General features: G+C 48.4%; 1 protein-coding gene across 1 annotated transcript; it reads left to right on the top strand.

Moving 5' to 3' along the window:
• The first annotated feature begins 29,054 nt into the window (after window positions 1–29,054).
• Window positions 29,055–86,035, top strand: LOC144175724 (galactosylgalactosylxylosylprotein 3-beta-glucuronosyltransferase 2-like). The gene is made up of 5 exons (XM_077704757.1): window positions 29,055–29,061; window positions 30,165–30,373; window positions 37,905–38,108; window positions 41,461–41,748; window positions 85,979–86,035. The coding sequence occupies exons 1-5, from the start codon at window positions 29,055–29,057 to the stop codon at window positions 86,033–86,035; spliced, it is 765 nt and encodes a 254-aa protein (XP_077560883.1).
• The last annotated feature ends 58,144 nt before the right edge of the window (window positions 86,036–144,179 follow it).

The raw sequence follows: 144,179 nt of genomic DNA, 5'->3' as shown, positions 1-144,179 counted from the left end.
ACCAATGTACAGCAATACTTTTCAGCGGAATGATGCACTAACCGCGGTGGAAAGTGACGCCCAATTCCTTGGGTACCGATCGCGACTTGCAGCCTGGCACCGAGCATTGCGGCATTGTTGGAGCGAGCCGCTTCGCAAACCTGCTGCGGCCACACTGAAGACGTGTAACAGTGTAACCGCGCGTTTAGGTTCACGGTCACGCGCTGCAAAACGGCCTTCTACCTGCCTATCAGCTGATTTCCGCCGGCTCGGCGCTGGCAGATGCAGACGACAAGAGAGGCGATACAGGACGGAGGAGGCGGAGAAGGTGCACCGAGAGAGAAGGCAAAAAGAGTCCGCCAATGGCATGGAGGGCCAATGGTCCGCCATTCGACTTACAGAAATGGCGTTTCCGGCTGCGCTGGGTGTGACGTCAGGGCCTCTCCTAAGCTTTTCTTTCCTCCATGAGTGGCGGTCTTTTCCTCATGGCTTCGGCGTACTTTCGTTCTCGCGGAGGCTTTGGCTACAGTGCCTAGAATATACTGGCCAGTATATTCCAGGCACTATACTTTGGCGATGCGCCCGCATAAGAACTCATACAAACTCGGCACACGTGATGGCTTTATTGGATTCGGAAAACGGGCGTATGCGTCTAAGCGGGCGTTTACACCCGCTGAGGCCGAAACAAAGCTCAGATAGTAGCCGCGTTAGCGCGTTAGTACTGGCTAAAGTTGTTTCTCGCGGAGGGCCGTGAGTGCGTGCGATATCCGAGCTTAACTTTGGATGACAATTTCTCCGTTACTGTTTACAATGAACGCAAAAGGGCGTGGCTTCATTTACTGCTTTTTTTGACAACAAGCCTTTCCGTAGTCAATAAAATATACTGCGACGCTCTTAGATACCCACGTTATATAAAGCTACTTACAGCTAATTAGTAAGTAATAATACATCGGCCCGTTTCCCAGCCCTTTTCCCTCCTGAATACCAATACTACAGGAAAACAGCAACTGGGGAAGCAGCTGGAGAAGGCGGGTCATTCAATGAACTTCAATTATTATGACAAGACACAACAACTGTATATACCCTTTGTATGTTGTTTTTTTTTTGTGATAAATAAACCACCATCGAATCGAATAGCAAGTTAACTCTGCGTATTTTTGCCGTTACTGCATAGCATAATTAGGAATTACAATGTCATTTCAGCATTATAACATGCAAAATAATGCAGGTATCACGTGGTATATCTAGGTTTAGTTCCGTTCACCCAGTCAACCGCTCTTTGTAAAGAGGCTCTTGTTTTTGCTTGTGGAAATTAAAAGGGACTCACATGTTAGCATTCCTATCGGACTTACTACGTCATGACCAACGGACTTAAAAACCATCGTGCACCAATACGAATAGTTTTACAAATACATACCGATATTCACAACGCCCTAGTTTGCTTATTTTAGATATATGTCGCTTCTCTACTGAAACAAAGAAATAAAACTCTCGCATGGTGAGACCGCTAGCACCTTCCAGTGAAGACTGGATAAACCAAAATGCGTTTCTTGTTTTTTTTTATCTCTGCAAAGAAATGATATACAGCAGACTCCCGTTAAGACGAACCCGAACGGACCGTAAAAATGTATGCGTATTATCCGAAATTCGTCTTAAGCGGAGGTGTATTGCATTGTGGACGTTACAAGAGAAAAATGTTGTGGTTCTTAATCAGTGTTCGTTTTAACCAAGTTCGTCTTAACGAGGGTCTACTGTATTTCTAGAAGAAGCAAACCAGGTGATGATGAAGTGGTTGTTGGGGGGGGGGGGGAGGGGGGACAGAGGCCGGTAACTGTCTGGCGTTACGCCGACACCTCAACCGGCCGACAAACCAGGTCGTTAGTGTCATTTCTGTGAATTTGTAAAACTTCTTGTATCGGTACATGGTGCTTTTGAATAAGTAAGTCTCATGAATTTGCGTCATGAATTAGTGAGTCCCATATGAATTGGATCAGGTGAGTCACCCTTAATAGCATGCACGAGACGAAAAATGCTAACGAACATCCAAGCATATATAACTGCATTCGTGACATGCTGCGTGCAGGTTAACACTATGTATATACCTCATCAGGGCATAAATAAAGTGGACTAAGTACCTATTTTACAGCAGATTGTAGCCATTCATACGTTCCTGTAAAGCACCTGAAATTGTGCACGTACTACAACACAGCGAGCTGATGGCTAGCTGAGCATTGATCAAAAAACAATGTTTCTGCGACGCTTTGTGAACCAAATGCAGAACTTGCAATAGTCTCAACAACTATATATATTTCTTTATGAGGTATCCACAAAAGCCCAATGAATTCTTCAGCACTACCACGGCTCTAGCCCAAACGCAGAAGGAGAACCTGGGGACATCTGGTCCTTCTGAAATTCAAGTCATTGGTGATTTCAGACGTACTGCGCGTCTGCAATTAGCAAAAGACGATATTCACTAAAGCGGTCTGAGCGCCGCAGACAACCTGAAAGGGGTTCGTGAAATATATATTTTCGCTAATACCCTTTTCTCGCACCTTTCATGCTTTGTACGGTGTTGTTATAGCAGTGGACATATTGTTTTCTGTCAAATAACGTCACTAAAATTACGTCTTAGCCGTCTTATATAAGTAAACTGCTCTAAGACAGTTCCGTAGATATCGACGAAGTTTATTAAATTTTATGTGGTGCGTGCGTGTGTGCGTGTATGACTGCATGCATGTGTGTGTGTATGTGTGGGTGCGCGGGTGTGCGTTCGTGTCTGTATCTATGTCTGTGGGCGTGTGCGTGCAAGTGCTTGTGCGTGCGCTTGTGCGCCAAAGCGCGTCAAATATATATGTGGTTCATTGTTCCAGTTAATGCACGATTCAGTGCATACTTCACTTCAGCGCACAAGTTATGTGGAACAAGACACGAGCAAAAAATATACAAAAGCACTGTCCAAAATTTTTACTGGGACATAAGTGGAACAGTAACTGGAACGGCCGACAGCGCATCCCCTCATTTATTCGGTTCCACATAATAAACACAAACCTAAAGAAAAAAAATGTACAGTTCCAGATAAGATCCACTTATATCTCTCGTTCCAGTTATTCTTCGTTTGGATCCAGATAAAAATATGTGGATCGCCCCGTTTAACTGGAACTTACATGGAACCAGATTAAGAGTGTACTTAGGAGACGTCATTTTTTTCTGCCGATTTTCCGACGCACCTTCACCGCCTCAAACAGCTTTTAACCTGTCTTTCTCGAGCTGGACTCCAACTGAACATAAAAAAGTGCCACTTCGCCCCAGGGAAGCTAAGCCTACTACTCTGAAAACTTTTCGGAGCTTCATAGGCCTTTGCTCATACTTCCGACGTTTCATCCGCAACTTTGCCTCTATCATTGCGCCATTGAAGAAACTTCTTGGCGGTGCCAGTGACGTATACCTGACTAGTCTCCAGCTGCGACCGTACTTTTGAGACTCTGCGCCGTCTACTGACCTCGCAACCCGTTCTTCGACACTTCGATCCTTCAGCGCCTACTGAAGTTCGTACAGACGCCAGTGGAGTTGGCCTTGAGGCCGTTCTTCGCCAACGAAGACCTGGTGTTGACGAAAATGTCGTTTCCTATGCGAGCCGCACATTAACAAAGGCTAAAGCGAATTATTCGGTAACCGAAAAGGAGTGTTTGGCCATCATCTGGGCGCTTGCTAAGTTTCAACCATATCTGTACGGCCGCCCATTTGATGTGGTCACTGACCACTACGCCCTTTGCTGGTTGCTGTCGTTAAAAAATCCGGCAGGTGTTCTTGGGCGATGGGCACTTCGCCTACAAAAATAAGACATACGCGTCGTATACAGGTCCGGTCAGACGCATTATGACGCCGACGCTCTGCCCCGTTCACCAATTCCTTCTGAACTTTTGAAGCAGTCGGGTGACCTGCAGTCCCTTTCGGTGACCGATATGGCAGTCGAGCAACGGAAGGATCCCTGGATCGCTTTTCTCATCCGCTGCCTATCCAATCCTTACAGGGCCGTCACGACTCGGGCTCTGCGTAGGCAACCATCACACTTTGCGGTACGGGATGGGCTGCTTTATCGCCGAAGCTACTACTTAGACGGCCGCAAATGGTTACTTATTATCCCTCAACATTTGCGATCCGATGTGTGCGCCTCTCTTCACTCTGAACCTACGTGCGGCCATGCCGGCCTGCTCAAATCTATCAACGTTTGTGCCTTCGTTATTTTTTGCGTGGGATGTACAGCTTTGTGCTTAAATACGTTCAGTCGTGCCAAGACTGCCAACGGCGAAAGTCGCCCGTGCCTCATCTGAGTGGTCAATTGCAACCGCTGCCTTGCCCGGCCAATCTATTTGACCATGTTGGCAAATACTGCACAGTATTTGACTGCCGCAGTGGCTTCCAGGGGTCTCAGGATTAGAATAAAACCTTCTACTACCGAACTATCCCCATCCATCATGAAAAAGAGGAAACAGGTACTCGATAAAGTATCTTTACAATTAACTGCAATAATCCTCATCACTATACGAAACTACGGCCCATTCTCTCTGAAAGAAAGAGGAACTACTCAGTCAGGAACTAAGCAAAAAAGAGTTTAACCTTTTAAGCAACTACGAATCCAAGACGGCCTCCGCCATATTCCCGAACAAAACCCCGCAAATTTTACCGAGATAAAATTTAGAACACTGGCCCCACGCCTAAGAACCCAACAAGCTCCGGCACTAGTAACTGCCCCCCCCTCTCTCAATACAACCGATAATGTCACTACGACTCTAATAAGTGCTTCGACTACTGCACCCCAACCAGTTCAGTTAAACACCAGCACTAATATTTTCCCTAGTCTGCCGTCACAAAAGAAAATCTTACCGGGAATGTAATGAACCTTTCAAGTATAACCTTCTCCCCCGTTCAGATGAACGTCTTGTCAAGGGGCCTAAACTTTTGCCCTGCTACCGGTGGTTTTGATGAATTTCAACTTTTTAAGGACTTAGAAGATAATTCATTATTGAAAATTAGCCCTGAGAAAACAAAGCACAAAAAATGAAACGAGAAGTAGACAGGACTGTGTTGTCCTGTCTACTTCTCGTTCCATTTTTGGCGCTTTGTTTTTTTCGCGCTGATTTTCAATCATGAACGTTCATCAACTCGCCCAAATCACAGTCCTCTTGGACTTAGATAATTTTGCAAGAAACATCAGGCTACCAGAATACTTCTACTATCACCCTGCGACGAAGAAGCCCGCAGCAACCTACCTAGCTATAAGCAATGAACCCCTCCCACACAGTGTGATAGTTGCCTCGATATGTACATCAAAGATAATGAATAGCACTCTACCATTGTCGCTGAAGAAGAAAGTGTATGACAGCTGCATCTTACCGGTACTCACCTACGGGGCAGACACTTGGAGACTCACTAAGAGGGTTCAACTTAAATTGAGAACGACTCAGCGGGCAATGGAGCGGAAAATGATAGGTGTAACATTAAGGGACAAGAAGAGAGCGGACTGGGTCAGGGAACAAACGCGTGTTAAGGACATATTAGTAGAGATTAAGAAGAAGAAATGGACGTGGGCAGGGCATGTAATGTGAAGGCAAGATAACCGTTGGTCATTAAGGGTAACAGAGTGGATCCCTAGAGAAGGCAAGCGCTGCAGGTGGCGGCAGCAAGTCAGATGGGCAGATGAGATCAAGAAGTTTGCGGGGATAAATTGGTCACAGTTGGCACAGGACCGGGGTAATTGGAGAATAATGGGAGAGACCTTTGCATTGCAGTGGGCGTAGATAGGCTGGTAATGATGATGATGATGATGATGTACATCAAAGCTGTCCAACGTGATGTGCGAGAAGCATACCAAACACGAGTTTCTTGTTACCATAACATGACTACCAACGAAAAGAAAGCCCTAGAGGAACTCGCAAGGTGTCCCGACACAAGTATTAAACCTGCCCGCAAGGGAGGCGCCATCGTAATCCTTGAGAAAACCGACTATGTTAGCGAGGCCAATAAGCAACTATCGGTATATACGTTCTACAAAGCACTACCTAATGATTCCACTCAAGACTATAAGCAAATCGTCCAAGATAAACTTACTGAGATTGTTAAAAATAAAACAATAAATGAAACCACGGCTCGTTCCCTGATCCCTTTAAGCCCAGTAGCCGGTAAATTCTATAGTCTCCCTAAGATCCACAAGGTGAACAACCCAGGGCGCCCCATTGTTTCTGGCATAGTTACTGCTACCGAAAACCTCTCACGCTATGTGGATAATCTCATTTGCGACATTCCGGCCAGCGTTCCCTCCTTCATTAAAGATACCAATGATTTTCTCTCTTATATATCAAAAATTGAAATTCCTGATAACTGCCTCCTAGTCACCCTCGATGTTGGGTCACTATATACTAACATACCCCATGAAGATACCATCACCGCTGTATCGCTTGCGTATGAGCAGTCATTGTGCGACAAAACTATCGATTCTTCGAGAAACGTTCCTAAGGCTTATTTTTGAACTTAACAATTTTGAGTTTGACGGAGTTCAGTACGTTCAAGTCAGCGCAACGTCAATGGGAACTCGAATCGGACGCAACTACGCCAATATGCTTACGGCTCACCTCGAATGAAACTTTCTTGACACTCAAAATTTAAAGCTACTGTACTATAAAAGGTATATTGACGACATATTCATGGTCTGGCAGCACGGTGACGCGGAGCTTCTCACCTTCATTGAGGCATTTAACCTAGCCCACCCTACTATTTCCCTTGCTCATTCCTATTCGGAACGCAGTGCAAACTTTCTGGACGTCACCGTTACTACTTCCCAGGGTCACCTTCAAACTAAACTGTATAGAAAACTGACAGACACGCGGGAGTATTTGCACTTCCAAAGTAGCCATGTCAGACACTGCAAGACAGCAATACCTTACATCTAAGCCCACCGTTTTAGGAGAATTTACATGAACCAAGCCGACTTTGACTCAAACTGTCAAGAACTTAAGAGGGCCCCCCTTAATAAAAAATACCCGGAACAAGTTATCGACGACGCTATTGTGCGAGCCAACCAATTAGACCGTAACGAAATCTGTAAGAAAAAAGCCCCGAACGTTAACCAGCAAACAAACCTAGTTTTAACCTACTCAGCCTCCGCTCCAAGAGTGTAAACCGTACTAAGAAAACACCACAATATCCTAATTCAAAGTGAACGCTTAAAAAGCATATTTCCCGAACTACCACGCGTTGTCTAACGGCGCAATAAGAATTTAGGCGACTTTCGTACTAAGTCTCGTATCAACCGACCGGGAACTACTGGTTGTTAGCCCTATAATAAACCTCGATGTAAATTATGCTCACACATGACCACTACACAGCGCGCCACCAGCACGGCTTCAGACTACCACGTAAATATAAAAGGTATCTTTAACTGTGACTCCGCTAATGTCGTATATCTTCTAGAGTGCACTGTTTGTAGGCAACAATATATCGGGCAAACTGAAACGCCCTCCGAATACGGTTCAATAATGACCGCTCTCATGCAAAAGTTGCCCTTATTTGCCCCTGTCAAGACATGTGAGCAGTCCCGGGCATGTATTTGAACATCTTAAAGCAACAATGTTAAAATTCGCTTTGAAAACCCCCCACGACCGCGAGGTTCAGGATTCTTATCTCATTTATAAGTTTGGGTCAGCGACGCTCGGTATTAAAGAAAGTTACGCAAAACTAACTTGCTAATCCCTCGATTAAAATTGGCGTCCTCATAATCTTTACACATTGTTCGTTATTCGTACCCTTGAGTTTATCAGAATTCGCAGAAACTCTTTAAATACAGCAGCTTTCGTAGCCTAATGCAGCTCCACAATGCGATTTGTCCTTGGGAAGGAGGCCGCGTTCATCCCAACTCTTACAATTAACCCTTTGTGATCTATGGACCCTACCTATCTCCTGTTCGGTTGCGAGCTCACTGTGCAATGCTGTTTTGTGCACTGTATCTGTTCTTTCCATCCGCGGGGGGCACACCCAAAATACAATCTTCGTTCATGCCTGTATGGATACCTCTGAACCAGTCTCCCCACCCACTGAACACCTTATTGTATACTTTTACCTTATTTTTGAAACCGCAATTGTTCAGTCTTCCGCACTGTCTGAACTTGCAGCCTGCGTCACGTACGTTGTCCCGCCGTGGTGCAACCTTGAGAGCTGCCTTATTAATGCGACCTCTCTCTCTCTCTCTCTCTCTCTCTCTCTCTCTCTCTCTCTCTCTCTCTCTCTCTCTCTCTGTGGGGGTGTGTCTCTCTCTCTCTCTCTCTCTCTTTTGTTGTTGTAACATAAGCATAGCCTGATTGCATGCATACTCTCCGTTTCCGAAACATCTTCCGCTCCTTCTCACAGTTTTCTGCAAAGATATATAAGAAATGTGTTCCTAATGATTGTGACAGCAAAATTATGTAGCAGTACTCTGATGAAGGCAAGTCCCGTTGCCGCTACGTGAGTAAACCTTCTTTGTTATTGTTCTTGCTGTGTACCCGACTCTTTACGTATTCTATACATATATATTGTCACGGAACTCATTTATGGGCGGACAATGCCCCACCGTATTAAAACGACGACCGTATTAAAACGACGACGATGACGACGACAATGAAGTGGCTGGCGCGGGCTCTCTAATGACCGCCATGTAAATACTGTACATAGATCGTTCTACCTTTTATTACATCGTTTCAATTAACCATGGTTAGTCATTAGCTCTGCTGCTACGTAACATTTGGTGGAGCGTGCGGGGTACATCCTCATACTGGCCCCAGCTTTGCATACCATCGGCGTGGGCCTAGCCGTCAACGTTAAGGGGGCCGCGCCGGGCAGCCCCAGCCCCGCCGTGACCACAGGTCGGCCACGTCCTCCGCCCCGTACCCCAGCCCGTGAGACGCCGACGAAGACCTTCACAAAGCCGCCGTGACGAGACGAACCGCAAATGTCGTATCCCCAGCCCTTTCGTCGAACGTGGCTCCTACAACCGCCGACGCTGCTGCGATGATGATGATGTCTGGATTTTAATGGCGCAAGGCCAACTGAGGGCAAAGAGCGCCAAAACAAAGTCATTTCATATGAGAGCGACATGAAGGTAAAAGTAGACAATTTAAGTGAAAATAAACAAAGTAAAACACAACGTAATGAAGATGACTGGTGTAAAGGGCCAAGTTGTCAAGATGCATGATAAGAAATTAGATGTAAAAATTGTACGTCGGTAAGAAACTCAAAAACACGTTTGACTGAAAACATGGGCTTGTCTCCTAAAAATTATGACGGGTGTTGTGGAATATGTCGTGTGTGTAGTTGTGGGAAGTGTTTGCGTCGTGTTATGTCAAGCGCCTTGCATTGAATGAGTATGTGGATTACGGATAGGGCCTCTCCACACCCGCTGCACATGGGTCTTGGGGATCCAGTAAGCAGGTGGGAGTGTGTGACGTGTGTGGCCTTGCTAAGGTCACCTTGCTAAGGTCGAAGTGACCTTGATAAGGTCACTTCGGTGTGTCTGTTGTGTGAATCGGTTGTGTATCGTCCCAAGTGGGGCTTTACAATGTGCAGTTTGTTGTCTGTCTGTTCACTCCAATGTTTTGCCATGCTTTACGGTAGTTGTTTTATGTGTGGTTTGAAGTCGGTGTAGGGTACTGTTGGTATGTGCACCGTGTTTGTGAGTGCAGCAGCAGCCATTTCATCTGCTGTCTCATTTCCCGCGATCCCCGAGTGGCCTGGGACCCAGCAAACAGTCACCTCAAGGTGTGCATCATATGCCGACATGATTGTTCTAAGAACAATATTGATGTAATTTGTGGACTTCTTTCGGGATGATGACGCCCGTACAACGCTTAGTGAATCAGTGTAAATGACAGATTTTGGAATGTGTGAAATTTTACACTGTGATTCACAGCAAGAAAGATTCCATAAGCGTCTGCTGTGAAGAAGATGCTACCGGTTACATTCATGGTCTCAGAAACTTTAAAATTGGGTCCGTGCGCAGCACATGACACGGTGGAGGCAGTTTTGGAGGGGTCGCTGTAAAATTCTGTACACTGGTACTTCTCTTGCAGTGACAAAGTGCTGCAGAATCGCATTTCTCGGTACCATTTTTATGGAGTTGGATGAAAGATAAGTCATACGACACACGGCGAAAGTGCCATGGTGCTATAAAACGAATGCAAGATGACTTCAAGATGTTTAAAAAGGAGACATTAGTTAAAGGCGCCCCCTCTCTCACTGTTTGCGAGAAGGGAACAGAAATGGATGGGCGATTTAAAAAAGAGCTGTGACGTGAATGTATCAATTAAAACAGGTTTAAAAGGATGGTTTTTGATTGATGATATTTTACAAGCATATAAAAGATAAACATAAATTCGCCGGTGTTCCAGGCACCATTTGTCGCATTCCACATACAGACTTTGGACAGGGCTTGTACGGAAAGCACCACACGAGAGGCGAAGCCCCAGGTGCAGCACTGGGTCGAGCATTTTAGGGCTGTTCTTCTTGCCAACCCGTAGACAACACTACCGTAATCCAAATGAGACCCTACCAAAGCGGTATAAATGCGCAGCAGGAGTTGTTCATCTGCATCGTATGATTGGTGAGATAGGACTTTCAAAATCATTGTTTTTAGACATTTTTGTTTGAGTTGTTTGATGTGAGAGATCAATGTGAGTCACCACACCCAAAAACTTATGTTCCTTTTTAACAGAAATTGGGTTACCATTGAGATTTATTTCAGGATCGGGCCTCCGCGCCTCCTTGAGAATACGACACAGGTACTTTTCGTGGGATTAAGTTTGAAGCCCTTTTCTTCTGCCAAGCGAGAAAGTTTCTTTACCCCAAGCTGGACTTGAAGTTCACATATGAATATGTTACAAGATTTAAAAGATATTTGCACATCATCCACATACACTAAACAGGAGATCGATGGAGGCAATGCTTTTCGAAGCGAATTCATCTTGACGATAAACAGCGTGCAGCTCAAAACTCCACCTTGAGGCACGCCATTTTCTTGAATGGGGAATCTTGACAGTGCCGACCCGATTCTGACATAAAATGTTCGATTGGACAAGTAACTATCAAGAGTGTTCAACATGTTACCTGTTATGCCGAAAGATTTTAAGTCTGCAAGAACGCCGTAACGGCATGCCGTGTCATACGCTTTTTCGATGTCAAATTATACGGTCACGCAATACTGTTTGTGTTTAAAGGCATCTTTAATGTATGATTCTAATGCAACAAGCTATTCATTTGTGGATCGCCCTGCCCGGAAGCCTGCCTGGCAGCTCTCGAGAAGACCATTGCATTCAAGAAAGTACATGAGCCTCCGAATAATCATCTTCTCGAAGAGCTTGCACAGGCAACTTGTCAGTGCTATCGGTCTATAGATGTCTCTGTTAATGTGTTCCAGTTTGCTCTTGCTTCTATATACTTGCAATGGGAAGGTGAACTGTTAGGGCCTTTATCTATGTATGTTAGTGAGGTAGGGAACTGGTCCCTGCCATATGGGTTAGTGCCAACATCCCACTCAAGCGATGGAAGGAGTACTGCAGAGGTTTGAATAAGTGTTGTTTGAATAAGTGTTAATTGTCTCCTATATTATGGCATGTAGGCTTGTTTTTTGTTGAATAGGTGTGCTCCTGCTGATATTAGAAATTTTTCGATTAGGTTACCTCGGGCACCCGTGCGGAGAGAGCCCCAAAGAGTGTTGTGTGCATTGAGGCCGCCTATAAGAATGAAAGGTTCTGGTAGTTTATCTACAAGGCCCTCGAAATCGGAGCTTAAATGCTGGAAATCAGGAGGGATGTACATGGAGCACACTGTTATTACCCTATTGAAAATTATCGTTCTAATGGCAATAGCCTCAAGGTGAGCCTGTAATTGGATAAGGTGGCATGCCAATGATTTTCGGGCAATGATGGCCACACGACCTGAAGATGTACCACCACCATCCCTGTCATTCCGAAATACCATGCAACTATTCAAGAGATTTGTGTGTTTGGAGTTTAAATGTGTTTCTTGTAGACACATCACACTTGGCTGATTGTAGTGCAATATTTCGTAGACATCATCAAGATTTTTAAGGAGGCCTCTACAGTTCCACTGGATGATATTTTCTCTTCCAATTATGTACATTTAGGAGCTACTAGAGTGTGTGTGTGTGGGTTCATGTTTTGTATATGGGGGCTTGTATTCTTGGAGCTGGTTTCCTTGGCTTTTCTGTTGGTTTGCACGCCGCAGCCCGTTCCTTGCGCAGCTATGCAGAAAGGAACGGTCCGACGTCCATTTCCTGATCAGATGTTCTGGGGGTATCCGGCGGACCGGGCCCCCTGGACTTGGCACCCTTTCGGGTGCCTTTGGTTCCAGCCGCCAGCGCCGCGGCCGGGGCAGGTGGTGGGTCTTGGATGGACGCTGCTCTTGGCCCTCCCGGGTCCATCTCCTTTGTGCACTCAGGCGTCCCTAGGGCCGGTGGAGAGGAAACAGTGAGAGCGGCAGAGCTCCCAGCGGTGATCACAATCGCCACATTCGCTGGAGTCGCCACACTGGGCGATTCCTGACCACTCTGGCCTACCGAAGGCAGTCCGGGAAGACTGCAGCCTCTACAGCCTCTGCGGCAAGACCGCAGCCTCTCCCCGCAGTCTCTACAGGTTTTGTGGAGGCAGCAGGTGGATGCGCAACAGATGGTTGGGACAGCAACACGTCAGCAGGAAGGCTGCACTGTGTTGCCGTGCTGACCAAACGCCGCACCAACCCCCGGCGGGAAGCGTCTGCGTATGATGTGGCCGAAAGCAGCTTGTGCTATTGGCGCGCCTCTTCATAGGTGAAGTTTTCATTTACTTTTATATGGATTTTTTCCTTTTCGGCATTGAATTGTGTACATGCACGCGAATAAGCAGCGTGCGGTCCGCTGAAATTCGGGTACTTCAGAGTGGTGCTTTCACAATCTTCGGAAGAGTGACCCGTCTCAGCACATCTAGCACATGTCAACTTTCCTCTGCATAATAGGGTTCCATGGCCGTATCGTTGACACTTAAAGCAGCGCCTGGAATTTGGGACATACGGTCGTACATTGCGGCTAAGAAAACCCACTTTGACCTTTTCTGGGGGTGTTTGTGCGATCAAACGTTAGGATTAGAGGCTTTGTCGGAGTTTCCTGATTCGGTTTCACTGCAGTTACACCTTGAGGTTGAAGCGCCTGAAGAAGTTCTGCCTCTGTCTCACACTCTAGTTCTTTCTCTGATATGACTCTTTGCGAGGAGTTGAGGGTTCTGTGTGGCGTCACAGTGACAGTCAAGTCTGCCAACGTCGTCTGTTTCAGTAGGTTCTCACTCTGTATTTTCCTTTTTACTAGTACATCACTTGATGCGAGTTTCTTAGCATCATAGTCTGAACCAACAACAGACTCAATGCATTTTGGCAACAGTGTGACAGACTTCTTTGCAACAGGAGTGGTTTCTGCAGAGTGAATGACAAGACATTTGTGGAAATGTTCGGATTTACCTTTAGCTAGTACTTCGGTGTGGCCCCTTTTAGGGGGCCGATCATTGGATTGGGGGGATAAAGAAAAAAGCAGGGGACGGGGGTACTTCCTTCGCCCGGTTTACCCTGATGCCGAGAGAGGTCCCGGAGCCCCCTGCCTGGTAAACAGACAGGGAGCCCATCCGCCGGAGCTTGACCTGCGCTCCGACGGCCACCGTTTGTGGTTTCTGCTCTTCACCTTTCAACTCTTAGCCACGGTAGATTACAGCGCGAGTCCGCGGTGTAATCCGCGGGTCCGGCTCGGTGTTCGCGGGGTCGCCAATAGCGTCACTAAGATTACTCAAGTTGCCCCGTGCGAGGACATCGCTGCTGTGGGGCTAGCATCACCAAGAACACCACCGTCATCCGTGGCGGCAAGCGATTCTTCCTTGTACATTCTCATTGCATTCCTCGTCCGCATCACAAGTTCATCGTGCCGCGGTCTCCCTTGACTGAGGTGTCATGTTTTAATTTGAACTTTGTCTGTTACTACGGCGGCAATATAATTGATGTAAACTAGAAACAACTGAGGCCCCAAAACACTTCCCTGCGGAACACCAGAAGTTACTGGTAGACGAATAGAAGTTTTCGAATCAATGCTAACAAATTGAGTGCGGTTAGGTAAATATGGAGAAACCCAGTTTATCAAAAAAAAACCAGGAATACCAATTGTTTATAGCTTGTGAATTAGTTTGCCGTGATTAACAAGATCAAATGCTTTGCTGAAGTCTAAAAACTGGCGTCCACCTGGCCGGCTTTATCAAGAATAGTAGCGAAGCTGTGGATGACTGTAGTTGCGTCATGGTAGAGCGGTCTTTTCGGAAACCATTTTGACAGGGGTGATGGAAACCGTTGATGTTCAGAAAATTGGTAATATAAGTAGCTATAATATGCTGAAGTAATTTACAGCAGGACGAAGTTATCGAGACGGGATGATAGTTAGGCACTAGTGCAACATCCCCTTTTTTGAACAGATGCACAACACGTGCAGTAAGCCGAAGCAACGGATGCTCGGAAAATAATAACAAGATATTGGGAGATCATTTCAGCATACCGGTGCAAAAAAATATTTGGAATGCCGCCAGGCCCAGCCGATAATTTAGTTTTTTAAGGTCAGAAGCATGGAAAGAATGTGATGAGGGGATATAAAATTAGATTCCGGGAACGAAGACAGCGACGTAATTCGGCGGTGTACAGAATTCGGTACATTCGAAAATACACTAGGAAGGCTTGAGCCCATATTATTTTTTCAGCTTGGAAGGCCATCCGAGCGACATTTTCCTCCGTGTCTGGTTGGTGGTTTATGCGTGCACGGTTTGCTGGTAGGAAAAGGAAGGCGTGCACGCACAGCTAGTCTTCATATCGCTACTGATGAAATCCCGGTTGTTCTGGTATTTAGATGTCGAAATTGCATCGCTCAATGCGGTTATATGGCTGTCCTCCTCAATCGAGGGGTTCGGGTGTGGGTTGATGTCTTACACAAGCATCTCACACACAGAGTAGGGTGCATACTTGGGGGAAGGAAAACGGAAAGCCACATGTTTGTACGCGAGAATAGAGCTAATGGGCTTTTATGTGCATGGGAAGGTTATGGGACAGATCATGCCGTTCGTTTGGAGGAAGAAAAGCAAGACTCGAAGCGTTGGCCCGAACACAAGCGCGTATGGGTGCAAGAACAGCGGAAAGCTGCTGGCACCGCGTTACCGCCTCAATTTCAGCTCGTGCAGTAGCGGCGAATCTCTTCCGTATGAACAGCAAATTGCCCTCTTGGAACGCCGGCGTTAGCCAATCTCACTTCTTCATAGGGCTTTCAGGGGATATTTTGGGAGGCTTCTATCACTTCTAAGCACACGCACATGACCGGCTGCCGGTTTATGGGTGCGCAGGTTTGTAGTGGAGAAAAGTGGGAGGGAGGGAGGAAGGGAGACGTGCACGCGCAGCTATAGGTTTCATGCCCGTACTGATGGGTGGCGTGTCCGTTGTGCTGGTGGGAGATTTAAACGCGGACGTTAAACGGCCGAATTGGACTTGTGCGGAGTTATTTGTGGTAGAGCGGATTGGGTTTGTGTGTTACGGAAACAGTAAGATGCTTACGACGCGGGAGGGACACAGGACGCTCCATGTTTGTCTGCAAGAACAAAGCTTGGATCCATCAGAGGTACATTCAGCTGATTGGCTAGGAAGTATGCTTCATCGCAAATTACAACAAACGTGTTTTGTTTTGTGCACTCCGTGGACAGCGTCCAGCTTTGCAGGTCATGTTTCTTCACAGAGTGGAAGTGCACAAATTTTTTTTCTCTGGCACAGTCTGCGCTACTTCTCCACTTCATGAGCAGTTCGCGGATAGGATCGCCCATTGTCGACGTATGGTGAGAGATAACACAGATGCGAGCCAGCAAGAAGCGAAGGGCAGATATGATGACACCCACCGCGCCATTAAGTTCTCGAAAGACGAAGAGGTCCTGCCGTGGACACGTCTTCGAACACCAGGACGCTGGGAGAAGTTCTTGCACCGGTACATTGGTTCGTACATCGTCATCGACCTGACTTCTCCAGTAAATTATTCCTTGTCACCAGTTAATTCTCCAGCAGACGGTCGCTGTTGTGGGGCAGAGATAGTGCAGGTCTCCCGCTTGAAACCTATCAAAGGTGGCCAAACCTAACTTTTTGCGGGCACACGCCCTCTTTCAGCCGCGGGGGGAAACGTGTGAGCATCAGGAATGTGCATTGAGAATATTCCCCGTGAACCCGGCATCATCATCATTCATTCTGGTCTCCAAGGGGTATGCTCCTGGATCCCTCATAGCCAGCCGCCCACCGTCATTCATTATCGTCTGTGGAGAGTCATCATCACCGTGCGCTCGGTCTCTTCGGAACGTTCGGAGTTAGCAAGCGGTCTCCAGGAACAACCCGTCTCTCTCAATATACACGTGTTTTTGTGGACAAAACCAGTTGATAGTCCACGCTTGATAGTCCACCCAACCACGCTCTGCTGTATGCAGGAATCCGCCACCTGAAAATCCGTGGCGCACGGCTGATAATCTCCCCATCTGTTTCGCCTGCCGACTTCCAGGTCGTGTGGCCTGTTACTGCCGCCGCCGCGTGTCCACAATGAATTATGACGCTGGGAACCACACGTTTGGCTCTTCGCACGGGTCTTTGCAGCTAGTGACCGACGTGCTGCCCAGGTCGCCCTTACCTGCCTTCGATTACAATTTCGGCCACCGTGACGCCGACAGCCGCCTTCAACCTCCCCACGTCGCCGCTCACTATCGCCTATGCGAAGTCGTCCAAGCCCAACTGAACAGGAAAACTAGCCACCGCAGTTCAGAAGGCAAGACCTGCAACTTTCGAACTTTAAAAGGCCTACAAATGTAATCGATGTATATGTTGAGGGCGTATGTACAGTTGCATTAGTCGATACAGGCGCTGCTGTCTCCGTCATCAACGCCGATCTTTTCCGCTCGCTTAGAAAACTTACAACGCCGATGCCGCAATTTTCGTTATGTACCGCAACTGCGCAAAGTGTAAAACCTTTGGCTGCCTGCACGGCGCGCGTCACGATCCAGGAAATTCGTGTACCCCGTCCATATCCTCGGGCTGCCCTCCTGCTCCCATGACGTCATTTTAGGCTGGGACTTTTTATCTCGCCATCGCGCTATAATCGACTGTGTAGAATTTGATTCCGCTTTGCACGCGCCTTATGACGACCTCCAGTCCCCTTGCCCTGCAAAGCTTATCGTGGCTCACGACACGGACATTCCTTCCCGCTCAGCTGCTCTAGTACCACTCTGCTGCCCTCCCGTTCCAGCCACACCTGTTCCTTTTACGCCTTCGCCCTTATTCCTTCGCCTAAAATCGCTGTCCCTGCCCTTCGCCTTACTGACAGTTAATGGTGGCACGAGCGCCATAGTAGTCACTAACGAGTCCTTAGAGCCCCTTCGTCTCCTGCACGACGAGACCCTTGGCTGCGTCGAAGTTGTCGGGCTTGTCACTGCCGCACCAGACGATCGACTTTCCCCCATTGGTTCCAGTGGCTGGACTGAGTCCTGCCCTGTCAGCACCAGACCCGTCGGCTTCGGACATTGGCGCTTCGATCGATGCTGCCCTGAGACCGGACCAACGAGTGAGGGTCGTCGCTCTGCTATATCGGTTCCGCTTTTCTTTCGACGGCGCAAAGGCACCGCTGGGCTGTACATCTGCAGTTGCTCACTCCATTGACACCGGCTCGCATGCACCACTGCGCTAACGACCGTAACGTGTGTCACCGAAGGAGTGCTGCACTATTGACGAGCAAGTAAACGATATGTTCAAGCGTGGCGTAGTTCGGCCTGGTTACAAATACCTTTTGGCATCTCCCTTCGTGCTTGTAACAAAAAATGACGGCTCCATTCGCTTTTGCGTAGATTATCGCTGTTTGAACAGCATAACGCGGAAAGACGTCTACCCTTACCACGGATCGACGACGCCTTCGATGCATAGTTCTTCTTTTAACATTATTACGCGCGGGTCTGTCTATCCTTGCAGGTCTGTCTATCCTTTGGAAAAATGCAGACCTTTCTTTGAGCAGATTCGAATTCTCGGCAGGAGTGATAATACAGTGGCGAGGGAGCTCTTCGAAGCGTTTTATATTAAACAGAAGGGGGACAAGTGAGTCCGCGATACATCTGTGCTTTTGCGTAACAGTGAGTTCAAGTTTTTGAAAACGTCACTTTGATCCTGTCCATCTGTTTGATGCTTTCAATTTAGTGTACCCTAGTGCGCGTGCTCCTAATGATACATGTATTATATGAGACGATGCTTCAATAAATGTTAGTTGCAAGTCAGCGCTTGTCCTGTCGTTCTCGTTTAGTGTCGTGGTTCAAGTCGCGCTCTATTTTTCAATCAATTTACAAGGCGCCGAGATTTTTTCTTCCCTTGATCTGCGGTCTGGAAATTGGCAGGTACCGATGGCCGAGGCCGATGGCGCGATAAAAGCGTTCATCACTCCTGACGGCCTGAATGAATTAGGCGTTATGCCCTTTGGCCTGTGCAATGGTCCTGCCACGTTCGAAAGGATGATAGACAGCATTTTGCGCCGCCTGAAGTGGAAAACGTGTCTCTGTTATCTCGGTGACATCGTCTCTTTTCCTCCCGACTTCGAGACTCATTTGAGGTGCCAGGAGCAGGTTTTTGACTTACGTTGCCAACGCCAGATTGCAACTCAACATAAAGAAATACCACTTCGCGGCGCGAACGTTCACCATACTGGGCCACGTTGTGTCGAACGATGGAATTCTTCCCGACGCCACCAAACTTAGTGCGGTCGCCGAGTTCCCTAAACCGACCACCATGAAGGCCCTACGTAGCGTTATTGGACTCTGTTCATATATCCGCCGCTTCATCCGCAACTTTGCCGCCATAATTGCGCCCTTGAGGGCGATTCTCGGACAGAAAAGCGGTATCGGTGCCTGGCCGAGGTATTGCGATGCAGCCCCCGCAAAGTTACGGCGACGCCTCACTTCCCCGCCTATACTGCGACACTTTGACCCGACCGCGCCAAGAGGAATCCACACGGGTTCCAGCGGCGCCGGAGTTGGCGCCGAGCTTGCCCAACGAAAAGCTTGTTTTGATGGTTATATCGTCACTAATGCCAGTCGTACGCTCACAAAAGCTGGGTTAACTTATTCCGTTACGGAAAAGGAGTGCTTGGCCATCGTACGGGCGCTTACAAATTTCGGCCATATTAGTTCGTCCTTTTGGCAGTGGTGACAGATCGCCACGAATTGTGTTGGTTGTCGCCGCTCTAAAACCCGCCTAGCCACCTTGGTTGCTGGACTTTGCGACTTCAAGAGCATGACATACGTGTGCTGCACCGTTCCGGCCGGAAGCATTCAGACGCTGACGCTCTGTCTCCCTCCCCCCTACGGGGGAAGACACGTGCTTCGTTTCTGTTGTACCAACCTGTCGTCCCTCGACATCACGGACATTTTAGCTGAGCAGCGCAAGGACCCCTGGATTGCTTCGCTTATTGACTTCCTCTCTGGCGTGTCCTCTGCTAAAGGGTCTCGTGCGCTGCGCCGACAAGCTGCCCACTTTGTGCTCCGCAACGAAATGCTCTTCAGTCGCAACTACCTATCAGGAGCTCGCAAATGGTTACTGGTAATAAACGCCATTTGCGCACGGGCATATGCGCATCTTTCATGCTGACCCCAGCTGCGCTCACGCCGGTGTAATCAAAACGTATCAGCGGCTTCACCCGCGGTATTACTGGCGGGGATGTACACGTTCGTCCGCTAGAACATCCAGTCATGGATCAACTGCCAGCGACGTAAATCCCCTCCTGCTCCCGTGGAAGGCCCGCTGCAGCCACTGCCGTGCCCAGAGAGACCATTCGATCGCATTGGAATCGACCTTTACGGACCCCTACCGTCCACAACAGCTGCCAACCGTTGGGTAATTGTGGCCGTGGTCTGCAGAAACCGCGCCCTGCAGAAAGCGCTGCTCTAGCAACTGCCACGGCACCTGATGTCGCGTCCTTCCTGTCACGCAGCTTCATACTTCACCATGATGCTCCCCGAGAGCGACTGAGTGACCGATGTCGCGTCTTCCTGTCATAGGTCATCTATGCCCTCCTGCGCGAACGTCGAATTGTTCACCGCATTACGTCTCACCACCCGCAGACGAAAAAACTCACTGAACGATTTAATCGCAGTTAGAGTGATATGCTCTCGATGTACGTGGCGTCGGACCATTCTGATTGTGGCGTGATACTTCCCTTTGTCACGTACGCCTACAACACGACCACACAGACGATCACGGGATTCTCTCTTTTCCTACTCTACGGACAGGAGCCGTCATGCACTCTTGACACAATTTTGCCGTATCGCCCAGATCAAACCGAATTCGCACCCATTTCGGAAATAGTCAAGCATGCCGAAGAGTGCCCCAGCTTCCCCGCTCTCTTACATCTGAACACCAGCAACACCAGAAGCATAATCTCGACGCTTCCACCGGGGCGGCTCCCACCTATAAGCCTGATTCACTCGTCTGGCTTTGGGTGTCATGCCTTACACCCGGTCTCTCACGGAAGCTTGTTTCAAATTATAAAGCACCTTGCTGAGTCGTGAAGCAAACTTCGCTAGTAAATTACCTGATCGAACCGGTTGCGCCCGCAACCGACCGTCGACACCGTGGACGCGAGATAGTTCACGTCAACCGGCTGCAAGAGTACTACGATCTTCTGGCCTCCTTGTCACCTTGAGTCACCAGGATGGCTTTTTCCACCGGGGGCGAAACTGTAGCGTTGATTATAAACTCGATGGGAGTAATTGGCACAGTCGTTTATGTAGAGACAATTTTCCGTTGGGGATTTTCAACACTTGGCGCACGAGTCGATCGAGTGCTGCGTTGGACACAGCTTGCCTGACGAACCTGACGAACGACGAACCTCGGCATCTCCGCAGCTCTAATAACTGCTCGCTAGTGGTCCAATAAAAACCACACTTCAGTATATATATATATATATATATATATATATATATATATATATATATATATATATATATATATATATATATATATATATAGACTGAAAAGATAAAAACTCACACAGAGCGCGAAAAAAGTAAGGTTAGTAGAGACAGAGACAAACGAGAAAGACGTAGAAAATAAAAATAAGTTTACTGACGTTTCAGGGAGAGGACTCCCTTTCTTCAGAGTACAAAATAAGTTCGTTTCAGAGCTATATATATATACAGAAAATGTAGCAAGCGCGAGGGCAAGGTAGGAGGAGGGAGAGTTTGTACAAATGGATCATGGTTGGTGGGTAGCAAAAGAATGAAGAGAGAGCGGGAAAATTAATTACAAAAAGGATAATAAGAACACACAGTCAGTCACGCGGTACAAACTTGGAAAAAAAGAGAGAGAAGAACCAAACATAGAGGGAAAAAAATAAACAATTAAAAAATAAAAAATACTAAATAAACAAGGTAATTTTCCCCGTGGCAACAGGGGTGAAAGAGGGGTCAAAACAAGATATGCCCATGCCCGTGTTTGACATGGGCAAAAAGATTAGTCACGCGGAACGAAGACGTTCCAAAGAAGATATGCACACAAAGGGCGAACATCTGCCCGTTCTAGGAATCCAAGTAAGGTCATCGAAACAAGAGACACGTGGCTTCTGTTGGTGGGAGGCGGGGGTCGCGCCCAAAAGCAGTAGGACAGGCAGTTTCGACAGGAAAGAGTGTACATTGGTATACAAAGAGCGAAAAAAAAATAAATAAATAAATAAAAATAACCAGGTAATTTTCCTCCCTCGTGGCAACGGGGGTGAAAGAGGGGTCAAAACAAGATATGCCCATGCACGTGTGTGACATGGGCAAAAAGATTAGTGACGCGGAACAAGGAAACGAAGATATGCCAATGCACACAAAGGATGAACATCTGCCCATACACACCCGTTCTAAGAATCCTGGTAAGGTCATTAAAACGTGATACACGTGGCCTCTGTAGGTGGGAGGCGGGGGTCGCGCCCAAAAGCAGTAGGACGGGTAGTTTCGACTCGAAATGAGTGTACATTGATAGGAAAAAAAAAAGTCATGAAAAAAAAAAGAAAACAGGCAGGTGCACGCGTATGACGCGGCAGCAAGTGGTATTCATCTGCCCGGCGCATGGTGTCAGTTCAGGGAATGCCGAGGTGGTCAGCAACGAATATTAGAAAACAACAATACAAAAAATAAAGAGGACACGAAAACAATCACACACGCTCGCGTTCACAAATTAATTGCAAGGTGAGAATATCAAAGCTAAAAATGGTACTGCAGCCTTCTACCCAGAACACAATGTCCAGACTTGTTCATCAAATTTGGTTCAGTGAAGCTATTGTGCTAAAAAACGTCGTGCTAGCACGAAACTATACCCAACTACGGGAGCTCGCCAACTAATGGGAGAATATTGATGAGGGAAAGCAATGAACAGGCATAACACTAGCCTGAGAAATGCAGCCGAAATTTTAATCGGAGGAAAGACAGGTTAATTTCCCATAACTTTCATTTATGCCAAACGACGCTGATTTAAACTTATAGATAAGGTAAGACTCACGAACCTCGCGATCGTGATGCGTTTTGAAACTAGATTCAAGAATTGTGGCCTTCAGTTGTTCAAATGAATGACCAGGAGTGTTAACATGCTTTGATAGAGGCAAAGAAGGGCAGGTTTTTGCATGGGAGCGGTGATTGTTAAACCTCAAACGAAAGGGTGTTTCAGTCTGGCCAATGTATTGTTTCCCGCAGAGGGTGCATTCCAGCAGGTATACGACGTTGGCGGAATCACAGTTAAAGTTCCCTTTTACAGTAACATAATAGTTTGAAGCAGTGCTGGCGGCGCGCTGTGTGGTGGTCATTTGTGGGCATACCTTACAACGTGGTTTGTTACAGGGCATGCAACCAGTAGTCTGTGGTCGGCTGATGCTAGATTTAGTGAGAACGTCGCCCAAATTTTTGCTGCGTCTATAAACAACACGTGGTGGCTCGGGGAATATTCTCTTTAGGCGTTCACTTTGAGCGAGGATATTGTGATGTTTCCTTAGTATGGAAGCAACTTTCGGAGAAGAGGCCGAATGGGTCAAAACGAGGTTTGTTTGTTGATTTGGTTTTGGAGCTTTTTTTCGGAGAATTTCGGTGCGGTTCAACTGGTTAGCTCGTGTAATCGCGTCATCGATCACCTGCTCTGGGTATTTTTGATTTAGGAGTGCGGTTTTAAGTTCTCTGCAGTTAGAATCGAAATCCGCCTGGCTTGTGCAGATTCGCCTAAAACGGTGAGATTGGCTGTAAAGTATTGCAGTCTTGCAGTGCCTGACATGGCTGCTGTGAAAGTGCAAATACTGGCGCGTGTCCGTAGGTTTCCTGTAGAGATTAGTCTGAAGTCTGCCCTGAGAAACTGTGACAGTAACATCCAGGAAATTTATGCTGTGCGTAGAGTAGGAATGAGAGAGGGAGATGGTAGGATGCGCAAGGTTAAAGGCCTCAATAAACGCAAGAAGTTCCATTTCACCGTGCTGCCAAATCATGAATATATCATCTATATACCTTTTGTAGTACAATGGCTTCAAACTTTGGGTTGCGAGGAAGTTTGTCTCTAGACATCCCATAAAGATGTTCGCGTAGTTGGGCCCGATTTTGGTTCCCATTGACGTTCCGCTGACTTGCAAGTAATTGACACCATCAAACTCAAAATTGTTAAGTTCAAGGATAAGGTCAAGGAAAGTTTCAAGGGTGAGAGAATCGATAGGTTTGTCACCCGCCGGCCCCTCATACGCACATGATACAGCGGTGATCCCATCGCCATGCGGAATGTTAGTGTACAGCGACACGACATCTAGGGTAACAAGTAAACAGTTGTTGGGAATTTCCATCTTCATGATATCTGAGAGAAAATCATTTGTATCCTTAATGAAGGATGGAAAGCTGGGGGGAATGTCGCGAATGAGAGAGTCGACATACCGCGAGAGGTTCTCGGTGACAGTACCAATGCCAGAGACAATGGGGCGACCTGAGTTGTTATTTTTATGAATCTTAGGAAGAAGGTAGAATCTACCGGCTACTGGGCTTAAGGGTATGAGAGAACGAGCAGTTGTTTCAGTTATTTCCCGATTTTGAACAAGTTGAGTGAGTTTTTCTTTCAGAATTAGCTTATAATCATTAGTGGGATCGCGAGGGAGTACTTTGTAGAACGCAGATTCTGATAGTTGTCTATGAGCCTCGTTGACATAGTCAGCTTTGTCGAGGATCACGATGGCGCCTCCTTTATCGGCCGGTTTCAAGCGTTTCAAACAGACAGTTCAAGCGTGCCCAAACAAAGTCATTCCCGAAATTCTTGGCTTCCAGAAATGCCGTGTAATATTCTTTCCGAGCTAACCTTAGTTGTTGTGTTAGCTTATTTATGAACTGCTTAAAATACTTAAAATCATCACTTGAACGTGTATTTAGAAATGTTCTGTAGAATTTCTACTTAAGTTTAATTTATTGCCTAAAATCTGGCGTAATTCATGCTTTTCGGATTCGGCGAGATGTTTTACGGGTTTTTAAAGGGAAGTGAGTTTTATATTTTTGCACAAATATCCGAAGAAAAACATTATAGGCCTCGTTACCATTATTTATTGTAGTGATACTGGCCCAATCGTGCTGAATTACAGCTATTCGGAAAGCCTCAAGGGCACCGTCTGTTATGCATTGGTAACTAAAAGCTTCTCGTTTTTTTACGGCTTCTAGAGGCCTGCCCATACATAGAAAGACAGGAAGATGATCACTAATCGCACAGAATAAAGCGCCAGCTCCAATTTTTGGTGGTAAGGCATTTGTGATAAATAAATCTGGAATGGATTGGCCATCAGCTGTTACCCTGGTGGGCACATTAATTACATAAACAAAACCACTGGGAACTAAGAGGGTGGAAACTAAGGGGGTGAAAACTGGAAACTAATTCTTCTAAAATCGATTTTTCGCTCTTATATCGATAATAAAGTCTCCTGTGCCAACACAAAAGTAGCTATTATAAGCCAGAAATGACAAAAAGCTATCGTAGAACTCTAAAAATGCAGTTATATCCCCATCCTGAGGGCGGTAGCACACATAACAAACCAATCTACCCACCTAAAGTGACAGTATTTCATGATCCGGTGTGATTGCGCTGTAAGAGTGCAATATTCGACCATTTTGGCTGGCCTCAAGAAGTAAGGCAACGCCTCCACCACGACCAGAAGATCGGTTCAGAAAGTATATTTAATAGCCATTTATCGTAATGACATCATGCGTGGCCGTGTTCCAGGTCTCGATGCGCGTTATGGCGGAAAATGTAAAATTGAATTCACTGAAAAATTCTTCCAGGGGCTGCATTTTATTTCTTACTGAGCGGTATTTTAGGTGTGTTGCCTTTACCGGCGAAGTTGGATAATACGAAGTGATGCGGTTGAAATAGGTTGGAAGGTAAAAGTGAGATTGAGTCATTTTAATGCTTTCCTGCGCTACAAGCACGAAGCATATTATCTACAGGCGGTCAAGGTCGGCCGTTAGTTTGAGGCGAATGATGCGCGCCCCATCGTCCTTGCGAACAAGAATCCTTCCATGAGTGTGCCATGCAAAACGGTGCCCCTGATCTTAATTGGCACGTTCCTTTGCTGCTGGAAGCAGCTCTCTGTTTTGACGCGTGAGGTTTTCCTTGAGGAACAAGCGTGGTTCGCTCCCCTTTAGTTTGCTGTTTTGTTGAGCCAAGCGTCCCTCACAGCATGTTTCGTAAAACGAGCGATCATACCTGGAACCTTATCTGGCTTTGTTGGAAGCCTGTGTACAGCCTGGACATCTGCTTCTGCGAGGACGGAACTTCCAGTTTTTCCGCTACGCCTTTCAACAAGTAGAGCAGGAATACCATGAATTTCCAAGTTCAGCTGCCTGTTTGGGAACTCAAGCTCATTAACTTCTTTTTGCAACTGTGCCTGAAAAACTTCGTTCATGTCTTCTTTAGCCTCAAGCTCCGCCACTCTTTTTTTGCAGTCATTTGATTTCACTTTCTTGACAGCCAACTTGTTTTTCACATTCATCAAATCTGTCAAATATGTGCTGGACTGATTGTTCATTGTTTTCTACCTTTTGCACTAGGACAGGCAGGCTGTCTAGCTTCTCCATGATAGATGCAAGAGCCGATTTGATGTCCAATTCAGAACATCTACCTTTGCTGTTGCTAGCCAGTGGTCCAACATCGCGACGTTGAGGGCATGGCCAAGTTTTTGTTGCAGCTTTACTCTTTCCTTTGAAAGATTTTTCTGTCACACCAGCGCATTTTCCGAAATGATATGTGCCTGAATACTCAGCACGGTTTACATTCTGCTCATCCTCGTGAAAGATGGCCCTACACGGCCAACAATTGTCAGACGTTGGTTCAATTTTTCGACCACGCACACTGCTAATAAAATCGGTCAATGACAGCAACAGCAGCAGCAGCGGCAGCAATAGCAGCAGAAACGTGAATTAAGCACGCAGTTTTCAGTAGTTACTAACCTGCAACGAGGGTAGTTGTCTGGTTAGAGCTGCGAACAGGCCGCTGCCGCTGCTCCCAAGTGACCACCGCCAGGAAGCTCGTCGTTTATGTTGGGCCGATGTTACAGGCGGCATCGGCACACGAGATTGCTTCCGCAGAAACACCCGCCGATTTCCAATTCGGGAACGATGGCTTCTCAATGCTGTTAACGCGGCCATCTTCGTCGAGCCGCAGCTTGGTCCATGAGGGAGGCACCGGGTTATCTCGTACCCGCCTGCAACGAGGGTAGTGGTCTGGTTAGAGCTGCGAACAGGCCGCTGCTACCTTACCTTCTGTGCCGAGGGCCACTCTAATGAGCTCTCCTGACTCTATCCCACGACGAACGTACGCCGAAGTCGCAGTCAGATACATACATCGGGCCCATCGTTCTCCCGCCACCCCTCTTGACCTGTACATCCGCCGGTATGCCCTAGTCCGCAGCTCACTAACCATTGGAGGACGCTGGACAATCGTCCAATTTGCTGTGCCTACAGAGCTCCTGGACACGTGGCACGCTATTGCCGCCGCACCATGACGACGGGATGTAACCCTTCCCCAGCTTATTCCTACGCCCCTTCGCCACTCATTCAATTCACCGATGACATCTATGCCGTCCGAAAGCCGTGACTTCACAAACCGTTAATCTTCGTCTCCGCGACGACGCCGCTGTCTCCCATGCGTCGTCGTCCTGTCCCCCCGGGAGCATAAAACTGGCCGCCCCAGTTCTGGAGGCAAGACCTGCGTCGTCGTCGAACTGTCAAAACCTACTCCCTCTCCCGCAAACTTCATTAGTATTGTCATAGATGGCGCCGAAATCGTAGCCCTTGTCGACACTAGGGCCGCTGTTTCTGTCACGGACGCCAAACTCTGCCGCCGCCTGAAGGTCACGACGCAACGCCTGGAGTTCTCGTTAGACTGCCACTGCTCATCCTATTGATCCAGCTTGCGTGTGCACTGCCCGTGTCCTTATTCGAGACGTCGTGTATGCCATTCAGTTCCTTGTCCTGCTTTTGTGCTCCAACAATGTCATACAGGGGTGGAATTTCCTTACTCAACATGGAGTTGTAATCGACTGTGGCCGTGCTGGAGTAGAGCCCTTCCCGCTGATAGATCACTCCACTGCAGGAACGCCCGCTACTTCTGCCGTAAAACTGATCGTGGTGGAAGAAATTAGCATTCATCCTCATCCCGCCATCCTTGCTTTGTTATCCTGTCTATCTCTGCCCAATGCGACACAGCTGTTTACGCCATCTGACCTGTTTCACCAATGACGTAGTGTTTGGCTTCCTTTCTCCCTGCTTCCCACCAGTAACAGCCAAACTACAATTCTCATTGCGGCTCGTGTCCCTGCACCGTGCTACGCGGAGAGTGCGTCGGGTACGTCGAGACCGTCGATTCTGTAGTCGCTGTGGATGTGCCAGACGATTTAACACCACTTGAAGTCAGTGGCCTTGAAGTCAGTGAGACCACCTGGTGCAGCGACATCCTCACTTTCCGCAAATGTCTTTATTCGCTCCATTGATTTTAACCTTTCGCCCTTCGAACAAGGCCAACCTCTTGCCATGCTGCGCCGATTTCGAACGTTTTTAGGGGCGAAGCTCCTTAAGGCGTGGGTCTGTCCATCCTCGACGTATGTATGTAGCCACCTCTAGTTTAGTTCTTGGATTGTTTACTAGATGGCGTGGCTACCTCTAGTTTAGTTCTTGGATTGTTTACTAGATGGCGGTACTTGTATATGATGAAAAGATGCGCTTGGATTGTTTACTAGATGGCGTGGCTACCTCTAGTTTAGTTCTTGGATTGTTTACTAAATGGCGGGGAGCGTTGTAATAAAATCCGTTCGCTGTTGGCGTGCGCTCGAAGTCGCCCGATGGATAAAGGCCGACCTCCATGCAGCGAAATGTAGGCGAAAAGGCGGCGAACGTCGCCCGGCGACGGCCGCTCCGCCGCCGGCGTCGAAAATACGGCTGTTCGTCGGCGATCTACGCGAGCTAGATGTCGAACGCGCGGCGGCGAACGCGACCGGACCATCGGCGGCGTTCGCCGGGTCACGTTGCATGGAGGTTGGGGTGGACGAAAACTGAGCGGCGCGTCAAACCACGGCGTCCGCCGCAACCTCCACGGCGGCCGTGGAGGTTGCGGCGCGCGGTTTTACCGATGATTTCCCCTCAGGAGCTTCGCCCACTCATCATCATTCACCCCGTGGATATGCTGTGATTTTTTTTTGATTCTGTCCAGACTGGTATGGGGCGAACCACCACCGTCGAAAACACCATCGATCCCGGTAGTCACGCACCCTTACTACAACGTACCTACCGTGTTTTTTTCACTGAACGCCCTGTATTGATGAGCAAGTTCAGGACAGAATGGGCGGGCAGGGAAAGAAGTTCTCGCGGGTTTCAGTGTTGACTGGCAGGAAAAGGGGCCTTGTCGGCTGTGCGACGAGGTGGACCGGGCATGCGTCGGTGTTGACGAGGATGAAGGGCAAGATGGCTGACAATGACAGGAGGGCCTGCACGAAAAACGACAATTTGAAGGCCATGATCGCAGCGGTAGCGTGCTTTAAAAAGTGCAAAGAAAGGCGGCTCGGTTTATGTTATCGCTTACTCGCGGGCTGACTCTGTCCCAAATATGCTTTAAATTCTTAACTTGCCAACCCTAGCAGTTCACCGTGGTCATGCGCTCCTCAAGTGTTTCTTTTGGCTTACCCAAGATGCCTTTCAAACTCACTGCCTAATTCTGAGACAAGGTCCGAGGCACAAGTAGCCGCGCTTACAGGGTACCACAACTACGCACCAGCACTTCTTTTTTCCACGTCACTGGAACGCATTGTCAGAATATATCGTTCAATCTAAGACTGCTTCTGAATTTGGGCACCGCTTCTTGCAGGCCTAAGTACAAATTAACCCCGCCTTCGTTGTTAGTAGTACTGAATGCATGTTTGCACACGTGTGCGTGTGTATATATGAATGTATGTGCATAAAATTCTTTGTTGTACTCGTTCACTTGCCTGTGTTTTCGTTGTTTCGCGTTATTTGTGTGCTTTGTGCAATAATTTAGGCGTGCGCGATTATGTGTGCGCTTTCGTGCGTGCTCGTGAATTTTTTTTGTAACCCCACCCAGTACCAGCCTTACCGGCAAACAGTATGAGTAAATAAAAAAAATTAGGGGCAGAAACTATCACTTTCACGTTAGCGCGTTGACCTCTCTTTTTGAAATTATGTGCAATTCGATGCCTGCTGGGAATCACGGTTATTTTTTTCGTTTCTGTTCCATCCTGATGCTTTCGGGATGTCAAGTGTGTTTCGTTTTAATTTATGTACAAACGATTCGGCCACGGATGATAGCAGGTGTTTAGGGTGTTCCGCATGCACGACAGCCTACAAGTATCGATCGCCAGCGCCTCTAATAAACCCTACAGCTAGCGTAGCGAGTGTTGTAACAACCAAACAAATACATTTACTCTACGTGAAGGAATTGTGTAACGTGTTCTAACCGTTGCTAATCTTGCAAACACAAAAAATGTTGCTTCAATGCGGTTAATAGCAGCAGTACCAAAGAGTCAAACACCCTCCGCATTCTTCCAGCATCTTGGCGTACGCCGTTGTCGTTGCCGCCATTGAGGTGGTCGCCGCAGCTGCAGGCGAAGAATTCCGTACCAACCGTGTACGTGGTGACGCCGACCTACCGGCACGCCACCCAGATCCCCGATCTTCTGCGGGTTGCCCAGTCTCTGATGCTCACCACAGAGGTGTTCTGGGTGCTCGTCAATCTCGCCAACCGCCCCTCGAAGACGGTAATATGCTAATTTTGATCAAGGACGGAACAGCTGCAAAGTGTTCGCAGTCGAAAGTTTACCTCTGTTGCTAGTCGGGTTAGCGTGGTAGTGTATCACGATTGCTCCGCGCGCACAAGCCCGCCCCGTCGCAAAAGCGCTGCGGCGTTATCCCCGTGTCTCAAATGCCCCGCGAGCAGTAGCCGCGTGTCATAATCCCCGCGTGCCAAAAGCCCCGATGCCAGTTTCACTGAACCATTCTCCCGGGGCGATATTATGGCGCGTCATTTTCTTTTCAGTGCCTATTTTTAAAAATTATAATAAAGTAATGTTTGACGATCTTCTCACAAAAATTATTGCGCCTTCCGCTTTTCTGAAGTAGCACTGCGACGTTATGGCTTCTTGCTTTAGCTGCGCTAACTTAGACGTGTGTTCAAAGTACGATGCCGGTGACCGCTACCCTCCCCCCCTTTCGCTCCATCCCGTTGCTTAAGCGGTGACCATGCAGTTCCCACCGGAACATACGAGTCATCTTCATGGTCTCCGAGGGTGGCACCACGGCGTGGCCACAGCGGGTTTACTGAGTGCAACGCTCAGCTATGGTGCGTCTTCCGTGGTAGCGCCTCAATGAAGTTTATTCTCTCTATGTTTTCATTCGTTTATCGTGGTCGGCCATTCCAAGCGCCGGGGCCTCCGAAGAAGCGGAATTCTCCAAAGATCGGGACCACTGCTGTTTCTTGTGAGTGAAGAGGTAGAACACACCGTTCTTGTATTTAAGCGCGAGGCAGACACAGGACGAGACAAGAGATGGGACGAGGACGGCCGCTATGTACAGGATTTGTGTTGGTAAAAGAAGCGGGGAGAAAAAGACAGCCACAAGTCAACATAAACACATCCATGGAGGCCGGAAGCCGTTAAGCGTCCACCACCAAAGTGCGTCTACCAGAAGTTCCGGGAAAGGATGCGCGGCCCGCGGCGTCGCTTTGTTTGACACGGTGCCGCTGAACCGCCCGGTGTCGGCACGCCAGCTCGGGGAAAATAAATGGGTCAGCCGGAGCCCGCAGGCGCGAGTCGTCAGGCATCTGGACGGCGAAACCGAATCCGACTGAAGCGCGGGTCCGAACACTCAAAAAAGCACACTGTCACCCAAATGGGCCGACGCAATGCAGGCAAGATTTGTTGCGCTCAGATGCTGTCTTCAAAGCCGGCACAGCTTTATTCTCGTCAGTGTTTTGCCCATCATCGTTCCTTCGCCGAAATCAGGCGCGCAGGACGCGCACGTTTCCATGTTGAGGTTAAGCTGCGGGTCATCCAGTTCGCGGACGACAGCACGGATCCACTTAATTTTAATCCACTTAATCCACGTAAAGCGAAAGCGCACTGCTGATAAGACGTCGAGCGCCTCTTTTATCTTACTCCGCGGTCCGTTCCCTGCCAAACGCCCTCTGACCACGCCCCCGGCTGCCCTCCGATCAACACCAGCGCCGAGGCGCGGCAGCGAACGAAGCTCTCCCATAGCGTGATGGCGAAGCTTAATGACCAGAAAGGCATTGAAGGACTCTGCTTGTGGCAAGGCCTACATAGGGCAAACAGGAAGATGCCTGAACACACGGTTACGGGAACATCACAGTTCGCTGATGGGCAGGCTTTACACGCACCTGGCTTCGCACTGTATAGAGTGCCAAGTACAGGGTTGTAAACCCATTTTCAAAAAAAACAACCGTGTTGTTTAGCAGAAGCTTGGAATATCAGCCGGGAGGGGTCGATGTGCGTGAGTCATCCTTCAGCCAGTCTGCAAGACGCAGAGTTGGCGTTTCTCGGACGACGCGTGCGGTGATAGCATATTGCGGGTTGCATTTTTAAAGCAAAGCATTTTACCTCTACCCCCCAAGGGTTCTTTCGCGACCGTTGGTGTCACCAGAAAACTCCAGCGAACAAATAAAAGAATTTACTGGCACCACCGGGAATCGAACCTGGAACTAACAGACTAACAAAGCGAGGTCCTGTTGTCTTACCGATGTAGCTACGAACCCACGCGAAGACTTGGAAGACAGGTGGTGTACTCACCAAGCACATCTACGGGTTTACCCCCTGCGTTCTCGCTGAATGCCACGTGAAAGTGTCACGCGACCACTCACGCCCGTCTTGCTCATGCTCACCTTGCTCATGTGCTAAGAGTTACAAAAATTAAAGGAAGCTCACAGCTATGCATGGCATCTCACTTCTAGTACGCCAATGTGCTAAAGCATGTGGCCTCCAGTGTTCACGGAAACAATCACAGCTCGTTGCCGTCCGCCCTCACGCCAAACCAAAGAATACATTCAAATACTCCTTGATGACCAGGCCATCACTCCAAGCCCCAGCATCAAGGTCCTGGGCCTACATCTGGAGCCTAACACCAAGAGTGACGTCTCCTTGCAGCGCCTCAAAAACAGAATTATTCAAATCATACACATGATCAGGCGAGTTGCCATCAAGAAGCGAGGCCTAAAGGAATCCAGTACCTTTCGATTAATTGAAGCTTTTGTCCTCTCGAGAGTTAGTTACGTCAACCCCCTGTCTTCTTCTCGACAAGGAAGACAGAGAGATGCTTTATATAATGATTATAAAGGCGGACGAGCAGGCCATTGGTCTTCTCATGACTGCGTCCACACAGAGGCTGCTTAGCTCGGGGCTCCACAACACGCTGGAAGAGCTGATAGAAGGCCATCTTTATAACCACAAGGTCCGACTCAGAACTGCGATGGGTAACCGCATGCTTCACCAGATTGGCTGGGCAGCCCAGAATGTCACTCCGCTTGTTGTACTCCCAGACGCTTGGCGACTAAAACTAAAGATGCTCTCTTTGCTTAGAAATATAAGCCCCTCGCATGACGAGGGTCACCGAAAAGCATGGGCTCAAGTGCTAAACACCACCCTCGGTGGGGATCATGCAGTTATCTACACAAACGCCTCCAAACATCGAGGGCAGCAATACGCCATCATGGTGGCTACCTCCAGAACCAACCTCCTTGCGTGTACCTCGCTTAGGACCCAAGAAATGACGGCAGCAGAAGAGGCAGGCATCACCTTGGCTCTCGGTCAACCAGGAGTTCGGAGGGTAGTCATCGATTCCCAGCAAGCCTACTGGAATTACCAGTAGGATTGGGTGTCCTGACCTGCACTGCGCGTGCTAAAAAACCACTCCCCAAACGGTTCGATTCAGCTCATCTGGACACCCACTCACGCTTCAATGGAGGGCAACAAATACGTCCACCGAACAAACTTGCGCTTTTACCTCCCGTGCTATGGAGCTGCACGAGGACAGTCACCCGCTTGTCACGTTCAGGGAGATAACTCAGCATTATCGCCTTCTGAGACAGACCGTACCTTCGCCTTACCCTCACCTTTCCAGAGAAGAAAAAGCTACGCTACGGCTCATACAATCCGGGCTCCTTCCCACAGTCTACGTGTCTTCACTTACTGTATCCGAATTGCTACGACGCTGAATGTAAATTTTGCTCAGAAGTAGGAACACTCCGCCCCGTAATCGGGGTGTACGACTTTAGCCCTGAACACCCTCCTCTCTTTCCGTCAACTACCCAACAAGAGCAATGGGAGATGCTGCTGTCCAGGCCCTCTCTGCCTACTCAGCTTCAGCGGGTGGAGAGAACACAGGCCGCGCAGACTGCATATGGGCCCCACAGAAGAAGGAATCACTCCCCAGGGCTGCACTCTGGGCCGTTCAGAAATCTGAACAGAAGTATTTCTTCCTCCTTCTTCTCTGCCGCAAACCTCGTCGCCTCCGTCCGCGGCGCAGAGACGGAGAAGACAGATCGTCTGACACCGGGTTGGAGCTTACTTCAATTTTATAAAAAAAGTTTCCACTCTTGTGCTACACCAATACAACTCAACCAAACACCGTTCATGCTTCATGCACTGATTTACCTTAACAAGAATATCTTTTTGAAGTAATAACTGGTGTGGTTAAGTCATTTCACTTCTCTCTGGTTGTGCTATTTGTAGAGCGATGTGAGTGAATTTAAGTGACGTCGCATGGGTAATAGTTATGGGTGATGTTTACAGCTTTGCTTTCCAACCACATTCACGGGGTGGATTGGCGCGATTTTTTTTATGCCCGGGGTAAGTTTTATTCATATTCTTTGTATAAGTCTTAATCAGTTGGCTTGTGTCGGTTGGTTGCCCTATATATTTCTGTTTTATAAATGTTGCCAGTTTGCTAATAGGGCATCCTCCTGTGTATTTTTTTTCTTGGTCAACGTCTGTCCGCGCCTGTTTTCTAGGTGAATCAACACCAACTCGCCCAACTTTCCATCCTTTTATTTTGTTCTTGTTAACCTTTTGTGAACCTTTTGTTCACAAATGTTTCGATTTACATGGTGCTGTGCCGTGAGCAGGGACGCTGGACGCCGGATAAGCCTCGGCCCTAAGGTGCTTTTCCCCTAAAAACTACATTTCGATCTCAGAGAACGGGCAGTGAACTGCTACGCGCGCGAGATAAAATAAATGGATCCGGTGCGTCCCCTTTTCCCCTACCTCTCTGATTGGTCAGGAACGCACCAGTCCCAGAATCCTTGGCGCTGAGAGTGACGCCCCCACACAAACACAGAGACACGTTTCTCTCTTGCACAGGTGAACTTTGGGATACCTCCGCTGAGGCAATCCACCTGGGGTCGAAGCCCCCTTCGTCCTTTCGATGTTGAAGCGCTGGGAAGACGTCTGCGTTCTTCTCTCGTTATCGTCATCGGGTGGCTCGTTGACGACATCTCCAGCCATTAGCGCACCCAGGATTTTTGTCTAGAAGGGGTTAGAAATTTTCACAACAAATATAAAATATAATAATATATAACTGTAAAAATGTAAAAGAACAAATATAAAGACAAATGTGAGTTATACAAAAAAATAAAAATAAATAACCACAAAAAATAAAATGTATAAAACTATAAAGAGCAGCCGAGTTTTTATTATTTTTACGCGAAAAAAGTATGCATAAACCAGCCGCCATAACCTATACGATTCGCCTGCAGAAGGATGGATGCACCTTCATATAAAAAAATAGGATACGCGAAGCCTTTTGCCATTGCCCGAAGCCCCGGACCCAAGTTTGGAAGTAGAATTGGAAGGAAGGGATGACGGGAGATGAGGTTGCGGAGGAATTACAATTAATGCCTTCTTCACTCGTGAAGTCAAGCCAAGAGTAAAGCACGAAACCTGTTCGTATAGGCTGGCACAATTTGCACTGAGCAGTCAAATTAACACATATTTCTGAAAGCCTATTCAACAAAACATAATTGTTATCCGTGATCACAGGTTTTCGTAATTGCGCACGAAGCGCTGCGGTCTTTCTCACTATAATGTTACAAACTCAGGCGATATATATAAAGGAAAACCGAACCTTTTTTTTTATTCAACGAGAGAGGGAGCGCTCGAACAGTGCTTAGTATGGAAGGAAAAACAGTTGTTTATGCTTTCAAATGAAATAAAACAACTTCGATCTGATCTTGTTAGATTTGATTTGAGGCCAGAAGGCAAGCTCGACAATACTGAGTCCCAACCTATGGGAAATTTCAGCGTTTTTTTTTTCTAGAATGCGACGAATGATTCAAATGTCGTGATGGAAGTTCCGCACAGAAGTTCAGAAAGTGGTATAATCTGGCCCTACAAAAATTGTGCGACTTTTTGCGGTTTAGCGTGGGCTATGAGGCGTGCCGTAGGGGGAAGGGGGCTACGGAATCATTTAAAACCCCCAGGGATTCTTAAGCATTCAAAAATTTCCTCTGCAGGGACACTTTTTGTGTCACTAAAACTTTTTCTCATTCTTTTTCTTGAACTACTTCAAGTTATACGCAAGTTGGTCCGCACTGTCTTAAAAGCACAACCCTAAACGTTCGTGCTCTAGTTTTTTTTAATGCTGGTCATACAATATTCTTCGAGATTTAACTGCGAATGGCCAATAATAAAAGCTTCCGAGACTACACACTGCACTCAGTCAACTTCGGTTCGGTGGGAGAGGCGTGCGGAGGGGATTGGGTCGACGGACATCTGGGGGGGGGGGGGGGGGGGTTACAACCCCCAAAACACCCCCCGTGGGTGCGCCACTGTCTCCAGCGTCGTCAGACACGCCACAAAGGGCATGACAATGATGCGATGGACGCCGCCGAAGACTGCTGCGCGAGGCGCCGAGCCATGCTTTTTTCAGCACCTCCGCTGGCTCATTGGTGTTTGGGAGGCCCCAAGGTCACTGAAAGGGATGGTCCAGCGGCAGCATAGTTTGCCATTGTGGACAAGCTGGGTCGTCGAACGTCGATGAGGGAAGGCAGACGGCAGGTCTGCCTTCCCCTGCCACAAGGGGGAAATAAATAGCAATCATCATCATCAGGTTTTGGGCGCCGACCCGGGCGAAGACGGGTTTCGCAACACTTCCCACATGCCGTTGCCACGTTTATGCTCACAGTGAAAGAGAGGGCCCAACGCCGAATGAGGGCGTGTCAAGTCTAGCTTCTTGGATTATTTCCGAACGCTTAAGTACAGCATGCGCCGCAGGTCAGTTGTTGCGTCGGGACATGAACCCAAAGATATCCGTTGAGTAACTGAATTTGACAACTAACTTAACTCACTCCCTCAGTAATTCAAGGTGGCAACGATTGATTGAAGGCATTTGTCACTTTCCCTTAGTTAATCATAAAAACCGAACATCCGACGTCACTTCATACCCCAAGGTAACTGCGCACCGGAGAAGGAACGGAGAGGACTGCCCGTCAGCAGTATTTATTCAAGAGGCGAAGGTGTAGCGAAACCGATGCACTCACCTGCATGATTGCTTCTGTGGTATTTGTTATTTTGTCAGTTTATTTCGAGCTCCCCTTGGCTTTCTTAAACTTTATTCAGCACTGAAATCATTCATTGTCTGTGTTTTGGATGATCTGGTACTCAGTATTCAGGAACGGGTGTGGCAGCAGGCTTCTCGTTCGCCGGTGTTGTTGTACACTGTTTATTGCGGTTTCGTAGAGGGTTTATGCGTCCCTCGGGAGCTTCTTTTGGTCTGTAGACATTCGCAATTCTTAAGTGAATTGAATGTGGCATGTCTTTTAAACGAGCTTTGTCTTGCAAAGTTGGAAAAATTCGGGGTAATATAATGAATTCGGATGACGCAAAGTAGGGGAAATTGGAAGTGCGTGGGATAGGCCTGGCAGTGTGTGAGACATGCAGGAATCATAAATACGATGGTGATGGCGCAGCTGATGAACTTGATCGGAGTATCGCGTGTCTCCCTCCGATTGCCAGTTGCCCGGAACAGATCTAAACGGAGGGCCACAATCATAACATGAATGCTGAATAATGATCATGGCCGAAAAAAGGCCCCATCTCAGCACAACCCCTGCATCATTATTTGCCAATCTCATACTTCCTTTAATCCTAGCTTTGTTCTCTCTTAGCAACTGGAGAGATGTCGCCTGCCTTGCTTAGGGGTTACGGGCCGCCCTTATAGTCACTCATTTTATTGTTGGTGTGAGCACAGTATGAACTACAACTACGTCGCAATTTTCCCAAGGTGGCCAGGCTTCTGAGGGAATGCGGCGTCCCTCATGTGCTTATCCATCGGCGGTGTACTCGTCGGTGTCGACGAAGTAAAATGGATCGCTTTGCACTGGCACGTCGGGAAGCGCTTGGCTGGCTTCAGAAGGCTGCCTCATTGCCCGGCGTGCTGTACTTCGCTGATGACGACAACACCTATCATCATCGCTTGTTTGATGAGGTAGGTATGCTCTGGACTACCAGTTTACCGCAAAATGTATACTATACCGAGTTGCCCTAGTTCTACTACGCACTTTTTGCGTTGCAAGCGAACCTTTAATACAAAATGGGCATTTATGTTTGTTATGTGCAACTTGCAGCCATCAGCCGCAGAAACTTGTCTGTCTGTCTGTCTGTCTGTCTGTCTGTCTGTCTGTCTGTCTGTCTGTCTGTCTGTCTGTCTGTCTGTCTGTCTGTCTGTCTGTCTGTCTGTCTGTCTGTCTGTCTGTCTGTCTGTCTGTCTGTCTGTCTCTCTGTCTCTCTGTCTGTAAAAGAACATCAGCTCATGTGGCTTTGGCTGAGGCGTTCTGCACCTGGCGGTTTTGTTAGAAACCCAGGACACTCCTCGCCACAGGGGCGGCGGGCGAGGAGGGATCACCTAGCACCCAGCAGTGCGTCTAGACAGGGAACAGCAGCGCCAACAGCAAAGGCTGCAAAAAAGGCGAACCCTTTAAAACGAAGTTTAGGGACATGAGCACTGTCACCAACGAAGCGAACAAATACCTGCAGCTGTCCACTGATTGACAGAGTAGTCGGAAGCAACACGCGTATTTTCTCGGTTCTTGTTTTCGCACTCGTGCTGTTCGCTTCGCGTGTGTTTTTCTTATGCTAGGGCTATATGTATAAACCACTTAACAGCGAAGTCCCCTAAAATTCCCTTCTCGATTGTAAGCAAACACTGACCCTCGACAAAGCACCACACCCTTGCAGAAATCCATAGGAATCTGTTAGCGGGAACCGCTGGTCATAATGCATCGAGTGAAACCAGCACACCGTGTCGGACTATGTGAAAGGCGAAGGGTGAGCATTTCCCACATCTCCCTCGCAGCCGCTCGGTGTGGTCTGAAGACACGCACGCGCCAGGTCTTTGGGCGCCCTTTCCGGGAACTGCACTTGGAAGCGACCACGCTGGCAGCACAAAAAGCAGGCACATACGTCTGGGCGTTGTTAGCGCCAGCTATTTGGAGCCATGTGGTCGGTGCCACCTCGTGGTCTGTTGCACCTCCAACGGACGCGAACGAAGCTTGAGCAGCAAACTTGCACCAGGGACCACGGATGACCTCATTCAAGACTTGAGGAACAAATACCCAAGTCCATATAAAGGATATACTTCTCGTCTATGAAGTTCCAGTTAATCTAAAGGTAGAGACACAGAGGTCCACGAGGTACCAACCGCCATTATAGCCAGCAAACACTTCAACTCACCAGGGCAAGTTAAAATGACCATCAATGCGTTTGATGACCCGGACGAAAAGGGTGTGGAAGACCTCATGTATCACTTCAACGTTTGCGGAGCACAGGGAAGCTTTCCATTTCCTGGATGACAGGCGAGGTGCGACTGATGCTGAAACCAGGCGAATCATCGCACATAGACAACCTTCGACCGATCCTGTTAACCTCCTTGACAAATGGAACGCTAACAGGACTGGGAAGAGGCGCCTCGTCAACAGTACTCTAAGCACCCATTTGTTTCGTACACCTATGAGACTCACCTCCCCAACATTTACTATACCTCTGAGAGGCCACTGTCCTAGCGCAAAACGGTCATCTGGGAAAAACGAAATTGGGACCAGTCACCCTCTCAAATATAGCTACATCTCCAGATAAAGAACGGCTGGGTGACATGACGCATATGTTACTGATCCAGTGACTTTACATAAAAACTCCACTTACCGAAACACATACATCAAAATCTAATTAAGGAGAGGTGACAACCAGGGATCACATTCTTTTGAGGAAAGTACAAAAACCATGAAAACACAGTATACGCGGACGCCGGTGCGACCAAAAGTACGAAGGAAAAATTGTCGCAGTGAACTACCGTGGCAATCGCTGCGACACACAGGAACGGAAATAGCGGAATCGGAGCTATCCTCTTTGCGATCCGCCTAGCGGAACTATGGAATGGATGCTTCAAAATCATTCCACGTGCTCACAAGTCTATTCGCTGCAGACACTGTACCGAAACACTTCAGAAAGATTCCCCAGTGCAGAATGCCGAAAGTTAACATCCCATTACCACCAGGACACACGCGTCTGGAAGGAAACAAGGCAGCCTACCCAGATCCACGCGAACTCGCATAGAATGCGTCCTTTTGTCCACGACTACCACCCTCCCTTTCCCGACAAATATGGAAAACATCTCATCACACTAGGAACACCAACCCTCACCGTGCCGCAAGGTAATTCTCAACACCGACGAATCGCAAATTCTGCGCAATACGCACCAACGCATGCAACCACAAATCTTGATGGGATAAGAACTTGGTAGAAAACGTCTGACATTAACTTACAACTGTGCTAATTAGCGGTCATGTCTAAAGATATGCTCAGGGGTGAACAACTCAAACATTACATACTCCTCTTATATCGACACACGGAAGGATGCCCTGCTCAGCTTGTAACATCAAAATTAGCGTGAGCTCATTCTGGGGTACCTCTTGCTTACAAAGTAATCTCTCTCCCTCCCTCTCTCTCAGTGTGTGTGTGTGTGCGTGTGTCTTAAAAAAACAAAACGTTCAGTCATGCCACGACGCTAGGGAATCAATACCTTTAAACACTGGCACGTCGTCTTCCCGCTCAAACTGAGCAACACCCGGAGCCACTTTTCACGTCCACATCTTAAGCCACATAATTGTCGATGCCACTGATTTTCTCCTGCCACGCCTACTAAAAACCTTTGCGGCTACTGAATGCGGCTACTAGGTACTGAATTTCAATGCCTGGAATGCATAAATGGTAAATGCTCCAATTCCGTTCCAAAACGCTCATTTGACGCCGAAGTACAGCTATCGCGTCATACGTCTTAAGACCGAAACGCAGATGTCATCTGCAACTTTTGACGTGAAAGCGTTATTAGGCTCATATTTTTTTTTATTTTGCCGTGCCGGCTAGACGTCCAATATCAGCCATGCCCATCAAGCGTCCACGGAAGTCCGTCATTCAGGGTAAAAGGAAACTAGAATTGAGGCAGCCAGATACGAGGGCCCGCCGGAATCGGGAGTACAGACGGCTTCGTGATGTGGGTCAGCGCATGCCGAATTTGTTTCTTCCATCGCACTCGTTAGCTCTTTGTCTTACGGCTGAGGCATTGAAACACCTCGCAGCCAGTGGCGTGTTATTTCTCAGGCATGCGTGGTATGGAATGAGCTCGGCACAGAAAATGGCCCCGCCGTTTTTGCGACGTTTTTCTGATATCGGTGGGGTTTGAGCACAATGAGCCAAGTATATAACGCTCTCGCGTCATTGCCACCAATTTGTTTTGCGCTGCTTGGCCTGAAACTATAGCCGCTGCAATTTTGCTTGTCTCCTAGATTCGCTGGACGAAAAGCGTCAGCGTGTTTCCTGTAGGTGCCGTTGAGTCCACGGGTGTAAGCAGTCCTGTAGTTGTGGGCGGACGTGTAATTGGCTTCCACGACCCGCATCCCAAAAACCACAGTTTTACCGTGGACATGGCAGGTTTTGCATTCAACCTGAATCTACTGACGACCAACACAAGTCTCGGCCAGCTGCACGACAAGGCCTTTGAGAAGTCTGAGTTCGTCGACAGTCTGGGAATATCGCTCAAGGACCTCGAACCGCTTTGCGAAAATGCAACAAAGGTACGGTTTTATACATTAGCGTTTTAAAGCGAATACTTGCGCAGAACTGGAGTTTTTGTTCTTGTTCAGTTCCGGATCGCTTACATTAAAAGCCGGACAGGTTCGTGAACCGGTTCGCGAAGCGGCTAGGTGAGTTAACTTGTTAACGAAGTGCGAAAATAGAGCAAAAATGGCACGCTTGCGCTAGTGATGCAAGGCTGAAGAAACAATGGAGCTGTCGACCTCTCTCCGTTCGTCGGAGACCCGACTGTAGCCCCTAACCAGTTCAAAGTTAGACCACCCATCTGCAAGACAAACCTTAATTTCTTTTGTCCCAAAAACCAGCTCTGAATGGAACCTTCTGGTTCCCGTCTTGCTGTAATTTTTTTCTATAAGTGAAAGTGAAAGTGAACGCAAGTTTGCGCCTTGAGAGTAAATGAATGTTCGAAGCGAACCAGTAGACAGTGCTGGGAGCGCGCAGCTAGTGCAGGCTTGTACCCACAACTGAACGGAATGTCTCGGCGCGCTGAGGCCCACGTGACGTGGCACAGCAGAGTAGCTTTTTTTTTTTTGGCCACATATTTCACGGGTTAATACCACATGTGGGAGGCGGATATGTGGGCATTTGTTTGTCCGCATGCTGGGCCCCGCCGCTCGGCCGCTTCAGTTAGGCGCAGCGAAGGAATAGAGGGGCGCTCCAGACAGTCACAGTATCTCAGAAGGATGGTGCGCTGATCCCCCTGGGGCTGGAGCTGACGCATCCGCTCGCGCGTTCCCACGTCCAGGAAGCTGTGTCCTGGCGCTTACATTACTGAGGTTGTGGACAGTTGACTTGGCGTTACTATTTCTAGGATCTGTTTCCATAGTGGGCCAGTGCGGAAGCTGCACAAGGCTGTTTGTGAGACGCATACTATTTTAAAGTGTTTGGCTTTGAGAACGCTACTGCTGTTTTCTCAGCTCCGGGGCAGCATTATGCATTCACTGGTAATAAATCGCCACAAACCAACAAGTAAATCAGTGTTTGTGGCCGAGGTTAGTGGGAACATGGTAGGGCAGTCGTAGCATCTATCTTTTTATTTATCTAATTATTTATTTATTTTCAATACCGTAAGCCTTTGTCAGGCTCTAACAGAAAGTGGGCACTAAATCCCCACTATACGGATGGGTATAAAAAGTACTCTGGAATTTCAAATGAAACAGAGAACACAACATATCAACAGCATTTTTCTAAAGCACGCAAAAATGGCAAGAACGTCCTCAATTGTGTGGACTAGTGAACACACAGTAGTGGGAGACGGGAAGCAAAAACTATCTACCGCCTCTTTACATTTTACATAGTTCTGTTTTTTCTAACAGAAAGGACGCAATACAACGCTTATGAACCCAGCACATCATCGGGTAATCCAAGGCAAAAAAGCGCAAAATCCATTAACATGCGTCAAAGAAGGGGTAACAACGTGCTTGCGTTGTAACATCATCTGGATGAGGTGCAAAGACAAGATAAAGAAATGTGGACATTTTCAGGACGTCTTTCCCGAACATGGACGAAGTGAACCACAATTCTGCGTTCTTCATAAAGCTGTCAACCAAAGTGGCGTTGTTGATGTCAGCAGGTAATCCGTTCCAGGTTTCAATGGACCAGTGGACCAGGAAAAAAATAATACTTGAAGGTGTGTATATATATAGCATAGTGAGGGAGACGATAGCGTTTGTCCCGTTTCTTACATTATTTAATACCCAACAGTTTCGGAAGTGGAACTTCCTTCATCAGGGGTTCTGTAAGAATGACACACAAAACTTCTGTACACCCGTTGCATACGCGGGACTCCTTTTCTTCTCAGCCTCGTCAAGAAAGAAGAACCCTTGGGGAAAGTGAAGCAGAGGCAAAAATAGCAACAACAATTCGTAACTATACAGCAGTGGCAACGCAAGGTGTAGAGAGCGAGGGGATAAAAAAGAAAATAGACCGTGACCAGTGGTAAGCAGCCCCAATCGCGACGTTGACGGAAAAGAACCGGACGCATAAAGTACAACCCATGCATGTCTACACGAACGACCACGGGTTGAGTTGGGAAAGGAATAGTCAAAACTTGTAAGTCCGAGCGGAAAAGCGCTGAACGGTTATGGTAAAAAGAACGAAAAGAATTACGAAAAGACACCTGTTGAGCTACGCTTTCAGAAAGTTGTTAGTTAGGAAGACAAATGCCACATTGCGCACATTGGACCTCGGAAAGCTCCAGAGAAAACGGCGAGCGAACATGGGGAAGGAGGGGGTGGGGGGGGGGGGGGCAAGAAGGAGCACCGGGGTGGACATTGAGACTCGTACAGCCCGCCACGGAGCCGCAACGGCCCCTCCACCCCGTCCCGCGCCCCGGGAGGAGAAGGGCATAGTATGCCCTCCAGGGAGGGGGGGGAGGGGCACTATTACGCGGAAACCTGGCTTCGCGTTATCACAGCCTATGGTCAGGCGGGCCGCCTCCAACCTCCCATTACCCTCAGAGCAGGCCAAAAAGAGGGCGAACATAAGTATAACACACGCACAAAAAACAGAAAAGAAGAAAAAAATGCACGCATGTTCTCAGACATTATCAGCAGGCATGCGATGGAGGTCGTGGGTTCGGATCCCATCCGGCGGTCATTTTTTCACCCCTTTCCTTCTGACTGAAAAAATTCTTCATCTGTTTCTATGACATACCGCATTGCCCCCTTTGCTTTCCGAGGTTTTCCCTTATTCCGTCTTGGTTCACCGAGCCCCTCATTTCCCTTTTCTGATTCGCTATATATATATATATATATATATATATATATATATATATATATATATATATATATATAATCAGGGTGTCGAACCGGAACTGAACCGAAAAAAGAAATAACGGTTCCCGGTTCATGCCGAAACGGTTCGACCCTGCGTTGTTGATATTGCAGTCAATGCAATTCAGGCCTTTTATTCTTTCACGTACCTTCAACTTCGTACCCGCTTGCGCACTTTCCCCTCCAGACAATCGAACACTATCACGCTCTATGTAACAACGCGGGAAATGAGTGAGCACCAATGTAGCAATGGCCTGTCGCTGCTGAAAGCGCGAGCGTAGTGCAAGCTGACCAAACGAAATGCATTCTCGGCAGTTGCAGGGGATATAAAACGACTTTGCCCTTCCGTAGCTGCGACTTTATTGGAGAAATCGGGCCGTCGTAGGGCTCCACTGCGCAACAGCGAAAGCCCACACCCGATGTGTGCAAACTCTTTGCATTTCATAATATGTTTAAAAGGTCCAACACCTGCAAATTGTTAATACTTGACATGTGTGGCCTCAGGAGCTGCTCAGTGGCTAAGCCGTTTGCTGTTTGTTGACTACAAGTAGCCTCGATCCGCCTTCCCCAAGACCGCCTTCCCAAAACTCCCGCGAACAAATAAAAGAATTCCCTGCAGCACCGCCAGGAATCGAACCTGGAACTACTGGTATAACAATGTGGGAGCTTGTTGTCTTACCGACTTAGCTACGAGCCCACGCAGAAACTGGAAAGAAAGGAGGTGCACTCACCAAAGAACACCAACGTGTTTACCCTCTGCATTCTCGGTGAATGCAACGTGATAGCTTCACGCGACATCTCGCGCTGCTGTGCGCTCCACCCAGGGCACGTCTACCAGCCCTATACGCGGATTGAGCATGTGCTACGAGTTACAAAAATTAATGGAAGCTCACGCCAACGCATGGAATCTATCTTCTAGTACGCCAATGTGCTAAAGCCTGTGGCCTCCACTGTTGACGTAAAAAATCACAGCTCCTTGTCATCCGCCCTCACACCAAACGACACACCAAGGAAGACATAATACGCTTTGATGGCCATGCCATCACTCCAAGCCCCAGCATCAAGATCCTGGGCCGACATCTCCAGGCCAACACCAAGCGTGGCGTATCCTTGCAGCGCCTCAAACACAGCATCAATCAAATCATGCACATGATCAAGCGAGTTGCCACCAAGAAGCGAGGCCTGAAGGAATCCGATACGTTTCGATTAAATTCAGGCATTTGTCCTCTCGAGAATCACTTACTTCAACCTTTGCCTTATTCTCGGCGAGGAGCACATAAAGATGCTTTATATATTGATTAGAAAGGCGGTTGAGCAGGCCCTTCGTCTTCCCATGAGTGCGTCCACAGAGAGGCTGCTTAGCACGGGGCTCCAAAATACAGTGGAAGGGCTGGTAGAGGGCCATCTTTCTAACCAGAAGTTACGACTGAGCATAACTGGTCGCCGCATCCTTCACTAGATTGGCCGGGCAGCACAGATTGTCACTCCGATTGATGTAATCCTGGAACTTTGGCGACAAGAACTATAGATGCTTAGAAAAACGAACCCCTCACACGACGAGGGTCGCCGACAAACACGGGCTCAAGCGCTCAACACCACCCTCGGTGAGGATCATGCAGTTATCTACACAGACGCCTCAAAACATCAAAGGGCAGCGGTACGGCATCATCGTGGCGAACTCCAGAACTAACCTCCTTCACCTTACCCTGACCTTTGCAGAGAACAACAAACTACCCTACGGCTTATACAATCCGGCTCCTTCCCACACCCGACGCGCCTTCACTAATGCACCCGAATCACTACAACGCTGAATGTAAATTTTGCTCTGAAGTAGAAACACTCCGCTCATAATCGGGGTGTGCAACTTTAGCCCTCAGAACCCTCCTCTCTTTCCGTAAACTACCTAACAAGAGCAATGGCAGATGCTGCTGTCCAGCCCCTCTCTTCCTACCCAGCATCAGCTGGTGAACAGAGCACAGGCGGCGCGAACTGCATATGGGCTTCACTGAAGAAGGAACCACTCCCCTGGGCAGCGCTCTGGGCCATTCAGAAATGCGATTACAAGTATTTTCTCCTTCTTCTCCTCCTCCTCCACCTCCTTCGTATCTGCAGCCGATCTCGTCGCCTCCGTCCCCGGCGGCACCGACGGAGAAGTGAGATCTTCTAACACCTGGTTTGAGCTTCCTTTTATTTCATAAAAAAGGTTTCCTCTCATGCCCTTCCCCAATACAACTCAACAAACCACCGTTCATGCATCATGCATTGATTTAACCTTACCAAGAATATCTCCTTGAAGTAATAAAGGGTTTGGTAGTGTGCATTTCACTTCTCTCTGGTTTCCCTAATATAGAGCGACGTGAGTGAATTTAAGTGAAGTCGCATGGGTAATCGTTTTGGGTGCCGGTTACAGCTTTGCTTTCCAACCACATTCAGAGGGTGGATTGGCGCGATTTTTTTCTGAAGTAGATGGAAATCGAGAACGTCTGTGTATCGAGATTTTGATCCACGTTTAACATCACCAGCTGGTTGAACTAAGTCTTCCGGCCTGCAACATAAGCTGCGCCTCGGAGCAGAGATATAGCACGGGGCATCAAATGCGCCAGTGTTTTTTAACGTGTTTAAACGGAAAACAACAACAAGAAAAGGCGAATCACATTGTTTTAAAATATACGCAAAAAGTAAGTAAAACCGAATAAGTAAAATACAACACCAAAACGTGGATATTGCTCTACACTTTTCATTGCCCTGCCTTTTACAACCAAACGTGTCATCAATGCGAAGGAAGTGAGTTCTGTGGTCAGTTTTTGAGGACAGTACATTAGACAAGTTCCGTTTTTTACAGATACAAAAAACAACAGATATGTCACCCACCGCGGTGCTGAGCAAGAGGTCGCGGGTTCGATTCCCATATGCAGGCGGCGCGGACTGCATATGGGCTCCAGTGAAAAAGCAACCAGTCCCCTGCGCCGCACTCTGAGGCGTTCAAAATTCTGTATAGAAGTATTTCTTTCTCCTGCGCCTCCTTCTACTCCTCCGTCTCTGCTGCCGATCTCGTCGCCTCCGTCCGCTTTACCCTTGCGAGGGGCCGCTCGCAATGGTAAAGGCAGCTTTCCAGACGTGAATTCCCCTTTCAAGGGTCCGCATTCGACCAGGGGCGCCTGTACCCATCAAAGAAACCGGTGGGTGCCCGGCGGTACGCGGATTCGAACCCGGTACTTTCCGCTTACGATGCCACTGCCAGAGACGGAAAAGTAGAATCATCTAGCACCGGGTTGGAGCTTCCTTTATATTTTATAAAAACAGAGTTTCCACTCATGTGCTACACCAATACAACTCACCGAACTACCGTTCATACATCATGCATTGATTTAACCTGACCAAGAATATCTCTTTGAAGTAATAAGTGGGGTAGCTAAGTGCATTTCCCTTCTCTCTGGTTTCACTATTTTTAGAGCGACGTGAGTGAATTTAGGTGACTTCGCATGGGTAATCGTTGTGGGTGCCGTTTACAGCGTTGCTTTCCAACCACATTTATAGGATCGATTGGCGCTAATTTTTTTCTTTCTTTTTTCATTTCCGTTAGCTATTCTGTTTTTTCCGAACTTGCACGACATTTATTTTTCAGTGGTTTCATTAACCTCACTTGGTTCTTGCTATAGGGCCTGTGTGGGCCCTTATTTAAGGACGCACAGCCTTGATATATACTCAACATTTTCGCATGGTTTATATTCTTATAACCGGCATAAGTTATTATCCGGGACTGGGTTCAATTTTCGAGTGTCGTCCGTGTCTGTATTCTCCCCTTGTGTAGCGTCTTCAACACTAGTTCCCACTTCGAAGACTATGAACCAACTGGCCCAGCTTTCTACCTTAGTCGGTTATCACACCCCCAAAACATATTTTTCTGCGACGTACATATTCGAAACGAAGCAGCATTCGTTGTCCACGCTGCAAAACGGAGCCAACCTCACACTATGCCAGTATCAGGTCTAAACGAGGCGACAGTAGAATTCACTTGTGCCTGACGTGGCAGGGGTGCTACCGTCGCCGACGCCCAGAAGAGCGGCGACGAAGCGCGCGGAACAGCGTGCCCGGGTAGCTCTTGCAGGCCATCGCGTACTCTTCGAAGACGCTGCTGCTTTTTAAGTGACCTAAACGTACAGCCTTATTAATATAGCGGGAACGACAACCTATCGGCATATCAGCGCCTTATCACGGTGTTCACCAGCGAAATAGGCGAGAGTACACGCACGCGCACAGGGCTATTTGCTGTATGAGCGTCGTCTGCTAAGCTGTTCTCTTCAGGGCAACACACCCCCTGTGTTTCTTATCTTGCAAGGCCATTTTGCTACCGCCAAAGGTGGCTAAGCAGCGTGGAGCACAAGTTTTTATTTTTATCGGATTTTTTATCTATCGCATTATATCCTGCAGCGGCCTGAGGACATTTCAGGCAAAAAACCAGTCCTGTTTCTTTCCAGTGGCATTCCTCACGCTGTGCGCGGCAAGTGATCCGAAAGAGAAATCAAACGCGCATTTGATATACGGATGCGCTTAAAATAACCACGGTTTCTCGGAAACAAAGTCATTCAGATGCAGTGGCAGGGGGCGTACCACTCTCAATGAAACAGCGTAGCAGACGACACTCATACAGCAAATAGCCCTGTGCGCGTGCCCGTACTCTCACCTATTTCGCTGGTGAACACCGTGATTAAGCGCTGACATGCCGATAGGTCGTCGCTCTCACGATATTATTAAAAATTTGGGAGGCTATACTCTTTGCTTATAGGGGTCACCATAATTTTTAGATGCGACTGCATCTCATTCACTCGCCGTGTCCCTCCATACGGCGTTGTCCGTCCACACCCCTCCCCCTACACTATAAAAGAAAAATTTATACAAACATCCCCCTCGCGAGGGGCACGGTCAAATGCAGAGCATTTTCGGGAGGCGCACATACCCGATTTTATCTGGTTCGAAAGAAATTGACAGCGAGAGCGAACGCCGAGAACCGCCCCATCACGGCACGACCGCGCCACGACCACGTCACGACTACGTCACGATCACGCCACAACTGTTGTTGCTCCCGCGCCAAACTACGACGCATGCGCGCCCCACCTGTTGCTGAACGCGATCCGAGCACGCAGAGAACACGCGAGGAGCAGCGGAGAGCAGGCGAGGAGGAGTGGGGGAGAGGGCGCACCTGGAACGGCTGTTGCGGACGCCGAGGCGCGCCAACGCCGGGTGACATCGTGAGTTAAAGAAATGCTCTGCATTTAAAAAAATAATAGTCAGCGGCGCCCGGTTTCGATCCCACGACCCTGTGGGCGGAACGCGAGGTACATGGTGCTCTTCCCACTGCGCCGCAAAACCGAGACAGAATCAAATGCTACGAACGCGCCTTATATCCTTGACTCAGTCAAACTACGTCAAGAAGCTACTGATACAACGCATGATGGGGCAATGATTAACACTTGCAATAAAAGAAAAGAAGCTCCCATTTACAGCAACAATGATGGAGTAAAGGTCGTTGCGACAGCGAAGCACCAAGCATACCACTTAGAGAGATTGACCAAGATTGGCCAATAAAACATAAATATAATCATAAAACATAATAATCATACGCGTTCCCGAGACGTTTCACGCGATTTCAGAATCAATCCAACGGAAACACTAAGTGAACCCCACGATGCGTCGCATCTACACAGGGTTCCCATCGCGGGGAGGTGGGCGCAATTTTTTTTTTTCTAGGGCGCGAAAAAGCGAGAAGAAGCGAAACAGAACCAAAACACTGCACGAGCCCCTATCAGCCACGCAGCGCACATCTCGTCAACGCCGCGGAGAAGCGGCGGACGGCGGCGCAGCGATCACAAAGCTCGAGGCGTATTAGATGCGACGCTGAGAACATGTCTTGTCGGCGGCCCTGTCCTTCCTGCGTGCGTCCGTCGTCGTCGTCATCGGCGTGCGCACTCTCCTCCGCTCACCCCCTCTCCTATCCGATAGCGAACACTCTCTCGCGAGGGGCATTGGATTGGATTCGATTGGCTTGGCTCGGCTTGGCTTGCTTGGGTTGGATTGGATTTGGATTGGATTAGATTAAAGTGGATTGTGTTGGATTGTGTTGCGTCATAACCGCGGCAGACGCACTGGCGCGGGCGCGTGCCCATGTGAGAGCGAACGCTCTCTCTCAACATCTGCGGGTGTGTGGCCCAGCACGCTCTCACTCCGCCGGTGGGCAGCGCTGCGCGCGGTGCTGCGCATGTGCAGTACTCTCTCTCTCCGCGGTCTCCTCTCCTTCGGGCGCGCTGCGCATATAACCGGTGCGCCGCTCTCCGGTGGCCTTTCGGTCGACGGTTGCTCTCCGCTTGCGCTGAACCCCCCTCAGCGTCGCATCACACCACGGTTCCCGCTAGGGGAGGTGGGCGTAATTTAATGTATAACCAGTTTACACTTTAATTTTGTTTTAGCATTTCAACCACGTTAGGTGACTATTTGTTGTATACGCTCGTGCAGTAAGCACCCCCCAAATTTCCACAATATCTCATGTCTAGCAATTGCATTTCTTAGACGGAAAGGCGTTCGCAGATATTCGTGCTCCCTAGTTTTACGCTGTACGGTAAAAGTATCAGTTGATTTTATTTTCTTAGTACCTATATTGACTTCACTGACTCTTCTCCCGCCCTCAAGTGGCCTTAGATTTTCCTACTAGCGTACCAGTCAGCGAAGCGTCGCATGTGCGTTTGCGAAGCGCTGATGTGGAGCGACCTTGACTTGGAGCTAGATACAGTGTACAAACTAACAAAGTAAAGAAAGCCACATTCTTCTATTCACAAACCAGTCGTGGCTTCGTTTCAACTGAGCGAACGAATTGCGGCGACCCGTCGGCGGCCGGCGGACTAAACGCTGGGCCGACTGACTATGTCGGTAGGTCGGCGAGCCGTGCAGTAGCTCAGTCAAGCCAAGTCATCTCCTCGTGGCGTCACACGAAAACACCGCAGAAAATGGGCGAGGATGCAGAGTGGAGGCCAGCATTTTCGAATTGATTTTTCTACTAAATAAATTCCCGCAAACGCGCTGAGAATGGTCGAAATATGGCCGATGGTCTACGGACTACAATTTGGCTAGTAATCCCGCAATGTTTACAAATCACTTCAGTGTCCCATTAAGAGGGTTCCACGCTGGTCGACCACTCTCGACATGTCGTCGACACTCGAGTCACGGCCCGGGGGTTAAAAAGAAGGTCCCCTTCACCCCGAGTAGTCCGAGTGGTGCTGGCTACCACCCCCAAGTGCAGGAAACAAAAAATACCTTAACATAAATACCCGAGCAAGTGGTGGGGAAACAGCCCGCCGGTAGCGTAGTGGTCATCGCACCAGACCGGTATTCTGGAGGTCGTGGGCTCGGATCCCACCTGGCGGGCATTTTTTCACCGCTTTCTTTCTGACTCAAAAAATTATTCATCTGTTTCTATGACCTACCGCATTCTCCCCTTTGCTCTCCGAGGTTTTCTTGACTGCCAACCCTCATTTCTCTCTCTCTCTCTCTCTCTATATATATATATATATATATATATATATATATATATATATTGTGAGCATCCTTGGGCAATCTACCGGCACCGGTTGGCACAGTCGGTCTTGGTGTGGTATCATCGGACCGCCATCAGTGCTTCCTCTTCATCTGTACATTATCATCATCATTAGCGAGCGTGCTCTCGCACTTCGTCCTCATCTCTGTGAATACTCATCATCATGGTGTATACTCGGGCGTTCCATGCTCGAGCCTCCGAATAAACGGTCGCCCCGAACATCGGCCTCTCCGGGAACCTTGTCCTCCCAATATATATATATATATATATATAGTCACGCTCGAAACTGTACAGCGTTACACTAGTCGCGACCAATCCCCAAGCGGGGTATGCGTCAAGGGGTGGAGCAGAAGAGAAGTGGACGACGAACCGCACTCGTACTGACCGCAGGATCGGTGGCCGCCTCCTTCAGCGCTCTTATTCCTATTTACAGCTGTAAATAAACCCTTTGCACCGTAACAGTTTGTGGTAGAGGTGCGGGGTAGCCTTGGAAGGAAGACGGAGCCACTGGAACTTCGCCGAAGCCGCCGAGTCGCCGGTCTCTCCCCGCAGCGTGTACCTCTGACTGTGGATACAAAAATTGTCCAAGCCATGCCAATGGCCAACTGGCAGCCGGACAGGGAGCCACGTACGTTCTCTGGGAACGAAGGGGGGGGGGACTTCGACGAATGGCTCGTGCACTACGACCGGGTGAGCAAGTTTAACCACTGGGATGCGGCCGCCAAGAGGGCAAACGTCGAGGTATTCTTGACCGGCACCGCGCTGACGTGGTTTGAAAACCACGAGGCCAAGCTAACCACTTGGGACCGGCTAGTAGAGGATTGAAGAAGTGGTTTGGGGATTCCATGGCAAAAAAGAAGCTAGCAGAGCAGACGCTACATCAGCGAGCACAAGTGGCTGGGGAGTCTTGCACGACCTACATAGAAGTATTGCAATTGTGCCGGATTGTGAATCCCGCAATGTCCGAGGAAGACCGGGTTGGGCACATTCTTAAGGGTATTGCTGAAGACGTGTATGCTTTCCTCATCCGTAAGGAGGGCCTAGACACAGTAGAGGACGTCATACGACATTGTCAGGCGTTCGCGGCCCTGAAGACCCGTCGCAAAGCACCAAAGTTTGGTCGCTTGCCAAACGTCACCACAATAGCCAGCTTAGACGACACCCAGGCCATGGACTTGTCATCGACGATAAGGCAAATAGTTCGGGAAGAACTGCGCCGACATGACGAATGGGTGCATCGCATCGACACCACTTGCGACTGCCATCTGCCATACGATGCTCTGATGCGACGTGCACCGGTGGGCTACTACGCTCCGCGAGATGGCGCTCCCCGACGTTCGTGGGACCCTAAAGAGTTTCATCCGTCCGTGAACACTGCTAGCTTTGATGATCACCGTTTCTACCCTTCCCGGAACTCTGATAACGGTGATAACCACCGTTACTCATTTGAACCAGATGAAACGAATACCTGGTCCTCACCACGCGGTGTGTACTCACGCCGTGAAGACGATTATTACGGTGAAGGTCGACGGGCCTATAGACCTCACACGCAGCCCACTACGTTCATGCAGCCCGACAGGATTCGCCGCCCGCAGCCTGCCTGCTACTGGTGTGGGATTGCGGGCCACATTGCAAGGTTTTGCCGTCGTCGTCGCGAAGAGCAAACACAGAATTCCCGGTATACTGCTTCAGGACCTTCTAACCACACTGTCGGAAATTACTGGTCTCAGTTCCCGCTTTCCGCTAACACTTCCGGACCAGTTCGTGGCGCAATGCTTCTCCGGCCACCTCCGATCGCAGCATAACACCACCCGCTGGACGACAGCGCCGATCCCCATCGCCTGGTCGCCGCGCAGCATCCCCTTCGCCGGGAAAGTAGCCGGTGCGACCGATGGAGGTGAGGTCGCCGGACAGCCTTCGATAGATAAACAACCTCTGCCAGTATTCATGATGACAAACAAAGTTCAAGTGCTCGTGGACGCTGTTTCTACAGTGGCTTTAGTTGACACTGGTGCAACGGTTTCAATTATGAGTAATGCTTTTAAAGATCGTCTGGGACGTAAAGTTATGTTCAAATGAGACAAGGGAACCTCGTTTCGTGGAGTTGGTGGTGAGTCGCTGCACCCTTTTGGTGTGCGTACAGTCAATGTTTCTATCGGAGGACAGACGTTCAAAGCGGAATTCGCAATTCTTGCCAAGTCAACCCATGACGTTATTCATCGACTTCTTGTGCAATTGCGGTGCCACTGTCGATTGCGCGACGGGCGAACTTTCTGTTAGCAGCTTATGGTTCTCTGCACTCGATGATGAGCCGCATATCAATGAAAATACTGATACTCTGCGTGTTTCTGAGGACACAGTTATACCAGAGTCCTTCAATGCTTTACTGGTCACGAAACTGCTCCGTAACTCAATGGGAGAGCTTCATATGCTGCGTTTGGCCGCCGCGCGGTGGCGCCACCCTCTCACTGAGGTCAGTCCTCGGGCGGCGTTGCGCTGGCTCGAACGGCGGAGCCGCGGCGAGTTGTGTTTGTTTTGTGCGGGAAAAAAATGTAACGTGCATATCGCGCTCTTGTGATGCGACTTAAGTAGTGCAACGACGATGCCGAACATGTGTTGCGTCCCAGGATGTCGTTCCTTGTACAACGATACCACAGAAAATGTTTCCTTGTTCTGTTGACCGAGCGACGGGCAGCTGTGTGAGAAATGGAGGGGCACCATTCCAAGGCAAGCAACGGGAGATTTCAGCTTCGATTAGAAGTGTGCGACAGTGTGTGGAAATGCACTGTGTGTGAGAATGGAAAAAGCAATGTACCCTTTTGAGAGCATCGTGGGCCTAGAATTGTACAAGGCTAACTTAAAGCCGGATTTTTGTCATATCAGTCAGGTTGTAGCTGTGCTTCATTACCTGTTGGCAAACTTGTATTACCTTGCGCTCAGGCTCGCGTGTAAAAAAGCTTTGGGACATCCTTGTGCTTTTACTTTTCATTATTCCGCGAATTATCCCTTAGGGTTCGTTCTGTTTGTTTTGTAACCGCGCGTGGCCGATTCCGGTTTCTTATCTGTCGTTTCAACCGGAGCGCCCGTTTGCTCTTTTTGTCGTACGTCCCGTCGGGCAATATTGTTTGATATGGAAAGGGTGCCACCTTGTCGCTAACTTGATTTTAAATGCAGAGCATTTCTTTAACTCGCACTGTCACCCGTCGTCCCTCGGCGTTGTCCGCTCTCAACAACATGTGCGGGCGCGCATGTGCGTGCGTGCTCCGGCGCTGAAAGAGGCGTTGCAGCAGCAGATGCTACCTCCTCTCCCTCTACTGCGCGCGCTAAGGCAGCGGCGAAGCGTCAGCGTCGAGCGGCCGATCCCGAGCGTCGAGAATGAGAGGCCGCCGCCAGTCGTCAGCGTCGAGCTGCGGATCCATCGAATCGAGAGCGAGACACGGCTTCGAAACGTCAGCGGCGAGCGGCGGACCCCGCGTTACGAGAACGAGATGCCGCGGTCGGCCTTGTTGACGTAGTCCACGACGTACGCCGCGCACGCGTAGTGGTCGAGGATGATCTGCAGGTCCATGTTGGAGTCGAGAACCCGTCCGATCCACGGGTTGAACGCGTTCACGCGCTTCTCGGCGGGGGTCCTCGCGTGAAGCACGCACGGACGCGACGCGCCAGCCCGCAGAATCTCCGAGTACTCCTCCCCGGACCGCACGTCGAAGGCGCGCAGGAACTCGTCCAAGCTCGCAAACTCCCCGTGCTCCAACGCCTCGTGCATTTCGTCGTACTTGGCCTTCAAGCGCCGTCGACGCACCCGTACGACAACAACAACTACAACTACCACCGCCAACTACCACAACCTACGCCACGTGATCACCCCCAATGCTCTGCATTTACTCGTGTCCCTCGCGCGGGGGCATGCGACGGAGGTTTTTTTGTTTCTTCGACAATGTTCTCGATCCTATTTCCATGGATCTGAAATTAATAACGTTCCAAGAGTAATATGCATAGCAAACGCCGCGCAACTCACTTTATCGACGTTCATCTGTTCACGTCACACTGCGGACTGCTTCTTAGACGTTTATGTTTCATTCTAGTCTTTTGTAGTGCAGGAGATCGCTAGCTCGCTGCGTTCAGAAAAGCTTTGCGTCGTTCTTGGCTACGTGGCAATATTCTGTTTCCTCCGTGTGCTCCACCGCAGCGCGAAAAAATAAATTTTTGTACGCTGGACCACGCTCTTTTGTCTCCCTTCGTAACATTGAAATTTTTTGTTGCGTGTGATAAATACAGTTTCATTGTTCTTTTTCCCCTGTTTTTGCAAGGATTGCAAAGTGTGGAAGCAGAAAGACACATGATCCTTCGCGTTTCTGCAGCGTTTTTAGATGTTCTCAATTATGTACCCACTCATCGAAACGACAATACTATTGGGCTATCTCTTTTAGCGTTCTGTGCATTCCAGAGCAATCAACGGCTTCATTAAGCGTAGTCTGAACGATGCGTACTTGTTTTCTTTAAGTTTTTTTTTTATTGTATTATCGATAGGCCCGCAGCAGTCGGTGACTACACAGCTACCGTATGTGTGGTATTTACAACTTTGCTTTAAGAAAAAAAGCAATATAGATTTAAATATCCGTAAACACGACGGCACAGCGCTTGTGCCAGAGCACACAGAAGCCGTTGCCGTTCGCGGCCGAAGTCTACGGTAACTTACTTCGAAAAATAAAACCCCATTGAAGGCAGGTGATAAACACAATAACTGGACTATTCATCGCTAACTACTGCGAAAAAAAAACACACTTAATCAGCGCGCAAACACCAAAAGCAGCGAGCGTTTGCACGCCAAGAGCTGGCCAATACGCCGCACGCGCGGCGGCTGGATGACCTTCGTGCGGCGGTGGCGCCTCTAGTGGCGCTCGCGGTCCCTATATGAAGCGAGCGCCGAAGTTTCGTGACCAGTAAAGCATTGAAGGACTCTGGTTATACCTACGTGGTCCCTGACGATCATACCAGTGAGTGCTATAAGTGACACCGGCATATTTGACGCTGTAGTGGAACCACTCTCCCTGAACTGCGCGAAGAAAGACCTTTTGGTGCCCCATTGTGTTGTATCTGTTGAACGAGGACGTAGCTATGTGTGCGCTCTGAACTGTTCTTCGCAGAGCGTGGTGTTACCGCAGGATATGAAGCTGGCCGAGTACGAGGCAAACGACCACATTTCAGTCACCGCTTTGTGTGCAGATGAGGCTGCTCCAGCTGACATTATTTTCCCGAACTCGAAGCTTCTCAGCATGGTTAACAAGTCGCTCTCTTCGGATGAACGACACGCGTTGGTAGACATCCCTTCTCGACATGCCTCTGTATTCGATTTCTCAGCGAATGTCTCTCAGGCGACACTACCAGCCGCCCGCACTCGTCACACTATAGATACCGGGTCGGCACACCCCGTTCGACAGAAACCTTCCAGGGTGGCACCATATGAGCGAAAGATAATCTCTGAGCAAGTCAAAGAGATGTTACAAAAAGGTGTCATACGTGTGTCAGCCAGCCCATGGGCAGCTCCTGTGATCCTCGTACAAAAAAAAGATGGTACCTGGAGGTTTTGTGTGGACTACCGAGTTTGGACGCCATCACCAAAAAAGACGTCTATCCGCTGCCCAGAATTGATGATGTCATAGATTGCCTGCACTCTGCATCTTATTTCTCGTCAACAGATTGAAAATCCGGCTATTGGCAGATCCCCATGGACCCAAACCACAGAGAAAAAACAGCCTTCGTCACTCCGGACGGTCTTTTTGAATTTAACGTGATGCCATTCGGCCTCTGCAATGCGCCAGCGACGTTCGAACGCTTCATGGACACAATTCTGCGCGGTCTGAAATGGGACATATGTCTGTGCTACCTCGACGACATAGTAGTCTTCGGACGAACTTTTCACGAGCACAACGCACGACTCGAGACGGTCCTCAGCTGCTTAAAAGGCGCCGGATTGGTGTTGAACTCAAAGAAATGTCGTTTTGGTGAGCGTCAAACGCTGGTTTTGGGACACCTTGTTGATAAGGATGGCGTGAGACCGGACCCTGAAAAGATCGCCGCTGTTGAGAGATTTATGCCACCACAATCAGTGCGAGAGCTCCGTAGCTTCTTGGGGCTTTGTTCATACTTCCGTCGTTTTGTGCCCCGCTTTGCGGATTTGGCGTCTCCCCTCACTACCCTCTTGCACAAAGACACTGCCTTTACCTGGACCGCCGAGTGTGAAGCTTCGTTCTCCCACCTTAAAGGGACACTGAAGTGAATTTGTCAAGCTCCCGTTTTTGCTTGCACTGCGTAGACTGGCTCAAATTAGCACACTTTTCATCGTTTATCCGGTTGACAAATCGGTAATTATTTTACAAAGCGCGAAAGAAGAAAAACTACCATGCGCGATTTGCGGCGACCGCACCAACTAAGGCTGTGACGTTGAGAGGAGGGGCGCCGTGATTGGACGATGCCCAAGGTTAGCAATCACACAAGTTTCGGTTTCTGTTTCGGTTCTGTAAAACATAACCAATGGCGTTGTTGGATGGGTATTCTCAATATCTCAGTAATCATCGTACCGCGCTTCTGCCATGTTGTCGGCTGTAAAATGCACAATATAAGCCTCCCAGGACGGCTTGTAGTCGTAGCATTCACTAGGCGAGACCTACGCAGTGCATGAACGCCCTCCGCGTACCCGCAGACGCCCAAATGTCGTGCGCTTTTCCCCCATATTTGGAGCTTGCCTCCCTCATACCTGTATCGTAAAAAGTGTGTTCGCACCAGGCCAAGGGTTTGTTCATTCTGGCATGTGCCCACTGCCTGTAAGCAGTCGGTGCTTATGGCAACAGCACGCCAACGAGAACTCGCTAGCGCGGCAGTGCCAGCCTGCGCGCGTTTTGTGAACTAGTTCGTGTAGCCATGAACGTTGCGGCCGAAAAAAAAGGTGAACTCAATATAGAAAACATCGGCGGCAAACAAAAAAGTTAACTTACAAAAAAAAAAAGCACGTACCCGCGGGGATTTGAACTCGTGACTTGCAAAACACTTGCGGTGACATACCTAGCACCTCAGACAACTGAGCCACGGAGCGGGATGCGATGGCGCCGCTAATATAGGGTATATATTGTACAACCGGTTTACACTTTTATTTAGTTTTGGCATTTCAAGCAGCTTAGGTGACTATTTGTTGTACTGCGCTCGTGCAGTAAGCGTCGCCCGAGTTTCCACAGTAGCTCACGTCTAGCAATTGCATTTCGTAGACGGAAAAGCGTTCGCAAATGCGTAGTCGTGCTGCTGACCGCTGTGCTTGTTCGCCCAGCGCAAAAAAGTGCTTCCCGCGCCCTAGTTTTACGCTGTACGGTAAAAATATCAGTTGATTTTATTTCCTTAGTACCTATGTTGACTTCGCTGACTCTTCTCCCGCCTTCAAGAGGCCTTATGTTTTCCTACTGGCGTACCAGTCAGCGAAGCGTCGCATGTGCGCTTGTGTGATTGACTTGGAGCTAGATACAGTGTACAAACAAACCAAGTAAATAAAGGCACATTCTTCCATTCACAAACGTGTCCTGGCTTCGTTTCAACTAAGCGAACGAATTGCGACCAAGCAATTTTTTTTAACCTCCTGGACTGCGACGACCCGCCGGCGGCCGGCGGACGAAACGCTGGGCCGACTGACTCTGTTGGCCGGGGAGCCGTGCAGTAGCGCCGCAGCCAATTGCCAGCTCATCCCCTCCTGACGTCACACGAAAACGCCACAGAAAATGGGCGAGCGTAAAGAGAGGAGGACAGCATTTTCGAATTAGTTTTTCTACTAAATAAAATCGCGTAAACGCGTCTAGAGTGGTCGAAACATGGCCTGGGGACTCCGGACTACAATTTGCGCTAGTAATCCCGCAATGTTTACATATCACTTCAGTGTCCCTTTAAATATCTTCTCACGTCCGGCCCTATCCTTCGCCACTTTGACCCTGGCGCTCCCACCGAAATACATGCGGGCGCTAGAGGTGTTGAACTTGGTGCAGTGCTCATAGAGCGGCATAGCAGTACTGAGCATGTGATCGCTTACGCCAGTCGTTGCCTCAGCAAAGCTGAGCGCAATTACACAGCCACCGAGCAAGAATGCCTGGCTGTCATCTTCGCGATCAGCAAATTTCGTTCGTACGTGTACGTCCGTCCCTTTACAGTCATCACCCACCACCACACGCTGTGCTGGTTGACTGGCCTCCGTGACCCTAACGGCCGACTAGCACGGTGGGCCTTAAAGCTCCAACAGTACAACTTTGTTATTGCCTACAAGAGTGGACGTCGGCACGCAGACGCTGATTGTCTTTCCCGGCTGCCAAATGCGTGCACTGATCGGGAGGAAGACCATTTCGACGACTGTTTGGCAGCTGTAGACACAGAATTCCCCGATGTTGCTACCTTCCGTTCAGAACAGCAGAAAGACCCAAGCATCCAGCAACTCTTCGCTGCTGCTGCTGACCCTACGGCTCCATGACGCTATTCATTGCATGCCTTGGGGAGCACGTTTTCTTCTTGTCGTGCCAAAACCTTTGCGCGCTTCAGTTCTACGCACCATGCATGACGATGTTACTGCCGGTCACATGGGTTCCATAAGAACTTTACACCGTACCCAAGAAAGATTCTTCTGGCCGAAAATGCGCCGTGAAGTTCAACAATATGTGTCGAGTTGCCTCCGATGTCAGCACTACAAGTGCCCTACGAGTATTCCATCTGGGCTACTCCAGCCTATAACACCTTCTTGCTTCCCCTTCGACCAACTCGGCATTGATTTAATCGGTCCGTTTCCACGCTCTTCGACAGGTAATCGCTACATCATTGTCTGCGTTGACCACCTGACGCGTTACGCAGGAACTGCGGCTGTAGCAGCTGCGAAGGCAGACATCGTTTCGACATTCCTGCTCCGATTCGTCATCCTTAGGCATGGTGCTCCCCGCGTGCTTATCAGGGACCGTGGACGTCAGTTCGTCGCTCATGTTGTGGAAGACTTGCTGCGCCTTTGTTCGACTCACTTTCGTCACTCGACACCCTACCATCCCGAGACAAACGGCTTGACCGAGCGTATCAACAGGACTCTCACCAACATGATTGCGATGTATGTTGACTCTCGCCACAAACACTGGGATGAGATTTTGCCGTTCATCACATACGCGTATAACACGGCCCAACATGCGACCACTGGCTACAGCCCGTTCTATTTTCTCTACGCCCGTACACCCCCTGACACCCTATTGCCCTTCTCTTTAGGTCACGACACATCCGTTTCGCGCACACTGTGTCTCGCTGAAGAAGCTCGTCGCCTCGCTCGTTTACGAATCCTGGCCTCCCAGCGCCGCTCAAAACGCCTTTACGACAGTCGGCACCGTGCGGTTTCGTACGCTAAAGGCGACATGGTATTGTTGTGGACGCCTGTACGCAAACGGGGACTGTACAGCAAGTTCTTGTCTCATTACACGGTACCATACGTTGTCGTCGATCGGTTGAGTGATGTCACCTATGTTATCTCTCGCGTAACGACCCCTGGACGGAGAAGCTGCAAAACTGAACTCGCCCACGTCACCCGGTTGAAGACATGGCACCCTCGCCTGTGACTTCCTCGTGCCTCACCCGACGGGCTTCGTCTGCGAAGGGGAAAATGCCACGCTCGAAACTGTACAGCGTTAAACTAGTCGTGACGAATCCCCAAGCGGGGTATGCGTCAAGGGGTGGAGCAGAAGAGGAAGTGGACGACGAACCGCACTCGTACTGACCGCAGGATCGGTGGCCGCCTCCTTCAGCGCTGTTATTCCTATTTACAGCTGTAAATAAACCATTTGCACCGTAACAATATATTGTAACGAAGAGTATGAGCGGACGCCCCAGAGCAAGTAGAACTAACGCAGTGCTATCCGCCTATGCGGGTATGCGGCGCATCGGTGTAAGAAGACGAAGAAGCAGAAGAACGCTCGGCTTCTCGTCTCGCGTAACCCTGCTCTCGGCTGTCTGAGGGAAACGTTCTTATTACGCCGTCCTCCCGGTTCGTTTATCGACGGTATATTCTGTTGCCCTTCGCCATGTTGACTGTTACGGACGGCCGCACCAGAATCGTTGTCGCTAATCCCGACTCCTGCCCCCGTTCCCTGCTCCGCGGTGAGTGTCTCGGCACAATCGAGCCGACAGGCTCTTCCGTTGTCGTAGATGTGTCCGACGATTTGCCGCATGTTGAGATCGACGCGCTCTGTTCTCCATGTCCAACGTCGCCGCCTCCCTCGGAAGTTTTCCGTCATGCTATCGACGCCAATCTCACTCCACAAGAACGAGACCAACTTCTGCAGTTACTACATTGATTTCAGTCGTCCTTCGATTCTGCAAAGACATCACTCGGTCGAACGTCAACTGTAACACACCACATCGACACCGGATCCCACGCACCGGTACGGCAGCGACCCTACCGCATGTCCACCACTGAACGTTACATTATTGACGATCAGGTAGACGACATGCTGCAGCGCGGTGTTATCCGCCCATCAAACAGTCCATGGGCCTCCCCTGTTGTCCTTGTCAAGAAGAAAGACGGCTCCATCCGCTTCTGTGTGGACTACCGACGTCTAAACAAGATTACTCGCAAGGATGTCTACCCTCTGCCACGATTAGATGATGCCCTCGACTGCCTGCAGGGAGCTGAATTTTTCTCCTCCCTCGACTTACGCTCAGGTTATTGGCAAGTCCCCATGGCAGACGCAGATCGACCTAAAACGGCGTTCGTTACTCTCGACGGCTTGTACGAATTTAACGTCATGCCGTTCGGTCTATGTAACGCGCTCGCAACATTCGAGAGAATGATGGACAACATTCTTCGTGGCCTGAGGTGGAAGACTTGCTTGTGCTACCTTGACGACGTCGTGGTATTTTCTCGAGATTTTCGTGGTATTTTCTCAGGCTCCGTTAACTCAGCTCCTCGGTGGCGACAATGGCCTCTCAGTGTGGTCACGGCCTTGCGACGACGCGTTTGCCACACTACGCCGTCTGTTGACATCTCCGCCCATCTTGAGGCATTTTGACCCCACGGCCCCGACGGAAATCCACACTGACGCCAGCGGCATCGGGTTGGGAGCAGTCCTAGCCAAGAGGAATCGCGGATTTGATGAATACGTAGTCGCCTACGCCAGTTGCACCCTCACAAAAGCAGAGACAAACTATTCAGTCACTGAGAAAGAATCTCTAGCCACCGTTTGGGCCCTTACGAAGTTCAGACCTTACCCATATGGCCGCCCATTCGACGTTGTAACCGATCACCATGCGCTTTGCTGGTTGTCCTCGCTGAAAGATCCAGCAGGTCGTCTTGCGCGGTGGGCTCTCCGTCTGCAGGACTACAATATTCGTGTTGTATATTGCTCAGGACGCAAGCACAACGACGCTGATGCCCTTTCGCGTTCTCCTTTGACATCTGATGCTGACAGCGTTTCCAGCGCAAGCTGCTATGTAGCTCCCCTTGACGCTGACTCCATGCCAACCGAGCAACGCAAAGACCCGTGGATCGCTGCCCTTTACGACCATCTGACCAGTGCCACCCCAACTGCAGCGTCTCCGGCACTTTGGCGCCAAGCACCTCACTTTGCCATTCATAACAACGTGTTGTATCGACGCAACTATCACTCCGACGGGCGCAAGTGGCTTCTCGTCATCCCCCGCCACTTGCGCTCAGAAATATGTGGTTCTTTTCACAGTGAGCCTCATTGCGCCCACGCCAGTGTCCTAAAAACCTACCGACGTCTTCGGCTCCGCTACTACTGGCGTGGCATGTACAGCTTTGTGCACCAGTACGTTCGCTCTTGCACACACTAGAGAGTTTTAGCAGAGCGGGCCAGCGGCCAGCGGAACGGAGCGGACGAGCGCAGCGCCAGCGGAACGACGCGCGAAAAAAAAGAGTTTTAGCTGAGCGATCGGCTGCCGCCTCCAGCGAAGTAAGGTCCCTAAAATTACTAAGGTAGCGCCATCTTTAGATCTCGCCGCCTTTCGCCCTCGCCCGCGCTCCTCTCTTACTTCGTTTTTTGCCATTTTCTTTTTCGCCGGCGAACGCCGCGCGCCATTGGCCAAGGGAAAAGTCACGTGGTTTTGTTTTTTTTTGCTGCGCCGCCGGGTCGCCTCGCCGATGCCTCGCCGGCTGGGACATTGCGCAACGCCGCCGCTGCGACGCCATTGCTGGCTTCCGAGCCACCGTCGCCACCGTGCTTCAGTACCGGCTTTATCGTAGGCGCCAGCTAATAGCAAAGTAAGAATTAGCTGCTCGTTTCGAAAAAATGTCGCACCGGTGTCGTTTTAGGTTGCTTCTCGGTGTCGATGTGTTGTGCCTTAGGCAGCGCGAATATCGTCAGGCAGGGCACAAGACTTCGTTATTCCGTCCGGGAAACGCGACGCAGAAAGGAGAGAAGTTTGGTTGCATAGATTTGAACGGGCATACTTCAGGCCGACGCTACCATCACTCTTTTGCGAGGTAAGTTTCTGAATGCTTGTTCTTGCTCTGTTAAATTCTCCGCGAGCTTGAGCGGTCACTTACGAAGAAATGCGTATTCCCTTCACGACCGTCGTCCACGCTTTGTTCTGAGTAGGCATTGCGCGCAGCGCCGAGTTCGTCCCGTCGTAAGCTTTGGTTTGGATAAGAGGCCGTGTATTTGTCATGTGCGCGCTTAACTTCCAGCATCAATATCAGCGGCGTAGCATGTTCAGTCAGTTGTCGTAAGGTTTTCGTGACGCGAGAATTGTTCACCTGAATTCATGCTTGTTTTGGCCGACGGCAGCTTGCGTCTGACCATGTATCGTGTGCGTTCCGAGTGCGTGTACGCTCTTTTTGGCGTGAAGTCATGTTTTGTGTGTTAGCTACCCGGGTGGTATTATAATTCCGTTGTTATGACATCGGAGTGATTTGCTGCGTAATATGGGCTTGGTCGGTGCGGCGCAAATTGAGGCTGTTGCGAGAAAAAAAAAATTGCGGCTAGGTAAAACAATTTAAGGTCATCTAATATAGTGACCGCGCCGTTGACGTACGTTTGATGCGCAATTTCTGTTATCGCTTTATTAAATTCGCGCACGTTTGAATGAGCACTTCAAATGCATATTCGCACCGTAACGGCTGTACGCCCTTTCTTCCGTGTATGCACAGAGGAACGTTAATTACGACTTACGTTTGCATTACACGCGAAGCCGTACATTTGCAGTGTGCGCGCTTACTTCATCTTAGTAGTCAATGGCGCAGCGTATTCAGTCATTGCGATTTGAACCAAAACACACTGGGCGACTATATTATTTTCAGCAGACGAATTTTTGTCCAGCATAGCGCTTGCTAAACGGGTTTAGTGTAGCGAGTTGAGCGGACGCGGCACTGAGCAGTGCGCGAACACGAATTTGACCATGCTACGGTAGAACAGTCACTAACTCCCTTCTGCAATGCATTATTGCCTATATTTGCGGAGTGTTTGTGGCGCATCTCAAACTCGGTGGCGACATTTTTTTTCCCTTCTCAATAGGATTATTTCACGGATCAATTTGAGCAACGGATATTGGAGAAGCTTGACGTTAAAAAAACTAAACCCAAATGCCACTCCCAACATTTTTTCTCACGGGAAGCCACGTCAGCAGCACAAGCCACCTGCACGACGTCATTACGGACGTTTGTTCCAATAAAATATCTATTTGCTGGCACCAATTCATTTTTGTGACTTATTGTTTTCTCTTGATAATCATCGTGACATTGGTCCTCTTTCGAATTTCTTTCGGGTGTATCCCTGTATTAGTGCAATGTACAAATCTGCCAGAATATATCCCAGCACAAAACAATTCTGTCCAGGCGCCTCCATTAATAACGGCTGTAAACGACCGCGCCCGGTGAAAAAACGTATTGCATGATTAATTAACTCTAGACGGGGCTCTAGAAATCCTATCCTCTAGAAATTAACGGGGCTCTAGAAATCCTATAAATGCTACCAAAGAGCGATTTCGGCGCGAAAACAAGAGCAAACTGCAGCGAGCGCCCTGAAGCGTAGCGAGGGCGTCTGCTCTCAAGTGGCCAACAAATATGGCGGCCCCGCCGCGGAGTTAAAGGGACGGCGGCGCCGCGGGTGAGGGGAGAGAAAAAAGAGGAGGGCAGCGGAGAAGGAGGGAGCAGTTGGCGCTACCTTAGTTCTTTCAGGGACCTTACAGCGAAGCGTTGTACTGCGCCATCTGTCCGTGAAAAATTGAACTAGTCTGATAGGAATATTGAACTCCGCGGAGTGTCAATTCTCGGCCCACCGCCCGATTCACCGTGGCGACGACGCGAACCCATTTGTGGTCGTCGCCAAAAGGCCTCGTCGCGGCCGCCTCCCGCAAAATGCAAAGGTCTTCGTACGCCGTGAAGCACTGCAGTGCGGGGCTTCTTGACTTGCCGCATTTCGGTTGCGTCCGTGCGCGATGACGACGCACCGCCGCTCGCGCTACAGGCAGCCATTTTGAATGCCGACGCTCGCTCGCCGGGCCGCTGGCGCGCTGCGCTGGGATGACCGAACGAGCGGGCGAGCTCGCAGCGTCGTAAAGCCGCTGGCCGCATCAGCGTACTGACGCATGCGCAGTGGCGCCTCCGCTCGTCCGCTCCGTTCCGCTGGCCGCTGGCCCGCTCTGCTAAAACTCTCTCAGCGCCGTAAATCCCCGCCTCAGCGTTCGCCCGGCCCCATTCAACCGTTACCTTGTCCAATGATACCATTCGACCGCATCGGAATTTATCTGTATGGCCCTCTCCCTTGCACCGCGGCTGGCAACCGCTGGGTCATCGTAGCTGTTGACCATCTTGCCCGGTACGCCGAGACTGCTGCGTTACCCGCTACTACGGCCCGCGACGTTGCGTCCTTCCTTCTTCGCCATTTTATTCTGCGTCATGGAGCGCCCCGCGAACTCCTCAGTGACCGCGGTAAGGTTTTCCTATCGGAAGTCATCGAGGCGCTTTTGACAGCGTGCCGTACCGTCCACCGCACCACTGCGGCCTACCATCCGCAGTGCAACGGCCTAACCGAGTGCTTTAACCGTAAACTCGGCGATATGCTGGCTATGTATGTGGCGTCGGATCACTCTGACTGGGACGTCCTGCTTCCATTCGTCACTTACGCTTATAATACCGCCACACAGTCCACAACCGGCTTTTCTCCCTTTTTTCTTTTGTATGGGCGTGAGCCCTCCTGCCCCATCGACACGATTCTTCCATACCACGCCGATGCTTCAGAAACCAGGCCGATTTCTGACGTTGTGAAACACGCCGAAGAGTGCTGTCAGCTAGCGCGATCCTTCACGACCGAAGAACAAGCTCGCCAGAAGACTCGCCATGATGAGACCACACCTGCCTGCAGCTTTTCGCCCGGCTCTCTCGTCTGGCTGTGGGTCCCGAATAAGTCACCTGGGCTATCTACTAAACTGCTTTCGAGATACCACGGCCCCTACCGCGTTGTTGAACGCACGTCTCCAGTAAATTACGTTGTCGAGCCGGTCACCCCTTCTGCCGACCAGCGCTGTCGCGGTCGTGAGCTCGTTCACATTCAGCGCCTCAAAGCTTACGTCGAACCACTCATCGTATCGTCCCCGTGAGACGCCAGGATGGCTCATCTTTGACGGGGGGGTGATTGTAATGAAGAGTATGAGCGGACGCCCCAGAGCAAGTAGAACTAACGCAGCGCTATCCGCCTATGCGGGTATGCGGTGCATCGGTGTAAGAAGACGAAGAAGCGGAAGAACGCTCGGCGTCTCGGCTCGCGGAACCCTGCTCTCGGCTCTTGCGTGTGCACGTCTCGACCGTGAATAAACCCCTCTCTAAGCGGCTACCCAGGAGTCGGCTATCTCCCTTACAATATATATATATATATATATATATATATATATATATATATATATATATATATATATATATATATATATATATATATATATATATATATATATATATATATATATATATATATATATATATAATAATGTATATGTAACGCAGGAGACATGGCGTCCGTCGAACCAACACCTTTATTACCAACTTCTTCGTCAACCACTATCGCACCGCACCTTCTCTTGGTGGCTAATCTCCCATTCCGGCCAACTGCCCTGTACCATCCATCTGCGGGACGTCACATAAATATATATGTTATCTGCGTCGTTTATAAACCGAACGGTTTATTGAAGTGACTAATTTTTTATCTCGTTAAGAACTTTACAGCCAAACAGAGCCGCTAATTGTTCTAACAGTCTTGGTTCTCTATCTATACCTATAAAAAGAAGAGCCCGGCTGACTGACTGACTCACTGACTGACTGACAAATGAACACCCAGCGAAAACGGTCTGATCTAGACATTTTGGAACACACCTCGGTCGAGCACACCAGGGGGTCACGTACCCTTACGGCAACGTCCCTACCGTGTTTCCCCCACTGAACGCCGCATAATCGATGAACAAGTCGAGGACATGCTCCAAACCGGTGTGATTCGACCATCCACCAGTCCATGGGCGTCGCCGGTAGTGCTTGTCAAGAAGGACGGCTCTAATCCGTTTTGCGTCGATTACCGACGGCTCAACAAGATAACTTGCAAGGGCGTATATCCTTTGCCGCGAATTGATGACGCCCTCGATTGTCTACAAGGCGCAGAGTTCTTTTGATCAATTTACTTACGCTCGGGTTATTGGCAGGTCCCCATGGCAGATGCAGATCGTGCAAAAACGGCGTTTGGTACTCCTCATGGCCTGTACGAGTTTAGCATTATGCCGTTTGTTCTCCGCAACGCACCTGCAACCTTCGAGTGGATGATGGACAACATTCTCCGTGGACTCAAATGGCAGACGTGCCTTTGTTACCTCGATGATATTGTGATGTTCTCTCCAGATTTCTCGACTCATCTTATTCGACGTGAGCAAATTTTGACGTGCTTGACGACCGCAGGCCTTCAGCTCAATCTCAAGATTTGCTGCCCGAGAGCTTACCATCCTTTGCCACGTTGTCTCCAAAGCTGGTATTTCCCAAGCCGACCACTGTGAAGGCCCTTCGCAGCTTCATTGGGCTGTGTTCATAGTTTCGCTGATTCGTTCGCAACTTTGCATCTCTATCGCGCCTTTGACAAAGCTCCTCATCAAGGAAGGCGGCATCTGTGAGTGGTCCACGGCCTGCGACGACACATTTACTAAACTGCGCCATCTCCTCATGTCTCCGCCAATCCTGCGCGATTTCGATCCTGAGGCCCCTACCGAGATTCCCACGGACGCGAGCAAGGTTGGTTTGGGGGCAGTTCTCGCTCAGCGCAAGGCAGGATATGACGAGTAGGTAGTTTATTATGCGAGTGGCGCATTAACAAAGGCCGAGACAAACTATTCCGTGACCGAGAGAGAATGCCTGGCCGTCCTCTGGTACGCGAGGGCAGGCGACAAGCAAGGATCAAATTCTTTGAGGATAGTTACAAAAAAAATTCAGGGCCCTTCCACCCCGTGAAGAGGGATGGCCAGCAAAGCTGCGGTGCCGAGCCTCCACGTGAGGTTTGACTGGGTCGTAGTCCAAGGGGTGCATGAAGCAAAACACGTTTGTTTGTAATTTGCGATTGCGCATTGTTCCTGGTTACAGTCAAACTCGCTACAACAAACTCCGCTTCAACGAAATATTAAATGCAGAGCATTTCAGTAACTCACGATGTCACCCGCGTTGGCGTCCGTTGTCCGCATCGCTCGTAGTCCGCATCGCTCCCCCTACACTATATAAAGAAATAATGCTTACCGGCGCCAGGTTTCGATCCCACGACTCTGCGGGCGGAACGCAAGGTGCACGTCGCTCTAACCACTGCGCCACAAAGCCGACACAGAGTAGAAGGTTACGAACGCGCCTTATATCCTTGACTCATTCAACCGTCGGCCACAGGTGCGCCCTCTCCCTCGCGTCCTCCTCGACTTCTCTGCGCTCGCAACACCCTCTCTCGCCGCGTTCGGTTCGCGCGCAAGAACAGGTGGGGGCGCTCGCATCGCGCTCTCTCGCCGCGGTCGGTTCGCGCTTAAACCACATGTGGTTCGTGCGCTCTCCGGTCGCTAACATCTGTGGCGTGATCGTGACGTCAACATCACGCGTTCGTGTGGTGGCGCGATTTCGGCGTCGCGAGGGGCATTGGATTGGATTCGATTGGATTGGCTTGGATTGGCTTGGCTTGGATTGGTTTGGATTTGGATTGGATTAAAGTGGATTGTGTTGGATTGTGTTGCGTCATAGCCGCTCCACGTTGCGTCATAGCCGCGGCAGGGGGTTCACGGCACGTTTCACGTTTCACCATCGACTTCATCGACAATGTCTACGCTGGAAGACAACAATTACAACAACAACAACCAATACGTAATCCATACGACTTGCAGGCGCGCACCCCGCGGAAATGCTCTGCATTTGATCGTGCCCCTCGCGAGGGGGATGTTTCAATGCGTCGCCATGCGAACAGTTCGCCACGCTGTTTTTTTTCAATTCCCCATCAGTTAGCAATACCAGTCAATGCAACAAAGTCCTCGCCACAACGAACTATTTCTCTGGCTTGCTTTCGCTTCAACGAAATATTTGCTGGTTGGGGCTAGGTTTGAACATTTGTTTTGCAATAAAATAAGCATAACGCCAGCTATCTTACTTTTTACACATTCAGGATGTTTGGTTTCACCGAAAGCGTGCACCGCGCGCCTACACTGCCACCCAAAACAAAAATAAGCTGATAGGTGGATGCCATTGTTTGCTGGTGATAACGGTGTGGCTGGATCATAGAGTTTCATACTAATATACATTAGTATGAAACTCTATGGGCTGGATGTCTTTACATGAGTAGCAGGCCCGGTTCTCCAAGCCGAAGCTACAGCCAATCGATATCCAGTTAGAAATCACGCAAATGTGCTCTGCTGCCGGCGCGGCGCCAACATGTATGCATTGTGAGCAGCTGTCCTTGCAGTTTTCCTTCTACAATTCTTCTAAGTCAAAAGCGAAAATACTGTCTTGAACCCGTGTCATTCTTAGTTGTGAGCGCGCGGTCGCGTTAAATGCAAGCGCGCGTGGCATGCCTGCCAAGGTCAGTCACTGCCGTGCCAAGCCACAGGATCAGATAACGGCACCGCACCTGCCACGAGAAAGAGGGGGGGCTTCCGACGGCCTGGCAGCTATCTGCACGTAATATGCGAGGTGGATACGCCTTGTTGTACAGCAATACATTTTGCACCCGCATTTCTTCACCCCCCCCCCCCCCCCGTAATGCGCTCATTGCATTCAAGCAGGTAAAAAACAGATAACCCTTGGTATATTTATTATCTGAATAAACACAACGTTATTGCGTGTCACTCCCTTTTATCAACATCGTATTCTGGTGGCGATGATGCAGAAATATACTGAGCTATTTTTGTTGCCCTTCCGTGGTGTGTTGGCGCCGAATTCACCACAATGAATTTTAGGTACAACGAAATTTTTCTCATGCCCCGTCAAATTCGTTGTAGCGGGATTTGACTGTATGAATTGAAAGTCCAGTGCTGTCCAGTCACTGCTCCTCGCGCATGCTCAGCACGCCTTTTCCCGAGCCACGTGAAACGGCTATCAAGCGGCTCCGACGCATCGTCAGACTTGGCTACTGCGCAATTGAGGCGCACACCTGGCCACGTGCCGCTGCCAGTGCGTCTGCCGCGGCTATGACGCCACACAATCCAACACAATCCACTTTAATCCAATCCAATCCAAATCCAAGCAAGCCAAGCCAAGCCAATCGCATCGAATCCAATCCGATGCCCCTCGCGCTTGCGCAAAACGGCCCTTCACGGCACACGAGAAACTGCTCAACCTCGGCCAGTGTAGCTTACGCTACAAAACACGCAGGAATCGTGGGTAGAAATTTATTATAGCGCGGGTATGGTAATCACGGCGCATGCTATATGAAGGCCCTAGGACCTTTTTAATTTTGTATGATTTTTTTCGTGTGCCGGGGGTGTGGCGCGCAGTTTTACGATTCCGGGGATTTAAGTGGGCTCCGCAACGTGGCGCTACGCCCGCTAGCGATTCCTGTCTACATCGCTCAGGGACCGGAGACGATCTGCTGGATCCTAGCCATTTACAGCTTTGCTGTAACATGAAGAAAACAGTACACACCGACGCCGGGACGTTCGAAAGTAGGAAGGCAACAACTACCGTACAGGAGTACCGTAGCAATCGCAGTAACTATAGTGCCTTCTTGCACACGCGAATTAAATCCTGTCGAATAGGTGCTTAAACATTACCCTCCTGGCTACAGGCAGAGTACCTCACGCTTGAGAAAAATTTCACAATCGAAAATTATAAAAGTTCACATTACATGAACCCACGGACACGGGTCTGGAAGGGACCGGCACTGCAGACTACGCTACACTCCAAATCGCATACCATGCTCCCTGTCGAACACGACTATCGCATTCCCCTATACGGAAAATATGAAAAACGTCTGCTCATCCTACGCCGAGGAACGCAATCCTTCCCCGTGCCACACTGGAATCTCATTGCTTAAGGATCCAAAACGTGCTCAGGATGCAAGCGAACACTTGTTCCCACGAATATAGATTGGCTAAGATGCTTGGTAGGAAATGTCCGATATTATCTTGAAAACGGTGAAACACCCACTCTTTTCAGAGAAACCTCGTCATATCCAAGGATGTGCTCAGGGATGAGCAACTGAAACATCACATATCCAACCTACATCGATACATGACAGGCTCCGCTGAGCAGCTTGTAACCTGAAAATCAGGGTATCTTCGGGACCCTGGAATTCAGCTTCACCTTATAGGGTCTACCATTTATTTATCAGCTTCTCCCAGACTTTCAATAAATCTTACTCAACAAATATGTTTCTACCTCCCTTCCTTCCTACTCCAGTCTGTCTTATAAAAAACCAAAACTTTCTAACAGGCCGCATGATAAACACTTTTAAACTTTCACGCTGTTCTTCTCTCTCGAACTGACCAAAACTCCACCGCGCAACTTTGCACGCCCATATCTTCAGCAAAGCAAGCTTAGATGTCCTTAAAGCATCCTGACGGGCTAGTTGCCCTGAAATAATGGAAATAAACTTCGCGCTACAAGGACGGTACGATAGAAGCGGACACTCCACACAGCGCAAACAAACTGTGCAGATTCCACGCACATATGTACTACTAGCGCGTAGACATGTGGAACCGAGAAAAGTTTAAATAATAATAAAAAAATCGCGCTAATCCACCCCGTGAATGTGGTTGGAAAGCAAAGCTGTAAACGGCACCCATAGCGATTACCCATGCGGCGTCACTTAAATTCACTCACATCGCTCTACAGATAGCAAAACCAGAGAGAAGTGAAATGCACTTAACCACACCATTTATTACTTCAAAGAGATATTCTTGTTAAGGTTAAATCAATGCATGAAGCATGAACGGTGTTTGGTTGAGTTGTATTGGTGTAGCACAAGAGTGGAAACTTTTTTTATGAAATTAAAGTAACGTCCAGCCCGGTGTTAGACGATCTGTCTTCTCCGTGTCTGCGCCGCCGAAGGAGGCAACGAGATTTGCGGCAGAGAAGGAGGAGGAGGAAGAAATAAATACTTCTGTTCAGATTTCTAAACGGCCCATAGTGCAGCCCTGGGGAGTGATTCCTCCTTCTGTGGGGCCCATATGCAGTCCGCGCGGCCTGTGTTCTGTCCACCCGCTGAAACTGGGTAGGTAGAAAGGGCCTGGACAGCAGCATCTCCCATTGCTCTTGTTGGGTAGTTGACGGAAAGAGAGGAGGGTGCTCAGGGCTAAAGTCGCACACCCCGATTACGGGGTGGAGTGTTCCTACTTCTGAGCAAAATTTACATTCAGCGTCGTAGCGATTCGGATACATTAAGTGAAGACGCGTAGGCTGTGGGAAGGAGCCCGGATTGTATGAGCCGTAGGGTAGTTTGTTGTTCTCTGGAAAGGTCAGGGTAAGGCGAAGGTACGGTCTGTCTCAGAAGGCGATAATGCTGGGTTGTCTCCCTGAACGTGACTAGCGGGTGACTGTCCTCGTGCAGCTCCATAGCACGGGAGGTACAATCGCAGGCTTGTTGGGTGGGCGTATTTATTGCCCTCCATTGAAGTGTGAGGGGGTGTCCAGATGAGCTGAATGGAACCGTTTGGGGAGTGGTTTTTTAGCACGCGCAGTGAAAATCAGAACACCCAACCCTATTGGTAATACCAGTAGGCTTGCTGGGAATCGATGACTACCCTCCGAACCCCTGGTTGAGCTAGAGGCAAGGTGATGGCTGCCTCTTCTGCTGTCGTCATTTCTTCGGTCCTAAGCCAGGTACACGCAAGGAGGTTGGTTGTGGAGGTAGCCATGATGATAGCGTATTGCTGCCCTCGATGTTTGGAGGTGTCTGTGTAGATAACTGCATGATCCCCACCGAGGGTGGTGTTTAGCGCTTGAGCCCGTGCTTTTCGGTGACCCTCGTCATGTGAGGGGTTCATATTACTAAGCAAAAGGAGCATCTTTAGTTTTAGTCGCCAAAAGTCTGGGAGTAGGTCAAGCGGAGTGACATTCTGGGCTGTCCAACCAATCTGGTGAAGCATGCGGTTACCCATCGCAGTTCTGAGTCGGACCTTCTAGTTAGAAAGATGGCCTTCTATCAGCGCTTCCACCGTGTTGTGGAGCCCCGTGCTAAGCAGCCTCTGTGTGGACGCACTAATGAGAAGACCAATGGCCTGCTCGACCGCTTTTCTAATCATTATATAAAGCATCTCTATGTTTTCCTTGTCGAGAAGAAGACACGTGGTCGACGTAAGTAACTCTTGAGAGGACAAAAGCTTCAATTAATCGAAAGGTACCGGATTCCTTTAGGCCTCACATCTTGGTGGCAACTCGCCTGATCATGTGTATGATTTGATTAATGCTGTTTTTGACGCGCTGCAAGGAGTCGTCACTCTTGGTGTTAGCCTCGAGATGTACGCTGAAGATCTTGATGCAGGGGCTTGGAGTGATGGCCTGGCCATCAAGGAGTATTTGAACGTATTCCTTGGTTTGGCGTGAGAACGGACGACAAGGAGCTGTGATTGTTTACGTGAACACTGGAGGCCACAGGCTTTAGTACACAGGCGTACTAGAAGTGAGATGCCATGCATTGGTGTGAGCTTATTTTAAATTTTTTAACTCTTAGAACATGAGCAAGGTGCACACAGGGCCGCTAGACGGGCGTGAGTGGTCGCATGACGCTTTCATGTGGCATTCAGCGAGAACGCAGGGTGTAAACCCATAGATGTGCTTAGTGAGTACACCACCTGTCTTCCCTGTCTTCGCGTGGGCTCGTAGCTAAATCAGGATACTATTATAATCCCCCATCACGGTAGAGGAAGTGAAAGAAGCGATTAATAACCTAAACCTGGGAAAGTCACCAGGTCCTGATGGCTTGAGTGCGGCTTTTTATAAGTTCCTTAAACATGAGATACCCCCTGTGTTAACGGCAGTATTTAGAGAAGCTTCTATGTTAGGGTGCTGCCACCGTTGTTTTCGGCTACGCACACCATTTTAATTCCTAAAACAGAAGACACTGTCAAACTTCGTCAGGTGACATCGTACCGCCCAATAAGCTTAACTAACGTTGACTACAAAATACTAATGAAAATACTGGCTAAAAGGTTACAGACTGTTATTGGCATCATAGTGGGACCGCATCAAACATGTGGGATAAAAGGACGATCAATTGTCACGAACATACACAAGGCTCCGAGTGTACTCGAGAGCTGTGATGTGATGCATACCGGTGTAGCAATGCTACAAGTGGACCTCGATAAAGCGTTCGACAGCGTGCCACACGATGGGCTTATGGCAGTATTAGAGCACGTTAACATCGGCTCTGTTATCCTAGAAGGTGTTCGCATGGCCTACAACAAGTGTACGACCAGAATAATTGTTAACAAGGTGCTGGGAAGGCGCATAGTAGTGCAGAGGTCGGTGAGGCAGAGGTGTCCTCTGTCACCTCTCCTCTTCTGCATATACATTGAATCCTTGTGTTTAACCATAATGAGAAATGAAACTGTCAAGGGATTTCAACTTCATGCAGCCGGGGTTCGAGTTTTAGCTTACGCAGACGATATTGCTATTTTCTGCGTAGATCAAGAAAGCGTCGCTCAAGTCGTTAACTTAGTGAAATGGTTTTGTCATGTGAGTGGATGCGCCGTGAACTGGGACAAGTGCCTGGGAATATGGCATGGAGAGTGGAGTACAACACCGGTGGTATTTAAAGGAGCCATGAAGAGAAAATACAATTTCGTTTAATTTGAAAGAACTAGGATTCAGTATCTCACCCAGCTCCATTACAGCCACAAAAGATGTTTTTTAACAAAAAAAGCAAGAAGTATTTAAAAACTTTCAAATTTTGCGCCACAGTGACGTGTTATGAGCAAGCATGACGTCATACGGGCCAACAATAAAACATAACTTTCAGTGCGTTAACTGAACGTTAGCATTCACGTGATGCGGTCAAATGGAACTAGAGGCCCCATTACAGACGTCCAGTCATGTGTCGTCGCGACAGGTCAGTTAGGCGGCCGCCAATCGCACAAACAAGGTTCCATGACGTCATAGAAAAGTTGCGGGAAATTGGCTAGGGGGTCTTGACTGCTTCACACGTTTTCTTTAAATCCGTTATTTGTTCGAAGATTGCGATGATATTGGTATCATTGTTATCGGGACTAAGCAGTCTTTCTAATAAACCCAACTTGTATTTTGTCTTCATGGCTCCTTTAAGAATATCAAATGGGTAACGACGCCCGTGAAGTACCTAGGCGTGCCGCTAGAGTATTATACCGATAGTGACCCTTATTGGCGGAAACAAGCTGTGGAGCTACGAGAGAAGGCAGAGAAGTGGAAGGGCACAAATTTGTCCATCTTTGCTCGCGCAACGGTTTGCAACCTATTCATGGTGAGCAAACTTTGGTATGTATTGCAAGTACTCCATTGTTCACGGGCAAATGTTCAAAAGCTGCACCGTGTTTTTGCAGTATTTATTTGCGGTTCGTCCTGGGAACGAACCAGTCGTACAAACCTCTTTCGGCGCGTTCGTGATGGGGGTTTAGGGTTAACGCATTTCTTTTTACGTCAGTTGGTAAACCGTTTTCTTTTTTTGCGGGATGCTAAAGACCCGTTTTTGGCACGGTTTGTCAAATTAGATTAGGCAGGGCTCTGCCAGAGTTTATAGTTACGACATTATGTTTGCCGGGAGGTATACGTGGCTACCTAAAAGAATTTGTTGAGTCATTTCGTTTTCTAGCTGTGCGATTTTCGTTGGATTATCTGAGTGCAGTTTCAAGAAAGCGACTGTATGGTGATCTTTGTGATACAGTTCTCCCGGTTCCGTTGTACAGAATAACGTACTCAGCAGGCCCTGGTCGAGATGTGTTAAAGCGGGTCAAGAAAATGCCAGTTGCACCAGGGATTAAAACGTTTTTCTTTAAATTACATACCGGAACACTCCTTGTCAAGACATGGATGCAAGAAAAGGGCCTCTTTATGCCATGGGGGGAACAGTGTTGGTTGTGCAAGAAACCGGAAACCATTCAACATGTCTTCATCGACTGTTGGGATGGTGTATTCTTCTGGGATGTGCTGCAGCGTACGTTGAAAAAAGATCTGCCAGTCGATGCCCATGGCATCCGGTATTTGTCCGTTGAACATGATGAGGAGGGTGTACCGCTAGATCTAATCATGTTATTGGGCCTGCACAGCATATGGAGGTGTCGGCTGGCAGTCCGTCACTCGGACATTGACGCGCGCCCAGTCAGAGTATTTTCAGGAGGCTATTGTTTCGTTTGTTCAATTGAAAAAGGCCCAACAAAGTGTTCCGGAATGGTTGTCACAAGTGGAAAGGCTAACAAAGATAAAAATATTTTAGCCACCAGCGCTGTATCCCAGAGCGGGAGCAGTGATTTTATGTTTTAGTATGGGTTTGTTGTGACACTGATGTTTATGTGTGTAAAAGCGGTGCTTGTTTGGAAATAAAGAAAAACAAAAGGGCTCGTATCTAAATCGGTAAGATAACGGGCTCTCGCTTTGTTAGTCTATAAGTTCCAGGTTCGATTCCCGGCGGTGCCAGTGAATTCTTTTATTTCTTCGCTGGAGTTTTCTGGTGACACCAACGGTCGCGAAAGAACCCTTGGGGGGTAGAGGTAAAAAGCTTTGCTTTAAAATATTAGCCCCAATACAATTACCCCAAATATTAGCCCCAATGTGGTTGGAAAACAAAACTGTAAACGGCACCCACAACGATTGCACATGCGACGTCACTTAAATACTGTCACGTCGCTCTGCGAATACTGAAATCAGCGAGAAGTGAAATGCACTTAACCACACCCTTTATTTCTTCAAAGAGATATTGTTGGTAAGGTTAAATTAATGCATGATGCATGAACGGTGGTTGGTTGAGTTGTATTGGTGTAGCACAAGAGTGGAAACATTTTTTTGTAAAATTAAAACTCAAACTAGGTGTTAGACGATCTCACTTCTCCATCTCTGCCTTCGTGGACGGAGGCGACAAGGATGACGCCTGAGACGGAGGGGGAGCAAGAGGAGGAGGAGTAGGAAGGAATACTTCTATTCAGATTTCTGAAAGGCCCAGAGTGCGGCCCAGGGGGAGTGGTTCCTTCTTCCCTGTAGCCCATATTCAGTCAGCGCCACCTGTGCTCTATCCACCAGCTGAAGCTGGGTAAGCAGAGAGCGGCTGGACAGCATCATCTCTCATTGCTCTTGTTCGGTAGTTGACGGAAAGAGAGGATGGTCATCATCACCAGCCTATCTACGCCCACTGCAGGGCAAAGGCCTCTCCCATTGTTCTCCAATTACCCCGGTACTGTGCCATCTGTGAAAAATTTGTCCCTGCAAACTTATTTATCTCATCCGCCCATCTAACTTTCTGCCGCCCCCTGCTACGCTTGGCTTCTCTAGGGATCCACTCTGTTACCCTTAATGACCAACGGTTATCTTGCCTTCGCATTACATGCCCTGCCAACGTCCATTTCTTCTTCTTAATTTCTACTAATATGTCTTTAACACCAGTTTGCTCCCTGACCCACTCCGCTCTCTTCTTGTCCCTTAATGTTACACCTATCATTTTCCGCTCCATCGCCCGCTGAGTCGTTCTCAATTTAAGTTGAACCCTCTTAGTGAGCCTCCAAGTTTCTGCCCCGTAGGTGAGTACCGGTAAGATGCAGCTGTCATACACTTTCTTCTTCAGCGACAATGGTAGGCTGCTATTCATTATCTGAGAATGTCTGTCATATGCACCCCACTCCATTCTGATCCTTCTAAGTATCTCTGCCTCATGGTTGGGATCTGGGGTCACAACTTGGCCTAAGCAGATATATTCGCTTACCACTTCCACTGCCTGGCCACCTATCTCAAACCGCTGTGCTGTCCCGAGGTTATTGATCATTACTTTAGTTTTCTGCATATTAATTTTCAGGCCCACGGTTCTATTCCGTTCGTCTAGTGTGGAAAGCATGCTTTGCAATTCGTCCCCCGAGTTACTTAGCAAGGCAACGTCATCAGCAAATCTGAGGTTACTGAGGTATTCTCCATTAACCCTTAATCCCACCTGTTCCCAATCCAACCCAATCCAACGTTCTGAATAACGTTGGTGCTCAGGATGGTGCTCAGGTCTAAAGTCGCACACCCCAATTATGTGGCAGAGTGTTACCACTTTTGAGCAGAATTTACATTAAGCGTCATACTGATTCGGGTGCATTGAGTGAAGACGTGTCGGGAGTGGGAAGGAGCCGGATTGTATAAGCCGTAGGGCAGTTTCTTGTATGGAAAGGTCAGGGTAAGGCGAAGGTAGGGTCTGTCTCAGAAGGATATAATGCTGGGTTATGTCCCAGAACGAGACAAACGGGTGACTGTCCTCGTGCAGCTCCATAGCACAGGGGGTATAAGTGCAGGCTTGGTGGGCGTATTTGTTGCCCTCCATGGAAGCGTGAGCGGTTGTCCGGATGAGCTGAATGGAACCATTTGGGAATCGGTGTTTTAGCACACGCAGTGCAGGTTGGGACAGCAAAGCCGACTGGTAATTCCGGTAGGCTTGTTGGGAATCGGTGACTACCTTAAGAACCCCGGGTAGGGTCAGAGCCAAGGTGATGGCTGCCTCTTCTGCTGCCGTCACGTCTTCAGTTTTGAGTGAGGCACAAGCAAGGAGGTTGGTTCTGGAGGTTAACACGATGATGGTGTACTGCTGCCCTCGATGTTGCGAGGCGTCTGAATAGATAACTGCATGGTCCCCACCGAGGGTGGTGCTGAGCGCTTGAGCCCGTACTTGTCGCTGACCCTCGTTGTGTGAGGGGTTCATATTTCTAAGCAAAGGGAGCATCTTTAGTTCTTGTCGCCAAGAATCCGGGAGTAAAGCGGAGTGACATTCTGTGCTGCCCAGCCAATCGCGTGAAGGATGCGGCGACCCGCTGCAGTTCTGCTCATTCGGAGCTTCTGTATAGAAAGATAGCCCTCTATCAGCTCTTCCACCGTGTTGTAGAGCCCCGCGCTAAGCAGCCTGTGTGTGGACGCACTCATTGAGGACCAATGGCTTTCTTTCAACCGCCTTTATAATTATTATATTACGCATTTTTCTGTCGTCCTTGCCAAGAATAAGACAGGGGGTTGACGTAAGTGATTCTATAGAGGACAAAAGCTTGAACTAATCGAAAGAAATCGTATTCCTTGAGGCCTCGCTTCTTTATGGCAAGTCGCCTGATCATGTGTATGATTTTATTGGTGCTTCGTTTGAGGCGCTCTTGGTGTTGGCCTGCAGGTGTTGGCTTGACGATTTAGGCCCAGGATCCTGATGCTGGGCGATTCCCGGCCGCGGCGGCCGCTTTTCTGATGGAGGCGAAAAGCAAAAACGCCCGTGTGTACGAGATTTCGGCGCACGTTAGAGATCCCCAGGTGGTCAAAATTAATCCGGAGCCCTCCACTACGGCGCGCCTCATCGCCTGCGTTGCGTCGGCGCGTTAAACCCTACAATCAATCAATCAATCCTGATGCTGGGGCTTGTAGTGATGGCCTGGCCATCAAGAAGTATTTGAATGTGTTCTTTGAGGTGTTGTTTGGCGTGAATGGCGTGAAGGCGGACGACAAGGAGCTGAGATTCTTTTACGGGAACACTGGAAGCCGCAGGCTTCAACACATTGCTGTGCTAGAAGTGAGATGCCATGGGTTGGCGTGAGCTTCCTGTAATCGCTATCTCGTGGCACTGAGCGAGAATGCAGGGGTAAAACCCGTAGATGTGCTTGGTGAGTGCACCACTTGTCTTCCCTGTCACCGCCTGCATTCGTTGCTAAATCGTAAGACAACGAGCTCTGGCTTTGTTACTCTATTAGTTCCAGGTTCGATTCCTGGCGGTGCCGGTAAATTCTTATATTTGTTGGCGGGAGTTTTCTGTTGAGACCAACGGTACCGAAAGAACCCTTGGGGGGGTAGAGGTAAAAAGCTTTGCTTTTAAAAAAAATAAAAACCACACCTTCACCATAACACATGCCGTCTCAACCAGATTATGCAGCATCAAGAAACGCAATTTCCTTGCCCAACAGCAATATTGAAGCAACACTAATGAACCTATCCCCCGCGCGCACAATTTCCCGCGCCTCCTTTATCTCCCGCGTGAGCGCGACACGGCTCCTAGCGAGCACCGTTGTTTTTTCAAAAATGGAACACACCTGCAGTCACGGCAATGAGTGCCAAGATGCCCGCTTATCGCGTTGCTAACATTATTTTTGTGCTCACGGAGCCTATCATTAATACATCTACCAGTTTGGCCGATATATACCTTTTTGCAGCGCAACGGAATCAGGTACCCCACTCCCTCCATGCAGGACCCCAACTTACTTTGGTGCTTCGTGCGGCACCCATTCTCTTCTTTTCGAGCGGCGTTGACCTGTCGGCAAAGCTTTGCAAGCTTGTCGGGCACAGAAAAAACCACATTAGTCCCTGCACGTCGAGCTATATGCTTGATGTTATGGCTCAGCTGGTGGATGTACGGAATCACCGCAATCTTTCGTTTGTCCGCGGGATTCTCGTCTCCTGCTGGCCTCTCGAGATTAGCCTCCTAGAGTACCTTTTCCGCTACTGACACAACCAGGTGTGTGGGGTAGCCGGAACTCGATAGTGGCTCAGCTTGCTGAGCCAGGCTAGCCGTCATCATGTGCGGGCATGATTTTGATAATGCATTCCTGACGCACAGGGTAGCAATGGCTCTCTTCCCAAGCTTCGAGTGAGAAGACCCAAAAAGAAGGAGTGGTTTGTTAGCCCTAGGAGCGTAAGACCAGCAGACGTGGTTACTGGTGAAATGAAGGTCCAGTTCTAAAAACCTGATGTGGACATCGTGGGGTAACTCGCTAGTAATAAGCAACGGCGGTAGCATTTCATCTGGCGTACCCGCAAATTTTCCCGCCAATTTCTCGCGGGGCTACCATGGTTGCCTCACCAGGACTGCCCTCCCCTTTACGGACTGCCTTTACGGGCCCCATACGTTTGTAGTACCTCCCCTAGGGGTGAAGCGAAAAAAAAAGAACGAACCTGGGCCCGAGCCGCGAGCGTGCAGGGGTTTGAAACCAGAGCGGGCTGACAAATCCGCGGCCTTTACGGGCCCTAATACGTTTGTAGTACCTCCCGTGGGGACGAAGCGAAAAAATAACAAATCTGGGCTTGAGCCCGAGCCCGCGGCGCGAGCGCGCAGAGGTTTGACCCCAGAGCGGGCTGACAGGTCCAAGGCCTTTACGGGCCCCAATACGTTTGTAGTACCCGCGAATGTATGATGCGAGCTAATCAACAGAGGGCACTCCTGGTCTGGCAACCATGGTAGCCCCGCGAAAAAATGTCGGGAAAATTTGCGGGTACGCCAGCCGAAATGCTACCACATCGGCTGTTCTGATGGCGGCGTGCACCTTTTCGAATGTGAATTCTGCGGCTAGCGCTTGGTTGTACACGCCCATGTGCTGGGTGCACAGGTGGGGAACGCTCATTGTCATTCTTTATTACGTTGTGCTTAATTAGCTCTCCGTGCATTTGTAGCTACGAGCCTTCTTATTATTGTATAAGCTAATTGTCTTGTTCTTAACGCGGTAGCTTAGTTTCCAGAGGACCGCCCACGTGCGCTCCATTGTGCTGGGCATTTCATCGCACTCTTGGAGCCATTAAAATCCCGCCAGACAGTCTGCTTGTCTGCCTCTTGCTATTTTCATGTTTTGTAGCTTCCATCCATGTGTTTTCCTCTGCCGGTGTGTTTTTAGATGCGAAGCATCTCATGCTCGGGCCGAGCATCTCAGGCTCGGGCCCCCTAGGGATTGGCCAACCAAAGAATCCATCCCAAGATAGCTGCGCGTTCAACCACCGTCGTCATCTTCCCGTAGGGGAACCCTGAGTACCACACCCCCACTGCGCATGCCTGGCCAGGCACCGCTGATGATTATTGTGGCAGGATGCCCCTAGGGATGAGATTAGATGCGAAGCATCTCATGCTCGGGTTTGTGTCCCTCCCTCCCTTGTCGTTGTCGTTGTCCGCCGTCTGCACACCCACTGCGCATGCCTGGCCAGGCACCTCTGGTAATGACTGTGGCAGGATGCCCCTAGGGATTGGCCAACCAAAGAATCCATCACAAGAGAGCTTCGCGTTCAACCACCGTCGTCATCTTCCCGTAGGGGAACCCTGAGTAGTATGCGAAGCATTCCTCCTCTCCTCTCCGACACTCCTCTCCGAGATTGCGCAACGGCAACACCTGCGGCTCCGCGCGTCATAATGCGAAGCAGCTTAGGGTTAGAGACCCGACGGGCCGCTGCATACTCGGGGGGGGGGGGGGGGGGGGGCGCCACTGTAGCTCCGCGGTATAAATGATGCGCGTTCCGCTCCCCTCATTTTTCTCCCGCAACGCCGCGATCGAACTCAAAACTAATGGGAACTTGAGTCGACCCCATGGCTGCTTCGCATACTACTCAGGGTTCCCCTACTTGAAGATAGTGAAATTTTTCCATTTCGCTTCAATGCTGCGGTACGCGTCCCATATGGGCCGCAACTTCGAGTGTATGTACGGTACCAGGACCGTGGGCCTATTGATGCACCGCTCTTTTCTTTATATTTCATGATGTTCCGCCTCCGCGCTGTATTGTTCTTCGGGCTTTAGTTTCTCACATTTTGCACTGAATAGATCCCAGTTGGTACGGCTTGCTTTGCGGTCACCCCCTCTTGTGGTCGGTATTACCAGCATGTGGTCGCTCCCGAAGGTTTGGCAAGCGACGTCCCATTTTTCGCTATGTAATTGTTAGGTTATTGTTCGGTTCGAGGAATTGTGTCCCTCGGTATGCTGTTTCCGATGTGGGTCGGGGTTCCTGGCATTTTCTATAGGGTGAGACCCAAACTCGATTGATTCTTCTAGTTTTCTGCTTTTGCTTGTCTTGTGGTATCCCATGTCCCGGAGCATTGCAGTGTGAAGCATTACCATAGGCTTATGTTTGGCTGTTTTCATGGCTTTAGCGGGACGAGCTTGAAGATGCGGCGTTTGTTCTTGATGTGTCCCGAATCGACTGTGTGTGTGCGCAAACGCGGACGCGCACGCGTGTGCGAGCGTGTGTGCTTGTGCGTGTGTGCGTGTCTCTGTGTGTGTGTTTGTGCGTGTCTCTGTGCGTGTGCGTGGGTGGTGCACGTGTTTGTGCGTGCGCATATGCGCTTGCGCGCGTGAGCCAGTGCGTGTGTGTGCGTGCGTGTGCATGTCGGTGTGTGTGCGTGCGTGTCTCTCTGTGTGGGATCTGTGTCTGTTTGTGTGCGTGTGCGTGTGCGCGTGTAAGCGTGTGCGCGTGCGGGTGTGTCTGTGTGCGCGCGTGTGCCTGTGAGTGTGTGTGTGCGTGTGCGCGTGTGTGTGCGCGTGCGCGTGTACATGTGTATGTGCGTGCTCGTGTGCGTGTGCATGTGCGTGCGCGATTGCACGTGCGAGTGTCTGTGTGTGCGCGCGCGCGTGTGCCTGTGCGTGTGTGTGCGCGCGTGTGCGTTTGCATGTGCGTGTGTGCGCGTGTGTACGTGCGCGCGTGCGTTTTCGCTTCCGTGTCTGTGTGTGATCTGTTGGGTGGGTGTGTGTGTATGTGTGTTCGTGTGTGTGTTGTTGTTGTTATGCCAGAGCGACCAGCCCCAATTTCGCTTCATCTGGCGACGCATGACGGGGGGGCCAATTAGCGCCTCCACCCGCGCAGACGTGCTCCAACTTTTCCCTTCTCAACGGCTAGGCCGAATCATGCCTCAGACGAACGGCCCGCGGCAGACGCGCAGCGACACGCCTGGAGAAGGTGCCCCTCTGTCGCCTTCCCTTTCCCCTTCGTGGCGGCTCGGCTGACGCAACCGCTTCGCCTCGGAATTCGTCCGAATCAAACTTCGGCCAGCGAGAGTCTTGATTGGAGCGATTCGAACCGCTGGCGGCTGCAACGGACTCCCGGGGTTATAAAACCCGCCCGGAAGCACAGCGAGCGCGGCACTTTTCGGTGGCAGAGTGGAGACGTGCTGTCGCCTTTGTGCGAGCCATGTAACATTTTTGTTACCCTTGTACACACTGTACATAAATGTTGCTTCAACTTTTCGTCGGCTCGAGAACTTCATCGCTGTGCTCTGCACCGCGTCGATAGCGGACTGAGCAAGGCAACGTCGCTACACCGGTGACTGCGCTCGGATGGGCAGTCGCAACAGTGTGTGTGTGTGTGTGTGTGTGTGTGTGTGTGTGTGTGTGTGTGTGTGTGTGTGTGTGTGTGTGTGTGTGTGTGTGTGTGTGTGTGTGTGTGTGTGTGCGTGTGCGCGTGTGTGCGTGTTTGCGCGCGCGCGTGCGCAGTGCGTGTGGACGCGGCGCGAGGGCTTCGACAGCGCCCACCGTGACGGCGCGCCGTGATACTTTCCCGCATAGCTTTGGTGATGGGAAAGGAAGACACTTGCGGCGCTCATGAGAATATGGCGCGGCCATCTTGAGCGTGCGGGTTTTACTGGAGCGGCCATTGATGACGGCGACGTCGAACTGATCGCCTTTCCGCCTCTGGAAAGAGCTCTTGCTTGTGTCTGACTCTCACGTACCGGTGCTGGATTGGACCGCTGCATTGAAGGCTGTCAGTAGGCCCTCTTTCTGACCGAAAAGGCTCTCTTTCTCACCGTCCTGGGCCACCGTGAAGAACGCTTCTCTGCCCGATCGAATTGCCATGTTGTAACCACACCAGTATGCTGCGTCCGGTAGGGGGGGGGGGCGGTGTTTTCTATTCGCCTTGCATTACACCAGTCAGGTTTGTCGTCGAAACGAAGACAACTCCCCACCAAGCCGCCCGCCCACCACGCTGCCACGGAATGACGGAGGTGGGTCTTAGACGCTTTCGCGTAACAGTAGCCTGTAGGCGTTGAGCAGGTGGAGCGGTTGCAGTCCCTTCTTGGCTGGCAACAGCTTGACGAATTCATGGGGTATGTTTGTGTTGTGGATTTCCCTAGCGGCCGTTCTGTTAACGAGCCCGGCTAGCTCGACTGTGGGTGATCGGGATTTGTGTGCGTGGTGTAGTTGAAAAGTTTGGTGTTGGGTCCTCTCTCCTGTAAGGCTTGCAGTGCTTGCAAGACTGCAGGAGAGCTTGCAGTAAGGCTTGCAGTTGGCTTTTCTCTGCTCTGCAGCCTCTGTAGTTCCATTGCAACATGGCGTTGAGACTAGACGTCGGCATAATGCTCTATTTCTATCGGTAGAGGGGTCGAGCTTGCCTGGCTGGTTTTGATGCTTTCCGGTCTCTTGGTGGCGCCCAGTGATTTTAGCATCGCTGGAAAACCCATGGTTCAACTACAAGACCCATGGTTCAACTACTACAGTTTGTGGAATATCTTCAAGGTTGCGCAGGGAAAGACGAAGACTTCCTAACTCGTCCGAACAATTGCATTCAAGCAGAACAAATCGATCATGGAAATGACGCACGGGGCCCCACAGGTTTCTTTGCCTCAATCTGCTACACCCCTCCTGAAGCCGCCCTTTCGAGCTTCACGTAGATGAAACTCCCGTTTCGTACATCTGAGTGTCGTTGAACCATTCAATAATATGAATTCAGACGTGTTGGCTGTTGTCTCTGCTGTTTTTTCTGCGCCTGGATTTCCCCTGCTCATGTAATTTTTGTGTAGACGCCATTGACAGCAATTTTGGCTTATATAATTTTGTTTTTTTGTTATACATAAGCTACAACTAGTGCTACGCCTGTCGTATACTTTTTTCCCGGTTGTATTTTGTCATTTACATACCCAATCATACTGTTGCGAACTTGTTCCTCACACAATACCGAATTCAGTAATATTTGTTTTTGTTTTTTGTTTATGTCGCTGTTTTTTGAATCTTCTTCATATTTGTGTTACATATCTAATTTACCTCTTGTTCCTCTTCTGTGCTCGCAGTTTGCAATGCTTTGTACACTTCTGTCTTGGCTGCTGGCAGTATTGACGAAATAAATAACCCTCTAGGAAGAATATCCACCACGGCCGAATTGGTCCGTGCTCTGGGTAAAGGTCGGGTCAAAAGTTCACCTGGCAAATATGGCATAACATGGACAGCCCTTCGCAACCTCTCTGAGGACAGTAAATAAGCCCTTCTCAAATCGATGAATCATATAGGTCGTTGGAAACTTGCCGCATGCCGTTGTCACCCCGATTACAAAACCTGGCAAATACCCAAACACTGTAACTAACTTGAGGCCAGTTTCTTTAACCCCACTATACACAACCTCATAGACAGAGTACGTGTCAATCGTATGAACCACCATGTGGAAGAGTCCACCAGCTTCTTTCACACTGCGCAAACAGGATTTCGCCCTACCATGAGCGCCGCTGAGTCTTTTTCTACTTGTAAGGATTGTGTGAAACACCAAAGAAAAATATCGCATATTTTGCTCGCTGTAGATTTGAAGGAGGCATTCGATACCGTCACTCCTGAAGCAGTTCTCAGTGCCCTTGAAGATGCCTACCCAGGGAAGCGAATGGTCAACATCGTCAAAAGCTTCCTATGTGGTCGTACGTATGAAGTATATTACGGTGACTCAAGCCCACAGGTGTACAACAATAATGTCGGTGTACCACAGGGATCGGAAATATCCGCGATCCTACTCAACGCGGTTACGAGCTGCCACAACGCTGAAGAACGATTCCACAGTACGGTTTACGATATATATGCGGACAATATGACAGTATGGACAGAGTCAGGCGACTACTAAAGCGTCGGTCACTCCGTGGAATATATGGGTGCAGGCGTCCTTCTGCGCCGGTGGTGCCGGTTGTTTCCCCCGTGTCCTCTCCCGTCGGGTTCTGGTAGCCTTGTGGTTGTGGTTCCCCGTCTGAGGTGGTCTGTCTTGGAATTCTTGGCTGGTAGGCTGGGCGTATCGTTCCTCGTGTGTGGGTGTAGGTGCCTGTGCCGGTAGCTGCGGGGGCAACCCGCGGTTCCTTTCAGTTGGCGTCTCCGCGCAGGATGCTCTGCGGTTCGCATGCATAGTGCTGTTCTAGTGCTGGTGCTAGGCCGTAGGCGCGTCATCTTTGGGTCGGTGGTTGATTGGGGCAGACGTCTTTTCGGTAGCCCGGCTGCCAACACTTGCAGCAGGCCTCTTATTTTCTCCTGAAGCAGTGGCAGCGAAGAGCGACTGCTCTGTAGCGGACCCAGAGAGTGGACCCGGCCCTTGGTGTCCCTGGAACAACACTTCACCCGGGTAGAGTTTCGCAGCCGCTTGTCGTCTGGTATGTTGAAGTCGTGGTTACAGGCTGCTAGGCAGCGCAATATATGGTTCCATCGCGGTAAATAGTGCCCGTACCGGAGTGTTTGCTTAGGTCGTTTAAGTTTGGTCATGCCTAGTGGGCGCTAACTTCGGAAGGGTTGGTGACGATGATGAAGTTTGCTTTGTGATATATTCTTACTTTTCCTTCGTTAGGTTGTTCTCCGCCGCCTAGCGCCAGGCTAGCGTTGCTGCCGGGAATGTGGGGAGAATGAAACCGTCGTCGGTCTCTCTCCGTTGCCTGGCTTCTTACGTGTCGATGGTTGTTGTGAGATTTTCTTCATCTTGTGGCGTACCTGCTGCCAGTCCAGCTTTGGCAGCTGCGCGGGGATCCCTTGACGGCGATGTCCATTCCGGCAGTGCTCGTGTGGAGCGAGGCGTGCAACGGTGTTCGCAGACCGGCGGCGCAGGGGCGTGGCGTGGCCTCTGGTACCATTTGTGGGCGGCTGGCTTTTCAGTGTTCCGGTACTTCAAGGAAGGAGCCAACGAGGGGAGCGTCGTCTGTCCATCGCGGCGACCACCTGGTGGCAATTTTTATCCGGCGATGCAAAGAATGCACACTCGTATACACACTCGGATGCAGCCTGAGCGCATGTATACAACCGGCTTGGTGCTCATTGGTCACTTGTCCAGTGCCGTTGAAGAGCTGTTTCGTTTTGTTTAATCACCTGTTTGGCCTTTTAAGTGGCGCGTGCCAATGTAATAGCAGCCATTGATATTTGTCGGTCGCGCTGGCTGTGCTGAGTGTTTTATCACAACTGGCCGCGGGAGGGGAAGCTTATTTTTGCCCGCAAGTCCACGCTGAGCACATGAGGGCAGTGGCGCCACCATCTACTCGTAGCAATTCCGCTTCGTCTGATAATTTTAGAATCGAATCAATAGATCAATAGACTTTGTTGGTTCACAATCGCACGAGCAACAGCTATGCATCGTAAAGAGGTAGATCATCATCACCATGAGAACTAATGGAAACCACCCTGATTTTCCACCTTGTATCTTTCTTGCGATTTGCTTCAGTAGTAAAACAAAGTTGACCTCAAGTATACGAAAAAAGCCATATATGATCAGGTGAAATGAGAACGCTCAAAGTAGTAAAGCCACAATGTGCGATTAGGTTACAATAGAGCGCTTATCAATTGTTTGATTATTCTGTGTGTGTGGTCAGCTGAAAGTTTTATGAACAAATCTGCCTAATCCCTCTTTCTGCCGCAGGTTTTAGTGTGGCGCACGCAAACTCGGCTAGCCCAATCCCCAAGCTTCGCTGTCGTTAACGAGAACTTTGGGCATCTGAGGACAAACCTGGGGACTCTGATAAGCTACATGACCTGACAGCAGCTCTTCCAACGCACGACGCTCATCGGCTCAAATAAAATCCTGCTTGAAACAGCTTCGCTGCTACGCGTTGTTATTGTCGGATGCGAGACGGGATTGCGTAGTCTAAGAACTACTCCCGAAGGCGTGCAATCTTACTTTGTGCATTCATCCTAAACCTAATGCAGAAAGAGAAAGAGCGAAAACACATTTATTATATTGGCTGTGTAGTGAGCCAGGCGGCGACGTCGGCAGCTGGGGCACCCAGCGTGTTTGGCATGCCTGGGACCGGGCTGCGTATTCCCAAACCATATCCCATACGGGCCCAGGCCGACCACACCCCCTTTAAACGGCGACGTCACAAGTGACGTCACTTTCTCTTCGTGCGCGACTTCGTGCAACGTGGATTTTTTTTCTCCTCGCTTTGGATGGCGGCCGATGGTTTCGCTCCGTGCGCGAGGCTGGGGCTGCGGCGTTGGGGAGCTGACACACATTTAGTAGAAACTAAAGTCCCAATCACATGCGACGTACTTTAGGCGTTTTCTCGCGTGGCGACGCGAGCTGACGTGCGAGCAACACCGATGTCTACGCTCGCCAGATACCGGCTTCTACGCAGCGCGAGAAAGCAGCGGAAAGCTGGCAGCAGTGGTCGGGTTTCACGTCCTTCTCGTGCGTTGGGGTCATTCCTTTTCATGTGCTCTTCGTCCGACTTTGTGAGATTTTGAAATGGTAGACTATAGCCGATACGAGGGATAATCATTGCTTGTACTATTCGGACGGTGTCTTCTTCCCTCATTCCATTCCGGTTGTTTGTTAGCCGCTTGATTATGCGTGCCAGTTGGGAAGATTTAGCGCGCAGTTGCGTTATGGTGGTGTCCGCTCGAGCATTTCCTTGCAGGTGAATCCCGAGTATTCTTATTTGCCTCCTCTCTGGTATGGGCGCTGTTCCTATATAGTTGTACTGGGGTGTTTTTGGACATTTCTGTGGTGCAGTGGATTCGTAGGAATTCCGACTTTTCTGGAACGCATTTTAGGCCGTTCTCCAAAGCAAGCTTAGATATCCAATTCACTGCATTTTGAAGATTTGCGCCTTTTCCTGCAGGGAGCCTCGGTTTGCCCATAGTGTAATGTCGTCTGCGTAGTTCCCGTGTACGACATTTTGTAGTGCCTGTAGTTGTTTGGCGATTTTAATCATGGTGACGTTGAATAAGAGGGGGATATGATAGATCCCTGTGGGGTACCGACGTGTCCCTGCTGGAACGAATCTTTTCGTAGTTCCCCAAAGCCGATCGTCGCTGTCCTGTTTTCAAGGAAGGCCGCGACGTAATTGTAGATTGTTTCGCCACAGCCTATTTTGGTCAGAGAATCTAGCATGGCTCGGTGGGTGACATTATCAAAAGCCCCCTTTAAGTCGGGGGCTAGTACCAGGTTTTCCCCAGGGACTTTTTAAAGCAATGCTTTCCACCTCTACCCCCCAAGGGTTCTTTCGCGACCGTGGGTGTCACCAGAAAACTCCAGCGAACAAATAAAAGAATTTACTGACACCGCCGGGAATCGAACCTGGAACTAATAGACAAACAAAGCGAGAGCCAGTTGTCTTACCGATATAGCTATGAGCCCACGCGAACACGGGAAGACAAATGGTGTACTCACCAAGCACATCTACGGGTTTACCCCCTGCCTTCTCGCTGAATGTCACGTGAAAGCGTCACACGACCACTCACGCCCGTCTAGCGGCCCTGTGCGCACCTTGCTCATGTGCTAAGAGTTAGAAAAATTAAAGGAAGCTCACACCAATCCATGGAATCTCACTTTTAGTACGCCAATGTGCTAAAGCCTGTGGCCTCCAGTGTTCACGTAAAAAGAAGGGCCCATCTCCCCGCGAGGGGGACTGGAGTAAATGCGTCGCATAGGGGGTGGGTGTATTGCGTTAACGTTTAGTGTTTGGGGAGTTAGTGGTAGTGCATGCGTTGTATCAGCAGCTTCTTGACGTAGTTTGAATGAGTCAAGGATATAAGGCGCGTTCGTAGCCTTCCAGTCTGTGTCGGCTTTGTGGCGCAGTGTGTAGAGCACCATGTACCTTGCGTTCCGCCCGCAGGGTCGTGGGATCGAAACCAGGCGCCGGTAAGTATCATTCTTTTATATAGTGTAGGGGGAGGGGTGCGACCTGTTGTTGAGTGCGAGGAGGGTAGCGTGATGCGGGAGAGGAGGAGTGGGGGAGAGGGCGCACCTGGAACGGCTGTTGCGGACGCCGAGGCACGCCAACGCCGGGTGACATCGTGAGTTAAAGAAATTCTCTGCATTTAAAAAATCAGAGCTCCTTGTCGTCCGCCCTCACGCCAAATCAAAGAAAACATTCAAATACTCCTTGATGACCAGGCCATCACTCCAAACCCTAGCATCAAGATCCTGGGCCTACATTTCCAGGCCAACACCAAGACTGACGTCTCCTTGCAGCGCCTCAAAAACAGCATTAATCTAATCATACACATGATCAGGCGAGTTGCCACCAAGAAGCGAGGCCTAAAATAATCCGGTACCTTTCGAATAATTGAAGCTTTTGTCCTCTCGAGAGTTACTTACGACAAACCCCTATCTTCTTCTCGACGAAGAAGACATAGAGATGCTTTATATAATGATTAGAAAGGCGGTTGAGCAAGCCATTGGTCTTCTCATGAGTGCGTCCACACTGAGGCTGCTTAGCACGGGCTCCACAACACGATGGAAGAGCTGATAGAAGGCCATCTTTCTAACCAGAAGGTCCGACTCAGAACTGCGGTGGGTAACCGCATGCTTCACCAGATTGGCTGGGCAGCCCAGAATGTTACTCCGCTTGACGTACTCCGACTCTTGGCGACTAAAACTAAAGATGCTCCCTTTGCTTAGCAATATGAACCCCTCACATGACGAGGGTCAACGGAAAGCACGGGCGCAAGCGCTAAATACCACCCTCGGTGGGCCTCATGCAGTTATCTACACAGACTTCTCCAAACATCGAAGGCAGCAACACGCCATCATCGTGGCTACCTCCAGAACCAACCTCCTTGCGTGTACCTCGCCTAGGACCCAACAAATGACGGCAGCAGAAGAGGCAGCCATCACATTGGCTCTCACTCAACCAGGGGTTCGGAGGGTAGTCACCGATTCCCAGCAAGCCTACTGGAATTACCAGTCGGGTTGGGTGTCCTGACCTGCACTGTTCGTGCTAAAAAAACCACTCCCCAAACGGTTCCATTTAGCTCATCTGGACACTGCCTCACGCTTCAATGGAGGGCAACAAATACGCCCACCCAACAAGCCTGCGCCTTTACCTCCCGTGCTATGGAGCTGCACGAGGACAGTCACCCGCTTGTCACGTCCAGGGAGATAATCCAGCATTATCGCCTTCTGAGACAGACCGTACCTTCGCCTTACCCTGACCTTTCCAGAGAACAACAAACCACCCTACGGCTCATACAATCCGGGCTCCTTCCCACAGCCTACGCGTCTTCACGTAATGCATCCGAATCGCTACGACACTGAATGTAAATTTTTCTCAGAAGTAGGAATACTCCGCCCCGTAATCGGGGTGTGCGACCTTAGCCCTGAGCACCCTCCTCTCTTTCCGTCAACTACCCAACAAGAGCAATGGGAGATGCTGCTGTCCAGGTCTTCTCTACCTACCCAGCTTCAGCGGGTGGACAGAACACAGGCCACGCGGACTGCATATGGGCCCCACGGAAGAAGGAATCACTCCCCAGGGCTGCACTCTGGGCCGTTCAGAAATCTGAACAGAAGTATTTCTTCCTCCTCCTTCTCAGCCGCAAGTCTCGTCGCCTCCGTCTGCGGCGCAGAGACGGAGAAGTCAGATCGTCTAACACCGGGTTGGAGCTTACTTTGATTTTATTAAGAAAAGTTTCCACTCTTGTGCTACACCAGTACAACTCAACCAAACACCGTTCATGCATCATGCATTGATTTAACCTTACGAAGAATATCTCTTTGAAGTAATAAATGGTGTGGTTAAGTGCATTTCACTTCTCTCTGGTTTTAGTATTTGTAGAGCGATGTGAGTGATTTTAAGTGACGTCGCATGAGTAATCGTTATGGGTGCCGTTTACAGCTTTGCTTTCCAACCACATTCACGGGGTGGATTGACTCGATTTTTTTTTTCTTGTGACACGCAGTTATTTGAATTTACCACTGACTTGCACTATAACATGGACAATAACTTGCAAACTGACTGTATTTTTTTTATTTTTCTAAATCTTTTGACCGTGTCGCCCATTGCCGTTTAATCTCTAAATTGTCCGCCCTTCGACTAGATTCTTTAACATTATCTTGGCTTCGTAACTTTCTTTTTATGCGTGAACAGTTCACGGTAGTAGATGATTATACCTAGCCGCTGTCCCCAGTCACTTCGGGTGTGCCTCAAGGCAGCGTTCTCGCTCCCCTCACATGCTGCGGCCCCCACTCCCGACACCTCGAAGACCCCAAAGTGTGCGTCGAGTGAGCGTGCGACCTCTTTATGGACTATTCATACCGACGAAGTCGTCACACGGGGGAACACTGCTAAGCCTAACGCATTGCCTCGGTGCGGCCGGCCGCCGTGGATGCCCCGTCAGCCCCCAGCCAGCCCCCGCCGACAACAATGAAACCCACCGACACAGGACGCCCACCAACTTCAAACGGTCGCCCGCTGGGTTCGGACCGGGAAGAACAACTCGAGGAAAATAACATAGACTTCCAGGAACACGTGGCATCAAACAAAGCGACGTATCCTGGTGACACAACGAATGCTACCAGCCAACCGGTAGAGGCGGACGACGACGCAAGCTGGACCCAAGCCATTAGCCGTCGTACCAAACAGAGACTGCTCAAAGAAACCTGTCTCCGCACCGTAACCAACGCTACCATCCGAACGCCACGAAGGCAGGTACCCTCGGTACGTTGCCCATTAAACCTACCGAGCGGCAGAGCAGACCACGTACGAGGCTGCCCCCACTGCCAAAGGAAGATGTAAAAATAATTATCAGGCCGAAGCAAGGACTGTCAATAAAAGACCACTCAGCACTAGAAGTTACCCAAGCCATAGCAAGAGCATGTGGAAGTAAGACGCAAAGCCTGCATGACCTAATTATCAGACCACGCCTAGGATCGAATATCCTTATACTCAGTACCTCCAACATGGAGGCGGCCTACGAGCTACGAAAAATACGAAGCATAACACTTAGAGAGGCGGAGTATAAAGTCACTGCATATGTGGTCTTCTCGAAAAACGAAGTGAGAGGCGTGGTGCATGGATTACCGCCAAATACTTCCTCGGAAGAGCTAATGCAAGGCATCCGAATCCGCACGCTCGATACTAAGCTCATTCACGCCCGAATGTTGGGCGAAAAAAAAACAGCTCTGCTTACCTTCGAAGGAAGAACAGTACCATGGCGGTTTACTTTTACGGAGGAGGGATGCCCTGCTACCTCTACCGTCGACTCGACAATACTGCCAGATCTGCATGACGGCAGGGCACAGAGCCGACGTCTGCCCAACGCCAAATACACGCAAATGTCGAACGTGCGGAATAGCTAACCCAATTGAAAATCACCCCTGCACACCAAAATGTGCTCTTTGCAAGGAAAGCCACGTCACCGGAGCAAAAGAACGCCGTCAAAAACTACGGAAGGCCCGGATACCACCGGGCAATCAAAGCAGAAAACAACTCAGACCACGCTGGTTCAGCAGTGATTGGCCAACCCCAGAGGAGGCTGCAGGAATCGGTCAACAACGCAAGAGAAGCCAATCACGCCAACCTCGAAAAGGTGAGGCCAAAATTGCCGAAAACCAAGGCAAAGGAAGACAAAAAAGACCAGAGAAGCCCTCTTCTGACCAACAACCCGACAGGACGAACACCAAACAAAAGGCAAAGTCAACACAGGAACAAATATGGGCAGCTGTTGCCACAACACTTCAAGTAACAAACAGAAAAATCGACCAAGTACAATCACATCAAGGTCGAATAATTCAAGAACTTCGCGAACAGGTGGCGCAACAAAACTTAGAAATAACGCGACTGAAACACCAACTTCTGGCTGCACAAGCCAAAGAACGCCGACAGGAACAGCTGCTGGCACTCCCCGTTATAACTCAATCGGCACTGCAAGACCCCAGTGGACTACTGGAGTACTTGCTCCAAATGCAAAAAACGCTCCTGACGAGGATGGCGTATATACAGAATAACTTAGCCATTCGACCCCTTAAAAGAGTGACCTCGGGAAAACGAAAGCAGCAAACTCCAGATCAGCAACACGAGAAATCCATGGCCCTAGAAGAAGACTCCCACCTAACTGACACCGACACTTCCGACGCTGACCAGACGGAGGAGTAAGAAGCGCGCAAACCCGACCGGCTACGAAATCTGGCATTGGAACTGTCGGAGCCTCAGTACGAAGAAACACATCCTAGAACAACACATTGCCACGCTGTCGTCCAAACCCATTGCAATATGCCTGCAGGAAGCTGGTCACGCAGTCAATCTACATGGCTACCAACGGGCCTCCAGTACCACACAAGTAGCGACATGTACCGTTGGCGGTGGGAACTGGAATACATCCCAGCTCCCCCCCCGCCAACGTTGGCTGCAGCTGTGTCCTGCGTCTGGGAACGGGGATACGTCACCGCTGCTGTCGTCACCGGAGTAGCGGAATATAAGGAGCACTCAGCGGCCTTCCACTTTGGGTACGGCACCGTTTCGACGATGGTTCGCTCACCCATGCTGTTATTCCAGGCCTTTCTGCTCTGGACCTCCCGTCCTTGGCCGCATGGATCGGAGCTCACCGCTACCGGTCACCAATTTCGGCCCTGGAATGCATCCCAGCTCCCCCCGCCAACGTTGGATGCAGCTGTGTCCTGCGTCTGGCAACGGGGATACGTCACCGCTGCTGTCGTCACCGGAGGAGCGGAATATAAGGAGCACTCAGCGGCCATCCACCTTGGGCACGGCACCATTTCGACGATGGTTCGCTCACCCGTGCTGTTATTCCAGGTTAGTTACCGGAACTCTGCTGCTTGCGCAATGAGTAGCAATCGCTGTTTGTTGGCGGTGTCGGGCCCACCAGAGTTGCTTGATGTGAAAAAGCATGTAACCTTTCTGTTGAATCATATGCCATCTGTTCTATCAAATCTGCTTTTGATGCTATCGGGTGACGTGGAAGCCAACCCCGGTCCGATGAGCAAAGCGGAGGCAGAGGCGTTTGATTCCGCGTTAGCAGCAATACGCAAGCTGGAAACTGGGCTTGGTGCTGTACTCGCTGACCTAAAGATCGTCAAGTATAACCAGGAGGTTACAAGAAACGAAATTAAGGCACTAACAACGCAAATTGCTGCGCTCGGATCAAACGCTTCTTCGTCAAGTGCTACCGTTGCCCCTCCAAGTGACAATGCTTTAAAAACTATCGCTACCCAGCTTCAAACAATAACTTCTAGGTGTGACGATGGTGAGAACCGCATGCGAAGGTCTAACTTGCTGTTTTTTGGAATTGATGATAACAAAAAAGAAGATTGGGCGGGATCTGAGGAAAAAATAATCGTTTTTTGTTCTCAAAATCTGCAAATTCCTACATGTGCTCAATTCGAACGTGTACATAGATTAGGCAAGTTCACGACAGAAAAAAAACGTCCAATAATTGCGACATTCACCTCATTCAAAGACAAGAATAATATCCTGGGCGCTGCTCACAAACTAAAAAACACAGATTTCGCTATCGGTGAAGACTTTTCCTTTTCTGCTCGGTTAGCTAGAAGGAAATTAGTAACGTTTGCCCGAGATCTAGACAAACCTTTCAAGCTGACTGTTTGCAAATTGCACATAGATAAAAAAACGTACTTTTACGACAATGCAACAGGCACCGTCGTCCTATGTAAAAGATAGCTAGAAGATGCCACGCGCCCTCAAGTTGCTAATCAGGCTCTGTCACCTCGCTCAGGTTCGTCACTATCAATTGCTTTAACCAACATTCGGAGCGTACTGCATAAACGTAACCAAGTCTGTTCCTTCTTAGACTATACTAATGCCGACATCCTTGCACTAACAGAGATGTGGCTGAATTCTGACATAAACGATAGCGAAATTCTCCCTGATAACAAATCATATAACATATATCGTAATGATAGGACAAACAAAAGAGGTGGTGGCGTTTTGCTAGCGGTTAAGAAAACCATTTCTTCATACCTTGTGTCATTTGACTCTGCCGTCGAAATCATATGGGTTGCTTGTTTAATGGGTGCCGCTAAAATACTAATAGGTGTTTGCTACCGCCCTCCTAATTCCCCGTTTTCCTTTCTGAATGACTTGCGCACGAGTGTGGCTACGGCTACCCAGTTATGTGCTGCCCGCGAAACGTATCTCGTTGGTGATTTCAATTTTCCGGACATTGACTGGGTTCATCTATCATCGTCCTGTCGCGATTCATTAGAACTAATCAATATTACTTTAGATTTCAATCTCGTCCGAGTAGCTAATGAATCCACCCGAGGATCCCACATTTTAGATTTAGCATTTACAAGTGCTCCTGAAAGCGTTCACTCTGTCTTGAACAGAGATGGTTTCAGTGATCATAATATGCCCATTATAACACTTAACTTGCCATTACCGCCTCCCGGCTTCAATGTAAAAAACATTTACGACTATAACGAGGCGAACTACAATGAAATAAACAAAGAGCTGGAGGTATTCTATACTACAGAACTAATGCCCTACTTTGAAAGTCGCTCGATTGATACTAACTGGTCGCTTTTTCGAAATAAAATATCTACTTTGGTTAAGAAATACGTGCCACTCATATCCATCTCAAATGATAGAGCTAACCCATGGTTCAATAGGTCTCTTCATGCACAAAGAAACAAGAAGAAACGCTTATACAAAAGCGCCAATGGCTCGGGTACTAAAGAGGCCTGGCAGAAATACAAAGAGTGTCTGCAAAATTACTCGTTGGCCATATCTACTGCTAAAAATAAAGACTTCTCAAATCACCTACCTTCTATCCTTAAAAACTAACCCTAGAAAATTTTGGCAAGAAATATCCCCCCCGCGCGATACTAACAAGATTGTATTACACGATGATGAGTACATTCCCATTCCTGAAAGTGACTGCCCCATCGTATTCAACACATTTTTTTCGTCAGTATCCACTAAGGAAGATTATTCCAGCATTCCTTGTTTTGATGACCCAGACTGTCCATACATGCACCCAATTGTCATAACTGCCGAAGGAATTGAATGCTTATAAATAACCCTAAACTATCTACCTCCGCAGGAGTTGACAATATTAATTCGAAAATACTAAAAAATACCAAGCCTATTTCAAGTAAGATTTTGTACCACATCTTCTTGCAGTCCTTATCATCCGGACAGTTACTGAGTGACTGGAAAACGGCTAAAATTGTGCCAATGCATAAATATAGGAATACAAATTCACCCGACAACTACCGTCGTATTTCACTAACGTGCATACATTGCAAATTGCTTGAACATATTATCGCTTCTAACATTTACTCTCACCTCGAAACCAATAAATTTTTCTTTGAATACCAGCATGGCTTCATAAAATGTTTTAAAGCAAAGCTTTCTACCTCTACCCCCCAAGGGTTATTTCGCGACCGTTGGTGTCACCAGAAAACTCCAGCGAACAAATAAAACAATTTACTGGCACCGCCGGGAATCGAACCTGGAACTAATAGACTAACAAAGCGAGAGCCCGTTGTCTTACCGATTTAGCTATGAGCCCACGCGAACACGGGAAGACAAATGGTGTACTCACCAAGCACATCTACGGGTTTACCCCCTGCCTTCTCGCTGAATGTCACGTGAAAGCGTCACACGACCACTCACGCCCGTCTAGCGGCCCTGTGCGCACCTTGCTCATGTGCTAAGAGTTAGAAAAATTAAAGGAAGCTCACACCAATCCATGGAATCTCACTTTTAGTACGCCAATGTGCTAAAGCCTGTGGCCTCCAGTGTTCACGTAAAAAATCACAGCTCCTTGTCGTCCGCCCTCACGCCAAATCAAGGAATACATTCAAATACTTCTTGATGACCCGGCCATCACTCCAAACCCTAGCATCAAGATCCTGGGCCTACATTTCCAGGCCAACACCAAGAGTGACGTCTTCTTGCAGCGCCTCAAAAACAGCATTAATCTAATCATACACATGATCAGGTGAGTTGCCACCAAGAAGCGAGGCCTAAAAGAATCCGGTACCTTTCGATTAATTGAAGCTTTTGTCCTCTCGAGAGTTACTTACGACAAACCCCTATCTTCTTATCGACGAGGAAGACATAGAGATGCTTTATATAATGATTAGAAAGGCGGTTGAGCAGGCCATTGGTCTTCTCATGAGTGCGTCCACACTGAGGCTGCTTAGCACGGGCTCCACAACACGGTGGAAGAGGTGATAGAAGGCCAACTTTCTAACCAGAAGGTCCGACTCAGAACTGCGGTGGGTAACTGCATGTTTCACCAGATTGGCTGGGCAGCCCAGAATGTTACTCCACTTGACGTACTCCCAGACTCTTGGCGACTAAAACTAAAGAGTAGGGGGGCGTCATCGAATTGTACCATACAGCATGGCTGTACAGGCCTTCTGCAAATAAACTATCACAGAAACAATTGAAAAAATAAACTAATTAAAATGACAGCCTTCCATCCTATCTGTAAGTACCTGCAGCTGGGTAGTAAAAACGCTTTCAAAGTACACATAAAACACAAAAGAGTTCAGGCAAAACAGTTTATATTGACTTCCAAATTATGTAATATGCATTCGCAGCACAACCACTTTAATTTTGATTTCTATCTGCCCTGGCCCACAGGGTACGCATTGTATAATTACAAGGATCGTACAAATATTCATGACTATAAATAAGTCACACACAGCAGAAAGGTTGACCAAAAATTGAAAAAAAGCAAACATGTAAGCCCAGGGTACAAGCACAAAATAGTTATGCAACTTGAACTATCTCACATAAAGTGAAATGGGTGAAAAACAACGCAAGTGTGAGAACAAGGAAATGATTGAATGGTGGTTACAAAACAAAGCAAATTTACGAAACTAAATAGTTCACATCTAGTGAAAAGTTTGGGAAACAAGAAAACAAAAGAACCTTGGAAGCACAGAAGTGGTGTTGAATGGTGGTTGGGAGTGCCATACAAATTTAAGCTACTTTAAACAAACCAACATCTAGGGAAATGGTTATGAACTATAGAAAAGGAGTGTATACAGAAATGACTGTACGGTGGTTACAAGAGCAGTAGAAATTTACGTGGTGAAGTGATTCACACTTAGTGCAATGGCAGGACAACAATAAAACAAAATACTTAAGAAACACCTTATTGAATTCTGGTTAGGAAAACAATGCAAAGTTACACTATTTGAATATTTCACACAAAGTGATATGATTTGGCAACAAACGAAAAAACGGGGAACACGGAAATGATTTGAATATTAGTTACAACAAGACAGATTTACACGACTACGTGATTCGCACCAAGAGATACGCATAAAGAACAATAACACAAAATAAAAACGCATCGAAAAACGGAAATGATTCAAAGGTGGTTCAATGGTGCATGCCTTCATCATCAGTTATGATAGGAATTAACAGTTTGCGTTCTTCTTTGTGGTGCCAGAAACTGCCAAAATAGTTGAAGACCGGATTGGTTGGAAAGTGAGGAAAAATTTTATGGTCCAAAGGCTGAAAGAAAGTTAACACCTCCTCTAGCAATAAAAACTAAGAAGCCACAGGTTGTCGACAAAGCTGATATTTACGCAGGATGTGACTGACCACAAAACCCTGGGCGCTATACATTGTCTGGTGAAAGAAATTGATGTCCGTAACAACACGAAGATATCTAGTTACACACAATGCAGGATGCCACTCGCAGGTGGAAAAAAAGCGTGCTTCTCTTTTTCCCAAACCAGGAGAACTCCTGCGCCAAGTTGACCGTCAACAGAAGTTTGAGCAGGCGCCTTGTGCAGACTGTTGCAGTAGCACCTCCTTTGCGAGCCAGTTCTTCAATCTAGGCAGGGGTACACTAAAATTTGTGTTTTAATGCAGCTTTTTAAGACTTGTATAATACAGAATGGCCGCCTACCATTGTCCCTGAAAAAGACAGTGTATGACAGCTGCATCTTACCGGTACTCACCTACGGGGCAGAAACTTCCAGGCTCACTAAAATGGTCTAACTTAAGTTAAGGACGACTTAGCAGGCAATAGAAGGCTAGATGATGGGTGTAATATTAAGGGACAGGAGGAGAGCGGAGTGGATATAATTTAATGTCAGCATTGGCACTACTAAGGCAACCTTAAAACTAACTATGACTGCTAATGTGAGGTACCACTATTTATAAGAGGTACCACTATTTATTTATAAGAACTATATTTTGTGAATGGAGACTCTGAGGACATTTTACCCCAGCTACAGGTCTCATGTGAACTTGCACAATATTTTTATGTGTCTATCCTAACCGCTTGGTTGATTGAAGTGACAATATATACACGGATGAAGCCATGTCCACAAAATGTGGCAAAAGGAAACATACACAAACCCGGACAGCGTCACTATCATGGACGTATACTTCCTGCAGCAGAATGGCGAGGTGGTCTAGTTGGTATATATGCATAACTAAACCTTCAAAAAGCACATCACTGAAAAACTCGTCTTGTTGTCCTGTTCGCTTGTCCTGTAAGGCCTACATTTTTAGGTGAAGTATATGTTGAAGCATCAAAGTAGTGCAAGAAATTTGTACTGCACAATCACATTGAAACACAGTCCAAGTTGCACCAGTCAGCAGCCTGCAACATGCAAGTTATTAGCAAACAACATGCGAGAATCCAGAGTCATACTCTGCCTTAAACATGCGAAATCCCAAATGCTGTGTTACTCTGATCACCAAGGTGTGTTGCACACTAAATTCATTATTCTGGAAATTAAGTGACAGAAATTTAACGCCATTTTTGAATATTTTTACCAGGTTCTGAATGGGTAATTTACGTTTGCGATGCTGCAGTAAGAGTACGAAGCGCTACCAGCGCTGCTCATACTACTGTACCAGTTACGACTTGCGTGTAGTTATGACGTTACAAATAAATTCAGGTTGCATACACGTTATTCATTACAACATTTCACGACCAAATTGAGCGTTCGAAAAGATCGAACACTCAATCGAAACGCGAAAAAAGCATCCAGACGCCATTTTAATCTATTACTTGACGCTCGGAAATCACTCGATTGATTATTTTGCTACACGCTTTTTAACCGAAAACTATAATGACGAAAAAAAACGGCATCTGCAGAAATAAAAAAAAACCAAGAGTGCACATCATCACGCTAAAACTACACGATGTGCGTGTAACGCTTACACGCACTTATATTCGCACACGCACTTACATTCGCACTCTCCAGCTTCCCTTATTTCATTTCGTATCAAAACATTCGGCTAGCAAAACAGGACAGGACAAAAATACTTCACCAAACAAAGGGCTTGAAATTGCGCGAGAATTGATTCTTTTACACATGCAGCACCAAAGTGCAAAGGTCTACCGACAAATCTGCGCAACACACAAAGCGAGTCACTCAAAACGTGAGGGTTAACCGCTTACGCAGACCGAAGTTCGAGACCAACTAGCTGCTACGTTAAATACATTTGACAAAAAATAAGGTTCACTAGTACTCAATTACCTTCACTACTTGGCAGTATTCCTTCGTCCGGTAGATAAATACATGGTAGTCAAATCACCGAAATAATGAATATTGAAGGCGTGCGCACCCGTGCCGTTACCGGCGAGTAGCACGCGCATCGATACGGAGTGCAGTTAATATGACTGTCGGACGGTCGGACTCGCAGCGCAGCGACATTCCTGTCTCATGTTCGTCCGAGGGAAAAACTAGTCCTGAAAGACACCCACCTTGATAAAAATGCCTTGCGAAATAGATGCCCAAGTTATCGGTAAATACAGATATTGATTGCCAATTATATACAAGAAAAGGTTGAGCGTGGTTTTTTTAAAGAAAACAGTAATTGCACCGGCAATCCATATTACAGCATTTAAGGCAATTTCATGGTCTACGGTGGAAATACCGCTGGCGTGGGGTACAGGCCCACATGCCGTGGCTTAGTGCGTCCAGGGAGTCACAGAGGGGACAGTTGGGCGCAGGGAACTCAGAGGAGTAGGTCTTGTGGAGGAGGGATCGACGGGCGAGGGAGTTGGTCTGAAGGAGTCGCCATAGGCGCTTCTGAGCGTTGGTGAGGGACGTGTGGGCAGTGGGAAAATGGCAGCGGGAGAGGCGATAATGCTCCGTGGCTTCTTGATACGAGAGCAGACGATCGCCTGCCGACAGAGCACTGTGTTAGAGAGCAGGAGCGAGCCGAGCACGGCTGTTTAGTTCTCGTGCTGCTTTGTGGGCTGCCTCGTTGCCTCCCAACCCAGAGGGGTCGGGGTCGAGACGATGTCGAGTGGTTGAGTATGGGCATATTGGAGAATCTCGAGTGCTGTAGCCAAAACGCTACCTCGAATGAAGTTTTGAATGGCCCTCTTCGAATAAGTGATTATAATGTGTGGTGGCAGCCTGGTGATGCGGGCCAGGGATATTGCCACCTCTTCCGCCGTTGCGGGGTAAGATGTCCGTACGGTGAGGAAAGTGACCGGGGGAGAGCCTGCCAGCTCTCCTATTCCTCCAGCCTTTCACCATCGGTACAAGGTGGGGAAATTTGTTTGTTAACATATGTGGCTGAACAGTGTCGCAAGCGATTTGTCAGGTCAGCATTTGTATTTTCATTTCGAAGGTAGAACGACCAAGTAAAATGGTGGTTTCACTGAATAAAAACTCTTATGAGCATCAAATTTTGTTCCGGCAAATGTTGAGTTTAATTTATTTATTACGTCTCCGCATTTATATTTCCGTAAAAGCAGTATTGGTGGATTACAAAACTTGCACAAAACCCCTCGGTACAAAACCCATACAAAACGCATACAAAACCCCTCGGTAACTTCACAACAGTACGCCTGCGGAGAGTTTGAAAATAAAGTATAGCAGATATAGCTAAAATAAATGTAACTGCGATAGACATGTACCAAGTAAAAAACGAACATACCAGCAACATCTGAGCAACGTCAGCAAAATATGCCTAAAGTATTGTCCACAAATGAAGCAGCACCAACATCGATAATACGTCTTTAGCATAGTTGAAAGAACGTCCAACATTAAGGTACCAGCAACGTTATGTCAACATCCAAAAATTTTCATAAAATATTGCACGTTGTACGGATGTCTAATAGAGATACTGCTGGGACATGGACGTTCGGATCTTTTTGGGACGTCGCAGAGATGTTAGTGGTTTGCTGGGCCGGAATGTAAGTTTTCTCTATAAAAGCACCGAACGAGCGGTAGATATGATGGAATGAGTACTTTTTTATATTTTTTGGTTCAAAAATATTCAGGTCACTCAGAAGCTTCAGGCTCACAGGAAGTTATTTAAGCACATATTTGATACAAGTTATAATAAACTTGCGGCACTTTTCCAACAGAAAAACTTTCTCAGAAACACTGAGCGACGACGTCTCACGACAGTCGAGAAAAAACTCCAAAGCCGCATGCCCCGACATGCAGAATGTGCTGCTCCCATTCGGTTTTGTAAGGCTCTGCATAGCCAGTCATTACAACTCTGGCCATAAGCGTTTTCACAAAGGAAATCAATTCCTCATTTAGCCTGACAGGGTCCGGGTCCTCTCACTGAAATAGCTTGTTCATTAGCTCGAATTCGTCAATGACTGGGCTAAAACATTTAACAAAAACTAAATTTTGCGGATCAATGTATATTTCGTTTAGTGTTTCTGCTCCATGGTAGCGCTCCCTACTTTTCGTTGCTTCGAAGAGGGATTGCAGTGCATCCCACTGTTTCAAGATTGACCGAGAGGCAGGTGCAATGCTTAGCCATCTTGTCACACCTACCAGTTTATTCGGGACATCGCCCGAGGTGATGACAGCTTATGTTCCTTTGCATTATTGCTGCCTTTTCGGGGAATGCGCGAACACATTGAAAGTTTCGCGTACTAAATGTTCAATGTGTGTGGGTTGCACCGATCGCTTCATTACAGGCTAGCTGAAACAAATGGCCCACACACCTTACGAGCACAATCCGAGAATTTTCTGCCTTAATTTTAGTGTAAAGGTGGTTGTGCTGTCCACACACGCCTTCCCCGTATTTCCCGAGGCCTGTGCAAAATTTGCTGTCAAGTTTGCGTTAAGCTAGCAGCGTCTTCAATTGGGAAAATAGACGTTCCGCACAGGCATCTGTTACAGGCACCTGGCCGAGAAAAGCTGTAACAAATCATTTTTGCTGTCACAAAAGAAAACACGCCCCGACAGCTATCTCTTCGCAATTAGCGATAATAGTGCGCCAGACATGTCTTTCAAGAGCTCACCCCTGAACGCTGGTCCCAGTGACGAGTGCAGCACACTTTGTTCGCCCACGGCCGAGCTCGAGCGGCGGCGTGGGCCCTTCGCCGGCGCTGCGGGCTCACCCTGCAGGTGCGCGCGTCTCCCGCGGAGCTATGCGCCGTTGCTGCGCTTCGTTTCTTGCTATTTTTCTCTACAATCCTGGCTACTGGCGTACGCAAAATAGGGGGAAAGTGGGTGGGTTAGGAGGAAACAGGTGAGGACACCAACTCCATGCCCAGCAACAAATAATGACTTCCGATCTTCAGAGAATTATTTTTGTATTGCCCGCTACGCACCAGCCATACGCGGCTTCGATGTATGTTTGCAATTTCTCAAAGAAATTACCGAACTAATCGGAAAATGAGACAGAGCATGGAGTCACCCCTATAAATAACTAGCTTTGGTTTTTTTCTGTTGCCTTGTTTCTGGTCCTTCAGGTCCCCCCTCCCCCGAACTGAAATCCTGAACAGTCCGCGTCGTAAGGACCTACCTCCGAGGCCGACAGATTCGCAGCAAAATTTTGCTCATTTTTGTTTCAGCGCGCAACTGATTCGTCTTTGCTAGTTTCAATGTTTCGGGTTCCTATGGAGGTTTGGAATACGTTACTTACAGACATACTCTAATTGTCATAGGTTTCTCTAGCACAGCGGCTGTTAAGATATTATGCCGAGGAAAAAGCATCGTTGATAACAATGTGCGGACACGAGGCAGACTGGAAACGAGTTTATTTGGGGAGAATGCAATGAGATCTCGCAGAATTACGTACAAACTGCATGAGAGCTTGTCAGAAGCTAGCAAGCTAACATTAGGTAATTACGCCAAAGAGAATGTCACAATGTAGTGCAGATAACGGTAAAAGCACCATTTCAATGCATAAATTATAAAACTTTTCTCAGTTCGAGCATTAAAAAAATCAGTTGCGTGATTTAACCATATATGGCAGCTATCAGATTTAAGCCCGCTATAAGTTTCGCGATTTAACAATAAACGTAAGGCAAGTAAGAGCATGTCACAGGCAGGACTTTAGCGGCAAAACATTCTTTCGTCTTTAAATGCAACTGATTAGAATGGAAGGAACGCTCCCCCTAAACGGCTTGACTTAAGGCTAATGCAGCGATTTTCCCTGGCTATCTGAAGGGAGAAAATGTCGTTGGTTTTCAGGATCCCAAATGAAAGCCACAAAATAAACAGAGTTCCGTCATAGGAACCTTGTTAAAAGGTGCTGGCGTTTCTGGTACAACGCTGCGGCAACTGGTTGAAGCTATAGCTCCTTCAAGTGTGTTCATTCTGACCACCAATTGCAGGTCCAGCGACTGGGAGCAACATACGAAAATAATTCCGTTTAATAAGTCGTCCCAAACTATGATCGTTTGGTATGAGAGCCGTTTCATTTTTCTTGTGTCTAATTTGTTGTATACGGGCTATCGTGAATTGACGTATAATTGATGTAATTTTGCCCTGCTGGTTTGAGACAGAAGCAGTGGCGTTTGTAGGCATGTCCCCTAATGATGCTATTTAGTACTTTTTGACATTATGAGCAGTACTAAATGCTATTTTATTAATAAGGGTGGACGATTGGTAGACCTACCTTCCGATCAATCAATTAATGTTCTGGTCGCTGTTAATGTTTTAATCATGTAATTGGTTGAAGTCCACTGCAACCAAGCGCCAACGACGATCTGTATCCCTTGGAACGGTTGCACGTACAGAAATCCCTCTTTTCTGGAGCTTGCACCCATTGTAAAAATGCTGCTGTTTGTCCCGCAGACCTCAACGTGTCAAAAGAAACTCCCTGCTGCCGGAAATTGTGAACGAACTTCTTGGCCTCCGCAGATGGACGAGTTACCATTGATCACATAACATGACCTGTATACAGTAGCATCGACAATCTAATAGAAGCAACCATTAGAAGCAACCATCTAATAGAAGCAACAGAGCAAGGCCTCACAGCTTGAGGAGGTGCTCCTCATGGTAGAATGAACGGTTTATCAACGCTGTGACCGCCTGTCATCATGTTATTTCGATAGCCCAGGCATCTTTACTGGCACTGTGTTTGCTACTTAGAAAAAACAGCGCCAAAAAACGATACGACAGGGAGTAAAAATAAACACTGCGCTGAACTTCCAACTGAGGTTTATTTAGAAGAACAATGAAGATATACTAGAATCAAAAACAAGGATGAGAGAAGAAAATCCATCACACAAACACACAAAATGGAAGTTGATTGTGGAAATGAAAGCAGCCAATGCGTTGATCATGATCCTAGGTATTTTATCTCCCTGTCGTACAACTCCATAGAGAGTGTGCTCACGCACCTATCTCCCATTGTGTGGATGACGAAAGCCTCGTGTATCTCCCTCGTGCGTTGCTCGCGATACCGCTTCAGGATGGCGGTGCGGTCAAATACTCGTGGGGATATCTGACATTGGTGGCACTTTGCACAGTGTGCAGCTAGATTCAGTGCCTCTCCGTACCGTGTTTGCGTGCTCCCTGAGTCGGTCGTTAATGCAGCGGCCAGTTTGCCCGACATAGATTTTGCCACACGAGAGCTCAATCTAATACACCACACCTTCTATACACTGCGTTTGCATTGAAGGAAGCTGACAGGATAGTCTCCGCAAAGTCATGCGTAAAGGATACTATTCTTGTTGACACTGGACAGACACAAGCCAAAATTATTCGCTACTAAGCTACACAACAACGTGGTCACTTTCTTGTTTTCCCAATTGATACCATGCCCTCACATGTATGCACCACATAAGTTCATCGCAGATGAGTTCGAGTACGTCAAATTATTTGATGTATGGAACTAGTTTTGATTACACTAAGGAGTTAACTCGCGGGAAGCAGCTTTATTTCATGTAAGGCATTTTCAAGTACAGCATGGCCCCTTTGTTGTCTGGCTACCTCACTTGTACTATCGATTCTTAAATTTATACCATTAAAGAAACAACAAAAACAGAAGGGAGAGCACAATGTTTTGATAATTGCTGTAAGTCTTGTAAAGGTCAAGCTGGTATAGATGCCTAGATGAGTTTGGTTTTGTTTTGACATCGGCATTTTCAGTACACACGTTGTTGTCTTACTACCATGTCACTCGCTTCAAATATACACACAGTGAAATCGCAGCGGTGGATACAGGTGCTCCAAAAATAATACGGAGCATGGAAGCAGTGGCCGGAGCGGGCAAAACTACATGCCAGCACGATCTATGCGTACATGCAGCGCAGATAGCGAGAGTGTGCCGGCACATCCGGCTGGCCCCTCTCGATGTTCTACACTCGCCTTATCGCCGGCTCATGCGAAGCCGCGCTGTTGCAACCCCTACTCGCCAGGGGCGCTTTCGGAGCTTCATGAAAGCCTGTTTACGCAGAGCCAGCGAAGAAAGCTTCGTCTTCAGCGCGGTCCGCTTTCTGCTTCGTCATGAATGGTCCCGACTGCACTATGGGTGCCTGGCGTACTTCGTGATCTGCTTTATTTTGACTCATGTGGCTAGAATAATGCTTGGCTCAAGCTAACGCAAAAAAATGAACAAAAAACGAAAATTTAGTGAGCATACTGGCTGCATTGCGTTAACGATACAAATGGGCGATCAAATAAAATGGGAAGTGATACCATTGGAGTCCAGTTTCTTCAACATATATATATATATATTTATATATATATATATATATATATATATATATATATATATATATATATTACAATGGAGACACAAACCTACACAAATGCACTTCAAATGTAAAGGTGTCCCGGCTTGAGAAGGAAGCGATTGGGCATATTTTGCTGCAATGCTCGGAGAAATGAATCGAGGGTGGTTACCATTGAAGCAAATTCTGAAGCAGCCCTTTTTCTTGTCAAGATATGTGCTTAGTAAGCGGTGAAATTTCGGTTACCTTCATCGCGTCGGCCATCCCCGAGCGAACTACTCACAACAATCAAGTTATCCAGGTCGCTCGCGGAGGTTGTTTCTGTCTTTTGTGACTATGTTATAAAGACATCAGAATTTGTGATGTGGATAACGCGTGCAAGCTTCAAGGTTGTAAAAACGTTTTACATACATTCGTATGAACACCTTTGGTGTTTGGTTCACAATCTGGGCACCGTGTTCGTTTGTCTGCACCTGCGCGTTCTGTCCTGCATCTATAGGAAGTTTTGAGTGCGCTCAACTACTATAGTTTATGCACGCAGTCTGCTTCACACACAATGCCATCTTACTTTCACTGTCCAGCAGTGTGCGTGCCCTAGGCGTGTTGCTTGGCCGCGTTCGTTCCGTGGCCGCATCAATGTTCATGGTATAATCTAGATAATCCATGATGAGAACGATTGCCACCCATGTTGATCAAGAGCACGACACCCCCACATGCACATATATATCAGCGGGTGTTGTAGGACTTTCCAATGCAAGAAAGATGCCTCCTCGAGCGCCACTCAGCGGCAGGCGGGAAATCGTCCTTGTTTCCGTGCGAGGAGTGTCGCAACGTGAGATTTGTCGGCGTACTGGAAAGTCTATGACTGCTGTGAACAGAATTATTCAAGACTACCGGGAAGATGGTTGCCTTGGTCTCCACGTTCCACGTGGAGAGCAAGGCAACGCTCCACTTTCAGGTCACCAGCGCTGAAATTCCGACGAATTGGACTGTATCATTGTTGCTGCAGCCTTCGAGGATTCTTTTCAGATTGCGAGGGAGCCTGGGAACAATTCGAAACCGTCTGAAAGACGCCAGTGTAAACGGATATGTGGCGGCGCAAAAGCCGTACTTAACGGCAAAACAAAAGGAACAGCGCCTCGCATTTGCTTGTGCTCACGAGCAGTGGACTGGGGACGAGCGGCGAGAGGTCGTCTTCACCGACGAATCAACCTTCTTTACGAAATGGGACCAAGAGCGGCGTGTATGGCGTCCAACAAGTTGCAGGTACCCCGCAAACTTATTCATATTGTTGTTGTCAAATTGTTGTTAAAAATCTCTCTCATTTGCACGCCAGTAATAATAAAGAAGTTCAATTGGTGGCGTGTTTTTAGGTAATTGTTAAGCCACAAAATGATTATTTCTTTCTATTATTGCTTCATCAGTGAAATATTTGAGCTAAACATCCTTTTCAATTATATACTACGTGGGCCCGGGTCTCAGTACCATTCAATATTTTGTTTCCTCATAAGATACCTGCCGGCCTTTATGACGCAAGACTTCAGCAGCGGTCGTTTTTTCGTGAATGACTGGGGAGGTGTCAGCGCAGAAGCCTCGGTCCAGGTTCGTCTGCCACCAAACTTCAAGGCTGAGAGCAACTGCGACCTGCTTGAACAACATCTGCTCCCCTAGGTGCGGGGCAGGCCTTTTAAAAATTGCATTTTTTTTTTTGCTTCAGCAACATTACAGCCCCGTCCGCACTGCGCGTAAAGTAAAGGGCTTGCTAGAAGAACCAGCTGTTCGGTTGCTGGAGTGGGAACCTAAAAGCGCTGATATAAATATCATTGAGAATGTCTGCGGATACTTCAAAAGTATAATTTCTTGATGTAATCATGCCACAACTGCAGACGACCGTTGGGAGGTCGTAAGAGAGGAATGGGATACTATTCGAGAGTTGCCCGGATACGTTAATACTTTGTATGAGTCGTTGCCTCGGCACATTGCAGAAGTAATCAAAGTGGATGGCAACTTCACCCATTATTAATCTCTTGTGTAGGCCGAAGAAGTCTGGTGTAACTATTTGTTTCATTGTCAGTACCTTTGATTCATTTTTTCATCAGTGCAAGATATTGTTGCAAAGCCCTCGCTAAGCTCACTATATTCCTCACTATATTTGATGTAGTTTATTGAACGTTATGTAATAAAGCCGATTTGTTTTGAAGAAACTGGCCTCCACTCCACTTACTGCATCAAATCTCCTGAGCGCTGATTAGAACCGTCGAAGCAATGCAGCCAGTACGCGCATTGAATTTCTGTTATTTTCTCATTTTTATTCCAAGCATTATTCTAGCCACATGAATAAAAATAAAGCGGATCGCGAAGCACGGCAGGCACCCATAGTGAATTCTGTGGCACTCGTGACGACGCAGAAAGCCGACCCCGCTGAAGACGAAGTATTCTGCGCTGGCTCTGCGTAAACAGGCCCTCATGAATAGAGTTCCTGTACATAGCTCCCCTACGCGATATACAGGAACTCTACTTATGAAGCTCCGAAAGCGCCCCTGGCGAGCAGGGGTGGCAGCAGCGTAGCTTCGCTTGAGCCGGCGATAAGGCGAGCGTCAGAAAGAACATCGAGAGGGGCCAGCCAGATGTGCCCGCGCACTCTCGGTATCTGCGCGCATCTACGCATAGATCGCGCTGGCGTGAAGTTTTTTCCGTTACGGCCACATCTCCCGTGCTCCGTATTATTTTTGGAGCACCTGTACACCATCAGTTACAGGCCAGACATGGGCGGGAACCCATTGGGCTGTGACAAGTGGCCTGCACACATCAGTTCCCCCTAGAGTGGCAGGATGAGTGCTGCAAGCAGGCTAGGGGCACCGTGACGGACGTCAGGAGAAAGAAATGGAACTTGAAGAATGAAACAACGTTCACGCAGCAGTAAATAAATAATCTGCGGCTACTGGAAAGCTGGGCAAACGGTCGAGAGAATACCACACAAGCAGTGCTCCTGCCCTGTGTTGTTATCCTAATCGTTCCCAGTGCATTTCCATCAGTTACTGAACGCCTATTGGCTTCACTATTGAATATGAAATACATAACGGAGTAAGCATCCCTTCGCGGGAACGCCTGGCAAGCAAAAGTACTGGACTTCGTGCAACAGGCTAAAACAGCGTGTTACAACACGCTCACGAACCACATGCACACACGAAAACCTTATTGTCAACAGCGTTCTATCGCGCTCTAACTTCACGCATAGATCGTACCTACTGCATGTTCATTTTCGTTGCAAGATTAGCAATTTGGTTAGCCCGAACCACGTTGCCTTGAAAAACCGTAGAGGAAGTGGTGTTATTAAGGCCACATTACGACACGGGCGAGGGAGGTTTGCATTCCAACGAGAGAAATGCATCAGAATGCTTTACCGAGCCGTGCAATTGAAATAAGAAACCGTCAACAGCTCGCGATCGCCGACAGACGCCAGCAGAGCAGCACAAACAGCAGCGACAATCATGCAAGACGGTGAGAACGTGCCGTTAATGAATGAATGAATGACATTCATTAAGATGGGGGAGGCCACATGGCCGTAGTTGGGGAAGGGGAAGAAGGGAGGAGGGGGAGGTGATCACTCAATCGTTAGAGATGACTTGTTGGAGATAGATGATCCGTGATTTCTTTGGGAGGGGGATTGTAGACCCCATCTCACACTACTCTTGCCAGGCCACTCTTAATGGAGAACACACCTAGAGCATGCAGAAAATTTGGGTCTTCGTACGGGGGATCATCAGGGGACGCGTTGGGGGGCAGAGCACTGAGCAAGGAATCGCGAGAAGATGCGAAAGCTGCACAGTGCCAAGTGAGGTGCTTGAGGTCTGAAAAAACATTCTGCTGGCAATGCGGACAGTACGGGGAGGCTGAAGAGTCCAAATGCAACCATTTCCGCAGTGTGGAGGGTGTGAGGGCCGCATTAGCGATTGTCTTATTAACAAAGATTTCTGCGGAACGGGGTAGGGTAGGGACACCATGCAGGTAGCCCTGCGGAGTCTTCTCAGCGAGCCGCTTTCGGCGAGAATATTTAGCGTGATCCAGTTGGGGGCGCGGATGTAGACCTGGGTCAGGTGCAATATCGGGAGCAATCAAGAGAGGTGTAGAATGAAGGCTCTCCCGCGCTGCATTATGAGCAGCGTGATTGCCGACCCCCTGGGTCACATGCCCCGGAATCCAGGCTACGCGGACTTGCGTTCCGTTTCGGGCCAGTAGGTTAACCATGGCCTGGATGTGATGAACGGTAGGGTGATCAGAGTAAGCCCTATTGAATTCTCTGATGGCGGCGTGGGAATCAGTGAGGAGGCGGACCCTGGGTGGTGGTGGTGCACGAGCCATGTAGGTCATGTGATCCAGGGCTCCTAGGAGACCATGGAGCTCGGCTTGGAGAGGTGACGGGGCGATGGTAGCCATAGTAGTGGCGCCGCTAAGATCAGGGCGTTCTTCGCAGTGCCAAGCCAAACCGATAGAGTTGTCTTGTAGGCTGGCATCTGTAAATATGTCCACCTCGTTTGGTAGCCTCTGTGCCATGCATCGGCGGAGAGCGCGCAGACGCGGAACGACGCTAGCTCGAGGGATAGCCGACCGTTGCGAAGAAACCACGGTATTTCGACCCCAAGGGGGTGGGGGAGGAGATGGCATGGGTCCTATTGGGTGCGTTTGAGAGTCCCATGCAGTAATAGCAGCACCCTGGATAGTGAGCGTTCGCCGGAGTTGATGGTGTTTCCGGGCGGGTCTCTTCAAGAATTTCTGGCAGGGGATGCAGAGGAGCAGCTTTCTCTAAGGCGCAGATCCTAGTGTGCCGTGGGAGGCCTGTGATCGTCCGCAGGGACGCACGATGAAGAATTTGTAGTTGCTTCATGTGAGCTGGATGGAGGTCATATGCAGGGGCGCCGTACAGAATGCGACCAAGGGCAACTGCTCGAGTGAGCGCGAGGCAAGCAGCCTGACTAGCTCCACCATACTTATTAGACATCCTGGAGATCAAATGCAGCATTGGTTTCCAGTTGCGTCTAAGTTGAGTGATCCAACGTCTGGCACTGTTGTGGCTGCTCAATAGGATTCCCAAGATGCGAACCTGGTCGCACTTGGTTTGGATTGGCGTTCCGGCCAGATAAATAACATGATGGAAGTGAGATGGTGGGTTATGTAGCCCATGAACGAGTAGAAACTCTGTCTTATCAGGAGCCAACTCTAACCCAAGTGAAGGGAGGCTTTGGGCTAGACTAGAAGCCGCTGCTTGTAGTTCAACAATCATACTTTCGACGTCCGGATAGTCAGCTGCCTCAGTCCACACCGTGAGGTCATCAGCGTAGATTGCAAAACGTGATGTGGTATCGGTCTCTAGCTGACGAGCGACTCGTGTCATTGCCAAATTAAAAAGCACGGGCCCGAGGATGGAACCCTGGGGTACCCCCCTAGCCAAGAAATAGGTTCTGGGGCGCCATCCCGGGTGCGTGCCACTAAGCTGAATAGGCCGATTTTCCAGAAAGGGTTTTATCCAATTTTGAGCCCGTTGGCTTGGATATGCAGCAGCCAGTTCGGTAAGGATGGCGGCTTGACTGACATTATCGAATACCTTTCGCATGTCGATGGCTAGAACATAGTCCGGGTTACCGGCACGCGATTTACGGTTAATGACTCTGCGAAGGAGCCAGAGGCAGTCGTGGGTGCTGAGATGCGGACGAAAGCCAGTTTGGGATGGATGAAACCAGGGCTGTACGTACTCGAGATAGTGTTGCATTCTGTTGTTGATTAGTCTTTCGGTAAGTTTACACAGAGTTGGGGTGAGGGAGATGGGGCGCAGGTTAGAGAGCTGAGCCAGAGCCTTGTTGGGTTTGGGAATAGGGCTAACCAAGGTCAACTTGAGCGTGTCGGGAACCGTCCCTGTCGCCCAGTGGTCATTAATGATCTCAAGGAGTACCAACTGGGTGTTCTCGTCCAGGTTACGGAGGTGCTGCCATGTTAGACCATCATGGCCAGGCGCAGAATGGAGTTTGCCTTGGTGAAGAGCGGCCTGAAGTTCAGGAAGAGTGAAAGGGCTGTCTAGGTCTTCATCAGGGGATGGAATTATATTAGCAGGAAGGGGGGGGGGGGTGCGGATTCAAGGAGGCGTGTGGGAAGAATGTGGAGATGAGGTTATGTTCCACGATGTCAGGCGGATTTTGTAGGGTGAGTGTGGCGAAGAGCGTAGAGCGAAGTTTGCCTTTACCGGCGAGACCTCGGTAAACCCTCCATAGTTTGCTGAGGCCACGGTCCCGGCCGAGGTCGGAACAGAGATTTTGCCAGCTTTCATTAGCGAGAGAGCGTTGATACTCGCGTATGAGCTTGTATTGGTGCCGGATTTTGAGGAGATCTTTGTGCCTTTTACCATTTTTGAGGTACCGAGTAGTGAGGGTATGGGCACCCTTCCACAAGTTGGCAAGGTGTGCGTCAAGAGAAGCCGTTGTTGCGTCACATTCTATAACTTCTCCAGACTGAGCCCTGGCGTCTTGCAAGGTGGCAATGAACTCTTCCAACGTCGTTGGGGTGGATAGGGAGCTTATTGCTCGGAAGGTTTGCCAGTTTATATGAGGAATATGTTTCTTTGCTCGGAGTCGCTTTCCGCGGAGGGTGATAAGTATTGGAAAGTGGTCGCTGCCCCACGTAGTGTTATATGGGTTCCAGTCGCGGGAAATGCCAGGGGTAGCAAAGGTGAGGTCTGGTGTGGTGTTATTTTGACGAGGATGTAGGCCTATGCGGGTGAATGAGCCAGGATCGTTTAACAGAGTAAGACCGCATTCCTCAATAGTGGACTCGAGATGTGTGCCACGCAAATCTGAATAAGCATAGCCCCACGTTGTGCTCTTAGCATTAAAGTCCCCACCCACGATGATTTGGGTTCGGGGAAACTGCGAAACGAGGTGGCGCAGCCAGTAATACGTGATGCCTCTCTGGGAGGCTGAGACTCAGATATAGATCAGTAATAGACTGAAGCGACTACGAGGGGCTTGCCATCTGGTAATCTAGTGTGCACAATGACTGCTTCGTGGTTTTCTGTACATTGCCCTGAAACTTTGAGTTGACGGCCGGCGACATCCGAGCGGATAAGAACCGCTGCCTGTCCTACAGGAGTCGACGAAGCACCACGGCTGGAATGGGTAATACTGGGGTCGCTATAGGTGGTGTACCCCGATAGGCGAGGGATGCATCGGGTTTCCTGGAGGAGTATAACGAGGGGTGAAATTTGAGCGACGCGACTGCTGAGAATAGGGGCGGACTGATTGAAACTCCGACAGTTCCATTGTAAGATTTGCAACGAGTGCTTCATTGCGGACCAGTTTTGGGATGCGCAACCTTTCGTGGCGGTTCCTCACAAGATTCCGACTGAGATATCCGGCCAGTAAGGTACTGAATCATAGCTGTGGCTTGTTTGATGTGTTGTTCCGACCGAATGCGTATTTTCTCAATTGCTTCCTGGCGAGAGAGGCGCTCCCGTTGAAGGTCACCTCGAATGAGTGCCAAGACTTGCATCACCTCAGACGTGTCGACGCTTTGTTTTCGCGCCACCTGGGAAGAAGGTGTGCGCTTAACGCTCTTGCTGCGGCTCGGACGCGAGGAACTTTTTGGGCGGGCCTTCTGGGCAGTAGACTGTTTGAGGGTGTCTGCTGAGGACGCCAATTGCGAAGTCTGTGAAGATGGCGGACCCTGCCGAAGTGCCGACAACTCCTCTTTGAGGCGGCGGTTTTCCGCCCGTAGCTGTTGCATTTCATGACGTAAGCTTTCCAACTGAGCTAGAATCGCTTGATTGACAGCACCGTTTGTTAAGGACGACACAGGTGGAGGCTCCTTGGTGGGTTGACTGGATGTGTTCGAAGTGTAGCCATGCCCACGTATTATGTCGGACCAAGATACACCCGGTTCTTTGTTGTCCTGCCGTGAGTTTGCTTTGCGTTCCTGCTTAGATTTCTCAGAAACCACTCTGCTAGGACATGTGGGGTTGACCGCAAGGTGCCCATTTTCCTGGCACGCAACACAGAAGAGTGTGCGCTCACATGCGTCATCATCGGCATGCATGTGGCCACATTTACGGCAGACTGGCTGCTTGGGGCAATATTTAGCCATATGCCCAATGCTGTGGCAGTTGAAGCAAACCATGCGTTTGGGTGCATACGGCGACACTGGTACGATAGCCATGTAGTACTTGACCACACGAGGAAGGGTTGGCGAATCAAAAGTGATTACGGCCCGATTGGTTTTGCCAATGCGCTGGGCAGCGAGGACCTCAGCTTGCTCACAGCGGAGCCATTGGAGTATCGTGGCATTGTCGTCGTCTGGTTCAACCGTGATGACGCCTCTGGACGTGTTGGGGCGATGGGGGGACATTTTGACCTCTATAGGAACACTAACGTTTCCAGCGTTGTACGTGTAGCTGAGTCTGGTGGCATTGCTCAGTCTCGTTGCATGCTCAACGTCATAAACGGTTATCTGAATGCAGTTGCCGGCTACGTCATACCTATGCGTAGATAACTCTGCATGCTCCTCAGAAGGAGCTGTAGTCCCTGTAAGTGTAGCAAGGGCAGTTTTGGGAATGTCTCGTACGCTGATTTTCGTGAGTGGCCTGAGCAAAAGTAGGGAGCGGGGTCTACTCACCCTGTCCAGTCTTGTGATGGCCGTCTTGCGGGTTGGGCGACGCCGTTGCCACGGGGTCCAGGGGCCAGCGGCTTGGTCAACTTCATCTCCTTCCATGTCTTGCGCCTCCAGTTGAGCATCTTGATTGGGTTGGCCAGCTTGAGTATCGTGCGGAGTGTGAGCGGCTGCTGTGTGGGCACTCTCGGCGAGCAATTCAAAGGCGTTCCTGAGCTGTAATTTTCGTAAACGTTGTCATTACAACCATCGCGAGCATAAAGCAACCGCTGCAGTAGCAAGTATGAACGCCAAAAAGGTGCGCTCACCTGAGTCGGCAGGTGGTGAACGGTTGGAGGCCCACAGCTGACTGGAAAGCCGTAATGCCCTAAGACGCTGGAGCTCTTGAACGACGATTGAGTGGGCGACAACCATCGCCAGTTTAGGCATTCTTGCGTCGACCGCTAATGTCGAACGCGACTACTTGAATCGCTGCGGCGCGCCCGCCGTGTAGGCAGTGTAGGTGATGTAGGCAGCACTCGAAAAATATAAATACCGCGCAGGAACGCTGTGAGCAAACGTGACGTCACATCCGCCTAGTGCTTCTCCTCACCCGCTGAAGTGGTCGGTTAATTCCTGTCCTGAAGGGCAGGTGGTGGTAGTGACTGTAATAAAAGTGCGCCGTGTGCTTAATAAGCCGTTGTATTGTCAGCTGCTGAGAAACCGTTCGAGATTCCCAGCCCAACTTTCCGAACCTTGGATCTTCCATTTCATCGTCAGAGGATTTACTGCGTGACTTGATGCGGTCAGTTTTTTTGTCTTGCTTTTTTATTTACGCATTACGGTGTGCTCGACGCCTGAGCGAACATGTTTCATATGCCCAAACGCATCGCCGCTTATCTTTTGGTTTTTGTACCGACCAAGGCGGAGTGGCACTGTGTTCGCGTGTATCCGCTCTGCAAGCTTAATACAAGTCTCGTCATCTCAGGCTGATCAAGCGTACAAGGTTCCCACTGGTTGAATACGTTCAATGATGCCTTTAACAATGCCTTTAAGACGAAACATAGCGTGTAGTACTAATTAAATTAAAAGATAATGCCGACGCCAGCGCCGCTCATTTTCGTATTGTAGCAAACACTTGTTTATTTAAAATAAATTGCACAATGTTGTAGTTATGAGTATGATTTTGTTTCCATTTTAAATTGCCTAAAGTTTCTAATTACAACGTATTAGTAGCTTTTTGTGAAACTGCGGCTTGCGTTAACATGCGTGCTACGAGGCTTTCGGCTGCGGTGGCATGCCTGCGGTGGGAGCCGCTGTGTCGTTCCAGTTTCTATTGCTTCAGGCATGTAATTTGACTGCTGGTAAGCTGTCTGCTTTCTGTTCGGGAATTGGAATGTAGTGTGCCAGCTCTGCGAAGCGACTGTTAGCTTGAAGTGATTAGCTTTGTGCGTGATAGCCTTTAGACTGCAGTTCTCTGAATACTTAAAATCTATACAGTTGTACATTGTTGGCAGCTGTTTATTTTGTGTTACTCTCCAATGGTACATTTTAGGCGCCTGTTTGTTTTGTGTCACTCATTGATTTTGTTTGTTTAGCTGGACTTGTCCTGTCACCAATGATTTCTAATATTTTAAGACAGTCAGTTTACATTTTTAATGCTTGTTTGCACTGCCTCTGATGTGTTAGGTGGCAGATGTGGCTATTAAACACAGATTTCCTGCTCACATTATTATCAGCATATTGTGCATTGCTTGTTCCTAGCTTATGAACCTATGATTCCAATCTATTACCTGTAGACCTACCTCAAAAACATTATATTTTAAAACTAAGGTTGTACCGGGGTGTCAGCTCAGACCAAGTTATGAATGTATGTGGTACTCAGGGTTCTTTCAGGCATGCCGGTTGTTGCATTTTAAGCTGTCGGATACATGGAGATAACCCAGAAGTGGGGAAGGGCGGACCAAGGTGGCAGCCCTGGTCGTCTGAACAAGAAAGACGAGGATCATCAGAAGCCATCGACATTCTTAGCTATTTAATGTAAATACTGCTATTCTTTCTTATTAGTGCACTTGGCCGTTTTTCATCATGTTATGGTGCCTGGAAAGCCGAGGAGGAAGAAGTCCGGGCTACTAAGCCGGCGTATCGTGTCCAATCGGTAAGAGCGGCGTTCGTGACCACAAGGTGGAGGAGGCGTTGTTATAATCCGGGAAGAAGAATGCACTAGCTTAAAGTAAAGAACAGCTCGTCAGCAACAAAACGCAAGGCTTGTAAATGAAGCGAAGACGGTGTTGGATACTCCTGACGTGGAAACTTCAGGCTCACCCATAGAGTGGCTGCAGTCCAACAACGATGAGTTGAGCAAGCTGAATGCCGAGGCTAAATATGCTTACCCGATGACCAGTTCGACACAATTATGAGGTAATGACGCCACCAAAGGCATGCTGGGCCAGCTAAAGGCTAAGTAGAGATCGCTACGGAATGGTCAACGCCTGCCGGGATCGACAGCCCCAGAACCTCTTATGGTGGATTCTCAGAGTGACGAGTGTCATTTATTTATTTATTTATTTATTTGAACATACTGTCAACCCTCATTTGAGGGTTATTACAGGGAGGAAATACATCACACGCAAAGATTACATAAATTCGCTTTCAAGAAACGAAAAGAAACAAAGGCAAAATCACACAGAGACCATCGAACACTATCAATATTATCAAATAAGAAGAGCATGCAATAGCTGCCAAGGAACCGAGAACATCGAATAAGTTTCAAGGGACGTGACTTTAAGGAGCATAAGTGTCAAGAAAAGTTTCTAACGCTTTAACATAGGTACATTCAGCAATGTGTGCAGGCAGGCTATTCCACTTTTCTATGGCATCAGGGAAAAACGAATAACGAAAGACGTTCGTGCGGGCGGCATAAGGTCGGATTGTTGCATTATGGTTTAACCTCTTGCTATGTCTGTCAGGTTCTCGTATGTACAAGTTTTTATCAATGTTTACATGGCGTTGCAGAACCTGAAATAATAATTTTATCCTGTTCCTTTGCCGACTAGTTGCTAACAATTCCAGATTGCATGCGGTGAGCATGTCGGTAACCGAGACAGTTTTTTTGTATTTCGAACATATGAATCTGGCGGCGAGTCTTTGAATTCTCTCAACTTCAGCTTTTAGACATTCCTGATGGGGACTCCAAACTACGCCGGCGTACTCTAGTACAGGGCGAATAAATGTTTTGTATGCCGTTAGCTTGACGTCTTGCGTTGCGTTTCGTAGTTTTACCCGAAGGAAACACAGTTTTTTGTATGCTACCGAGCACACATTTTCAATGTGGCTGCGCCAGTTGAGGTCATCAGTGATCACAACACCGAGATATCTGAAACTAGTAACTTTTTTCAAAACATCATTTCCGATGTGATACTGGAAGGAAAAAACACTTTTCCACCGGGTAATGTGCGGGTATGTGGTTTTGGAATAATTAAGTTCCATGTCCCATTTCTGACACCATGCATAAAAACCCTCGAGACACTGGTTAATTTTGATTTGGTCACCTTCACCGCTAACTGCGGAATAAAGTAAACAGTTATCTGCAAATAGCTTCAACACCACTGGCGGCTGAACAGCTGTAGTGACATCATTAATATAAAGCAAAAATAACAACGGGCCCAGTACTGACCCCTGTGGTACACCAGAGAATACTTCCAACAAATTCGATACTGAATTACTAACACGTACAACCTGCATCCGATCTGTCAAATATGCTTGTATCCATTCTAAAACATCATTTGCAATACCAACTTGACGAAGTTTATAAAGCAGTTTGCTATAAGGCACCTTATCAAATGCTTTCCTGAAATCAACGCATATTACATCTATCTGCTGTAGCTCATCTAAGGCCACCGAAAAGTCGTGGACCGTCTCCACTAGTTGCGTAACCGTCGAGAGGCCCCGCCTAAACCCATGTTGGTTTTCATAAAGTAACTTATTTGTTTCCAGAAAGTGCATAATATGTTTTGCGATTACATGTTCCATGAGCTTGCAGCAGACAGATGTCAAGGAAACAGGGCGATAGTTGGTGGGAAGCAAGCGATTTCCGCTTTTGAACACAGGAATAACTGCAGCGCAAAGCCATTCTTTCGGAAGGGAATGAGTTCGCAAGGATTTTTCAAATATAAGCACTAGATAAAACGACATCCACTCCGCGTATCGTTTTAGAAATGCCGTTGGTATCTCGTCAGGGCCGCTGGCCTTCTTGGAATCTAGGTTCAGAAGCTGCTGAAATACACCTTCCTGGCTAAACGAAAGAGGCTCCATGGGACATGCGCAGGAAGGGCTTGCCATATCGGCGACGTGATTGTGCGTGCGTCGGGTAAACACTGACTGAAAAAACTCGTTGAAACCATCCGCTATCTGTTGCGCGTCTGTCACAAGGTTGCCTGCTATTGTTATAGGGTCTATTTTTACTTTCTGTGCTCCCAAAAAACGCCAAAATTTTTGTGGCGAGGTTCTAATGAAGTTGCCGAGCGTTTCATCGAAAAACTTTCTTTTTGATTCCGATAATGCCATTTTGAGGCTCCTACGTGAGAGTTCATTTAGTTTCTCTGGCTGTTTGCGCAGGCGTTTTATTTTTCGTTTTATATGGATAATCTCTCGAGTTATCCATGGATTTTGCTGCTTTCTTTTTTTATAACGACTTGGAACAAATCTAGTGATGCAAGTTGCAATAATACTTTTAAATCTCTGCCACAATTCCTCGACGGACTCGGACCGTGAAGAGATTTCAAATTCGTTGAATGCCAGCTCTAGGTAGTCCAAAACAGAAGTATCATCCGCTCTTTCGTAATCTTTGACCGACACTTGCTTGTTACTTCCCGAGTTGGTAGCATGATGGCACGATGAGGGCAGTATGTTCACTGAAACCATTTTGTGGTCGGATATACCATCTTGAATTGATACATTGTAATTTTCGACTTTAGCGGACAGGAACACCAAATCCAATATTGATCGGGATTCAGGTGTTACCCTCGTGTACTCTAACACCCTGTCTCAATTCATGATAAAAAGGGATTTCCAGTAATTTATTTGCACTTGCCAACTCAGTGTGGTTACATGACAGAGCCTCCCAATCAATGTGTCCTAAATTAAAGTCCCCGGCCAGTACAAGTTGGGTGTTACTGTTTACGTGATTGCACAGAAATTCGTTAAGGTTGTCTAAGAATTGAGGTGGAGTAGCAGGTGGCCTATAAACTACACCAATAAGATACACAATATTTCCAAACGTTAATCTGCACCATACCGACTCAACCATATTGCTTTCAACCATTATGGCCCGGAAACAGTTTTTAATGATAATGGCCACGTCCCCATCTCCATGGATGCTCCATGAAGCTCCCAACGCTGCAGCTCCAAACATTCAATGGCGAGTTGTGCAAGTGGCTCAGCTTTTGGATGCAGTTTAAAGGAGCCATGAAGACAAACTACAAGTTTATTTTGTTCGAAAGCTTTCGTGCTTGTCCGGATGCAAACGATGCTTTATTCACTGAGAAATTATTCAATTTAAGTTAAAATTTTGATTTTCCTGCTTAATCGTGCGTTTTCGTGGTCTGCAATGACATCACAGGAGCTGACTTCTCTGCAGCCGACTGGGAAGCCTTGTTTACCGTTAGTGAACCTAGATGGTGCCACCATACCGTGACAAGCCGTTTTCTGCCTTTGGTTTGTTTTTGGTTTGTTTCTGCCTTTGGTTTGTTTTTGTGTGTTCAAGATTTCAGCGTGCGTTAAAGATCACTAGGTGTCAAAATTAATCTAGTCTTCCACTGCGGTGCGCCTCATCGCCTGTGTAGTGTTTGCTCGTTAAACCCCATAATCAGGTCGCAGTAGGTCGGTCGTATGCAGTAACACTGTTGTTTTCGAATAAAGTTGCATAGATTACATAAAGCGTCACTGCAGTTTGATTCCGTCAGACGTAAACTTTTTTACTTGCCCTTTCATTGAACGTAACTTCCATTTACATTTACTTATTCATATATTTGTCAACAACACTGCTAGCACTTGCAGGTTCCAGCAGAGGTCAAAGGTGAACACAATGTCCACATAAGCAACAAATCTAGCTGTTCTTCAAAGTTTTCAGAGGATTTGCATCTTTTGAACACCTCGGGAGAACGAAGTTCAATCCACCATTGTACAAGAAACAAAATTTTTAATAATACGCAGTGCACTTAAGAACAAATGGATTCAATTTCGGCTTCCGTCAGATGGGTCTAATTCTTTACTGTGGATTACAGCGGACATCACTTTAACGTAATTTGTAGGTTACATCAGACGTAACTTGAAGCATATGGATAAGGTTACATCAGACATAATTTTAACTTTTCACTTTGGGTTACGTCAAACACATCCGGCTAAATTTTTTGCATAGCATGTGTTTTAAAGTCAACTTCTTTGCAACAAACCAGCCGTACAAAAAAGCCTAACACACTAAAGTGCATGTATATTTATGAGTAACTTTAGCAATGACAGGCATGGGTCTACATATTTAATCGAGTTGGTAAATACATGGAAAATATGTAGCTGTCATTCAGCAATATTTTGGTTTTCCTTGACAGGATGCATTGCCGATGATCAAAAACCAAGGCTAGCAATCTAATTATGTAACACTCAGTTCTTAGCTAGGCTGAATGACAGCTTTTTTTACTTCTACTTTCTTATAGTTTATAGTTAATTTCAGTGCCTGTCAACATCCTCAAGGCCTGCAGGACAGCACCACTTCTTGTACATGAGTTTGGCTTGTAGCATTTGAAAGAAGTTGGTTATTCAAATTTCGTAATAATGAAAGGAAGTCAAAGAGGTAACAAAAACGACTCCCACTCCCAAAGATATGCTATCGCATTACAATACATAATATGAATAACGTAAAAAACGGAAGTATGTCATGCAGGAACATCAAAATGTATGCGTTCACTATTGTCAATCGGGCATGGGGAGAATATTTACGTAAGCAGTGTGCATAGTACCACTAAAAAGAATGTATACAACCAATGCAGGCTGCCGGTGATGAGATATGGGGCAGAAACGGCGGCTTACTTTAAGAACCAGAAAGAAAACTAACGTTAGCTCAATATGCCATGAAATGAAGAACGTTGGGAGTAACGCTTAGGGTCAAGAAAAGAGCTGCTTTGGATTGGTAAAGAAACTCATACGATAGTATAGTTAACCTAAGAAAAAGTAGACTTGGGCAGGCCATGTATTAAGATGAAATGACAACCAGTATTACCAAGGTAACTCGATCTAGAGACGAAGTAAAAAAAAAATCTTGGGGCAAAGAATGTACTCTGGTGGCTCAGGACAGGAGCTGTTGGAGGTCAATGGGAGAGGCCTTCCCCCTGCAGTGGACTTAAATAGGCTATTGGTGATTGATGCTGAGCATGTGTGCACTTGTGTGTTTTCCCAGATGGGATGTACTAGAAAAGCAGCGTCAAGAACTGGCCGCAGTCACAAATACAGAGCCAAACATGACGTAAAAATATCGAGTCATGCGCCACTTTCCCGTCGCAAGGCAAAAGGTAGATTTGATGCTGCAAAAAATTGCAACCAATGCATTTGAACGGTGAAAATGAACCTACACTAGGTACACTCTTTCAATGGCACTACTTTTAGACAGATGCTCCTAATTTGACACGACAGACTAAATGTAAAATTGGCTGAGTTGTGCCTATTAAAGGCTGGCTTTCCGTTTTTAGTGCAGATTGTTACACCTAATTTTTTTTAGTTCTGAAAGGTTTGCTTTGCAAGTGTCAAATCTTCGATCTCGCCATGAGATTTCCATATTTATTTTTGCTAAAAAAGGAACACCACTGATAAAAAATTTATCGCAAGGCGGAATTTTGCCCGTCAACTTTCTTTAGAGGGGCATTAAAGGCTAAATATTCTACTTGAACTGTTGGAACTGAAGTTTTAATTCTGCTTTGTGACCGATGACGCTTTGCAGAGAATAAAAAAATCATGTAGCGCTTTCTTTATTTCCGTCCCATCTTACATGATGTAGCAGTATGTGTATGAACTGCCATGTAGTTCTTGGTAAAACTTAAGCAGGTTTGGTCCCTTTTACAGAAACTGTGTGAACGACCACAGTTATCAAAGCTGATGCCTAACTTAGTTGCCTATTTGCTGGTTGTAGTACACTACAGTAATGAGCAAAAGATCTTCCGTGTACTTGGGTCGTTATGATTTAAGGCACCCATAAAGTCGAGGCACTTGTATACAGCCGTTGTCAGTGCATCTGTCAGCTTTCACTTCCACAAAAATGGCACGTTCCAATCAGTTATTCCACCGATGCATGGCTCTAAGCATTACTAGTCTTTTACTGTGGTAATATGTGGCACGGAAAACACAGCAAGTATTTCACACCCTGCAAGTTCTTCAACCGAGAAAATGGAGCAAAGGCAAACATCTGTATCCAGCAGGTAAGAAATGCTGTACATAATTGCTCTGGTGATTGTCATCATTAAGGTCGAGAATGGGACATGAAATTGAGAGCACTAAGTTACACGTTGTTGCAACTACAGTTTCGAATATCAGTGCTTCATATATATGGGACATGAAAAAAATTTTGTAAACTGTGTACTCAAAAGCACCTTAATTGTATTTGCAGAGAGAGGGATGTTCACAGCATGTTATGTTTGTAAACTTCATTGGCATTACATTTCACCCAGCACCAAAAAAGAGAAGCACCGCACTTTCATTGCATAAATATACATATGCACTAAAAAAACTGTTTGGTCACCCATACAATAACCGCACTGCACTACCTTTGCGAACACTAAGCGTTGCACAACTACAAACTACGAGAAAGAACTGTATGGAACCCATCGAAGACGAGGTTTAGAGCACACAGTTTTGGTAGCATTTAAGTTGGCGTACTCGCAAATTTTCCCGCAATATTTTCGCGGGGCTACCATGGTTGCCAGACCAAAAATGCCCTCCCCGCTAAAAAAAGCGGCGGCAGCTTGTCGCCAGTTTATGTGACACCTTCGCCTAATGTACAGAAGCTTTTTAGATGCGAAGCATTTCATGGTCGGGGCTGTGTCCCTCCCTTGTCGTTGTCGTTTTTGTTGCGCCACCCACACCCCCACTGCGCATGCTCGGCTTGCTGAACGCCCGGTCCCTTCTATGGCTCCTGGAGCGGCAGTGTTGCCGGTGTCTTCCTGGGCCGGCACGAGGCGAGCACGCTTCACGCGCCTTCGACGTTTCATCGTCATCGGCAGCGGCGTGCGTCGGCGAGTCTCGGCGGGCCGTGATTACAAGCAGCCCACAACCATCCGGGGAACGTGCATCGACCTCATTTTCAGCAACTTCAGGGTTCATTCACTACAACAGCCATTGACGTTACATTTCACAGACCATAAGGCGGTTATAATCAAAGCGGAACGCCAACCACAGCTCGACGTCACCTAAGTTGAACATGATGATGATAATGCTTCAATAAAGCCAAACTCATACCACGTACAACGTCTCTCTCTCTCTCTCTTTAATGCCTCTCCACTCTAACACCCCCCACCCCCTCCAATAATATTACACCATATTCCCGTAGAGGAACCCTAAGTAGTATGCGAAACAGCCATTTCCCATTTCGTAGTTCCGCTAAATGAAAAGTGTGGTAGTTACCCTGGAAACGAAAGGGTAAATATAACGGTAGCTACGTACTACAACCTCACGGAAACGATGAACTGAAAACTAATTGGCACTTGAATCGATATGCCTGCTACGCATACTACTCAGGGTTCCCCTACGGAAAGGTGGTGTAATTTTTTTTTCTTTTTTTCTCTCTCTTCGTGTGCTTCCTCCTTCCCCCGCCATCCCTCCCTCTCCCTTTCTGTCGTCCCGTCGCTGCCGATTGCTCTCCGCCCGACTCGCCGCGCGGAATACGCGGGTGTTTGAGGCCTGCGTGCGCGCGGCATCCACTGTGTTTATTGTTTTTGTTGTTGTTTTCATCAGATTCCCGAGAACGAAAGAGGCATGCGCGCCGGTGCCAGTAGCAGCTGTGTTGATTAGCTCGCATCATACATTCGCGGGTACTACAAACGCACTGGGGCCCGTCCAGGCCGCGGATCTGTCAGTCCGCTCTGGTTACAAACCCCTCCGCTCTCGCACCGCGGCTCGGGCTCGGCCCCGGGTTCGTTCTTGGTTTTTTTTTTTTTTTCGCTTCATCTCCAGGGGAAGTTGCGCGCTCTAACTTGCCATGAATGCCTATTTTTAATCCCCATTTCAATAACGGCGCCTATGTGAACACTATTTTGTCTCAAGTTTCTTTTTCGGGTGCGGATGAGATCGTTTGATGTTGATTAGCACTAATCAAGATTTTCGACCTCGAATTTTTGCAGCTTGCAGCTTGAAAAATTTTGCTTTTCAACGAAAATAGACAATACTTAGCTATTATCACGCCTCTTCTTTGATGCAAAGCTTAGAAGAGTGGTGGCTAACACACTTTGTTCATTTCGCCGTAGTGTTGCGGGATCGTTAACTCGTGCCAAAGGCAGCAGGTGAGCTCATAAAGATCAAAACAGGAGGGAGGGGCAGGTCAGGCGTCAGAATGTCTGAGAACACTGCCTGTCACCAATAGCTCTAACTCGCAGTGTCTCGCGACAGGTCCGCTTTCCTGGAACCAAGGCCGGATCTCGCTGACTGGGAAGGGAAAACTTCAGGGGGGGGGGGGGTGAAGAACGTCTACAAGTATATAGGGAGCAAAAAACCGGGGCCTTGTAGCGAACTGCGTGTGCAACAAGAATAATGACAGCCCCAAGAAATTTGTAGTCTGTTCATCGCAAAATATTGCTACGTGGCGGCAGGACACAGATGAGACGAACGATGGGATTGGGTGAAACAATCTATTTACAGGATGGGCACAGCGGCCATGACACAGACCTCGCGCAAGATACGCGCCAGGAACGTCATCGTCGTCGTAAGCGTTCTTCGGTCAAGGGGCTGTGAGGCATTGCCCACCTAGTCCCGTAACATCACCCCCCGGGTCGAGGGCGACCGCCCCGGTCGATGCCGAGGCAACGTAAGGATTGCGATGCGGTGAGCGATGCGATGAAAACATATGGTGAAGATTTGCCTGCCGCCACAGATGAAGATGATGTCTCTGTTGATGCCTGGCCCCGCAGAAGCGATGTGTTCAAGGCAGAAACGAACCGTCTGCGGAATTCGAACCACGTCGGACGAAAGGGCTGGGGACACGGCGTCTTCTTTGGTCTGTTCTCGGCTTGTATCGGCTGATCTTCAGTGGCTGCACACGGGCTGGGGACACGGGGTGGGGGACGTGGTCGAATGCAGGTCGCAGTGGGCTGGGGCTGCCCGACATGGCCGATGGTCCCTCGACGATTTCTCCCAAGGCCGAGACGATACGATTGCGAGGCCAGGATGAAGATGATCCCGCACACTCCACCAAAATGTTACTTGGCGGCAGTACACAGATGAGACGAACGATGGGATGGGGTGAATCGATCTATTTACAGGATGGGCACAGCGGCCATGACACAGACCGCGCGCAAGATCGAAGTTCCTGTTGCATAAAACACGAGGAAAAAATTACACAATCTTCCCACGTGGGAACCCTGAGGGGATGCAAAGCCGTGGAGTAGTAGCGTGTTAATTGGTTAGAGAAAAGACACGTGTAGTAGCGTATTAAATGTCTTCTTTATTTATCGAGTAGTGGGGAACATTTTGCGAGGATTCCGCTGTTCGACGCTGTCGTTTCCAAGCGTTTTCACGTTGCCGAACGCCATCTGTATCAGCTACTCACCGCTGGCGTTTCAAAGCGGATTCTCGTTATCAAAGCGAGGAATCCGCTGCTCGACGCTGCCGTTTACGTTCGGCGTCGCGAGCTCTCCGCTGTGCAGCCTTGTCTTCGGAGGCGCTCATGGTTCTGACGGGGTGCTGGCTGGCTCTAGTTGAAGGTGTGCCAGCCAGTTCGCTGACGGAATCGGCGTCCATTTCCATTCATCGGACGGCGCAGTACCGAAGAAGCAATTGAGCGGAGCGCGGACGGGGTTTATTTGCAGAGCAGAGGGAGTGGAGAGGAGGAGCAGCGCGCGTAGCGCACAGGTGGTGTGGAAGGGAGGAGCAGCGCAAGCTAGCGCACGGGTGGTTTGGAGAGGAGGAGGGGAGAGAGAGCGGCGTTATCACAGCTGTTGTGGAGAAGAGGAGAGGTGCGGACGCCGGACGACGGAGGGTCGACTAAAAGCTGCTTTGCATCTAATAGAAGAAAATACGTTACGAACGAACTTGAAAAAACTAACGAGTCTGGAAGGCAAAATGCCTGGTGTGCTCAGTAACGACATTCGGCAATCTAAGCAGAAGCTTGAGCTGATAGATGAAGACCATTATCGCGGCACACTGGTGCGGGCGAGAGCAGAGCATTGAGCTGCTGGGGAAACGCCCACCAAAAAAGCGTTAGGAATAGAAAAAGCTCCCGCGAAGCGCAACCAAATAGAGATAATATGGAAAGGGCACACTACAACTCAGACTCATAAAATCGAAACGGCGTTCTTTGAACACTTTCAGGCATGCTTCGCGTTTCAGAAGGTTGATATGGAAGGTTTTCGGAAATATTTTGTAGAGGGTATGCCCAGATTAGACGATGACGCAAAATCAGGGCTAGAAGTGCCAATCTCGCACGATGAAGTAAAAACGGCGATTGAGGACCTAAATTCGGGCAAATGACCTGGCCCAGTTAGGCTAAGTGCAGCCTTTTACAAGGAAAATAACCATCTTCTGGTTCCCGTTCTTGCAAATATGTTTAACATGGCCTTAGAAAAGAAAACTCTTCCTCCGTCCTGTTCCACTGCCCATACCGAGAACAGAAGATACCGAAAAACTAAAGAGCGTAACATCTTACAGGCCGATATCCTTAACAAACGTGGATTACAAGGTGTTTATGAAGATTCTCGCCAGAAGGTTGCAAACAGTAATGGAAGAGTTAGTAGGACCGCATCAGACGTGTGGAATTACGGGCCGTTCGATCTTTTCCAACATTCATAAGGCGAGGTGCGTTCTGGAGTGCTGTGACGCCACTAACACTGGTGTCGCAGTGCTTCAGCTCGACCTAGAAAAAGCTTTTGACGGCGTGTCACATGAGATTTTGTTTTTCGTATTAGGACATGTTAATGTCGGAAATGTAATAAGTCAGTGCGATGCTTTGGCATATCAAAATTGCACTACACGCCTAATAGTGAACAAGAACCTTGGAGCGCCTATTTGTGTACAACGCGCGGTGCGCCAGGGATGTCCCCTGAGCCCACTTCTATTCGGTATTTATATCGAGGCCTTGTGTCACAGAATCATCCGAAATGAGGCAACTAACGGGTACAAACGGCAGGCAACCGAAGTTAAGCTTTTGGCTTGCGCGGATGATGTGGCGCTGTTTTGCACCGACAAACAGAGCATTTCGTTGGTGGTGCAGACGGTCAAGCGCTTCGGAGATGTCACAGGAAGTCGGGTTACTTGGGGAAAGTGTGTCGGCTTTCGGCATGGAGCTTGGTTATCGACACCAAGCATTTTCGAAAACGTGAGTTGGGCGACAACACCAGTGAAGTACCTGGGTACGCCCCTTGAGCATTATCGAGACAGCGAGCCCTACTGGCGAAGACAGGTAAACGATTTGAAGAAAAGGGCAGAGAAATGGAAAGGGGCGTGGCTGTTTGTATTCTGGAAGGGCACTGTATGTAATTGATTTCTCGTAGCAAAGATTTTGTTTGTGATGCAAACATTGCATTGCTAATGGGTTAATGTACAGAAATTGCACAGGGTCTTTGCCGTTTTTGTGTGGTCCTCAAAGTGGAAAAGATGCAGTTGTACCGATTTGTTCAGGCCGGTCCGCGAGGGTGGCTTGTGGCTTTTACACTTGTAAGTAAGACAGCTAGTTAATCGCTTCTTGTTTTTGCGAGGTACTAGGGATCTTTTTTCTGCGCACGGTTAGTCAAGTTCGGGTGGCGCGTGCATTACCTGCATTTGTCGTATCCTCAGGAAGCATGACGGGTGGCATCCACGGTTATTTGAAAGAGGTTGTTATGTCTTTTCAGTTTCTAACTGCCCGTTTTTTCCCTTGAATATTTGAGTTCGATTGCACGTAGAAAACTATATAAGGATGTCTGCGATACTGTCTTTTCAATACCGTTCTACAGAGCTTTGTCCTGGGCCTCCACATGTGGAGGCCCAGGACAAAACGTTTTGAAACGTGTAAGACGAATGGAAGTTAATCCGAGAGTGAAGTCTTTTTTGTTTAAACTGCATACGGGTACACACTCTGTGAAAACCTAGGTGCAAGAAACAGGACTGTTTGTGCCCTGGGGAGTCAACTGCTCTATTTGCAAGCAACCGGAGAATATCGAGCACGTTTTTCTGCATTGTTTGGCGGCAGTCTTCTTGTGGGATGTCCTTCAGAGGATCATCCACAAGGATTTTCCACTGCATTCCCACGGCATCCGGTTTTTGAGTGTGGACAATTAACGAAGAGGGGGTTCCCTACGATTCGGTCATGTTGTTGGGCCTCCACAGTATTTGGCGTTCGCGCATGGCGTGGCTCCACGGGGACGTGCACGCGAGGCCGACAAGACAGTATTTTATAGAGAGTGTCACGCAATTCGTGGAAGTGCAAAAGTCTAAAGAGTGCCTTCCTGAGTGACTGTCAGGGGTAGAACCCCTGATGGCACTCAAGGAATTTTAAGCGACAATGCCAGTATAAGTCACGCTGGTAGCTGAACGTGTGATTCTGTACACCTTTTGTGTTCCCATTGTTATGTAATGTCGAAGACCGGAAATAAAGACAAAAATTGCCGCTCGAAGCTCTCGGTTCCTGGCCAAGAGTATGTGCCACGAAGAAAGGAACTGCGGCAATTTTTGTCCGGCTCTGGCAACGTGCGAAGACTGTGCCGATGCGGGTTCAAATCGCGTCAGATCGCACGTGCGGTTTTTATCTCTTACGCCGGCGCCAAATTTTTGGACCGGAAAACGGCAACAAAAGCGGGAAAAGATCGCTGAAAACATCAAAATGGCTCTGGTCTGTGCTAGTTGGTACATCTTCGATGGGAATCAGCTTGAATAAAACGAACACAAAAGGAAGAGGGAGATACACGGCACACTGCTGACTATCAACTGAAATTTTACTGAAGCAAACACAGATATATACATACAGAAAACACAAACAATACAAAAAAAAATTGTTCACGTCGTTCAGTGATATTGTCACTGGTCGGCGACTTTGGCTAGTTTCGGTTTCCGAAATTGTGGCGATCCTAGCGGCACGGTACTGCGGCGTGGCCCTTCCCTTTCCCTCAGCGTTTCTTTCTTTCCACACCATCAACGCTTCCGCACCTCCTCACGCATGCGCAACAGCTCACCGGCGCCAATATTCTTTTTTTTTTTTCTTTCTCTAAGCGCGCACGGCGGGCCAGTTCGGTACTTGCGTGAGCGAGCCGGCGTGCGAAGGGTTGCGCGGGTTGCCTAAACGCCTCCACGGGCTGAAAGTTTCGCTGCATTATAAAATACATTCGAATGCATTCTAAATATTGGGCAGCCGAGGAAGGAGCGTTACCACTCCTGCGCAGCTCTGTAGTGCAGCAGCACAGGGCGGTACAGTTCGACCAAGTTTCTCGCCTTCTCTAAAGACGACAGGTAAGCAAATTAGCTTTTTACAAGTTATAGTGAATTTCTTAAAAGCCGACTGATTGCACTCTTCTGTTTTCAAAATAATTCGCGCATGTAACCTGAAGTTAATGAGACATGTCACTCGTCTTGGAGTGGAAACTAATGTGCAAATATATCCCAGCTGTGCAGGTACAGGGGGGATTAAAAGAAATACGAACAACGGAGCGCACAGCCTCCGACGCATGCTGCACCGTCTGGCTGCAAAGTCAGTAAACTGCGCGCATGCGCACTTCTTCGAGAGCGTGTGAAATTGTGGCCTACATTTATGAGAAATGCTTGATCAAGAAGCGACCCCGGTCGTTTATTTTGAGGTGCCTTTTCAGGCTGCGTCGCCACTGAGCGGGACGATCGTTGAACGGCATCGTGCTAGCTGCAATCAGCCTAGCTGCTGCGCGCTTGGCTCCCGAATTCAGTAGATAACAGGATGTTCAGTGGCGACAGAGCATAGAAAGGCGCCTGAAAATAAATTACCGGCGTCGCTTCTTTATCAAGCATTTACCCTAACAGTAGGCCACACTGTCAAACGCTCTTAAAGAACTACGCATGCGCGCAGTTTACTGACAGTGCAGCCAGACGGTGCGGCATGCGTCGGAGGCTATGTGCTCCGTTGTTCGCATTTCTTTTAATTCCCCCTGTACGCAAAGTTTTAGCAGAAGTAAATGCGTCTTTGGCACGCACACCCTTGCTCGCAAGATCAATTTGTGGTGGCATTGCCGTTTTTTTATTGCCTTAGTAACTGCTGGAACGTCGATTCAGTATACTTATCGAGGTATTTTTTGTTGTTTCGTGCAGCAGGTATAAGTCTAGGTTTGGGCCCCAAGTCGAGCACGGTTTGCGACTTCATTGGACGTTTCCTCCAGTGACTGTCCTCAATCCAAATGTCATCACGACGCACCTGCTCACAAAGAAGGCCAGCTCAAATGTACGCGCTTCTTGCCTTTCACGGCGTACCTACTACCACAGCTATTGGTGGCGTGGAGGTGCTGCGCCCTAAGCATTTTTTTCTCCGCCGTCTTGCTCCAAAACGTACATTTGCGGCGAAACTACTGCTAAGCGTTGCTTCAGTGCTCCGAAAAATCTGACGTAACACCGCAGTGTTCAATGCAAGTCTATTTTCACATGAAGCAGTGGAAGGCCAAACCGAAATACATGCGTTGACTGGAGCCTTCATTGCAAGCGCTTCGCTCATTAAGAAATAAATAAATAAAACCAAGTAGCGTAGCCGGCTTTGCTGTTCAATCTAAACTGCGCGCCAACGCCTTGTCATCTTATCGCGAGTGCGTTTGGTGTTCCATAGTTCTGAAGTTAGAATGCATGGTCCTGGCATATCGGACAGGATGAGATAAGAGGCGCTGCCCAGACAGGAGCTAGAGGGTAGCTTGTAACAAGCTGGCCGATATCTGCAGCTTACAATACAGGAAAGCTTTTTTTTCTGGGTGTCTTCTCCCCCCCCCCCCCTCCGCCTTCCCTCCCACCCCCGGTAAGCAGACTGTTAATTCACGCGCCATTAAAACAAAAGACGGGTGCGTTCGATTTGTGTTCTGTGTTCTACGACGTGCACATGGTTGCGCATTGTTTTTGTACGTAGATATAATCCAGCAATGAGTGTCTACAGTGCGGTCATTGTGTTGCAACAGTTTTTTATGGCTGCATTTTGTTGGTGTGAACATGATTTCCCGAAGTGTATGCAGGTTAATGGGCGGGTCAACGCTTTCTTTCCGAGTTTTTTAACTCGCCCGAAAGGCAGGGCTTGAAGCATACGTGTGCGTGCTTTCTTTTAACATATAGACCTTATGCAAAAGTGCCGCCATCTACCGGAAAAAAAAAACGAAACGAGCCCGCGACGCCATGTTGGGGGATGACGGTCGCCGGATTGCTTGGTACGGAGCGTGTGACGGGCTTTCTCGACTCGGCGATCCTTTTATATTCAGATTTAAGCACAGCAAAATGAGCGGCGAGTGATCTGTTTCATCGTGTCCGCTCCGGTGGACTTTCTTTGGTGCACTTATTCTTGCGCCAAGTAGTAAACCGTTTCCTTTTTCTGAGAGATGTACGCGACCCTTTTTTGCGCACAGTGTGTCAGGTTCGTTTGGGTGCAGCACTGCCCGAATTGGTTGTTTCCTGTTGTGTTTATGGTGGTGGAATCCATGGCTACCTACGTGAAGTTGTTGATGCCACAAGGTTTCTTGTGCCCGCTTCACCTTGGAATATTTATCTCAAGTGCCGAGGAAGAAATTGTATAAGGATCTCGTGGATATGGTTTTGCCGATCCCACTGTACAGGTCCCTATACCGTGTGGGGCCGGGGCAAGATGTTCTTCGGCGTGTAAAAAGAATGCCAGCTCCCGGCTATGTTAAATCGTTTTTCTTTAAATTGCATGTCGGTGTACTACCTGTAAAAACCTGGATGATTGAGAAAGGTTTATTTGTGCCTTGGGGCCCTGATTGCTTCCCATGCAAAAAACCAGAGACCATCGAACACGTGTTCATAGATTGTTGGGACGGGGTCTTCCCATGGGACGTGTTACAGCGTACCTTAAAGAAAGATTTTCCTGTGGATAGTCATGGAATTCGGTTTTTAGCCATAGAAAATGAAGGGGATGTTCCATACGACTTCATAATGTTACTGGCCCTACACGGTATATGGAAGGCTCGCATGGCCCGTCGGTACAATGATGTAGATGCGAGGCCAGGAAGGGAATACTTTTGTGAAAATGTCGGCTACATAGTAGAGGCAAGGTAAATATAAAGGTTAAGTCTCCTGCCACGCGCGTGGCACGAGCTGCGCCCCCCTGGCAACAGCTGCTGCCACGCAGAAGTGACGTCAAGCTAAAGTAATCACGTGACTTCCTGTGACGTCACAAAACAAACGTCATATTTACGTCATTTGATCATGCCACTTTTTTGTGTTGACGACGGCAGCCGGCTGTTCGCGTCTTGTGTCCCGATGTTCTCCGCCCGTGGTTCGAATGGCAGGCCTGACGCATCGTTACGTCCTTATCTCCCTGTACAGCGGCTGCCTCGCGGCGCTTTTTTCTTGTTGGGAGGTGTGCTTGTAATTATTCAGATTGGGTATTTTTTGTGAACTTGCTGTTGCACGTCTTGGTAAGCCTAACGCATTGTTTTCTGCACGCTGCTTCGCCCCGCTTTTTACATGCTCCTAGAACTGTACTGTTGTCGTTTAATATTTTGTAAGCTTCACGTTGTTTTGCAGTTCGCGTGCTATTTGCTTTACGCGCCTGCATTTGTTGTCTACTTGTGCCTCGCTTCTTCCATGCCAAGGAGCGACGTAGTGTCAGCGTGTGCACGAATCGAGTGTCGTCAGGTAGCGCACGGCATCATCGAACGCAATCCGATCTCGCATGTAGCTTCTGCAATTTTTCCCCCGGGGCATCGAACGCAATCCGATCTCGCATGTAGCTTCTGCAATTTTTCCCCCGGGGCAGTAGTACTGTCGCCGAGAAATGTATCCTGACTATTCCACAGAAACGATCTGTGCACGTAGCGCTGCAGAATCCGTGCAGGGAGCGCAGTTGCACTTCCGTGGGTGGAGCCCAACTGCCCGTCCAAAGATATATCTATTCAAGATACCACTGAAACCATTCGCTGACTGGCTGGCTTCTTGTGCAAGGAGGCTCAAGCTCCAACTGTGCAAGCATGGGAGAAGTGCAGCCGATAAGATCGCCGTGTGAGCCAAGTTTGGAACTTCTGCTAATAGTCCTTTAAAAGTCTGGTGTGCATAAGGTTAACAAGTGACAATTCAGTTATTGTTCATCTATGCTCAGATTTGTTGCTTAGTACCATTGTGCTTTCAACTTAGGAAGTCTTAATGAAATGATAGGCAAGGCTTAAAATTACTGCTTGGCTCTTATTTCCCTTTCCTTCGCTCCAGTACCTTTCGCCTCCTCTAACCTGGTTAGGCAACAGAACTTCCTCCTGCATCTGCTTTGAGTATGTATTTTGATAGGCTCGTTCCTTCTTTACTCTTGTGTTTGGCTTGGTTGGAATTGAACATAACCAGGCACAATACTTTCATTCACTCTCAACAGGATGGGCTAATGATGATGAGAGCTTATCTCGGAGGCTTGCAGTCTTTGCACAAATTCCAAGTGGCTGTGACATCTATATGCCCATCCCAAGCACTCTGCAGAGTTCAACTTGACACTAATGCTTGTATTCGCAACTGGTGAAGCGTGCTTAAGCGTCTACTGTCAAAGCCTTTGGGGTAGTGAACAGGAAGAGTTTCCAATTGTGAGGGGACGTTTCACATTCTATTGCTTTTTAACTCCGCACTGTGTAAACTGTTTTGGAAAATTGCTCAAGTGAATTTACTTAGTGGTAAGGGGCTTTATAAAATGTCCCAACAATGATGCAAGTCTCGTCAGAAGCCAGCTGCTAGAAAACACATTCACGGGTTGTGTGTTGTGTGCCCATTAGCTGTTTCTTTTTCTTCCACAAAACGGGCACTTAAACAATCCTTTAAGCCAACAGGCGTAAAAAATAGTTCATCAAGTACAACTTCGGGGTAATGGTTGGTGTCGAGCGTGACATTGCCCACTCCCAAGAGTACTTCTTAATTCCTTGTGCAAGAACTGGAGCCAAGGCCACGTGCGTAGATGTGAATGTCTGTTGGTGTTTGTGAAAGTTGCAGTACAGCTGGAAGGTGTATGGATCATGGGTGGCTTTAACAATAAAATGACTGCTGAACGTACTTTTGCTCTGGTATCAATGAGCAGCATGTGAGCATTGATAAGTGCTTCACTGTTGACATTTTTGTTACACAAAAGCAGGCCATGTTAAGGCCCCCTGGCAAATATTCATGAAAAACACTGGACCAAAAAGCTGCCAACACATGGAAACCATGTTGATCACGGCACCTTTCCTAGTACTTCAGTACCGTTTATCAGTGCTGTGTTTTTTCCCCCCAGCTAGTAAACTATCCCAGCGTTGCACCTTAAGCCAGAAATCAAACACTTGCTTGTCAATGACAAGTGATCTGCCAAACTTCCGTGTGTATGCAAAAAGTGAGTAGCTCTACTTTCTCTGCACTGTTTGTGCTGTGAAGTTCCATTTCTAAACAAAATGCCAGGGTTCTTCTGGAAGATGCACAGCATTAAAACCTCAACAAAAAAGGAATAAGCACGCGATACTTTCTTGCACTACACTAGAGCCCTGCGGGAAAGCCAAACCAGCAAGTGATCTTTTTCTACAAAGCGCTGCAGAGGAGCCAAGAAAAAGATTCCTTTTTGCGGACACCAAAGCTACGCTGGAAAGCCAAAATGTGTGGTGTCTGTTAATGCAGATTAGCTGCAAGACGGGCATGTTCACGCAAAGATTTATGAACCAGGCTGGCGGGGTAACAAAATCATTGAATGAGGTTACAACAAAATGTTATGAAAAATGATATAATACTGTTTGCTATAAATAGCAATTAAAGGTATAAAATGGTTCTGACACCAATTAAATGGCCTGTTGGAAATCATTGGCAAAACCTAAAGAGCAACATTTCATACAGCTGCAATTGAGAAATAGCAAAGCGTGGTTGGGGCCTGAATTCAGCAGGCATGCTCCAGCTGAGAATGTATAATTGCAGAGCAAAACAATTATAAAGGCCTAGGGAAAAGGTGAGCTTAGTTGAGTTTACCACCAAGGTATTTGGTAGAGAGAATAGTTACAAAAATAAAGAAGCAACATGGGAAGCTTTATTTTCCCTGATTTAAGTTTATCAGCACTGAGCTTCATGTTCTGCATGTCCCATTGAAGAATGTTACACCTGCATGCACTCGGCACATCACATTTTACGGTATAACACAGTTTACTTCGAACATAGGTAAATAAGAGAATATTGCATAAGCAGTTCATTTATACGTGAAATAGAAACAGCAGGGTTTTTAAAACGAAGCCCGTAAGTGTGCTGAATGAAAGGGACCAATGATGAGTTTATGTTGTCACTAATAACAAATTTCTACAACCTTGTCAGAAACAAACCCCTTCTATGGAGGGACTGTGTGTAATCATAAGATTTGTTTTTATAAAAGGTTGTAAATGCCCTGTAAATGTATGTCAAAAGGTATTTTAACGCCCTAGTCGTGGCCTGTGAGTCATCGGCGCTTTTTTCTGGTGTTTAGATGATCAAGGGCTGTTGTACGGGATCCACCTTCTCTTCTCACTTTGGTCACCATCTTTCTTAGTCACTGCATTCATGTGCTTGGTCAGGGAGCTAGCAAGCGAGGACGACAGTCGGCACCAACTATCAGCCGAGTTCCTTCAGGCTGGGACAATTGCTGGAGAGGCTAAACAATGTTTTTAAAATCCCTGAGAGCGTTCACTTTTTGTTTTGTTAAAGAACATTTAGGCAACCCTTCAACTGTCCGAAATAACAAAAATGACTATTGTGCCCGTTAAATAGTTAATCTACGCACAGTGAACGATGGCACAAAATCTATCAATGCGAACCTACCCTTTGAACCTGCTTAATATTTAGCAGAGACTCACTCCATTCATTAGCTGTTTTATGGCACTGTGGGTGGGCTACTGGTTTCCACCTATGGAGCCTGTGGGCCGCACTAGTTTCCAGTCGTCCTGGCAAATGTTTTTGGAGACTAGCACTACCCTGCAGTGTACGAGCCATGGATTCCTTGGGTTGGCCATGTGAAATTCTAGTGAATCGTTACAAGCCACCAAAGAAAGTGAGCCTTTGTTTATCGACCACTGTTTTGTGGCCATGAAAAGTTTCGTTCATTAATTAAAAAGACTAACAAATGAGATCAATTTTATTGCAAACTTCAAACAAATAACTGGTATTACAGAAAATGTGTAAAGCAGCTGGAGCTCCATAGCCACTTTCCAGCTATTTCTCCATGCCATCAGAGAATCTTGTTTGTGCGACTAACAGATACCGACCTATTCCACTGCAAAGAAACATAACTGGGCGATTGCAGTGGGGCCTCTAGTTCCGTTTGATCATATCACTTGAGTGTTTACGTACAGTTAACATACTGATGACTGTGTTTATAAAGTGCATGCACATATAACATCAATGTAGTTTGAAATTGGGATCTTTTGCACCATTTCTTTTTGTTAAATTCGCCCCATGATAGCCTTGACGTTTGCCTATCAATTACATTTGCAGCATGCTCGCTGCTTATACCTGTTTACACAAACAATCCGTAGATGCTTTCACGTTCCAGGCATATTTTAAGATTCTCTTTGACGTTGCTTATTGAGCCTGTGCAGAACCCATAGGTTTTCATATGCTGGAGTGCATGTAGGTGTATTAGACATGATGGCCGGCCAAGCGTATACCCTTCCTATTGCCGTCTCTACAGCCTCTTCTCTGACCCTATCGTCTGGGTGTGTGTCCTGAATTAACTTCCTTTGCATGAGGGACTCAGTCAAGTCTGGCCAACATAGCGTACACCACGGTACAGTGAGACGTGAAAGTTATACCAGTGCAGTGGCTATGAGATGAAGTGTCTAGCTAGTCTACCTTTTGAAGGTCGCAGGTCCTAAACTGTTGTAGAATCATGTATCCTACTACGAAATATTTGGTTTCTACTAGGAAATCTTTTTAAGCGCTGAATATCACGCAATTATGATCCTTGTGGCGCATGCTCACAAGACTTTTCTGCTCATAAAACGTATCGTGGGTGTAAAACAAATTTTAAGCTACAATTTCGCCCACTAGAAAATAAGAACTTCCCGATTTTCGAGTTTTCCTTGCTAATATTTCAGAAGAGGAGATCTACTGTAGTGGTACGTACGTGGTACATGTGTGGGGACACCAAAGATTACCTTTCCTATTCTCGGCGCAATTGTCTGTAATTGTAATGCGCACATGTGCCTAGTAAAAAACGGTTGCCGCCACTACCCTTCGTCCTCGGCACTGTACATTCTGATTATCTTTTGGCGCTGCTAAGTTGTCTTCATTTCGAGAACACACACCGCGATTTCAGGTCGCCCATTTAAGCATTCTGGACTTGCCGTGGTGCAAACTGTTGATAGCAGATGCCGCCGCGCCGACATGCGTCGGAAGGTTCACAGAATTACGCTCGAACGGTGTCTTTTCTTGTGTGGAACGTAGCTTGTTCGAACGAGGCCAGTCGGCTGTGCGATGTCGTCTCACGTACGCTGAAACTGTACGCAGGTACCATCGGCGTACACCAAGCATAACCAAGCGGTCACAGGTCAACATTACTCGAGAGCGGCTATTTTGCTGCTGTCTGGAAAGGCTGGCTGGGTCCCCACGCAATACATAATCACAAGCAACTTTCTCACGTTTTCAGATAGTGCTTCTAACAATATGAACTCCGGTTTATCTACGTTGTCGGCCCGAGAAAATCGGAGCTTCGTCACGCTTTTGGCCTTTCGGATACGCGACTCCATGTGCGCGATACGGCAGCTGGCAGCAGCAGCAGCATCGCCGGCTGCTCCCGCAAGAACAAAATTGTTTGTTTATAAAAGTTTTAGCAGTTCAGTGGTGCGTTATTTTGTACTGCAAATAAAAAAAAATGTGTATTTCGGACTACACTACACAAAATAATGACAATTATTAATGTTATGACGTCATTATGACGTCACGCGTGGCAGCAGCCGTTGCCAGGGGGGCGTGGCTGCTGCCACGCGCGTGGCAGAAGACGCTGCCAAATATAAATGGTAGCGAAGGTTCGGGCAAAAAGCGGTTCAGAACCTATTGCCAGCGACATCAGCATGGGGGCTTATGGGAGTGGCGATTGAAGCGCGACTAGGTGAGGAGGGAACAAACACTAGTAACAAAAATCCAAGTTTTGTTCAACAATAAAACAACAATTATATTTTACGAACTATATTTATTTCTGAATCACATTTATTTAGGCACAGTGTATAAATAATTTATGAAACTGCCGTTCATTCTCAAAAACCTTTTTTGTAGCGCCCTCTGAAGAATGGCACATGTCATTGCTTTGTGATGCAGTCCTTGTAGTGATCGGAAAGGCGCTCCTAAAGTTCGTCTGCTAGGAAACGCCCCTCGCGTGTTTTGGTGGTGCGCATTTGCATTCGTTTTTCCTTGTTAATTTGGTGGGCACTTAATTTTTGCTGTGCGTGGAGTTGCGAGGTGCGTTGTATCGTCGGTGAACACGTGTAGTACTGTGCCCGGCAGGCACGGTGAACTACGGGACGATGCTGCCAACGGTTGGAGCGGAGCGCTTTCGTCGGTACCTACAGAAACGATGTGCTGTACAAGTTGCAACAGCAACTCCCGTCCACCTGGCGTTTTACTGCACAATTTTCCTCTCATTTCCACAGGTAACTCGAAACTATAGTACTGTTAATATGTGCACGGGGGTTGTGTAAGGGGACGTGGTGGTGCTTCGAAAAAATGGGTCTAAAGCTTTGTTACGTCACAATTATCTCTTGATTTCACCTCAGGCTGATTCAGAGCAAGTTGTGTCAATTATTCTAGGACTTCTCGGCGTAGTACCACTCGAATTTAAACGAGTCGCTTTAATTGTCTATCTCAGTGTCTTCTC

The sequence above is a fragment of the Haemaphysalis longicornis genome, unplaced genomic scaffold (genome assembly GCF_048455015.1).
Source record: "Haemaphysalis longicornis isolate Haplotype H1 unplaced genomic scaffold, Haemaphysalis longicornis Haplotype H1 scaffold_3, whole genome shotgun sequence".
NCBI lineage: Eukaryota > Metazoa > Arthropoda > Arachnida > Ixodida > Ixodidae > Haemaphysalis > Haemaphysalis longicornis.
The sequence above is the reverse complement of the archived record's forward strand: the minus strand, read 5'-3'. Positions and strand labels throughout refer to the sequence as shown.

Excerpts from the sequence above, each read along its gene's own strand:
- LOC144175724 (XM_077704757.1), top strand. Across the intron at positions 30,374-37,904 it reads CCAACCGCCCCTCGAAGACG|GTGGCCAGGCTTCTGAGGGA; the intron begins GTAATATGCTAA and ends AATTTTCCCAAG. Across the intron at positions 41,749-85,978 it reads TTTGCGAAAATGCAACAAAG|TGCGTGTGGACGCGGCGCGA; the intron begins GTACGGTTTTAT and ends GCGCGTGCGCAG.